The sequence below is a fragment of the Corvus kubaryi genome, unplaced genomic scaffold (assembly GCF_017639235.1).
Source record: "Corvus kubaryi isolate FWS band 111438036 unplaced genomic scaffold, C.kubaryi_AGA036_p1.0 split3-73, whole genome shotgun sequence".
In the NCBI taxonomy this organism is placed as follows: Eukaryota; Metazoa; Chordata; class Aves; order Passeriformes; family Corvidae; genus Corvus; species Corvus kubaryi.
This window is the reverse complement of record NW_024582091.1, coordinates 15043307-15187485: the sequence shown is the minus strand read 5'-3', so window position 1 is coordinate 15187485 and position 144179 is coordinate 15043307. Positions and strand designations below refer to the sequence as shown.

At 39.4% G+C, this 144179-nt stretch overlaps 3 protein-coding genes across 17 annotated transcripts in view; 1 reads left to right on the top strand and 2 right to left on the bottom strand.

Moving 5' to 3' along the window:
* The first annotated feature begins 42435 nt into the window (after nucleotides 1–42435).
* On the top strand, nucleotides 42436–86707 carry CEP162 (centrosomal protein 162). Of its 8 annotated transcripts, XM_042016446.1 has the most exons (31): nucleotides 42440–42688; nucleotides 42784–42848; nucleotides 43342–43427; nucleotides 44274–44378; nucleotides 49042–49180; nucleotides 52576–52686; nucleotides 55177–55326; nucleotides 57995–58147; nucleotides 58414–58600; nucleotides 59550–59602; nucleotides 60817–60932; nucleotides 61953–61983; nucleotides 62357–62479; nucleotides 63156–63347; nucleotides 63514–63595; nucleotides 64442–64706; nucleotides 65878–66145; nucleotides 67810–67949; nucleotides 68742–68966; nucleotides 69559–69696; nucleotides 70588–70700; nucleotides 71474–71579; nucleotides 71878–72004; nucleotides 72895–73058; nucleotides 74466–74570; nucleotides 75620–75844; nucleotides 76952–77622; nucleotides 78417–78558; nucleotides 79552–79650; nucleotides 82487–82621; nucleotides 84315–86707. In XM_042016446.1, the coding sequence occupies exons 4-31, from the start codon at nucleotides 44319–44321 to the stop codon at nucleotides 84531–84533; spliced, it is 4539 nt and encodes a 1512-aa protein (XP_041872380.1). In that variant the 5' UTR covers nucleotides 42440–42688; nucleotides 42784–42848; nucleotides 43342–43427; nucleotides 44274–44318; the 3' UTR covers nucleotides 84534–86707. The 8 variants fall into 8 exon arrangements, with proteins under 8 accessions (XP_041872387.1, XP_041872380.1, XP_041872381.1 ...); XM_042016447.1 differs by lacking the exon at nucleotides 42784–42848; XM_042016448.1 differs by having other exon boundaries at nucleotides 42440–42848; nucleotides 62378–62479.
* Nucleotides 86221–111249, bottom strand: MRAP2 (melanocortin 2 receptor accessory protein 2). Of its 7 annotated transcripts, none has more exons than XM_042016455.1 (8): nucleotides 111081–111247; nucleotides 108938–110089; nucleotides 106017–106111; nucleotides 105200–105358; nucleotides 102351–102455; nucleotides 101799–101948; nucleotides 96805–96904; nucleotides 86221–92017 (listed from the first exon to the last, which is right to left on the bottom strand). In XM_042016455.1, exons 6-8 carry the CDS (start codon nucleotides 101923–101925, stop codon nucleotides 91624–91626), a joined length of 621 nt encoding a protein of 206 aa, XP_041872389.1. In that variant the 5' UTR covers nucleotides 101926–101948; nucleotides 102351–102455; nucleotides 105200–105358; nucleotides 106017–106111; nucleotides 108938–110089; nucleotides 111081–111247; the 3' UTR covers nucleotides 86221–91623. The 7 variants fall into 7 exon arrangements, with proteins under 7 accessions (XP_041872389.1, XP_041872390.1, XP_041872391.1 ...); XM_042016456.1 differs by having other exon boundaries at nucleotides 108938–109905; XM_042016457.1 differs by lacking the exon at nucleotides 108938–110089.
* A 22651-nt stretch (nucleotides 111250–133900) lies between these two features.
* The window catches only part of LOC121659072 (cytochrome b5 reductase 4), a 32877-nt gene continuing 22598 nt past the window's right edge, over nucleotides 133901–144179 (bottom strand). For both annotated transcript variants that reach the window (XM_042016854.1, XM_042016855.1), the window contains 6 exons: nucleotides 142047–142187; nucleotides 140715–140867; nucleotides 139948–140098; nucleotides 136922–137008; nucleotides 135386–135550; nucleotides 133901–134511 (listed from right to left, as the gene is read on the bottom strand). In XM_042016854.1, coding sequence (XP_041872788.1) covers nucleotides 134457–134511; nucleotides 135386–135550; nucleotides 136922–137008; nucleotides 139948–140098; nucleotides 140715–140867; nucleotides 142047–142187 — 752 coding nt within the window. In that variant the 3' untranslated portion in view covers nucleotides 133901–134456. The remainder of the gene's footprint in view (nucleotides 134512–135385; nucleotides 135551–136921; nucleotides 137009–139947; nucleotides 140099–140714; nucleotides 140868–142046; nucleotides 142188–144179) is intronic.

Below are 144179 nucleotides of genomic sequence, written 5' to 3'. Positions count from 1 at the left end.
CCTGAGAATTTAGAAAGAAAATAATCAAAATCTTCTTCAGAAAAGTATTCTTCTAGGGCTGTGTTATGTTTGTGAATTGTCATTGAATTCAATGAATTGTGATTGATATCAATGGGGCTTTGGATGGGATGAAGAGACAAACTGCAAATTGTGCAAGCTGACCCAATTCATCAGAAAATACAATTAAGCCTGGTCCTCAGTTGTACCAGCTGTGACTGGGGACATTACAGGATGTTCCCTGTCTCAGCTGCTTCTAAGTGTTCCCTGGGGGTCTGGGGAGTCATGTTGTTTACTACTGTCAGTGTGTCTACATAGGAGATGCATCAGAAACTGACATTGCATTATAAGTCATTTATCCATGAGTCTTCTGAACTGAATTGTTATTACCGTACCCTTCCTGTTTCACTTATGAAGCCCCTAAAAGAGCAAACAGAAGCACTTTGTCACCTCCTCCAGGAAGCATATTCCCATCCCATCCAGCAAGCTGCTGCCAATCTTGACACCTACCCCCATGTACAATTGGTGTTTTTTATAAATGTTGTCCACTTTATCTTTTGATAGCTACAGCCCTGCTTTGTGTACCACAAATGCTTAAGTAAATAAATTGACCTCAGATCTGTAACTTCACAAAGCCTCATTATAGTCTGTAAGCTTCACTGAAACCTTACCCCGTAGTACTTAACATCTGTGATTCAGGGTGTCAAAGTGTTAATCGGCTGGCATGATCAAGATTAAACAAGTAGATTATTTTGATATTCTTCTGTAATATATTAAAAGTGAAATCTGATCCGCTGGCCCTTGAGGTTCAAATCTCAGCACATGCAATTATACAAGGAGTTCCCTGTAAAAGTGATCTGGAGAACTGAAAAAAGCAAGTCCTTCCCAGATGTGGTCTTAGCAGTGGACCATAATACATGACATCAATGAGTTAAACTAAGGAAACTAGTGAAGGCAAACATGTTGGTTTTAAGTTTCAGATGAGGATTTTGCTTATGCCCACCTCAGGAAATGAATATTGCATTCATAAATTGTTTTTCTTATCCAGGAGATGAACCTTAACATTTTTCATTCAGCCCCAGAGTATTAGATTTCTTTAACACTTTGCCACATTAAAATATGTTTTCCATCTGAATCTGATGATGCAATATCTGAAGAAAAAGTTGGCTGAGTGGCATTCCATAACAAGCAATAAAAGTTTATGATGCACAGAGTATGATAATTGGCACAAAATGAATTGAATGCTTCCTCATGGATAATATTTGATAAGATATAGCATGTGTAGCTATCATAACATTTCAATCAACCCACGATTGCTACTTTAAACTGTATTTATTTTATTGTCTCCATAATGGATTTTACAGTGCCAAAAATTGGTCTGACTTCACTGGAAAGATGAAAAATCAGTGTGTTGTTTTCCCTGGTGAATTTATTTCCCACTGAAATCCTTTTCTCTTAGTTTCTTCTCATTTTTTTCAACCCACCTCCTTGCCATGAGCTGTTGACGTATGATTTGTTGAAAGTCGAAGCTAGTGGACACCAGCATTTTATTTTTTCCCTCCATTCTGGCATTATATTTGCATAGGGGCTTTTACAAGGTTAATTAAACTATAATGGGGAAATCATTCATGGACAATGTGCTTTCCCGGTTTCCAGATTTTATAAACCTCACACCTGTTTTTCTTAGGTTTTTGTGCTACGTCAGCCTATAAATCCTCGTATTTCCCAGTGTAGTTTCTTATGAAATAAAACTTTTTTCCCTCCATTTGCTCAACTGTTTTCAATACTTGCAGTCAAGCCTGAAGTTGTCAATCAAGGAACAGCTTATCAGTCTGAGCTTTTCCTTTTCAAGCTTATACTCAGTGACTTTTGAGACCTGTCAACACCCAGTTGATTTTAGCCTTAACAATAAAGTCACACTCTATCTCCCACCTAGTAGCTTTAGATTAAATTCTGATGTCATATACGTCATATTTACATAGTTAAAACTCATAACAAAGCAACCCACAGGCAATAGGATGTAATAACCATGCAACAGAGCCATTTCCTGTCCCCTTTTTTCTCTCACACTATGTTTTGTGTAGTTTATTGGATGTGAATGTTTTGAAAATGAAAATCGTCTGGGAGAAAACTGCTAGCCAGGCGTGAGGTTTAGAAGAATTCAACTAAAAGAATATATAGAGTTGTAAATGCATGGCCACCTCTGGTATTGTAAAATAGAAACTCTTTCAATATTCCTTTCATTTCCACAAGAAGAATAGATGGGAGGCCACAATTATGTGCTCCAGCAGTCGATTTTTAATATCTTTAATTCTGCTCATATTAAAGGAAAACAATTAACTTGGAGTCAGAAAGCCTTAAACACCAAAAGTTTTACAGTTTTCATTTTAAAGCACAAAGGACCTACTTCAAATACAATGCAATGGGAACTTTAACCACGGGCTATGTTTAAAAGACAAATCCACCATGGTACTTTAAACAATCAATTAAGGCAAGTTTAACAATTTTTTTTCAGCCTCGCAAAATAGCCCTATTAAAAGTAAGAAAATAAAAACCACTATGTGCTTCTCTCTCTCTCTCACACACACACAGAGTATTCTTTAACCAGAGTATTCTTTAATTCATATCAAGAGATTGTGTCTTATCTAAAACTAAAGAAAAGAGTAAGCCTTAAGCTTATGTGGACTTCATGTAGAGCAGTGCAGTACTTTCTGCAAACTGTTTTTCCAAACAGAACAATTGAAATGCTGCAATTTGATTATTGCTAGGACTCTGTTTGAAAGCAAAATATCACTTCAAACTATTTATTGAGAGAGGTTTGTTTTTCACTATATTGATTTATTTTAGAATTTGAACTGAATGCCCAAATAAGAGACTACAAATAGTGAAGGAAAAAAGCATCAGTTTCTACCAGAAAGCCGAAGAGTCTTCCATTCTGATGGGAAGAAAGACCCTGTGTCTCTTCCCTTATACCCTTGCTGTGCCCTTCTCCATGATGTTCCAGCATAGAAATGAATGGTCTCTTAATGCTGAAGAGGGCCACTCCAGGGGATCCAGTTGCTAAAAGCTTACATGTAGGCTGGACTAAAATGCACATGTCTGTTTGCATCGTGCAAGGCTTGCATCACAGGTTGTGTGCAGTGGGCTTGCCCAGATGTATGGCCGACATCCAGATCCTACAAACCTCGCTGCTTCTGTTTTCCTTGCTGCTGCAACTTCTACTATTGTTCCAGCAGCTTTCTTTGCAGAGGCTAAATTAAACTGGTTTTGGGCTCAGACAGCTCTCCATGGACTTGGGAGAACAGTTTTATTTGTGCTGAGTTCCCCGGTTCTTGCTCAGTAAATAATGGTTCATTTCAAAATGAATCATGTGTCAAAGCCCTGGCTTTCTAGTTTGTTCTGAGTGCTTTATTCCTCAGCAATTGGCAGCCTAAATTCTTCAGGAGGGACAGCTTGTTACACGGCAGGCCCCACAGAAAGAGGACTGGATGGGTGACTCTACCTTAGACATCAAATGTGAACTGTTGGTGCTGGGAACTGCAGAAAATGGGAATGGTGGGGGTATAAATAGGAGTGACACTTGTGAGACACCCTTTGGCATGATTGGAGGACTTCTGCTGAAGTACTGAATCTGGTCTTGGATGCAGCATTTCAAAATTATGTGAAGGGAGGGACTCAGAGAAAGACAATAAGAACAAGCAGAGATTGAAAAACAAGGGATGAGAAGAAATTTCATAATGCTTAGCAAAAAAAAAAAGAAAAACTGAGATGAAAAATGGTAATAGGCTTTGAAGGCTTTGAACGGCAGCTGCCAAAAGAGAAAAACCTATTCTTGCTTTTTTCACGTCTGTTTAGATGTGGCAAGCAGTAACATGCTTAAATTGGAGCAGGGAAGAATGAGGCCAGGCATTAGGAAAACCCATAAGGATCTTTAAACACTGGAAGGTGTTTCTGAAGGAGGTTGTGCAATTTCTAGTACTGGCAGCATTTGTAAGAAGCAATGCATTTGTCAGATACAGTTTCAGCACAGAAGATCCTGTCTTGAGTCAAAAAGATGGATAATGTCCTCCCACAGCTTCTCACAACTTTGCTATCTCTAAGTCTATGCTTGGCCTTTGTCTCTCTTCCTAACTCCATATCAACACCTGTTCCTTCTCCTAAACCATCCTGCTCAACCCCGCCGACCCTCCTAAGGTGAAGTTAATTGTCAGCAGGCAGTAGCATTCATTGGAAAAAGCTACCTCTATTCCCCCAGCTCCTTCTGGTGTTTCCTGACAGGAGCTTGCAACTGCAGGGAACAGATTTACCAACAGCAGTAGCAGAGAAGGAAACTCACCCAAGGTCAATCTACTGGTCAGCAGCTCAGCAGTTATCTTGGGCCTTCTGTGCCCATAGACTTGTGAATCCAGTGGATCTTGTTATGTCTGTCAGTCAACTGGCCTTCAGTACCAGGGCTTGGCTATCTCTACAGAAGGAAAAAATACAGGGGTATAGTTAACATGTGTAACTCTAATGCATAACACATGTAGCCATGTATGTAGCCAGAAGGTGTTCATTGTGCTTGCTGGAGTGATGATTGCCTCAGCTTGCACCACATTTTTTTGTGCCACTGCTGCATTTCCTCCATCAATTGCCTGTTTGGCCACAGAGCATGAGTGCTTCTTTCTTCCCACATATGAAACAACTGGTCTCATGCCAGCATCAAACCCACTGTGGACCTCCCTGTACCACAGGAGACTTCAGGATGTCACGCAGCCAGTCTGACATTCAGACTTGCTGAGCTCTTGCTGAGCTTTTGCACAGCGCGCTGAAATCAGCAAGAACAACAGATGTTCAGCAACTTTGGAAATCAAGCCAAGAGCATTTGCTGGGGTTGGTCTGATGGCAGAAGGATCCTATTCTGTGTATGTGATTTAAAGCCTAAGCTGTAGACTCCTTGCTCCTCAAAATGGACATGCCGTGTACACTGAAATTGCAATCTAAGTTTCCTGACTGCTTTAGTTCATAAGCAAGGAGGTTGATATGAAGCCTCCAGAGAAGATATGAAGCCTACATAATGAAAGACTTGACTGAGTTGACACAGACTGCTTAGGCCTGCAGCAGGCAAACTTTTATGGGCAGTGAGGTTTTTCTTTCATAGAAATTATGCGTTCCCATAGAAATACATGAGCTGCTGCTCATTAGAGAAGCAGAGGGCCACTGAGCAGCCTCTGTCTCCAGACTTGTCATGGGCTGACATTAATGAAGGTGGGGCACAGGACTTGGTGCCTCTCATAGACAACCCTTTCACAATACGGTGGTTCCCATCTTCAGACCGTGCACTAATCCTGCTGTACGTCAGCTGCAGCATGCTGGGTGGCAACCTTGGCTCTGGGGTGGATGGTGTTGACTACCTGGTGTGAGCTACCCACAGGATACCAAATCCTTAAGGACCCAGTGGGAGAGCTTTTCTGCTAACCTGAAGTAGAATATGCATATATGTGAGAAACAGCATCTTCCCTTCTTGGTTTTTAATCTTTTGAGCTGACAAAATAGCTGAGCAAGAGCTCATGTTAATACCTTGTGTATTTCAGTCCATAGTGGCAATCAGCCATCTCAGCTTTGCACACAGAATGATGCTGAGGAATGAAGTCCCTGCTACCCTCTCTGCTAACAGTGACCTGGGTGTGCCAGGGCTTGTCTCCAGCAGGTGGGGGACACTGGCCACATCTCTGCAGCCTTGACGCTTAGCTCTCAAAAGCCTTCCGTACCGCCTTCTTACTAACAAAGCTTTGTCACAAAATTTCAGAGAAAGTATGTGTTTCTTCTCCACTTTCCTTACTTTTTTGTTTATTTAATCAGAACATTTCCTCATCTCATCTACCAAGATTTTAATTTGTCTATGATAGAGGGACTTTCTTTTAATGTATCATTTGTACCGTGGCTGAGAAAACAGTGGTCTGAACCACTAGTATTCTTTAAATATTAAAAGTAGGTGTTGATGATAAGAATAATAAACCCTTAAGGCTTTATATTTCAGGAAATCACGAATTGGGTGTTCCATGCTTGCAGGAAATATTGGGAAAAGGAAGCTAGAGGTGACTTGCTTAGGAAAGAGATCTCTACATTTTCTTCATGAGTGTTGCATCATGCATTAGGCTTTCTGATTCCTTGGAGAATGAGGTGTAGCATGTACAGTGTGGAAAAGAGACATTGTACATGAGAAGTTTATGATGATTACAAGGGCAGAAGCCAGGGTGCAGTGCGACTTTCCTTCAGATAGTCTTCTACCAGGCAGCCTAGTAAGGAAGACACACAGGGTTAATAAAGCAAGTAAAAGAGAGGAGTAACTGAAACAGTTGGAGGAATGAGGCAGATTCACATTCAGCATGCCCAGTTTGTCTTTATCAGATGTGCAAGTGATAAAATGATCAGGATAACAGAATAGCCTCAGACATGGCAAACTGTTGCACAAGTCAACTCCGTGTGTCACGTTATTGAGTATTTATGAAAATTAATGTGAAACAATGGAAAAATTCCATTGTTAAAAAATGACCTGTCAATTGCTTCTACCATTGTTTTCACTACATCACATGAAACAAAGAACATTTGGAGTCCAGGCCTCTGCTTCATTTTCAGCTTGTCCCAAGCTTGTGATATGTTTTTGCAAATTTATCAAGATGAAACAAAATGGTGGTTGGTTCTACAACCAGCATCTTCCAGCACACTCTACAAGGACGCTGGAGTGAACTGTCTCTTCTCAGAAGAGCATTGCTTTCTCTGTTGTGGAGATAAGGATGTTCTCCTGTCCTCAGTTATATAAGGCAAGTCCTGGTTTCTTTTCCACTAGGGTCTAGGCCCACAGACACGCTATAAAACAGCAGAGCAAATGGTTGCAAGCCAGAATTGGGGCTAAAGCTCCATTTCTCTACTGAAGCCAATCAGACCTAAAGACCTCCCTTGGCATCATCAGCATTTATCACGGATCTAGAATTCACACACAAGGATATCTGAGATTAGTATATTTTTTCTCTACACTTTGGGTAGAAGATATCAGTGGTTACAATGAGGTAATGACTGGCCAACACTGATTTTCCAGTGACCTGTAAGGACGCTTGCTCTTGATCTCAATTCAGCACTCCTGCTGCTATGTTTTCATACCCTTTTTTAACTTACAGTCTTGGACTGGATCCCACACATCCACACTTAATTCTCTTAGGCTACATGTAGAAAATGCTGTACCCTTTCTGAAAAAGCCCTTTTTTCTAAATTACATTTTAGTCTTCAACATGTTTTACTCCCTTTTTGTTCACTTTCTTTCTCCCCTCCATAAATTAGCTTTCCCTACAGAACACACACGTCTCAACAGACACATTTAGCCTTCATTTGCACCTTGGGCTTTCGGCACGTTATGCTCTGCCACTCCTTGCCTTTGTCTGGGGGCCTCCTCTCTCCTTCACCATGCCTGTTCAGGGCCACAAAAGGAAACCTCTGACCAGTGTCAATTCCTCCATACCTGCTCTTTCACTGTTTCGCATCCCATCCCTCCTACTTTCCAGAGCAAAGGATAAAAAACAATGTTACAAATCATACTCTTGACTTGGGGTTTTTCCCTCTTTGGTCCTGGCACCTTCCAATCTCCTTTAATCTTATCAATACCTCCTCCATATGCCATTTCAGAAGTCAAACAAAATATGCAGTGTATAATCATAGAATCATAGAATGGTTGGTTAGACAGGACCTTAAAATCATCTAGTTCCATCCGCCGTGTAATTGGCAGGGACACCTTTCACTAGACCACATTGCTCAAATGCACTTTTTCCTTGCTTCCTGCTTTTGACAGCTTCCTTGCTCTCAGAATTTAAGTTGCCAGGGCTCTTTTTTAGTGTCTGAATATAATTTTTCTTGGTTCCCCTCTTGGCTTCAAAAGTTTTGGGTGTGCTTCTGCCCTTTGCCTATGCAATTTATCTTACAACTTAAGATGTAACTGAGATGAATGAAGACCTGGGCAACTGTGACCGAGTGAGAAAACTGATCATTTGAGGAAAATAATGCCACAGACTTCTAGGAACATCTGAGGAAAAAGTTCCTTTGCTATTTACATAGCTCTTCCTTCCAAAGACAGCTGCAAAAGATAGCTGTAAAGACAGTGGGGGTTTTTTGTTTGTTTCCCAGGCTCAAATGGTAGATTTATACAGCAATCTGAAAAGAGTTCATCTTGGCTCTAGATACATTCAGTTGTCACCTACTGTTATCTCCAGAGATAAACCAGTGACACAAGCACAGTTCTGAACAGAGATGGAGTCTGAACATAAGTCAGACTATGCCCAACAGTCCCAGAACAAGTTCTCCCCCATCCTGGGGTCCCACTGGCATGCCCAGCACAGGCAATGCATGGGTTTAAACAAAACCAGGAGGGTTGGAGCCAGCCTGGATATTTCAAGTACCTGTTCATATTGCTTTGTCCAAGCTCATTGTCCTTCATAATTGCCATCACATGTTTCTACGTGCAAGGTGACTGAAAGATAGCTTTATATCCGTTCTGCTATTTGCTTAAGCTGCATCACAGTATATATAGCACAAGCCCCTCACAGCTGCACAAAAGTGGGAACCAAAGTGTTCAAAAACAAGCACAATCAGTAGCTTGGACTAATTTTCACGAGCAGTTATATTCTAGTTGTGTGTTTTGTGAGGGAAAGTAGTTAAAATCAGCTCTCTACTACTACTTATATTAACTATAATGTTTTCCCTGCTGCAATTGTGTCTCTTCATTTAGCTATTGTTTCGTTAAAGCAAAAATGGATTATATCACATTTTAAAGTAACATTTCTTTATTTTTTCCCCCAAATGTAGCAATAACACTACCTCAACATGGCAGAAGAAAATACATTATTTAATTCTTTAAAAGTTTAGAATGGAATTCAAGCTATGTACATAATTTGTCTCAGATTGTTTCTCACTTTAATGATAACACTACTTTTTTTTCACGTGTTTGTTACTTTCATTTTTAACACTCTAATTTCAAACTTGCCACAAGGAAACTTTCACAATTCTTGTACTCAAGGGAAGTTGATGTTACTTCACCAGAGACATTTCTATTTCAAAGTTAAGATGAAACAATTCTGAATAGATAGCAGGATGAAGTTATAAAATGAAAGACACTGCTGCAAACTTCACAGCACCGCTATAAATCAGGATTTTTCAATCTCTACATCACATGACCACCGTGGTTCCCTACTTCCTCAACGAATTAAGAATATCTATCAAACAACAAATCTTTCCATTGATAGGGAATATTGTATCCAGGCTCAGTGAATTTATATCCAGATACTAAAATGCAGTAATATCAAGATCCTGAACACAAATAGAGTTTAAAAGTATCCTACATTTTTTTCATAATTTTACCCAACATCACTCAGACAAAACAAAATTACTGCCTGAAATCAAAGGACTTGAATTTTGCATGACTAGTGCCAAGAGTAATTCATTCAGCAGGGGGACTGGGGACTTTGGTAGCCATTGAAATAGCTCTAATGCCCACTACCTTGTGCATGGCTAATTATTGCTATAGTGCTCCACTAGGAAGATATTTTAATGGGTTAAACAATTCTGGAGGACTAGACAAACATGTCTACACAGATCTCCATCTGCCTCTCTTGGTCGCCTCTTTCTAGTTTTCAATAGAACTGTGTTTTCTTTCTGCATCAAACCATCAAAGGAGGCTAAACACAGTCAGGGAATCCATTAGAAACCTCAAACCATGGTCCAACCTGCTAAATATTTATTGAATTTGGAAAAATGTGAGACAAATTTAGACTGAACTTGGGCTGATTTATTGTGTTTGGCAAAACGTTGTTTTGTATGATTATGACTCTCAAACCAGACAAAGCTACGTGGTTTAATTTGAATGAAACTAAAGCTTAAATCAAAGCTGGAGAGACATAACTGGAACAAAAGTTGTTGGATTTTTCTTTTCTTTTTTTGTTCTTTTTTCTTTTTTTCACAGGAACAAAAGTTGTTTTGGTTTGGTTCTTTTTTCATCTTGAGCCAAACTCTATAAAATATTTTATCTGTGCTTTTTGTCTGCTTGCACATATGAAAATGGAAAATCATGCTGATTTTTAGTACAAGGTTTTTCCTGATAATTATTTACCTATTTTCACCAGAATGTAAGAAGTCCTACAATTTTGTCAGTGTTGATTTCTTCATAGCAAACAGATTCTTCCAGAACAGAGAACTGGTTTTGCCTAAAATATACAGTCTTTCAACCAAAAAGACAGAGGGAAACTCTTATGCTTTTATTGAAGTGGTTAAAACAAATTACCATTCCAAATGTTAAATTACAGGGAATAGGCACGTGAAAGCAGCAATAAAATAGCAACAGAAAGATTTAAAAAAGGCTAATTCTGCTATTCTGGAATTCACTTGCATTGCAAAATTTATAGCACTTCCTTTTTTCATCATCATCGTTATTATTTGGAATGATCAAGTGGAATGTTGTTTTCCAGACAGAGGTTTTGTAGAAAGTAAGTTGCAAAGAGTTTTATTTTCATTTCATTAATACTTTTGCATAGACTTAATTTTCTCCTAGTGAAATAAATAATCTGAAATTTAAATATATTCATACCTTGAAGCTAATGCAGATACATAGCCAACTACTCACAAAAACGGACCTGAAATAGCAACATATGAAGAACTTGGGCAGGTAGCACTACATTTTTTCCTCACGTTTGCACAAACTAATTTCTTTTTGGGGTTGAATTGTAAAATTCACCAAAACAAACACAATTTTGCTTTGAATTGCAGATGTTTTCCTTGACAGAAAACTGCATTTAATTTAATTTAATTTGATTTAATTTAATTTATAATGCAGTTGATGCTGGAGTAAATATAATTGTACTTCAATTTGTCTTAAGAGACAATTAAAATATATTTAATATTTTCATCACTGGAGGCTAAAGAAGAACATATTGGTGTCACCATGGCCACATAAAGCAGAATACAGTGTAGTTACGAATTCATTTTCATGACTGGATGTAGAATGAGGACCTTTTTGGTGTCATTCAAAAAAATCTAGTGATTATGTTTGAGTTTAAAATCAACAGGGTTTTTATGTAGATAATAAGACTATGTAAAAATGCAATGCAAAATGCTTAGGAAAGAGATGGTGAGAAAAATGTACCTCAGAGCTTCATCCTGGCCTTGTTTCTCCCTCTAATCCCATTACCAGAGCACGCCCCTGGTGGAGTTGGATGCTTGTGTACAAGCTGGCTGTCCTGCCCAAACCTTCCTGCGTTCCCCTGCAAGGCTGATGGGGACACTGGCAAGGCATTCTGCTGGGGCAGGGGCCATAGCAGCTGCTCAGTGTCAACAAATCCAAGACATGGCGTGGCAGCATGGCCACGTGAAGCCTAGTGTAAAGAAAAACCCTGCAAAGTTTCAGTACAACTGATGCAACAACTGCATCTGCTTGGCAGGCAGCTGCTGGCCAACACCCAGCCGAGCCAGGGTCTCCCCCTCGCCTCCGAGCGATGTCCTGCTGCTCACGGGAGTGATGCTTCACAGCCTCGCCTTTTGCAAGGTCCCCCCAAATTAAGCGTTTGCAGAATAACAGCAGAAAGGTAAAGCAAGGCGATTTTATGCTCCACCACAAGTATATCTAAAATAATACCCACTCCCACTGCGGCAGGAGAGGAAGGCTAGCTGTAATTAAGCTGCTGAAGTATAGCGCTTTCATTCATTAAACACAATTCTTTGATTTAGCGCTCAACACAAAACACCCACAGACCACAGGAAATCTCTGGGCTAATTCTGCTGCCCTTTCACCTCTCACACATTCGAGCTTTCTGCTTTCTTCCTCCTGTCCATCTGCTTTAATCATTAGCAACAGCCTTGTGCAACACCTCTAACAAGTAAAGTCAGCTGTCATCAGAGCATATTTAAACTCCGACTGTTAGTTTCCACTAAATCAGCTCTATGCCCACAGGCCTCATTAAGCACAGAGAAGGGCAGTAGTTGCAGGTCCCAAAAAGCTCTAGGGGCAGCCAGCCTTCCCCAGGCAAAATTGTGGTCCATGCAGTCCACAGACCATGTTTGTCCTTTCCTGAGCTTTCCAATAGCTTTGAAGTGGAAATGCAGTTGCTGCGGAAAACAGTTGCTGCGTGACCGGCATGCTGGGGCTAGGCCTGAGGATGGAGGATTTGCACTGCAGGCATTTCACTGCCAAAATATACTATCGTTGGGAGGGAGAAACAAGGGCAGCCCTTGACAGTGGTCTAATAGGTTAAGTACAGAGAGGACTGTAGCACAAGACCTGGAGAGGCTTTGATTTTACTTGGGAAATGAGCTTCCCTTTCATAACGTGCTTGCTCTTCACAGCACGGTGACTGTAGGAAGAGAATGAAGGCAATGACAGGGGAAGCTCTTGATGTTCAACCAGAAGAGACTGATGGGAGAAGAGGTTTGGAAAAGTCACAATGCTTATCCTTAAAAACAGCACTCAGAGCACATAATGTGAAGATGCAGTCCTGCATTGTGAAAACATTTACACACTTGGATTAGCTCTGCTGGAGAACAACGGATGAAATTTAGAGATGTCATGGAAACTACTGAGTTAACCCAAAAAAAAACCTGGCATCAGGTAACCAGGCAAGCTTGAAGGGATACCAGGGCACTTTAGTTTCCATTGTCTTAGAAGAACCTTTGGATTTTTCTGCCTGTACTCCTAAGTGTACACATATTATCTGCTTTGCACATATCCTAGAGTGTTGAGTCAACCATTGGGTAGGCCTAGAGAAAATATATCAATGGAAAAAAGTCAGGCATTGATCCTGTATATTAATTTTAAGGGTATGTGTAGGTACACATCTTTGGACCAGATCCTCAAATGCTGGGAATCTATATACTAAAATTTGAGAAAATGCCAAGACAGGCAACCTAGACAACCACACATAGAATCATCAGAATAGTTTGGGTTGTAAGAGACCTTTAAAAGTGATCTAGCCCAACTCCCCTGCAATATCAGGGACATCTTCAACTAGATCATGTTGCTCCAAGCCCTGTGCAATCTGATCTTGAATGTTTCTAGGGATGGGGCTTTCAGTGTTTTGCCATCTTCATGGTAAAAAATTTCTTCCTTATATCTAGTCTAAATCTACCCCCTTTTAGATTGAAACCTTACTTCTTGTCTTACCACTAAAGACACTACTGAAAGTCTATTTTCACAGCTTTTTTAGAAATGCTCTTTAAGTATTGAAAGGCCACAGTAATGTCTCCCCAGAGCCTTCTCTTCTCCAGGTTGAACAAACCCAGCTCTCCCAGCCTTCCTTCATTTGAAGGGTGCTCCAGCCCTCTGATCATCATCCTGGCCCTCCTCTGGACCTTCCCCAGCCAGGTCTGTGACTTTACTGGGTTGAGGACCCCAGAGCCAGATGCAGTACTCCATAATCTCTTCCCTTGGCCTGTTGGCCACTGTCCTTGTCATGCAGCCCAGGATACACCTGGCTTTCTGGGCTGCAAGCGCCAGTTTATATCCATTTTTTTCATCCACCAGCACCCCCAAGTCCTTCCTGGCAGGGCTGGTCTCAATCCCTTCATTCTCCACCCTGTGTTGATACCAGGAGTTGCTCTGACACAGGTGCAGCACCTTGAGCTTGGCCTTGTGAACCTCAACAGGTTCACATGAGCCCACTTCTCAAGCTTGTGCAAGTCCCTCTGAATGGCATCCCATCCCTCAGGCATGTCAGCTGCATCACTGACATAGCACCTGCCATTCAAGAGAATACATGGGTTGGGTGTCCTCAGTTTGGAAAAACAGCAGCAGAAAACTGGTATTACAGAACAACAGACAGCATTGTAAGTGGCATGGCAAAGAAAAATAAGAAATTATTATTTACTGCTTGGATATAGCCACACACTGTCTTTGAACCTACTTTTTGCCCTGTGCCACCTGTGAAATTTTCAGATGGTTAAAATGCCTGCACAGAAGTAGTTTTTAACACTACATGTGGGTAAGCTATGGAGTCCAAAAAGAATCAAACAGATTTATGGGAAGTAGGTCTATCTCAGGTTATTGATTGCAGTGGGTGACAGTGTAGGGCATCACTAAGGCACTGATAACTAAAGACTGGGAAGATGGGTTAAGCTCTACATGCCTTGCATTAGTATTCTGTCCCTTCATGCCTGCTGCCAACAACTGTTAGAAACAAGATACTGTGTCTGAGTGATCTTCAGCTTTTTGCAGTGCCAAGACCACGTTTATGTTCTCCTGAGAGTTTAACAACTCATAGGACATCTTGCCAGGTATTGAATTCAAACATTAAAGTTATAGACTGAAACAGTACAAAGCAAACAAATGAATAAGCAGTGAAAACTTATGTTCCCATCACAGGATTGCCAAATTATCACCTGATATCTTGAATAGTACTTTTAATCTCCAGCATACTTTACTTATTAGCTGGTGGAAAGGTGGCAAGTCTACGGAGGAAATTACCCTGAGCTTCAGAAAATAAGGTATGCTTCCCTTAGGGCAGCAACAGATTCAGGTTACCCTGACTATACACTCTATAAATGGGTATATTGAATGAAATAAGTTTGAGTGTTTCAATTAAGTTGAATCACTAGCATTAATACAAGCATAATTAAAGTTATATCAGCACCTCTGTTCTGAAACTGCATCTTAGCAGGTCAGTTTCAAAAGTGTGTTTTGGACAGAAGTTCCATCAAGTAAAAAAAAATCTGTGCTGAGGATGGTCCTAGAGGTGCTCCAGAAGGTGCAGCTACACTCAGAGCTCCTGACTTCAGATGCCAGGCTCCTTCCCTCCACCTCCCTCTGGAAAAGCCTGGAGCTCTGGACCAGCCTCCCAGTAAAGGCACTCTTCCATATATCTGCTGAAATGAATCTGACTGGTTTCTGCCTTCTTACACCTCTCTAAATGGCCACATTTTAAAATACACACATACACAGTGCACATGATAACATCTCACATTTGGTTCTTGCAATGTAATGGTTTTGCTTGCTCTGTTATGGTTTCTTGCACCAGATGTAGGAATGTTGAGACATATGGAAAACAAAATCAGCTACAGCAGGAATGAGCTTCCAGTCGTCATTGTAGGTTCCTCAGAGATAGGTGAATAAGATTAAAGACAACATCAACCAACTGGCAGAATGATTCTATGGAGCACCAGCGTTTCTTCTTTCCTTGTCAGCTCCCACAGCCAGTAACACTGTAATGCTGCACAATGCTTGCTCAGTTCTTCAAAAGAAGCAATTCCAGAAGAAATCCTATGGTGACAGTCAGTAACTATATAAAATCTGTTGTGAAAGTTGCAAGATAGCAATTAAAAGAAATTTAAGGCTCTTCACAGCCCAGTTTGGGTCTCTTCACCAAACACTTACAGAGGTTAAGCTGACCTCTTATGAGCATTCCAGCCTTAGAGGTGCTACATAGAACAAATATCAGCAGACAGTTTGAAACTCTATACTGAGGGAAAATTTGGACACAGGGTGAAAAAACTAGTGATGATCTGCTTAGTCCTAGTTTACAGCTTAGCACAGTACCCTACACTGCACCCCCCAGCCTTACAAATACCATCAGTTCCTCACCTCTGTCTGCCTGGGAGCTTCAGTGGAAACATGGACACCCTTGAACTAGCTTTAATCCCACCAGCCTGCCAGTCTGTGGCTATGGACCAGCACAGGCACAGTAATGGCTGCAGAGAGCCCCTTGGGGGGCAGAAAACACCCACTGCTCTGACATCTGCTCTGCTTGGCTGCTGCCATCCCTGAGGTGGACACATGTGGAGCAATGCCTCTGGCTCAAACAGCTGGCCAGAGCCTTTCTGAGCACTCCCCTGTTTCTCCACCCTGAGCTCTGTGCGGCAGCCTTAGCAAGCGGTGCTGCTGAGAAGCTTGGAGGTGGCAGGATGTGTACAAGTGGCTGTGGCAGTGCAGAGAGCAAGGTGGCTGCCTGCCCGAGGGCTGAGCCAGCCTCTCAGTTGGGTTTCACAGCCCCAGCCTCAGCCTCCTCTCAATACCTCAGCCACCTTGTTCAAAACTGGCTTAAGTATGTCTGCATCATGCTGCCAGCTACACTCACCATCCCAAACACACCGCAAGCACTCTTGGCTCCAGAGATAACCCACTGCCTCTGGTCATGCACAGAAAACTCTGGTTTTCAAAAGCATTGACTCAACCCTTCAGGCAGGCATTAGGATCACTTACAGAAGCATACAGAATACTTTGTTTCAGCGCTCAATGGTCTGTTTGTGTGTTTACCAACTGGAGGGGATTGTAGCATGCAATTTTGCCAAGGCAAAAAGGTGTTCCAAGAAGACCAGCAGCAGCTGTAAGCAGGCTCTGGGAATTAAATAATGGCATCTTATAAAACTTCACAAATTGAGCCAATAAGTGTGCAATAAGTCAGTTTTGAAATTACTGTCTTATATCAAGTTTTTCTAATAAAAGTCAAATTTGTGCTTAGAAAAGCTTAAAGCCCATATGTAGGAAAACTTTACAACTCTAATGGGAGCCATGATAGAGCAGCATGTTAGTAAATACATGTGTAAGCAGCACAGTACAAAGAGAAAAGTAGCAATATGTTAATTATCTCCCTCCTGTATTATTTTTAGTTGTCACTGTGGATGCAACTGCAGGGAAACACATGCACATTCTGACAGTTGCTCTGTTCCACAAGGAATAAAATGTGAAAGAGAGAAAACAGAGACTTTTCTTCTATAAGAATTCGTTACATGTCGGTTCAGAGATAGAAATAACCTTTTTATGTTCTCAGAGATTGATCCAGAAGCAACTTTTTTTAAAGGAGATATATGGGTTGGAAAAGAAAGCTGTCTCATGCTGGAGAACTAGTCCCTAGGGATAGGTTCCTTACTAACAGCCACAGGTTCTCACTTAACTTGGATGTGTTGCAAGCAGTTGTGCTTGCATTGACAGAGGGGTAGTCTCTCACATTCCAAAGGCCTCTGGCAGGCTCACCCAGCAAGCTTGGGGCCAGCCTGGAATCGAGGTCTCCACCAGATGAAAGGTGAGCAATGCTGCTGTTGCTTTGCAGGTGTGAGACTTGGACACTGTGCAGAAGATCTGTCCTGCTGCTGGAGGGGTTCCAGCCATTCCATATGGAGCACCGCCGAGTAATGACAACCCATCCACTGGCTAACTGCATTTCCCAAATGAGCAAACTTTCCATGGCCTGAAACAGAAGTGAGCAAACTCGTTTTGCTTGCGTTTTTCCTTAGCCACAGTACAGTACAAGGCAGCACCACTCTGTGCTGTCTGAATGAGGTAACCACTACTCTGTTGGTTGAGGTATAATAATAAAAGTTCATCTGAAAGGATCTAGGCAAGCTCTTTGAGGCCCTCTCATCTGAGCTTTTAGAGAAAAAAAACATCTAATAGAGCACCAAGATAAAGGACACTGTAGGCTTTTTTCCACTGAAAGACCATACCCTTAAATTGGAAAGGTGGAAAGACAAAGAACTGAGCAGTTTACAAGGTTTCAGATGCTGAGTTAATCTAGCAAATGATGGGATAAGTGGAGCCCATTACCCATGCAGTCATCCCTACATCCACCAAACCTCATCAAACTACTGCAGGATAGAATCACCTTCTCACCTAGAAAACATTAAACACAGTAGGCAAATAAACAGAAATGTTTCCCCAAAGTTGTGCCTAACTAAACTGGAGATGTTGCATAAAAAGGGTGATGAAGGACCTAACACCAAAAGGACATTCAAGGGTACAAGTCTTAACAAGTCCAGAGTTAATAATCTAAGTTCCACACTAGGATGAGCCTTTAAGATATAGCTTCATCATTTCTTAGTTTATATGACTCCAACTCAGCCTATTGGATTTGTAATTTTGATTCTTAGGCACTTGAACCATGCATCACAGTGCATAAGCACCAATCCTAATATTGTTATATAGATAATGTCTAGAAGCTGGGCATTACAATGCCTAATTCTTTTTAAGGAACTACACTTGGACTTAATGTAGTGGACCTGGTCAACAGTACATTATATATATATATATATATATTTAATAATTTTGAGTTACTAGACAAGGCCATTTCAAATATTTCCTTTGCCTTTGAGGTCAAAAAAAGAAAAAAAAGGTAACTTACGTAACCTTTCCTTATCACCAGGTCTTCTTTAGACCTACTGTTCTGCTTATAGTAATGGACAAATTATATCCTCTTCCTGTGATATGGTGACTAAAACTGTATAAACAAGTGTTTCAGATAATAACATGTAAACAACAGATCAGGTCCTCCCACTCTGCAAATATAACAGGACCCTAACATTTCCTGGGCCACAGTGAGGATGTTAGCAAAGTAACTCCTCAAACAGGCTAGAAAAAATCACTTTACCTGTTATATTCCACATCACTTTGGTCATCACAAGACTATGCAAGTATGGAAGCCTCTTTCCTTAGCACAGTATCTGTCATATATGGCCCATTGTCTGGATGAGAGTTGGGGATGTGACAGTGCTTTATTTTCATTGTTGGGCTCTTCCTTTGCTTTGCTTTTGAGTACAACAGAGAGCTTGGATGTGTTGGAAAGACACATACCCTCACCTTCTGTCAGGTGCAGATGGTCCTCTGTTCTTCTAGTGGGTTATTCCACAGGTATAGAAGGTCCCTGTCTCAGCAAGTCTTCAAGGTGAAGACCAGCAGTCATTCATAGTATTTCCTCCCTGACATTTTGGCAAGTTCTCTGGAAAACCTGAGGTCAGGTCCTGCCTGTTTTCTGAAGACAAGAGTCAGCACCTCAAACCTGGTTCATAATTCACGGGAAAAACTGTTTTCCTGCACATCCTTAAGATGGAAGACCTCCCTACAGCTCCTTGGACCAGGTCTTGGGTAGCCTAATTTCATATAAATCCCTGTGCTTAGAGTTTCCTGTGGTAGGCTGTAGGCCTTTGGGCATCCAAGGCAATACAGAAACACTTAAAAATGGGGTTTGGAGACAAATGGGGCTTACTGACCCTAGGCCTGTAGATTTCCACTCCTAAAAGTGTGGGGTTTTTTCGATGTTTTATTCTACAGCATGACCAAGATTGGCAGGAAGTGTCCTGGCTGACAGCAAATTACACAACGACCTGCTGCAACTAGCTTGAGCTAAAGTACTTGACTTTCAGTGGGATTTTTCAGCTCTAGCACTCTCGATCCAGCTGCTGCTCTTCCATTTTGGCTGCAATACCGCGGCAGAAAGCTGCAGCCTCCACTGCGTGCAACAAGAGGAGCATCTGGGGATATTTTTGTCAGATGAAGTGAGAGGGGCTAAGATAAATAAGAATCCCAAAATCCAGTACCTGAAATAGCAACCCTTGATTACACCTTTGCAGAATTTTATCTATGACATTGCAGACTTTTCACTCATTCCCTTGATTTTTGTGTGTGTGTATATACAACATGAAATGGAAGGAGGTTCTGGAGCAAATAACACAGTTTGGTTTTGTATAATAATTCACACAAATCTGTGAAGCTGTAGTAGAATTTGATTTGCATTCTGTTAGTACAATAAATACATAGTGTTTTCAAAAATATTTTTATTTTTCCATGAAAATATTATACTGTCTACCCCTACCTTTAGAAGCTGTTTTGCCTTTGAGATGCTAAGGCTCCACAAATGTGTAACCCAGAGGTTTCTTCCTAGAATGTCACAGCATGCTCTGCTCCTAAAATGGAAAATATCACTGTCTGCATATTTCATGATATTCTGGGGAATATGAAGTGAGCTCTTTTATGGACTAGGACAGAGGGGCATTGGAACAGCATGTGCAGGAAGTCACAGTGCAACCACTGGGGATATGGTGAAATGCAAAAAAACTCAGATTTCTACTTAAAGTGCTATCTGGGAAGCAATTTCCCAATAATGTAAGAAGATATATGGATAGTCTGACCTAGTTTTTTGTAGAGACTCACTGCAGCTGAGTATTTCCTGTACTGACCTGGATCCAATATCATAGAACCTAATAAATCAGTCAATATTTCAGGTAACTAAAATATTAAAAGATGCCTTAAAGATTTAAAATTTTTCCACACATCATACTCCAGCTTAACAAACAAAGGTAATGTGAAACATGTAAAAAGTCCTCTCCTTTTATTAATTTTTCATTCTTTTTTTTTTTTCCTTGAAAGCTATCCAACTAAGCAAGGAAGCCATGGCCTTAGAAAGTGCTCCTCTCTTTACCAGAGTGTTCAGAGACAATGTGTGTGGCACATTTAAGTGATACATAATCCCCAGTTCTTTCCCTCAGTCTCTAAGGAATAAAAACATAATCTCTTGTTGTGGTAAGAACTATTCCCCAGAATACAGATTTCATCTATACAGTGTATCTAATGTTGCTCCAGTGATTAAGCATCCTGTTAAGTTCTTATCTGTTCCCAAATATAGGATTTTCTTCTGTGGTTTGACTCAAGAATCCAAATTTTCATTTGTGTCACATAGGCTCAATGATGACCCCTCAGTTTTCCTATGTGTGGTGACTTTATGAAAGCACCCAGGAATAAATACACTTGGAACAGAACCAACTAATTTCACTTTGTTAGGCTTTGCTGACCATGGTGTAACTGCACAGGCATCATGGTGCTTAGCCCAGGAGAATCTGTCCATTTAAAAAAAAAACTAAAAAAAAAAAAAAAAAAAAAAGCCTTCCTATTGTTTTCCTAAAACAAAAGGATCCCAGCTTCATAGAGCAAAGGCTTTTGTAATAATCCAGCCACTACATTTCTTGGAAGTTCAAGAAACAGTTAATTCAACATGATCTCTTATAAAAAGCCTAGTAGCAGAAGGCCTTTTGCTTTACTCTGGGTTTTAGTTAATTTTATACACGACAAAGGATGACATGCTATTATGGAAAATGTCATAATTCATTCCAGCCCATTTGCAAGCCAAGAATTCCAGGATTTGTATAATTCTTTTGTAAAATGGCCAATTTCATGCAGAGCATGCAAACATTCAGAATTGCAACTGTCAGGAGACAAAATTTGCCAACAGCCAAATGAAAATAAATTCAAAAACATTTCAATCACTGTCTTTATATTAGGTAAGCACAAAACAAAAATTTTATGAAAAGAAATGGTTGTGACACCAAAATAATATTTTGTCATTGGTCCACAGATATTAATTCAATCCCAAATTCTTAAAACTCAAGGCATTTTTCATGAAACTCTGATGGAGTCTTCTATGCTTTCCAGGTTTACTCCCAGCCCTTCAGAGAAACAGGCAAATGAAAAGCCCTTGGTATAGCCATAGCCAACAGCCTAGTTACAGATTTTAGGCTTGACGGGTTTTTTCTATTTATAAATATCCTAAGAACAAGCTGTAATTTGACCGCTTATTTCTTTAGTGTAAAGTAATTTCATTTTCAGGTTGCAGACTAGACACAGAATATTCACTGCAAGTATCAAGCAAAATCCATCTAAGATTTGAGCTAAGATTTCAGGTCATCACTGACAAAGCAGCAGACTAAAGCCTAACTGTGCTTCCATGAAATTTAACTATATAATATTGTTATGCTTATGGATGTACTCAATGCTAGAAAATAAGTAGTTAAGCTTTCAGCTGGATCAAGGAACTTGTCACATGAGGAACATCAAAATGTTCCTTGGCATTGTTTTTACTTTAGAATAACAAATAAAAGGAGTTTTTATTGCATTCATTTGTGCTGTTGCTTTTTTAAAATGAATTCAGACTTGACAGCATAAGGTTTATGAACACATCAGGTTTACAAACGCACAGTTTATGAACACATTTTGCTTTAAACAAATCACTTATATACTAGGAAATCTTAAAAAAATGCCAATTGTTCACAGTGACATTTTATAAAAATATTTTTATTTCCTAATTAAAATAGGATATTTTATTTCAAAATATCTTTCTATTTGTTTTTTATAAAAAAGGGTTAGAAAGTCCACAGATCAATAGGCATTTCTACTGGTTTAGGATTTTAACTGTGCTATCCACCAAAACTGTCTGAATGGTTTAGGTTTGGGGTAACTTCATCCCCACCCTGTTACTCCATCCCTGCCACTGAAGTCCAAACAAATCATCTGTTCTGGAAGAGCTCAACTGAAAAACAAGACAGTCACAATCTCCAGTGTGAAATTAGCTGGAATTTCAGCCCACCTCAGTGCCACTAGCGCTGCGGTGATGCCCATGGGATGGTGGTGGTACCATAAGGTACCACCCCTCAGCCAGCCAGAGCACACAGCTGGGGGCAGAACACCTTCAGCCACTCAGTAATATTCTGTTGCCACAGGTGAGTCAGAGCCTGAAGACTCCCCAGGGCAGAATTGCCACTTCAACCCAACCTTGCTCTGAATCTGGCCAAGTCAAGCAGCTGCAACCCTACATTACTCATTTGACAGGCAGGTCGATCCTGTAAGTTGTTGAGCACGTATAGCAGTCCATTAAACAAACCTTGATGCATGTGAAGAGTCCTCAAATTCAATGGGAATACTGCAGCAACTGAGAGATTTTGGTGTCAAAATATCAGCATATCTTCTGTGTCCCCCAGTACGTGGGAATTTTGCCACTGAATTCCACTGGTGTTGGGGGGATACACCAGGGTCAGGTCAACGCTGTAACAACCTGGAGGAAAACATGCTTTTAACCACACCATCTGTGGTTTAACCCAGCACTGATGTTCTGCTATAGAAAAGTTTCCTGCATGCAAAATCTGTATTTTCACTTTGTAATACTGCAATTACAGTCTGCAAGTGTCTGCTTGGATCCACTATGAAAGTGGGGTAAAACTGGAACTACTTGAATGAAAGGTGCTGCATGTTTGCAATGGTTTAAAATGCCTTTTTCTCCTAACTCCTCACAATATGCATCCTCCTGGCTAATCCTGTGAATCCAGGGAACAAAAAGCCACTTCACAGTCTGTTTCATCTGGATAATGAAATATCCAGAGGAATTAGTTTGGGCAAATGCTTTGATTTGGAGTTCTTTGAAGGCAGGACCAGTTAATAGTGTCACTGGTGAAGATAATCCAAGGAATTTGAGATAAACAGGAGCTGAAATGTCTCTGGTTTAATGGATAGCTGATATTACACCTTGGTTTTCTTTGTAAAAGTCTTCACTTACAGAGACTGTCAACAACAATGGATATAGCAGACTGGAGCTTCCTCATATCCAGCAGACAATCCTGCTCTTTCCCAGCTATCACATATTCTTTGACTTGCAGCTACTTTTCAATGTCTGCTGCCACACACGAGGGCCGACCTACCTAAATTTCAGTGCATGTGGCTAGTGCTGTTCCATGAGCAGTGAGAGCTGGCTGAAGGCTCTACTGTGGAGCAGAAGGAAAGGTCACTACTGAAATAGCTTTCCAACTACAGGCCCTGTCTACAGGGGCAGATGCATCTTCTCACACACACTCTGCATCCCTCTGTGATCAGGGGGCTCCAGGAGGAGCAGCTGGGTCCACCTATATGTAGAAACAGAAAAAAAGTGCAGACAGACCCCCACCCCTATAGGTAGAAGAGATGGGTGAAGAGAAGGGGAAATGAAAATGGATTGGGATAAGCCATGCTCATTACAAGGGTCTGAAAGCCAGTTTGGGTGATTTTTTCCTCTGGTTTAAAAATGCCTTTTTGAAAAGAACACATACAAGTCATTTAGGAAAAGTGTCTTTCAAGGTAGTGATTAAAAGAGAAGGATATGAAAGCAAAGCCAGACAGTGACTCCAGGCAAAGGAGCACGTATGTATCAATGTTGTTTTATCTGCAGAAAAAACCAATGCAATATTGGTCAAGTAATTTCTCTCTGCTGAAGACCACAAAAATATTAATTGAACAACTTACTTGACAAAAAACTCCGGCTATTATTTAGTCAGCTGTAGTTACAGCCTAATTTGTGCCTGTTTCCATTCTCATTGTTATGAGAGCTTCCCTCAGGAGCTAACAGTGTGACATAGTACAAAAATGCTTTTATTTATTTTATATTATTGCCTACACCCAAATGCTTGATGATTGTACTAGGTTTTTTCAACATGACAAGAGGAACATGCTGAGTGAGAATTTCAATGGTAAAAATTATTTAAGAAGAAAAAAATCTTGTTTTCCCCAAATCCCAACTTCTTGGACACCAGCAAATAACTGAGTAGAAAAACATCAGCCAGAAAGAAGCATTTGTGACCTTGACAGTACATTAACTGGCTTTAATGAGATGACAAAGTACTCCGAATCCAGCTGTCTACAGCAAATCTTCTAGATCATCAAGTTGAGGGTACTTCCAAGTCATAAAACTGGCTGAGTCTCCGTACCGCCCTGAGATCCCCATTTCAAAGCATCCCTACAATGTCCTCTTTTCACATACACATAAGGCACACATGACATTTTTTAAAGGCCCAGAAAAGTAACCAGAGTGTGAAACAAAAAATGCAATAACGTCCATGGGTATTCAGGGCCACTGGAGTATTTCCTCCCTTTATTTTTTGCTTTTTCCTTCTGCTTTTATCCTCCTCCTGGCAGCAGCCCTTTCTTGCTCTCGACCCTTAGCTATGCCACCTCTCTGCTGCAGCCCTCCTCCCACCCCCCAAACATCCCCACACATCCCTGCACATCCCTGTACATCCCTGTACATTCCCACACATTCTGTGGCAGCCAGCAAACACTCAGCAGCTGGCCATGGCCTGCGTACCCAAAAGGGAGCAGATGAAATATTCCCTCCAGGGCTTCCCTTCAGCATTGCCATCAGGAAACTTGCTGCTGACAAAGGCTCCGTGCCGGCCCCAGGAATCAAACAGTGGCCAAAGAGCAGGGGCTCTCCCTGTAGCCCAAACAAACACAACTTATTGTAATCCCTTGCTGCCTCCTGTGCTTATACAGTACAGACCTTCTTGGGTTACAAGACACTTTGAAGATCTCACCTTCTCCCATTACTTGTCTTTTATATAAAATGTCCACAGATGTGAGTCTGCTAGTGTGTCAGAGGGCTGCGGTTAATAATTTATAAACCATTACTTCCTATCGGGCACATTGTTTAACGCAGGGCTGTATGGCAGCACTGCCTTGCTGCAGGAGCACCCTCTGCTGACTCCCACGAGGGGCCGCAGCCATGAGGCCAGTGGTGGCCACCTTGGGCACCTGCTGGGGGACAGCCCCTGACTGCAGGGAGGCTGCATCTCAGCTTCTCCAGGGTCACAGAGACTGTTAAAACCCTTGCTCTGCAGCAAATAGCAAAGCTTAATGTCCCAGCAAAGATCAAATGAAAAGGACTCAAGCGGGAATTCATTCACCTGTTATCCACAGAAATGCCATGCAATGCAACTCCAACTCATGAAGCATCCCCTGCAGAAAACCCAGCATATATTCTGTGTGCACGCTCCAGCAATCACACTGAGAAGATTAGTGATTACAAACACAAAACATTAATGGCTCTCTAGGCATACCCTTACTGATCGGAGGAAGAGTTTGTCTGTTGAAATCTTGTCTGCTTTTTCAGACTTGTGTAATAGAAGATATTTCCCTCCCTCAAAAAAATGATGAAAATGTTATTACCAGCAATCCTTTATTATACAGATTAGAAGGGCAGGTTAAAAAACCTCAGCTAGAGGCATGTCCTCTTTTAGTTAGAAACCAAACTGACCTTGTCCTGCCTGAAACCTTTGGCTGCTTATCTCCAGTCTGTGGTACAGGAGCCCCTTTTTGCACCAGCAGAAACCATGAACAGTTGCTGGACACCCTTCATGATAGGATAGAGGCCAAGGCTTCAAGACCCTGGCTAGGCTATCTCTCCCTCCACACTGCTGCTTGTGAGCCCCAGATTTCCCTTTCCTGCTGTCCTCATGCTGGGGATGCAGCTGGTTGATGCAGAGTGGGAAGCATTGCTGGGCAGCCTTGGCAAGTGGCACGACACGTGAAAGCTGCTGTGCTGATGCTCACACACTGTCACAGACTCTGTGAGATAAAGCACAGCACCTGAGATAAAGGCTGCTGCACAACCAGGAATACCTGCAGGGACTGCTGTTACCAAATTTCATTACACTCGGCTTTCTCAGATTATCATACGACAGGGGGAATGGCTTCAAAGTGAAAGCAGATAGGTTTAGATCAGGTATTAGAGGAAATTCTTTACAGTGAGGATGGTGAGGCACTGGAACAGGTTGCCCAGAGAAGCTGTGGATGCTCCAGCCCTGGAAGTGTTACACACCAGACTCAGTGGAGCTTTGAGTAACCTGGTCTAGTGGAAAGTGTCCCTGCCCATTGTAGGCAGGGTGGAACTAGATCATCTTTAAGGTCTCTTCCAACTCCAGACATTCTATTATTCTATTATAGAATTTGTCTAGGTGGTCTGCTGTTAACAGGGCAGGGATACAGGAAGATTTGTGACAAATGCTGAATTCTTTCCCATTCACTCATCCAGGGAGAACCAACACTTTCACAGAGGACAGACTTGAACCACTGCAAGGACAGACAGTAAGCCAAGACCAACCACTATAAGAAATACTGTGAGTGTTACACTGCATGGAGAGGCAATTTATGGATCCCTGCTTCTGTGTATCACGATATTTTATATTTTTAATGGAGGTGGAAAGCATACTGACAGCTTTCTTCTGCCAAAGAGTACCTGTTAAGAGACCTTGGGTTATACTTAATTGGAAAAATGTTCTGGTTGATCCAGCTTTCAGATTTTAATTACAATTCTGTTAGTGAGTGTATCAAAACCACACATACCATCTCTCATCCACATCTATTGTGAACAGCCAGTCATCAGGTAGGGACAAAGGGCTGTTTTAAATACACCTTGTTTCACTAGAGCTTGTTCCAAAGCAGCATCTAACAAACTCCCTGACTCACTCAGGCCAGCATCCACAGAGAATGAGGCTCTCTGACAGAACAACCCCCTTGCAACAGCAGTAAGAGGATTTGTTCTGAAGGTCTTTTATTTAAGAAGAACAGTAAAATGTTAAGAAGTGCCAAGATTTTTCTTTTGCATATAAATCCCCTCACTTTTTTATTTCAGGGGTCATGCACCGCTGAGGTATGTGGTAAGGAAATAGCATCTTGGACTTGCCTTATACTGAAAAATGAAACAGATCTTCAATATTCCATGGAGAAGAGCATGTGCATCGTTTCTTGAGAATAAGCCCTTTGTGTCTCTATTATTTTTACAATGCACTTTAATGACCTGAAAGCCTGTGTGTGCCTTCTTAAATCATCACATACAAAACTACATTTTGACTGTAAAATATATTAAGAATCTTATAGAGGAAGTTATGCCATGTGTGGGGGGGTTTTCTCCCTTTTCAAAGATAGGATGAGTTTTGTCTATATTACAAGGACAAGCTCCAAAAATGAAAGAAAACTAAAGTGGGAAGGGGAAGATGGTTGGTTTGTTTTTTTTTTTTTAAAGAATAAATCCTAGCTCTAGACACCAGTGTTAGAAAAGTCACCCTTACCAGGTGGCTAATACAGACTAGGGAAAATAGCCAACTTGATTTCAAATGTGAGAGTGATTTTTAAAATGAATGATAGAAACTACTTCAGATTCATTATTTTAAGGAGGGAAACTCATGTGTTTAGCTTATGGGTCTGGTTTGAATAAAAGTTTGTCTTTCGTGAATAGAAATCATATGTGATTCAGGCAGTGGCCTGGACCATTTGCTAATACTAATTGTTGAGGGTTGAAAGTAGGGTAGAAGATTGTTAAAGTCTTCCCTGGCAGTAACTTGATCTGTGGAAATGTACTTTACAGGAACTGTGATGAGGTTTACAGCTGGCAAAAGCTTGTGATAGGATGGCCACATGCCTTCACATCTCCCTTTTAATAATGGAATAAAAGCTCCATGACACGAGTCTGGTAGGTAAAGGATGGCAGGGTTTGTATAAACTGAAACAGGAATATATATTTTTATAAATATTTCACATCTTGAAAGATACTTGGTGATGTGGCTATTTTGAAATAATATTATCACAATATGCTGAAGTAAATCTGGCAACTTAGAAAACCACCAGCTGAGGCCAGATAGGCTGCTGAAGTTCTCACATGAAACATTGGTGGTGAAAAAAAAAAGGTGTGAGATTTTAATCACATCAGTTTGCCCTTGCCCAGTCTCAACAGAAACCTGGTCAGTTGGTAAACACTTCATTTGCCGATAAGGAAGAGCTCTAAGCTTAGTTAAAAAGACAAAATGTGATTATTCCACCTAATTTACATGTTAGCACCAGTACCCTGGTAAATTCCGGAGTGAAACCTTATCTTCTGTTTCTGAAATGCCAGTGTTGCACTATATTCAACCTTCAGCCTCAGCCCATAGTGTAGTGTTGGTATTCACATTCACATCCAAGCTTGCTGGAGCTTACTGCTGTGTGAAACACCTAGGGCATGACTCAGCTGCCCAAAACCAGGTTTTGGTGCCCTTCAAAATGCCCTTCTGTGTCTGAGAGATCCCCAGTGGGCTGGCAGACATGGTACACAACCCACTGCGCTTCATGTCCCTGCCTCCCCTTCCAGAGTGGCACCCAGCTGCCTCGGGGAGGCACACACAAACAGAGGAGCATCACAAACAGAGCCAGACACCAAGGGCTGAAGCACTGAATCAAATCCTCTACATGGTGTAAACCTGCTAAGTGCCCTTGGCGTCAGGCATTACAGGGACCTGTAACAGAATTGTGGCTGGAGGGCAGAACGGAGCTGTGGGTTTGATGCCCATGTGGAATGCCACGGCTCCTTGCCCATGGAGAGCAAGAAAAGTTTAGCCCCAGTCAAAGGGATGAGTGGCTTTTGGTTAGTGTTCATACCAACAATATGTCATTCGTGAGCTTGTCCAGAACAATTTCAGCCTGCAGTTCCAGTCAGAGAATCACACACTTATTTTCACTGCACATCCAATCCGTATCACTGTGTTTCCTGAAGCTTTGTCATGCTTGGGTAGACAGAAACTATTGTTTTCACTAGTATTTGTATTGTTTCACATCTGGTTCATAATAATTCTCATGCTATTGTCAGTGGAATTGGTCTGCCATTTCCTTTCATGATGTGCTTGATGGCTGCTCTGGAAAACAGTTTATTTACAGGTTCAAGAAGATGCCGTTGGGTGTATTTTCCATTTGGCAAACTACAAAAGTAACATTTACAGTTATAAACACCTGCATAGACTAACACATATGTTGTATAACTTTCTTCACAGAGAGGTATACAGCATAAATGTCATGTAAACAGCCTTCCACAAATCAAAACGAACACAGAAAAAACCCGACTCTTAGGGAAATAAAAGCCACAGAACTGCGAGTTTTTCAAACTTCACTTCCATTCCTTCCCAGTCCTAGCCATGGTTACTTCAGATTTTCTCCACTGACTCTCTTTTGAAAGTAGTGAATATTGTGTACTCATTTTATATGCTATTGAAAAACTCCAAAATTTCAAAAACACTGATTTTTTTTTTTAAATTAATGACTTTATTTCTTTATCTATTTGCAGAGTAGCAGCTGACTGAAAATACTCTGTGTTGTGTCCTGCTCTGTGTGGTCCTACAAGAAATTTCAGTGTGCTCTTCTTTGGAGGAAGCTGAGCTCCTTGGTTGAGTCATGTTCACAGCTGAGGCTGGCACTAAGTTCTTTCACCTTTTGCTGGTTCTCACCTGAACGTGCTCTGGCATTTTTAGGCAGAATAGTGTCCTGGCCCTAAACACAGCTAATCAGTTTTCAGACCTATTGTTCAGCTGGAGAGCAGATATAAATGGAGTCGGATATGTAATAGTTACTTGTGAATAAAGACTGCAGCACCCCTGACTGTGGGGTTTCCAGAAGATTGTAACAAACTCACAGTTGCCCACAGCAAAAATGCCACATTAGTGACTGAAATCCACCTCTTTTCTGCATATCTCTCAAAAGGGATGGAGATGGCTGTGGGACAGACCTTTCCTGCTCTAATTCAAAGACCAACATCTCACTTCTTTTCCTGGCCTTCACATTCCCATAGAAACACCTCTTTTTATTCCTGCTCATTGTATGTCCTTCAGTCCTCTTCCATTGACATCCCCAAGGGAAACTGGCACAAAAGGTCCAAAAAACCTCATATCCCTGCCTGTGGAGGGTGGGGTCCTACCCTGTAGAACTGTCCTGCCTCTGCTCCTGCACACTTCCAGGAGGTGCTAAGTAACTCCAGTGGTATGGAGAAACAGATCAAAGGACTAGCAGTTCATAGCTGTTCATTGCGGACAAGGCTGCAGCATGGACCTCTGGGCAAGGTCTTGGAAAGAACTGATTTAACTTAACTGGGTCTCCAGAACTGCCAAGATTACAGAGAAGAGCACCAAGACCACCGAAAAAGAACAAGACAGAACAAGCCACCTGAGCGCCACACTTCCTAAGCCACGCCTGTCTGCACGTGTCAACCTTTCACAGGCAGTTGGGTACAAACGCTGAGCAAGGAATGTTGGCCTTTGCCGGGAATATGCTTTAGAGAACAGCATGGACAAAGGCTATGAAAAGCTTTCACAAACAGCACAGAAAACAGGAATTAGTGAAATTCCTTTCCCAGTTGTAATTCGCATGTGTTTTAAGCACTATTAACACAGACAAAAACAAATTTTCAGATAGTTTCTGTAATAGCAAAAGAGGTTGCTCTTGTAACAGGTTAGGATTCAGTGTTTCATTTCTTCTGTGCACTATGACTTACATCCAGCCATCTTTTAGCTGGCTCTGTCAGCAAGTCCTAACTCCCTTTTAAGCCTCAACCCCTGGCACTCGTAACTAAAGCAGTGAGACCAAGTCCTTAAACTTATCCACTAAAGGTGTTAGCTTTGAGAGCTTTCTCCAGAATTATGTCAACCCTCCACTTATCACCTGTCTTCCTACCTCCTGCAAGTGCCCCTATTCACCACACTTTGTATATAGCCTGGGACTTTCAGAGATCATCATGCAACGTATTAATACCATTCTAATCTGCTTCTTCACACATAACCCCTCAATCGATTCCAACCATCAGGCTTCATAATCTTTGCAGCACATTAGCCAAAAAAAAAAAAAAAAAAAAAAAAAATTCATTTTCATTCTATCTTATCCACAACATGTGCAAATATTACCTCATCCATTCTTGAGCTGGCTCCAGAGATTAACTCAAAGTTGACATGACAGATGTCTAATTTAAAAAATAGTCCATTTCCTGGCAATTGATTTTGTTGTCAGCTTTGTTTTAAACTTCAACTTCGGGTGTGACATTGCTACCAGAATTTCATATTTTTAAATACCATTTCACTTTCAAAGGCTGAAGCCAAGGATGATGTCATGTGTGCTTGTAGCTTAGCACATATCTGCAGTGGGAGCTTAAAGATTAAAAAAAAAAAATTCCTTCCAAAAACAAGAGCAGGATACATAGGAAAAAGATTTTTGTAGGAAAGCAACATGACACTATTTAACCTTCTGATTAGGTAAAGCATTACACGAGTCTGCTAATTGAGGGAACATCACTTAAGCAGTTTACTAGGCAGGAAGCGGCTGCTAACGCCTGTGGAAAGCCGGCTGCATGAGGTTTGAAGCAGCATCCTTTGAAGTGAATGGAAAGAGTTTTACTGAGCTCAGTGGAGGTACTCTGCATTTGTACTAATGCAATTCCAAGTACAATTTGACCCATGGGGATGAAGGGCACTGGCTAAATGAAAAAATAGCATGAATCCTTTGTTTATGTTACAGAAAAGCTCTTATTGTATGCAATATTACTAAGAAATAAAACATCCTTTGCAGTGAAAGAGTTTGTTCTTCCTAATCCAGTATTATTGTTATGCATGTGTTAAATCATAGGATACACATGGTTATAAAAGCTGATTTATTAACTAACTAAAAATCAGAGGCATCCTCCCAAGCTCCATGCAGCATCTGCTGGGACTAATGTCCCTCAAAAACATCCCATATGTCAAGGAGGGTATAGGTTCAGAAAAACACTAATCCCAGCTTGTCAAAAGGAGTGAAAGAAAAACAGGTTTACCTTTATAGACTACAGTATTTTGTTTGTTTTCATTAAACACTCTTACTGATTTTTAACATCTGTATTTGTTAACTTGTCTAGTTCTTTCAAACGTAAGAGTACAAACAGTGCCATATGTGCTCGCTGCTGGCATTTCTGTTCCCACTCCTAACATTTGCTTCTAGAGACAGGCTTATCTCTGACAACTCAGTAAACATGGCTCATGATGAAATCTGAACTATGCAAGGTAGTTTGCTGCCTAGAGAAGGCAGAAGGGACACGTGGAAATCTCTCTCTTAAAACCTACGGCAGCCCCTGTGGCAACGTCGGTTCAGCTGAAGCCGAGCTGACAGATGGGGGGGACTGCGTGTGGCCAGCTCTGTTGTCGCTGGTCGTTAACTTTCTCATCGCTTGCATTTGCTGCTCGGAGCCCGCACAAGCAGGTGGGAAGGTAAACTCCAGTGACTTGCACATCCTGATGCTCTATTATCATATAAGCTGGTTTAAAATGAAATCAGTAGCTCCCCACAGCAAGTTTGCCGACCTCAAGTCACAGCTGGTCAAGAAGAAGTGGTTTGGCTTCAATGTATTAGTACTGCCACAGGAAAGAGTGCACTTCTGAGCTCTTTAATCTAACAGAGGGGGTCTCACAAGTTGGAAGGCTCAAGTCAAACACATTTAAGTGCTGAATTAGATGGGTTTTTATCAAAAGAAGTAATCATTATTACTGACCAGAACCAGTTACTAGGGAAAGCAATGTCTTTATGGCTGCTTTCCTGGAGGGCAATTCATGGTCACAGAAGTTACCAGTCCCAGTACCACAGTACTTCCAATAGACGGGACATCAGACTTATCTACTCTGGGAAACCACCAAGCTGTAGATACATAACTCACACTCCCCAGAAGTGTAGGGAAATGATAGTCATGCTTCTTCTTTCACTATGGGACCAATTGAGAAAACAAATTCCTTAAATTCTGCTCATTTTTGGCAATTTGAACAGTCTGCTCAGAAAAAAAAAAAGACTCATTTAAGGCATTTCCCATAGACTGCCCTCATTTTGAAAATTCAGGCCACTTTTTGCAACTATTAATCTAATTTCAGGCTGATCTCTTTTCCAAAATATTTTGACTTAAACATTTTTTCTCCTGTGATCAGCTTGTCATATCTAATTTCAATTTCTAATGTATGCCCCCCTGGTAGGCATGTAATCTTGGAACCTGGCCTGGAATTATCCAACCTAATTCTTGGCAGAAAATTTCCAGCAGCATGAAAATGGGTACCTCATTAGAAATTATTCTTAGCTTCTTTTCTTAGGTAGTTTGCACCTTCACACATAGATACTGACATTAAACATTTGTCTATATTTAGAATTATGGGAACATATGTGCCTTTTGTCCTCAAAGTCTGTCCCCTTTGCATTCAAGATCTATATTTCATACTATGTCTCTTATAAACTGTGTCCATGTTATAGAGACATGTTCACCTCTTCTGCTTCATTCTCCATGACCCAGGGAAGCACTCACTCCACCTGTACATCAGAGCATGTGTGTGAACGTGTGTGTTCACACTCACACACTCACTCTTTAAAGACATGCAGCAATTCTGCCTCCCTCTCTCCAGCAGATGCCACAGGAAATACTGATCCTGTAAAAAGGCTGGGGAAGCAGAGGTAGAGAGAAGGGGTGGTAGGTTCATGTATGCATACATTTCTTCAAAGGAAAAGAGGAATGGTTAATGGAATATACATAGGTTTTTAAATGGAAAACGAGAAAGGAAAAATAAAGGAATGCAAAAGTTTACTTGTCAGAGGCAGAGGACACAGACAAATTAGGTTTGTGAATATAGAACTGGGGACAGATTCTGCTGTTCGCATGCAAGTGTTTATATATGTTGGAGTAAGAGAGAACCATGCTGCAAATAGAGAAAAACTTCTCCTGATCATCTCTGGACCTATCCCGTGTGAATCTAACAGCAGCTGGATGAGGCAGCTAACAGAAGATGAGGTCAGGCAAGAGATATGATACAGTCTTGGCTGAGTGAACACTTCCCAAAGACAGGAATCCAGTGTTAGGCGAGGTGCTTTACAGTCCTTCAGAAGTTGAGTAAACAATCTGTCAGAGACACTGAGCATCACCACTACTCCTGGAGACTTTCTGAAGCCTTGTTCAACATTTCATTAATAAAAGTGTATGAAATTATCCCTTCTGCCCTGGTACACTTCACTACAGGAGGCACCAGCAACATGAGCTGATCAGAGAATGCACAGGTTCATGTACATGTAGTCAATATCTTTTTCTTGTTCCTCTTTTTCCTGCAACATGCCTTTCACTCCATTCTTCATTAGCCTCCATGACAGTTAACTTTTGGCACATCAGTAAGAATGTGTATGTTAATCTGATTAGACTCAAAGTCCCCTAAAGTGGAAAAACAGCACCTGATGAGATTGTCAAAAGATTCTAGGCAATGAAACATCTCCTGGGTGTGGACTGTGGCTTGTGTAAGTTTCTGAAATGAGGGGCAGGTGTCTGGGAATGCTACTGCAAAAAAATATATGCAGGGGATTCTAATTCATATCACTTTTCTGAATTTGGACCTGTTTCCAAGTCCAGCTATTGGGTGGGTTTTATCATTTATTACATTTTGAACTCGACACTGTGAAGATCAAATAAGCAGCCAGTCATCAATTAACTTTCCAGAGCAAATACTTCAATATTCACCACACATATGCATTGCAGGCATAAAGGGGGGTGGTGAGGGGTGGTGGTGTGGGGGGTGTTGAGGGGTGTGCGCACATGTAGAAGGAACCAGGGAACGGGCTGCTCAGTGAACAGACGTTTCCAAACATGTGGATTATACACGCTTCTTCTACTTATTTTCCCCACATCTTTCACTCCAAATGTAGGCAGATACACATACACACAGATGCTCACCTTTGATATAAAATTGGGCCTGGCCCTTGCTGTGAATGTAATTTTCTTCTACTCAGTGGCTCTCTTAAACGCTCTTCTGTAAATGGTCTGAGGGGGCCACCAGGTAAGGGAATTTTGGCCCACCATGTTTTAAACCGCATCACACATTAGAGCCAGAAGCAGCAATAGCTTCTCATTGTAAATTGTGCCTGTTATTGTAATTTATCAGGATCAAACAGTTGCTGGCAGCCCTTTCCATACTATCCAGTTTCAGTGTCTATATCAGCATCGAGCAAAATCAAACATGGCTTGCGAACAGAGGTTTAGCGATAAATAAATCACTCAGGGAGCTTTAAAGAAACAACTCTTCACACACACCAATGTTATGATACTTGTCTTTATTTCTCTTCCAGCTTTCCTTTCTTTTCTTTGTCTTTTTTTTTTTTTTAATTTGATTCACAGTGTTCAGATGACATGTGTTTTGCCTTATGTAGCCATTTGGAGTACAGGTGCATGACTGTGTTTTTGATGGAGTGTTGCTATTCTGGAGTGCTCCATCCAAAACACAATCCCACACATGTAATCCAAACTGCAGAAGATGAGCCAACCATCTTCCCTTTTCCATGATAATTAGACATTTTTTTTCATTCAAAGTTACATAGTTATTAGTTGCAGATGCTATGCTTGAACAATATTGTTGAATCTTAAAAGGCTTTCACACCATGCTATTTCATCCCTCAGAATGGAGGAAATGAACAAAAAGTCCAAGCTTATCCAACTTTAAATTAAATAAATTCAAATATTATTACACTGTGAGACAATTGTGACACTTAAATACCTTTAGTATACATGTAAAAATCATAGCCTAATATTCAACTAAATATATATAGCAGCTTGCCAGGGAAGGTTTGTCATAATTAATGGATTCGTGGAAAAGCAGCTTCCAGTTTTACTAATCCAGGCAGGCCACACATCTAAGTGTCTTTTCTTTGAAAACATTTCAGTTTCTTATCACATTAAGAAAATGACCATTCCCAGAAGCCTGAAACAACAAGAAAGAAACCTCAATAGGTTTTAAATCCTTAAGCTAGGTATTATTTTCCAGACAAATGCTTGCAAAAGACTGTTTTCACAGGTCTTAATATACACTGTCTGAACCTTGGGACTGCTGGTGTTTATTTCTGGTACGTTAGGAGCTAATAGGTGATTAGTGGAGTAGATATGGAGAGAAAGAGAAGACACAGGAGAGCAGGTGTCATAGTCCTTTGAGGCTAAGCTTTAAGGACTGTTTTAGTCCCATGACAAGCCGATTTCTTGGTGGCATTTTTGGTACTAGGTGGGTGGTAGACAGACACCAAAGGTTCCACTGCTGGAAATCTCTAAGTAATGACAGGTCATATCCCTAAAGCACTGTTTATGGGGAAAAAAAAATAAATCTGCCTGCCCACATTTGAATTCCAGAGCAGTGAGGTTTTCTATTCCATAGTACCTATCTGGCTGGCTCTTGTTTCATGTACACAGAACATCAGTTTGGATTATCTTTTTTTCGAGGTAAGGAAACATTAAACCAAAAAGCAGGACACGTGCTGGCTGCAGAAAGCTTGCTTCACTTGGTGCAGAATGGAACCTCCTTATGCCAGCACAAGGCAACAGAGGTGTTGTGCTAAAAATGTGCTCCAGGTGAGAGGCCTGCACATACCTGAAATGTCCCCGAGCAGAGCTGGGGATGTGGCCACAGAGGAGACCTCAGATTTCCCTGACTTCCTCATCCCCCGTCTCTGTACTAACAGCATCTGTACAAACAGCATGGGACTGGGCCCTCTGTCTCCACGAGTGAGAGGATGATGAGTGAGACAGCTACATTAAATTGACAAAACATGTAAACTTGCTTCTCACAGAGAACAAACTTGTAATAGCCACCCTGTTCCCCCCCACCAATACTGGTTAACACATCCCAGGGTTTTTGTTATTACATGTGAACCTGGTTTTGAGGGGGTTATTCCTTCACTGGCCAAAGACAAAAAGGGGTATCCATGTGCACTAATCTACTCTTTTTCCATTCATCAGGGGAAGAAGGCTTCCTATACATTCACCTGTGAAGTCCATGGATCAGCTGGTGGAGCATAACTTGTATAGGCAACAATTCCTGGCAAGAATCTGAATTTGCCCCCCCAAGCTTTTAAGACCTGATGCTCAGTTCCCTGTGATGGAATGTAAGACTGAACTTCACAGAGAGATTTCAAAGAAAATAAAAAAATGTGGAGCAGTTATCTTCTGATGAAATTACAATGAAAAAAAACTTAAGGAGAAAGGTAAAACGGATAAATATCACACTCCAGATCTCCTGCCCAAATGTACACTGTAACTATCTTTAGCCTGATGAAAAATACCACTTACAAGCCACTTAGTTCACAGACATACACACATGAACATGCTCAGCCTGGCAGGGGGCTGAACCTCTGGAACAGTGCAAACTGGTGTTAGATTAGCATTAGTTATCACACCTGTATGCATCTCCTGTTCCATGCCACATCTGCCCCATGGGAGACAGACCTGGAGTTACCAGAGAAATGCCACAGCTACACACAGGGAAAGAGCAGTTTAGAGGGACTTTCCTCATATGCCTCCAATATGAGGAACAAGCACCACATTCCTCAACTGCAGGGCTAGCTTGGAGCACACTTAGCAGTGGGCTTCAAACAGATAACACTCCCAGCCTCTGATGTAGACGAAGTTCAACACTGTGGATGCACAGTAACTTCGAAAACATTTCGACTGATTTTCCTGAGGAAATGCACAAATCTCTCTTTCGATCTCTTCCAACCCAAAATAAGCACTCTACACTGAACGAAGGAAAGCACAATCCTTGGCCAAGCGGGTGTTTCAGGCTTCCACCTCTCCAATAACAGATCATTTTTAAATTAACCCCCCCAAAAAACTTAAGACCTCCGAGTTGCATTAAACACAATAGTTTGATTCTTTTTCTGGACAGTAGGATAAAATGCCATGTTATGACTAGCTGTATTTTAGGGGAGAAATCTCCTGTGTCCATCCCTAAGCGACCTAACTTTCTGAGGAAAATGTTGAAAATTGCAAATCAGTCCTTTAAGATCTTACACTGTTTCTGTACCAACAAAGCTAATTGCACTTGCCACACTGTACTTTTTCCGATACGTATCTCTAGAGAAACGATGTCCCCCTAAATCAGCTTTTTAATATAAACACACATGCATGTGCTGTTTGTTGTACTTTAAAAATACAAAAAACAAAAAAAAAGTGGAGCACACAGAAAGTTCTTCAAACTGCATTTGGAGAGTGACCTAAGATGTGGGAAAGTTGTCTATTGCCTATGTTATTTTTTCACCCACTTTTGAGTGCTTTGAGGCTACATTTCCCCTGAGTTATGACAGATATTGCCACCCACCTTAGTTCTTCCTGCCTCTGCCCTAACAGAACCTCTTTGTTGTTTTATCTAATCAGATTCAGAGGCCCTGCTAGAGTTGGCTCTTTCAGACTGTTCAAAGCGGTTATATTTCTTATTTCCCAGGCTTCAGAAGAACTAAAAATAACTAAGTGAAAATCTGAAATGCAAAGCTAATATTCCTGCCAGTGTTAAGCAGATATGTGGTGAGGATCAACGAAAGATGTTACAGATCTGAAAAATTTTAATAAATCAGAACACTTAATTTTTCTCTGCAGAATTCTCTGAGTTTGATCTTTCCTAAGCCACCAAGAAATTTTTATAAAAATATTTACCCTAACTTTTTCTGAACAGAACACATGCAGCGTGTTTTCACACAAAGACAAAAACTTATTACAAAATTTTTTATATGCAAAGGAGAATATTCAAGGCAGATGAGGCTTTGCAGTTCAAATGATCTGAGGTGGAAGCGACCCAAGTTGTTTCTCCAGTCCCACAGAGTAGGAATTTGCAAGCATGTTGCCTAATGCCAAGAACTGAGAATTTTCACTGGCAAAGAAGGACCTACAATAGGCACAGGGCAGCATCACTAGAGTAGTTCAAAAGTGCTACAGTTGATCAAACCTGCCATATTTGTATCTATCTTTGCACAGTATTTTTCCCAGGATTTCTCAAAAGCAACAGAAGGGATCTTGCTCCACTAGCTGGATTACACAGTGGAGCAATGTTTTCCAACACATTTATAGAGAATCAGGAAATTAAAGAAAAAGCGGTGTTAAATGTTGGCAAATGCACTTTAATCTGAGAGTGATAAGCACCTTTAATTATTGACTGAAAACAATCACCTTCTTGAAGGAATTTTTAATTATTTATAGTTGCTGGCGATAGCAGAGTTTCCTCTATGATGGTGAAGGATTTATTCCTGCAGCCAGTAATTACAGCAACTTTGCACTCTTCCAGAGAAACGGAAAACTTGGCAGTACAGGGCACAACATTAAGGCAATTAAACATTTACACAAATAAGCCAGAGGGAGGATCTGTTTTCAAAAAGCATGAGAAACAGTGCATGTCTGCTAACTTCCAGAAAACGGGAAATGGCCAGCAACAGCCCAGCTTCCAAACTCTGAACTTTGCAGCTCCCTTCAAGGGATGCAAGCAAAAATAAGATTTGTGACCAGTCTGAGTCTCTGGAATAATTTGAAACATGACACAGAACTTAGTTTCTCAGTGGAGAAAATTCCTGATGGAAAAAACCCATAGGTGAGACGCTGAGTTCAGGCTAGCTACTGTAACTGAATCAACCAAAAATCCAACCCTTGGGATCTGAGGACTTGTTATCAGTGATGGACCAAAATGAGACCTGCAGTGAACCAAAAGTGAAAGTATTAAAAATGTTCTTTTAAACTAAAATTATAGTTATGTGAACTATTTTATAACTAATCCTAATTTGACTACCATTTTCTCCCACATGGAATACAGTTCCACATGATTCTGTTCGTTTTCTGTGCAATTTGTAGTTATGGAAAGCTTTTCTTTTTTCTGATGTGCATACTGGAAAGGGCTTTTATTGCATTGTCACTTAAGGAAGTCTCATCACAGTGAGCATACACAGAGAATGCAATTTTAACTTCTTAGTCCACTACTGTTTGTTTGCTTTTGATTCAGTAGGAAACTGTTAACCCTTAAAAAAACATAGCCAAGAATATGGTGAAATATTTATTATCATAATCTCATATTTCACATATTTGCAAGTTCAGTACTGAAATACTATCTGATGCAATGCTTCAGCCAAAGTGAATGTGGCAGAAGTTTTTGGTTTTTATTCGATATCTTTTTTCCATTGACTTTTATGGATGATACAAAACTGAAATCAGACAACAGAATAAAAGTGTGGATATTTCATTCCTTTTAATTTTGCCATTAATCTTTTGAAATCATTACACTAATCCATTAAGCCTCATATTTGTGCTGTTTAGCAAGAAAAAACATATGTGTTATGTGTGCACATGCCACACATTTAAATGAGAAGCCAATGACTACAGCGGCAAAATCTGATTTTATAGAAGTCAACAAAAGCTTCCCACCCATGTCAGCAGAGCCTGAAATCTACCTTATAATTTGGGGCTCTGTCCAGCAGGATCTATTTTAGAATTTGCATCCATCCTCTGCTTTATTAGCACTGGTGCCCAAATTGCCATGTTCCTGGCTGAAATTCATGGCTCTCCCATTTTTTAAGTTCTGCTGTTAAGAGCACTTGAGAAAACTGCTCCAACTGGTTGGCATTAGAAGGAAATGAAAATCTTTTAAGTGGCTATTGTGCATGTTATTTGAATGCACTGGATGACATTTCAACACCAGGCAATGCCTCCTCTCCACCACAGTCATCAAGAGTGGTTTATGTTTTTTTCTTTCCCATATGGGCACTGAGGTTTCCAACAGCATTGATCCCTCTGCACATTTTTCTATACTTTGTACAAAGCTCTTTGAACATATTTCTGCAAGCAGAAAAGCTTCTATGTGCAATGGGGTTTTAGCAGCTTGAAGGACTGAGCGCTTGATGTGATTATTTGATCATATATGAAGTAACTCTCATGATCAATGAATGATGTCACAGCTATCACTTTGAAGTTAATAGTAAAATTTGCATTGGCTTAAATCCGAGCAGGATCAAGGCATGAAGTATGACTGACATTCTTTTAATTAATTTCCATATTTCTTTTTAAATTCTCGTGCCTCACTCCATACTTCTTCATGCAACAAGAGAAAAGAGTAAATGTTGGAAACTGACGTTTTCACCATCAGTAGGCTGTCATGTGTAACACATTGTTCTAGTATATTAGTTTATGTGGGCATTCTGTCCTTGATCAGCTCCCACGTTTCCCACAGACAGCAGCAGAAGTTGCACACAAAGACGAAAAAAATACTTTGCAAATGGAAACATAATACTCCATCTGCAGACAATAGGCCTGACTGAAAGAAGTGCTGCAGCACCTATAGCAAAGTAATTCCTCTAGACTTGTGTGGAAAATACAGAGCCCATATTTCTTTGCTTCTTTGAATTTAATCTGTAATTTATACTAGCGTTAAAAAAATCTGGGACACATAAAGGCCATATTGGAAGCACTGTCTTTATCTCTCAAGCTAACAGGAAATGAGAGACAGTAATAGGACTTTAACTGGTTTCTCACTTGCAGTAAGTATCCAACACTCGTCAAAGAAAACTTCCTTTCAAAATCTTTTCGTTCCAAGTCTGCTGAACAGGGAAACAAAATGTGTTTGTGTGTGTGTGCGCGTGTGTGAACAATGTCCATTTGTATTCTTAACTGAACTTGTTTTATTTTGCCATTTACTAAATGCTGGCATAAAAATTCCTAAAGCAACGTGACTCTCACAACAAACACAACTGACAGACCCTTGCTGGAGAGCACATGCAAGCACAGACTGCAATTGTTCTGTCGTTATTTGAGAGGCAGTGGTCAGGGAAACAGGGGTCATTAATTTCTCTGCGTATTTTAAACATTTCCAGAGATGTGCTAAAATGTATTAAAAGCACAACGGCCGACATCTGAGGATGAAACATTAGGAAAACTTTAGAAGGGGATTTCTGTGAAAAAGCGAGAAGGGATACTTTGAGTTTGACCCTTGCCTTAGGGAATGCAACCCACTTTTAACTCTTTCCTTCTTGCTTTTCCGAAAGATCAGCTGAAGGATTTCAGAGAATTGCGTGAGGTCGAGCTGCAAGGAAACCTGCTCTGACCGTGTGACTGTGGGGTGTTGTAGCTGCTAAGGGGCTTCGGTCGCAGCTCAGCTGGTGCGACGGTGACACCAGGATGGCTCCTGAATGCTCGGAAAAGCCAATTCCCTGAACCCCGTCCGGCCCTGACCGCGCACGGACCACGACCACTACCCCGCACCCGCCAGGGGGCGCCGCTCCGCACGCCCGGCCACTTCCGCAACTGCCGCCCGTCGGCGCCGCCCGGGCCCGGCCCGGCCCGCGTGTCCCGCGGCGGGATTGAGTAGCACCGGGGCCCGTCCCCTCCCGCCCCTCGTGCCCGCCGGGACCCGCTCCCTCCCGTCACGTGTGTCCCGCGGCGGGGCGGGCAGAGCAGAGGGAAGCCGGTGGATTTGGCGGAATCACGTGGAGCGGTCCCTCCTGGCGGGCGGGACGGTGGCCGGGAGGGTTTCCCGGGCAACCGCGCCGCCGGCGAGCGGCGCGGCTGTGGCGGAGCGGGCCCCGGCGCGGTGCAGGTGCGCGCCCAGCGCCCGGGGCTGCGCTCGGCTCCGAGTCGCGTCCTTCCCTCCCCCGCCGCTCCCAGGAGCTCCCGTCGGGCCTTGGAGCCGAGCCCTGCCCGCCCGTCCCCGAGCCCCCGCGCTGCCGTGCGGCAGCCGTGCGTGTGCTCCACGGAAAGGAGAAGGAGGATCAGGTCACGGCTGGGTTGATTAAAAGGTTACTTGAAACGTGTTAGGCTGTTTAAGCTTTCCCCCATCCCCGTCGTTTAGCCATACCTCCTCAAAACTTCCGCTTTTTGCGCTGTGTTGTAGCATATATACCAGCAAGTGCCGCCTTTGTTTCGTGCACAGTCATTTGTGAGCCTCCAGGTCTGAAGGTATGGCTGAAAAGTGTATTTGCTAATGTTAACGTTTGCCTATGATCTCTTACGGAAATTGTCAACATATTTGCTGTCCTTTGAGTTACATATTGTTAGTTTTTGTAAAAGTTGTAATTTTAAGGTAGGCAGAAGAAAGCCGTCATTCTAATGTAGGTAGAAGTATGGATAATGTCAGAAGAAACACTTTGTTTTTCAGGCAAGGCTAGAATTAAATATTCCCACTTGCTGAAGTAGCTGGCACAGTTAGTAAATTACTAAAGCATCTTGCGTTTAACATCAAGTGTTCTTTGATGTGAAAGTATAAAAGGATACTGGATTATGTGTGCCCTGAGAGGTAACATTCCTAATCTCCTTACCATGTTTTCAGAGATATTGTCCAAATGCTTACATAAGGACATCGTGCTCTATCCAACGCCTGGGCCGTCTGCTATATAACTTCTTTCTTCTTTTTTTTTTTTTTTTCTTTTTTTTTCTTTTTTAACTGCCAAAGCCAAAGTGTCGGGTGGTCTATGGATGGATAAGGAGTGAAAGCAGGAAACAGTTGTCACAACTCACCTGTCAGAATCAATTTACTAGGTAGGTAACACTCCTGTGTACTGAGTGGGCTCCATACTGGGAGAAGTTTTATTTAGTGGTAAAAGCACTTTTACAAATGTTTAGCCCTTTTATGTTTACATCGTGCTTCTCAGCCTAGAAGATGCTGGTGCTGTTTAATGCTGCCATACATATGCAGTTTTGAAGGCAGCCATATGTGCTGAGCAGGGTGATACACGAAAGCTTTGCAGCCTTTTGGTTGTGGGGCATATTTCATACCTGAGAAGTTGATGCAGACTTAGGGGAAGGGGAGGGGGACCAGTGTCATTGGCTTTCTGTGTCAGGGCAGATCAAACCAAACGCCATTCTCTAACCTGAAAAAGATTTACATGTATTTATTGTTTACTAAATCCAAAGCACAGCAGAGATGATGAAACAAAACTAATAATGGCAGATGTCCCCAGTGTTGGAGAAGAAACATAGAAAGGAATTAAAAGCCCTTAAAATTGATTGGAAATACTACTGCAGTGCAGTAGATTCTCATTTTATTATTAACAAAATGCTTAATTGTGGGTTGCTAAGAGGGCTGTTTTTGAAGAAAAATGTAGATATGCTGAAGTGAATCACATTTTATTTATCCCTCCAAGTTTAAATGCTGGAGCTGGTGTTTAGGAAATAAGTATTTTGCTTATAAGGAATTTGTGTGATCTAGATATGTTTGCACTGATTGTTGCAATCAGTAAAAAATTTCAGTAAGGGATGGGAGAATGGTGTTTGTCATCTCTCAAGATTTGGAATGGTTTTTTTTTGCTTATAGCTCTATTCAAGCAAATCATTAGGTTACATCAATTTCAGAATGCATTTAATTAACTTTATTTTAAATTTTAGTCTTTTGGACTCAGTTGTTTGGAAGGCAAACTCCATTTGCAAATTATGGCTCATCGATTTTCAAAGGAAGAATTAGATCAGCAGTTTGAAGAGTTTCTGAAAGAGGTATGTTTGAGACCAAGGTCACATCCCTATTCTCTCTTTAAAAATGGGGAAAATTTAATATGGAAGAATATGAAATGTAAGATTCAGCTGTGCTTTTATCACATAATTAATGTAGCTGTCTTATGTATGGGTCTTTGCAAGGTCTTAGTTGCTAAGCTTAATTCATACTATTTTGCTGTATTGAAATCAAGAGAACAGTTTTGTAAATAAATAAATATTTTGTCATTGCTAGGTTGTATCTTCAGAAAGAGCCCTTGGTTCTTGATTTTTGTTTCAATTTTATTGTTGCTGCTACTTAGTACCAGAAGCTTCAAATTGATGTATAATTGAAAATTAGGAAAAAAAACCTCTGCCTGTATATAAACACAAGCTACATTTTTAAAATTTCTTATTTTTCTGTGCAATGCTTACTTTCACTGAATTATGTTTTAAAATTCTTGTATAAAATGAAGCATGCTGTAGTGATTAGAAAATTTGAATTAGATTCCTTTAGTTCCTCGTGGTGCTTCATGATTTTGAGTACTGGCAAAATCATGCAAGTCAGTGGGTTCTGACTTAAGCTTGGAATTATCAGACACAATCTAAATGCCCCAACTAGGTATGTTTTTTTCACTGAAAATAGACCTGTAATTTCAGAACTTGCCCTCTGGTCTATCAGACACACAGTGTGGTGACCCTAAAACATAAATACTGCCTACATAAGGACTTCACTGCATTTTAATTCTGTATATGAGCATAGCTAGTGATGGCAGATAATATTTCTGGAGTCTCTGTTATACATAGTGTATGCTTGAAATTTTTTTGATGTAGAGACTGTTACAATTTAATGGCTTGTGAAAAGTAATTTAATTTGATGATATAATAAGCACTTTGAATTCACTGAAATTATTAATGTTAGTAAAATTAGAAAAATAGTCTTTGCATTTCCTTCAAAAGTTCTTAACTTACTGTTGTTACAAAGGGAGTTGCTCTGGGGAAGAGAGAGGAGTTTTATTCTTTTATTTGTTATGCACAGCTGTCAAAACTCTGCATGTGATTCCTTCTAGTATTTTATTCCTCATTTGACATACTCTTCTTCCTTCTCAGCTATTGCCCCCATTGAGAGTGCACGTTAAAAAAAAATTGAAATACCTGTATTGAATTATTCTAAGTGGCATTTGGAGTGTCCCAGAGAATGTAACTTTAACAATTCATGTCTTAATTGTTTTTTATCATTTCAATCCAAAACTGTTTTCAAACTGCTAATCCAGTTATTAAAAATATGCAGTGTTTTTTGCCAGCTGGATACAGACCCAAATAACAATGACGTTGTCTACTCTCTGTTACTTTTACACGTGTCTTCTGCTATGTCCTTCTTCTTGCTTTTGTTTTTTATAGAAAGTGTGTGGCCTTTTAATATTAGAAAGATGAGAAACTGGTGTGCTCCATTGCTTGAAATCTCTCTGTAAGTGATGGTTGAGAGTGTAACAGCAGGTGGGGAATAGTAAAAACAGTTTCACAGTAGTTTGGGGAAGACTTAATATTGTTTAAGCAAGTTTTTCAAAGAGAAAATGGAGCAGGATTTTTCCCTTTTAAATAACTTAATGAATCTGTGTTTGGGGTGAGGGTGTGTATATATGTTTGTGATTAAAACACATGAAGTTAAAAGAGAGACTGTATATACAGCTGATGATGCAGGTCTAATATGAGGATTAAACTAAGTCTTTTAGCATATACACTGAACTTTAAAAGCTATCAGTGGATTTTCTAGACTATTATCATTATACAGAGGGAAACACAGTTGTGTAATAACAGTGACTGCATGTAGGATAAATCCTTTAATGATTCCCTCTGCCTGGTTATGCTTATTCCCAGCCTCTTGCCAAGACAGCCCGTTGTTATCTATAATTCTTCCCATAATCCTTCCTCCTCCACTGTCTGTGTTCCTGTGGTCCATCCACTCCTCACCATCAGTATCTTGTTTCGGTGTGCTTCACCTGTTGTCACTTGGATTTCCCTTAAGCATCGTCTGTCATACTGATTTAGCTTCAGGTTTTCAGAGTGTTTGCTGTGTTGGCTCTGAAGTTCTCTTGGGACATGCAGCGTGAGGAAGTCTTTCTAACACACAGTACTTCAGTTAATTGAATTAATTGCCTTTTATTGATGACCCAAAGCAATGTTGTGGAAAAGCCATTGTCTGCTTCTAGTATTTTCAGTTGACTTTTGTTCTATTTGATATTCATGGATACTTGAGAAGGAGGACTTTCAAAAGGAAAGGCTGTATCATTTTTATTAGAATATCTGTAGAATAGTATCTGGAAGAAAAACACCACACATTAAGCCATGTTTGAGAAACATTTTAAGTTTTTATTAAAAGATTGACTGTATTAACATATTATTGTGCAATAAAAGCATGTTTTGGAGTAGACTTATTTAATTGAAAAATACTTGTTTCATTAATTAATTAGGACAACTGGTCATGAAAGTCTGAGTGTTTTAGATCAAATTCTGTATTACCTATCTTTTTTAAGTTACTTCACATGCAAAGGAGATGGTAAGCTGATGATGTGCCATATAGTTGTTCTAGTTCTTAAAACAGTCTCTTTTGGCTTTTATTTATGTTGAGATTAAACAACTGACACTTTTTGTGTGTTTGTGTGTGTCTGTGTTCCTGGAAGGCTGACAGGCTGTCTTATAGAGGAGGGGAAGGAAGAAATTGGTGCCACTTACTGGTGCTGAGAAGTCATTACGGGTCCAAAAAGCTGGATTGATTGATTTACCTTTTTTTCAAAGGAAGGAAAGAAAATCTGGAAGTTTTGCTGTTGAGACAACTGACGTGTTGGGAAAAACGCACCAGAATTTTTGTGTCGGCATTTATTTCCCAGCTGCTGCAGCCTTACTGTCTGCGGTTGACAAGATGGCTGGACATAGAAAGTTTCCAGAACTTGAGCAGAACCTGTGGGAGTTGCAGGTTATTTGGTTACAATGCACTAAGGAGTATGAGTGTCATTGAAGTTCTGTTTGCAGGGCAGAGGATACTATCAGTTGTAAAAGAAACAGCAAGTGATAACAGAGCTTGCATCAAGCACCTGTCAGTGCTTCCAGCTAGCAGGAGGCAGTCTGATGTTTGGGGACAATGGCACTAGTACTTGTGTTGTGACTAGTGTGAGGAAGTTGTTATTTATGGGGTACTTTTTAGGAATCTAAACCTGTTTTGTTCTATGGTTAAACCTAAAGAATCACTTAAAGAGCCAACTTAAGGAAATTGCAATACATCTTGTTGTCTAGCAGTTTCATAATTTATTAAAATTGTGTTTTATTAAAGTGCAAGGCTCTTTTATTAAAGTGCAAGTGCAAAGCACCTCTTTCTTTCTGAGATATATGACAGGCATTTAGTTTTCTCAAGTGAAACTGTAAACTCTAAAGATGTTCTTGATCAGAGATATTATTAGGAATACTTTATTACAATTATTTTTGCTTAAATTACAGTTTTATGTGATTGGCATTTGATTTTTAAATGTTCTTGTTAAGCCTAGAGAAGCTGAAGCATTAGTCATATAGTAAAGGTAGGCTTTTATGGCAGTGTTTTTAATGAAATAGGAGGCAGTGGATTGCAGAGGCTTGTTTTAATAAAACATACCCTTGTGTTTTACATGTTAAGTATCCACAATCCTGTTTCCTGTAATATTCGGTTTATACTATCACCTTTTCTTATTTATGACTATTACAAAAGTGAAGTTTTTGAAATTTTCCCATGTGATGCATTTCATATGGGAATTCTTTCTTTTGTACCATTTGCTAACTCTGTGCACTGTGTTCTTTAAGACACTTTAGGACAGTTGGCTTTAACAGATGTAGCTAAAAATTTAGATAAAAAGTATTGGTTTCCCCTTAACCTCAGTTTGCTTCATGAAGAATACGTAGCACATAAGGTTGCAGTGCACTATTTTAATGAATATTTTCTTGTTCAGTGTGTGGATAGCTAATTGTGGCTCTGAGCCTGCTGTAGGCCACAAAGAGCTTTATTAAAGGAAAAGAGCAGAGGTTTGTTGTCTTTTCCTTCCTGTTACTTTTCAGTAACTTAAATTCATATGGTGTCCATACTCATAGACTTTTTTTCCATTTATTTAAGCCATCAGTCAAAATCAGCATGGATGACTAACACATATGGAAGTTTAATACACAGTTGGGTAGGAATGGCTCTGGCATTTCTATTATATTCAATGAATACAAAATGTACAATTAGTTCTGAACTTTGATTTGCTGACAGCTAGAGTGTTGCTAATACACATTTATTTTTCGAATATTAATAATAATGTTCACATACAAAGCAAGGACAAGGCAAAATTGTTTCTGCTCTACTTTATTATCTTCAGGAAGGTAGTCAGAATTTTGGTTCTTATGTGTTGTAACAAATGGAACAAGAGCTGATTACGCTGTTTATTGGAACATACATTCTCTGAAGTAGTCAACTTTTCATATATCCAAATGGGATTATTAAAATATGCACTATTATGCCACATGAATATAGTTATTGTTTCTTAATCAATTTTGTCATGCATATACAAAAAGACAAACAGTGGGGAGTAATGAGAGGCATCTGGACTCAGAAGTCCAGAACTGAGTGGCTGAAACAATGTAAAAATGTAAAAGCTCTCTTTAATCTTGTATGGAACTGATTCAGTCTCTTTCAGATGATTCGCTTGGAAATTCAAAGAAAAAGTCCAGCATTCTTGAGAGATTGGGACAGCCCAGGAAAAAAGAGAAGAAGAAAAAGGATTCAGTGCCGTGGTGGTTATCTGAGGAAGATTCGGATGATGGTGGTAAATTTACAGTTTTACAATGTTTTGGCCACAGGGGGTCAGACTAGTTCTTTCTCATAATGTCTGTTAGGCCTGGTTTCAGATCAAGCTGATGCCACTCAAGTGTTTTAGAATGTTACAGTGCAGGTTTGTAAAGCATAGAAGTCAAATAGAATTGTATCTTTTTAAATGGTTCATGTTCAAGCTGTATGCAAGCTTTCTGCTGGTTTTTTCTGTAGCTTTTGATTTAATAAAACTTGTAAAGAATAAGCACGTTATAAATAGTAAAATAATTAGAAAATATAACTTAGGAATTCTGCGGAAATATTGGTATGGGTGTTTTGTAGTTAGCCTGTTCTTTATACTGACTTTTCGTAGCTTTCTGTTTTCGAAACTGTAGTGGAAAAAGACCGATTTATATAAACTTATGCTAACTGCAACATTTGTAATAGGTTGGAAAAGCACAGAAAACCCTTTTAACACCAGCTGAATCCAAGGTGTATGTCTTCAGTATTCTCATCATTTTCCTTGCCAAGAACCATGGCTTAAGGCTAAATGGGCTGTGATGACATGATTGCTGGTTCAGTATTGACACGGTCACATAGTTCTGGAAGAAAATATATTATTGTTTGCAAGCTTTCCACCTCTATTTTTTTAATTTCTACATTGTCTTCTTGTTGGGTAGTAAAGCCTGTGAGTAGGGAGTTTCCACAGGCTGATTGCCTCTCCTTCTTGTAGTAACTGGTGGTTTCTTAATTGTCATGATTTGTATTAATTGCAAGTGGACCTTAACAGAAAGTTACAAAAATCAGTTTTTCATCTGACAGAGTTAAAATACTGCTGGTAGTCTCAGATTTTAAGACTAACTGTATCCTGTCAGTGTTGTCTTAGTGGGGAGTCAAATCCTAGTCAGCAGTTGTGTCATTTTAGGCTTAACCCTAATAGGTGGTAGGTGGACTTCTTATCTGTCTCTGGCCTTTTAAAATGTTGCTGTAAAACTCAGATGGATATGAGAAAGTTCTTATCAGGTAGTTGTGAGATACGATGATTTCCTTAGAGCTTTTCAAATAATGTAAGGACAGAGTGTTCTTGCTGGGAAATGGGAGAATTAAGAGGTTAGCATGACCTTGTTTATCTAGATACTATCAAAGAAAGTTTTCTGGTGACTTTAGAAGTTCAGCCTGTTTTCATGGTTTTTCTGAGATGCTTGAGGCAACCCAACTTTGATACTTCTCATGGTACAAAACACACTGGAATAGGTTCTTAAAGGGCAGGGTGATTACAAGTTTTAGAGAACAGTGCTTGTATGGATTAAGTAAAATTCAAAACAGAATCACAAGAAGCAATGTGATTGTATCAAGATGTTCCATCCAAATGATTTCTACCACTGTTATTTTTAAAATTAAGAATGTCTTACCTGCTATGCAGGTTAACTAGAGGTAAAGCTATTAGAACTGAAACAAACCTGATCTACAATTTACTGATGTATGAAATATCTGGTAAACTTTTTCAGGTTTCTCTTAAAAAAAACCTTCTTATTTAATAGAAAAACATTCAGAAGGTGAGCCTACCCAGTTTTGCCAGTATGGAATCAATTTACATGCAAAAGAAGTTAGCCTGTTCATACTGTTGATGAGAGGCTGGATTTCTTTTTTTTTTGGAGGGAGTTGAAGGTAATCTGTGTGCAATGCATTTTGGCTCCAAGATCTAACATCTTGGCAGTTGGACATAAAAAACCTGAGAATATAGTAGTGTACGCCAACTGTGCCAGATCTGTGCACAGAATTCTTCCCTGAGCACCATTTTTGCCAGGCAGATTAGTTGTATTTCATTTACTTCTCTGTCACCACTCTGTGTAGAATACCACGCTCATGGAGCATATGCAGAAGGCCATCTCCTACCTAGTACTTTAATATTGCCTTTAATTCCTGCTAGAGGGCTTTCCATTTTCTGTCTTGGCAAGAAGGGGGTAAGTCTGTGGCATGAAGTGGTTGTGTCATCCCATGAGGAAAGAGCTGTATTTGTCACACTGGACACTCGCAAATGGTAGCAGTTGCAGAATGTGTACCATGATGAATGCCTTTCTGCAAGATAGGGTCTAGTTTTAGGACAATTAACCTAGAGTCATAAAAGAGCCATTTGCAGAGGCCAGCTTGGCCCCCTCTGGGATAAACTGAGTCTTCCTCTGCAGTTTTATGTGGCTATAATTTTAGTTTGTGTAGATGTACTTGTGTTGTAAAACGACAGGTCAGGTGACTGTAAGGAATTCAGTGTGGGTAGACTTCCAGAACTGCTCGTATTTTCTTCTGTGTATCTGTTTTGCATGCTTCCAAGTGCTTTGTCAAATACCATTTTGCCATGTCTAATGTTCTCAGCATGTGTATGTTGTGTGGTGTGTTGCTCAGACCTCTTAAAAGTGGATGATGGCACAGCAGCATTGCAATGTAAGTTACTGCACTGGATGTCTGCGAAGATGATGATTTAGACTTGCAGTTCATTGTAAGGTTATATGTAGATGTCCCCTAAATAGCAAAATAATTTCCTATGGGAGAAAATAATAATATTGCTGTGATGCTAAAAAACATGAAAATAAGCTGAATTTAATTTCTGGATAGTGTAATGTCAGCATGCTTCAAAATTTTGTGGAGATCCTTGTGTGTCCTTCTGGGCTTGAACCTTCACGTTGGTTGCAGATAGGACATAACCAATATACTCTCAGCTAATAGCAATAGTATTTTTTAAGTTGTTTTATCATCATGAATCATATAAATGCATAAATCTTACTTTCACTCACAGTGTGGCACTGCATTCATTACAAATACATGCTCCGTATGTATAAGTTTATGTCTTTGGGTGTGACTGCATAGAGATAATGTTATCTGAAGAAAACCTGGATAATTAGCTTGTGTAATACACCAAGCTGATATGTTGCTTGCCGTTTGAGGTTGTGATTTTGAGTTACTTTGTTACCTATATCATGCTTTCTTGAAAGAGAAGAAGATTAATATGGGCTCTACACCTTTTTATTGTCTTGTTCTTTTTTTTTTCCCAAGGCTTGTTACAGAAGTGCCAGGAAATAAGTAGAGAGTTAAACTAATAGCCTGTTTTTACTTGGTTTTGTAGATTAATGGTAACAGTGTAGACTACTTCTGTTTGTTTCGCTGAGAAGTATAAAGGACATTTTAAAGTAACTCCACTAGTTATTCTAGGCATGTTTAAACTATTTGTTCTTCAGCTTTAAATTGAAATGTGCAAATTATGATTCAAGACACTGTCTTCCATATTGGACAGGTTAGAGACCTGAGTAATGTCCTTTCTACTTGCTTTTGTCGTTTAAATGATAAAAAGAAATTGGATACTAAGAATTCCTGTCCTGTCTTGCTTGCCTGTCTGTTCCTGCTGTTTGTCTTTTCAAGATTTTCAAATAAAATTTGTTAAAGTGAGAAAAGAGAAGAAACTGACAGAAAGCCATGCAGAAGCAGTGGAAAATACTGAACAAAAGAGTCCCAGTTCAGATTCCCAGTCTGGTATTTGATTAAATATGTTTTGATGTATTTATTCAGTATCAGTCTTGTGTTACTAGTGTGTTTGCTGTAGAAAATCCTTAGCAAATTGTCCATTAGACCAAGCTGCCACATACTTCTTTTGTCATTTTCAGAAGAAACTAATAACTGTGTAAACTTTTGCTGAATTGTCTTAGCATCATATATAACTACGTATAATGATGTAGTAGGACAGACAGTATTGAATGTCAGCCTGGGGAAAGGAGGGAATAACTTCAAAAGTCTGAACAAAAAGCTCTCACCTGTTGTAAGTACCTGTTTAGTAAATAGAAAGTCTCTTGCACTTCCTGCATCTCATACTCAAGAAATATTAATATTCATTGTTCTACTTGTTTAATTTCTAAGACAGCAGTCAGATAAGCATTTTATTTATTTTCTGTTGATGTGGTTCTTTTCTCTTTATTGATCACTGTGCTGCTTTATGCATGCTGCCCCTGGAATGGAAGCAGCAGTTGGTACAAATGAAAAACTTAAATTTTTTAATCTGCAGTGTTATTTTAGTCAGTGTAACTTTAGATTCAGCCTTTTATGTGAAGTCACTTTTTATATTATAAAGAAAAAGAAAAGAAATTCCAGGAAATAAGTAGGAATCATAAGCATTGATCCATTAAATACTTCTGTGTGAAAGACAGTAGCAATTAATTTGTACTAAACGTGGCATTGGTGTTAAATTCAAGCAGATTGGTAATATTTTGGAGAACCATGACAATGAAATACTTGGCACTTGGTCTTTGGATCATGTTGGTGATCTAGTATGTAGCCTATAGAACATCTCCCTGTGTTAGTTTTCTAGAGTGTATATGGAGCTCTGTTTTCATAAGCCTCATTTGCATATATGGCTATAAAGCATCTTGGTCTGGGAGAGAAACACTAAAAATTAATTTATTTCTCAAATTAGGATTAGTGTTTGAAATATGAGCACTAGCAGGACCTTGGTAGTTATTTCAGATTACTGTTTTAAAATGGATCAGGTGTTTGCATTATTTACAATGGACGGTATACTGTCAACACTTCTGGTTTCCCAGTTAATGTGGGAGAATATAGGTCTAGAGAAGTAGTGCCTTGCTAGTGAACTTACACATCAGTTGAGAGAATAAAGGACCTATGCATTGTATCAGAATAGATTTAATACCATTTCTCTCCTTGCTGCACCAGCTTCTTGTAGTTATCTTGGATGTTTCAGTTGTGTTAACTTCTGGTCACGTATCCCTATACTCCTGTTCTAAATAGCAGAAGTATTTTGCTTGGTGTCCTAGACTACTCTCTCTTGTGTCAAGGTAAACTGAAAAGACCCATAACTAAGAGTTTTGTCTGAATGACTTAATTTTGAAGCCTCTTCAATGTGACAATTTAAACATGGAAAAACCTAACACAGGCCATCTGGCTAGCCTAAGGTGTATAAAGGCTGTGGTGTGGCTGTCATTTAGGAGTCCAGAGGAGGCCACCAAGATGGTGGAGCACCTCTTGTATAAGGAAAGGATGCGAGAATTGGGTTTGTTAAGCCTAGAAAAGAGAAGACTTCAGGGTGACCTAACTGTGGCCTTGCAGTACATGAAGGGAGCCTGCAAGAAAGATGGAGAGAGACTTTTTACAAGAGCATGTAGTGACAGGATAAGGGGGAATGGTATCAAACTAAAAAGAGAGTAGGTTTAGATTAGGTATTAGGAGGAAGTTCTTTGCTGTGAGGGTGGTGAGGCACTGAACAGGTTGCTCAGAGATCTTGTGGATGCCCCATCCCTAGAAGTGTTCGAGGCCGGGTTGGATGGGGCTCTGAGCAGCCTGGTGTAGTGAAAGGTGTCCCTGCCCATGGCAGGGGCATTGGAACTGGATGATCTTTAAGATCCCTTCCAACCCAAACTGTTCTATGATTCTTTGATCATTACAGCACAGTTTTCAGCATAGGTGCTATTATCTAAAACTTAATTTTGCTAATGTGAATGGAAGGCATTTGTTGTATTTGCTGCTGAGCAAGTCCTCACAAGGGTTTGAGCAAACAAATGCTGTTCTTATACCTGACAGTGGTAAAGACAGTAGTAATTTATACTTATGTACCTACATTTTTCCACTTTCTTTGAACCAGTCTGGATGCTTTCTTTCAAACCTCATAGTAAATGTTTTACTGTTGAGATAGTTTTACTAGTTTTCTTTGTTTTCAGGTCATTTATTGAGGTCTTAGAACAGTGTATTTGAATGCAAAGTATACATGGATCGAGAAGGAATTTATCCTTTTTAAAAATAAAAAAAAAAGATGGAGAAGAGTAGTTATATTTTCAGAAGTTATAAGTATTAACTTTAGTTTTTATTTATAGGTAGAAAATTAGAGGTAATTCAATGTACAAGAAATTGAACTGTATTACTTTTTCAGAAGTGTCACTTTGAAGTCTCACATCTCATTCTTCTCTTTATTCCCTGTCCATTATGTATTAAAATTTATAAATGTTTATGTACACTTAGGAGTAGTTCCCTCTAAATCTTACAGTGCATCTCACAGCAAGGCTTTGTCTAAATCCAAAATGTTGGAAAAATTTCATAAGGACAAGAAAGACTCTTACTTAAACAAAGAAGAAGGAACCCTCGCTTCTGACAGTCCAGACAATTCTGAGGGTAACAAATTTACTGTATTTTATATGATAGTAAAAAGGTAAAATGACTCAATTTTGACAGTCTTGGTCAGATTAGAAAAAGGAAGTTACTTTTTGAAATAGATGTTTTGTCATTATCAGTTTGAGTCCTTTGTATTTATGTTTTTAAATGTTTATCTACAAGTGTGGTAGTTAGAAATATTCTTCAAAGTGAAACTCAGATTCTTATTTTAATTAATTTCAAGTGGCTGGGCTTTAAAAAGGAGTACTGTATATTATTAGCCTTACAAAATGTTGCATGTAAACCTACACATAACAACATCTTTGGCATTCAAGATAACTATTTAAGAAGCTTTTACAAGAAGTAACCAATACCCACCCTCCAAAAACAAATGACTTGTGCTAGCCTCACAGAAATCAGTGGGACTGTTCAAACAGCCAAAAACATGATGAAAAGACTGTTAAATCCATATGAGTTGATATTTTTTCCAAGTTTGATAGGTTTCTCAGAGTTCAGATTGTGTAGGGCAAGAGAAAAGAAGTATTCTTGCCTTCACTAGCTATGGCGAGTGTGTCTGGGGGTTGTGAGTGGCTAAATTGCAAAGTTTAATGGCTGCAGAAACAGTATTTGATTTTCACATTATTATGGAAGGTGCTTTTTTAAAAAAACTCTGATTTCACTCAAACCCTGAATGGCAAAATATTATTAGACAGCTTACATAAATCTTGTGAAGCCTTCAAGATCAATGTACATCTGCTGAGAAATTTCACTGGATATGAGATTATTTAAATGAAAAAAAACCACAGGAAAATGTTTTTCTTTAAAATTTTGTTCTATTAAGCACTCTAATTGGTTTTTTTATTGATGTATAATCCCTTCTCCTTTCTTGCAACTCTCTACATAGGAGGTCAATTGCAGTTAGCATTTGATTCTGCTAATACATTCTCATTCAAAAATAGGGTGTTGGAGGTCTGGTGAGATTATTAAAGCTCTGCAAAAAGCTTGTGACCCAGCTGCAGGCAGACTCCTATTTGCTGTATTGATAACTAGAATAGAGTGCCATCTGAGTAAATTACTTTAAATTACTGCATTTGGCTATCTGAGAAATGGGCTATTTGTTGTTTTTTACTTCTGTTCAGCACTTTGAGCTTTCCATTTTCTACTTTTCAATGTAGCAATATGTATTTATTGAGGCATTAACTTTCTGTACATGCGGAGCTTGACCTTTAGACAACGCCTCTGACATTTAGTTGTTGTGTGCAAGGCAAGTCAGTCAGAGCTCTGTATTGAGGACAGAGCTGAGATTAGATACAGGAATGTGTATTTCCAAGATGTGGAATCTTATGCACTTAGCATCCCAACAAAACATGCAAGGGGACTTCGTCATTAAAATCAAGAAAATAAACCTATTCTACTTTTTCATAGGGAGGCTCTTACAATCAGAATGAATGTGCTGAGGGCTGCCCAGTAGGGAGGGAAAAGGTGTTGAGACTCCTATTTTCCCACCCTCCCTCACCGTAAGTACATTTTCAGTACCAAAGGGAAAGGATTCTCCATTGTCATGATGTAGGCAGGTATGGCATTTTTTAAATGGGACTTCCATGGGCCTGTGTAGAGAACAGAGGAAGAGCCCAGAGCCGAAGCACTTGGTCAGCACATGGAAGACTGATTTAGTGTTATTGATGTATGGATCTCCTCCAGTCTCCTGCAGCAGGAAATGAGCTGTTGTCAGTGTCTTCACCCCTCCTGGTGTGTTCAGTACAAGGACACAGCTACAGTCCAAACATCATGTGGCCAGGCAGAACGAAAAATTCTGAGTGCTACCAGCTGACAATTCATGTTGGAAAAGACAGTTTCTGTTCCCTTCTGTGAGAACTGTTAAATAATTTCATACATCATTTGATAAAATGCATAAGCAGCTTTTCTACTATCCCTTCTCCAGCAAGAACTTACACAGAATCTAAGTATAAACGTGTGTGTTTTGCAGACAGACAGAAGGGAGTTTTTGAACTAGGAATGTCCTGCAATATCTGGCTTTTAGTCTTCCATAAGGAAGTAGATAAGGCAGCGTTCTGCCTGAGAGCCAGCATAAAGTTTTTAAGGTGATGTTGAACCCTCACAACAGTGAAATTACAATAAGGAGAGCAAGTGCAAGTTGTAATTGCATAAATATATAGAATGGGAGAACTGAGTGTTTATCAGTGACTTTTAAGAAACTTTGATTACTATTTTTTTCCTTAAACCCTTTAAGCAACAAATGAAGTGTAGCTGCTAAGCCAATGGCTCAGCAAGTTTAAAAAATCTGTGGTGATCTGAGGTAGTAGATCAAACAAAATAAACTGACTTTTATGTCAATTTCGGTGTAGGGTCTGTGTGTGTGTGATCATCTTTCCTGAGTAATATGACGGTACCTCAATTTTTGCAGTTGTTACATTTAACTCATGCTGAGCTTTAGGTATGTGTGCAAATATGAAGGATAGGAAGATAATGTTTATAGTAGCTTAATTAATTAAACAAGATTTATACATATAATCAGTGGAAATTAGGTGAATGCGACTCGTGAGACTGCTTATCTTTGCAATTGCAATGGGAGATTAAAACTGGTGGTTCTGGAAGGAGACTAGAAGACTGATATGTCATACAAATAGCATTTAGATGGTAGTCAAGAATTTCACAACTTTTTCCCTAGGAATGCTTGCAGCCAGTGGAAGCTTTGTCAAGATACAGAACACTTCACAGCCTGTGGGAGAAACTCATGAAAATATGGATGTTGGAAAGATGCAGCTTCAGAAAAGTAATGGAGATGCTGTCTCTTTGAGTAGAGACAGCCTGGAAACAAATGGTGAGAACTGAGAGCCCAACCATTTCATGAAGTTAGCTAGATCTAAATAAATTACTATTAAAAGCAGTTTACCTTAATTAATTTCAAGATGGGATTCTTCACTTCTGTCAGCTGCACCTTGTGAACTGAAGGCTCCTAGTACTAGTTTGTGATGATTTGATGCCATTAATATTTTATGAGCATGTCTGTAGTGGTTGTTAACTGTTGTGGCTATTCTGTGTGGACGTACAGCACAGGCACAGTTTATTCTCTTTTTTGAAATTTAGATTCAGTTTTAGCTTCTGGGCCTAATCAAAGTATTGTGGGAGTTGGATTGGATACCTTGGAAGAACAAGAAGAAAAAGAGATCTTCTTTGCCAAGCTTGAACGAGAAGCTTCATCTACTATTGATTATTCAAGATTAAATAAAGAGCTGGATTCCAATGATTCTGTCATACTTGCACCATTTGTACGGTAATTTAGAGGGAAGAAAAGTTGTGGGCTGGATCAGTGGGCACACGTGGCTTGGGTATGGCCACTGAGATTTTGTTGGATGATATCCTGTATATTATTCGGTCAGTTTTTTGTTGGTTTATTGTGGTTTGGCTTTTTTTCTTCAAGACAAGGACAGAAATGAGCTTAATAAATTAAAGTGGGAGCATGATTACTGATGAGTGGATGTAGCTCCACAGTCTTGTGCATAACTCAACAGGAACAAGTCAATTTAACATTCATAATTGTAAGGTGTAACTAAATGAAGAGGTAACAACTGATAATAACAAGGAAATAGATCAGGAAAGATTCTGTGTCCCTTTAGATGTGGTATTACCAGTGAATCTAGACAAAAGATACTTAATCTTAATAGACATGGGCAACCCATTTATAATCAGTTTTGTGAAAATAAGTTCAAACATCTGTGAGAGAAATGGATGAAGGGGAAGTTCAGGCTGCTGTTGCTGAAAATGCTGAGTTCAAAGGCAACTTCTGATATGAAAACAGTTGGAGGGGCAGAATTCTGGAGAGCTTTACATAAGGACAGAACTTTAATTTTATGGAAAAAGGGGGAAGAAAGGAGAGGCGGGTGGTTTTTAAATTTATTTTGTTACTCCAGAATGACAGGGTCAGAACAGGAGGCAAACCTTAATGATAAAAATATTTTTGAGAAGTTAGCGTAGATGTTGAAGAGAATGCAGAAAGGGAGTGATTTTAAGAGTTAGATTGAGAATTTTAGCTGGGAAATACTTTATTTTAATAATTGCTGACACTTTTCCACTTTCCTTACCTTTGATTTGGTTTGTTGGACAAATTCAGATTCATTCTTTTATTACTAATTGTAAGAAGTGTCAAAGTGTAGAGTTCCAAGAAAAAAAGTCTATTTATTTGCTGTCCAAATAAAGAGTAGAATTTTCATTTTATTTCTCAGAAATGAAAATACTGAAAAAGAGGAAGAAGGATCTGCACGTGAAGAGAAATCTGGTAATACAGTCTTTTCTCTCACCTGTAGTTCTTACATCGGCCTTTTAGGCTGTCTTTGCATTATGACTGTGCAGCTGTTACTCAGAGGGGTTTAGGGGTTTACTTTTGTTTCTGTGCTTTTTTTTTAAAAGTGGATTTTTAATCTATTGTGAACCAAAAGACAAAAAGAAAAGGAAAAAAAGTAGTAAAAACCCTCTATCAATCATAACTGAAAAAAAGACTCTGATGTTGAAATTTGATTTGATGTTTGATTTATTTTGGTGTCTTAACTGTCATCTATATTTTTGTGCCATCTTCTCATGCCTGAGTTTCATCTCTGCACTCTGCAGTATTACTCTTACCTGATTTCCCCCCCAAATTTCCATGCTACATTTCTTGTTTATTTGTCTTTCACTTGTCATGTCTCTTTACTTCATGCTTTATTGCTGGCATATAATAGAGTGTATTCCTGTAACTTAACAGATTGTATTTTCAAATTTATGTATTTAGCTGAACTTTCGAGAGGTCCTGTTGTCAGGCTTGAATTTCCCTAGCATAAAGAGGATATATTTGTAAACCATAAACACAGAAAGAACACATTATGAAGCAGTGTTTTTCAAGGCTTCCAGGTTTAAGTGTTACAGATAATGCAGACACTGGAGGCGGTAACCACAGGAGCTAAGTGGGAGAGGTACAGCAAAAGAGAACTGAAACTTGTGGAAGGATCTAGGTAACTGAAGGAAAAGCCTTTGGCTTGCTTGTGTCGTTCATTCTCTAACACGCTTGTATTTAAATAATGCTTACTCTTGAGAGTGGCTTTTGGCCCACCAAAGCAGGTCATAAGAAGCCAAATTACAGGTTCTGAGCCTCAAAACTGCTGAAGTTGTCAAAGTGGATGTACAGAGTACTTTATCTACTGGGTAGGAATTGCATCATTTCACCCTAAGTGAGAGAAAGTAATTGAGTAGAAGGGGTCAATTCAAGTACACCTTGAGGAGACAAAGCATATCTGATCACAAGGCAAGCTTTCTTTGAATTTAGAGATATTATGTGTGACTTTCACTGTAGCTTTAGTACCACACTCAGTTTTGGAAACTTTCTGTTGCCTTTTGAAAGGAGTAATACTAGCAATAGCTGTTCTTAGACGAGGCATTGGAGAAAAGGAAATAGCTGTCTCTTACTGCTTTATCTTCCTTGAGTGTTCATTCTATTTGATGTTTATTTTACTCTTTTAGGTAGCTACAGTGAAGATTTTGAGGAAGAAACAGATACTAATCCCGCCCTTAAAACCGAGGGAGATCAGGTGAATCAAAACATCATATCAGAAGTTGATTTAAGTCCTCAAGAACAGGTATAGCTTGCCAAATGTTTCTATTAGTTGCAGGAATTTTAAAAACTGTACAGTGTGTAACTGTAAATATAGTAAACCTTTGTATGATAGGTACTGTCTGAAAGAATATAGTGGCCCTCAGACTACATCTTTCTGTTAAGGATATGCACTTTCCTGTGATAGATCATAGAAAGGGTTAAGTGCTTCACAGGGTTTCCTGTTTACTCCTCTTTTAAGTTACGAAATGTCAATGGAAGCACACAAATGATGAGCTTAAGTGGAGACAGCCTCAGAACTGGGTAGTGTTTAATCTCTCAGAGCTATTGAGGTACAAGTGACATAGACTGGTGGAAGTAATTCTGTACAGAGAAACCCTTTGGACAGAGGACCCAAAAATCTTCACTGTATGAGCTTTGGGGGCACTGCTGTCCACTGGCTTAGTCAGGTCTTTTGATGTGTAGCACATGTGGTTGGAGCACATAGGTGCATCCCTGGAGCACGTATTCAGATTTGGGGTTTTTTCTGAAGTCTATAGAGGACCATGTATTCATTTTCACTAAGTAAACTTATTTGGGTTTTAGTTCTTTTTAAATAAATTTATTAGAGTGGTATTTCTAATAAATGTTTGAAAAGAAAAGTTAGAATGGAACTGTCATAATGTGCTTACTGCTACTTAATTTTCTTTTCTCAAATTACAATAAAAGAAATCAGGAAGGTGCAAAAATGCTTCTTTATGCAGAGGAACTTTTAATTCCTGTTCACTTGTGAGAGGGTTTGTAGAGTACATAATGTTGAGAACTTTCGGCATCATAAGGAGGGTTTTAGAGAAGTGCATATTCTTGGAGAATGAATAACTGCTTAGTTCTAAGTTCTGAAAACTGTTTTTAGGTATTGGACCAACTTCTGAAGTTTGTCCAGTTTTTTTTCCCCTGATATTCAAAAAGTAATTCTCTCTTTTTCTCTCTCTCTCTTTTTCTCTCTCTCTCTTTTTCTCTCTCTCTCTTTTTCTCTCTCTCTCTTTCTCTCTCTCTTTCTTGTTAGGAAGAAGCAAACACCGGGATGCTGGCTAAAGGTAAAATATAAGCTTTGGTCAGTGGAAGAAGACTAAATGTAACTTTTTGAAACTTGCTTACCTGCTTTTTAGTATTTTGATATTTTTCACCTGATTTTATTGTGTTCTCCTGAAAATATGCTGGATCAAAATAGTTAAAAATAATCTACATATTAGCAATTCAAGGTCATCGATGTATTTTTGTATTTATTACACCTACTCAGAACTCAGATTTGTAATCAGAGTTCATCGGTTTACCATTAATGGCATTAAAGTAATCTGTATAGTACTTTTTGCATGCTTAAGACATCAAGATAAGCTCTGGTATACTTCTAATTCCAGTGTGACAAAGTATAAATAAGAGAATTGTTTTGTTTAACATTTATCTTCTTAGTTGTCTTACTTGAGTCACAAGATTCTACTGCAGAACTTCAGAAGGCCGTTGAAACATCGGGTGTAGCTCCAGGCGAACATGATCAGCCTGAGGAAGTCAGTGCAGTTGAAATGAATGAAGCAGGTAAGGGGTGCTTTAAAAAAAGAGAAAAAAAAAACCAAAAAAAAACCCACCACACAAGAAAACTTAAAATCTTACTGTATTAGAATAGGTGACTCCGATGTCTTCATTCGTTCTTAGATTATTGGGGAACATGAAGCCCTCGGCTTTTACCAACAGATTTCGAAAGCAGAAGGAAATATTTCAGGAAAAAGTAATGTTTCTACTAAGAAGACACTTTTGTCTACTTGGTTACTGTAAAGTAGCTTTTGATGTTGCAATTTCATATTTAAATACCATCTCCTGTGGTTATTCCTCGTGTCTAAAATTCTTCTTTGACAACACTGAGCTCAATTATTAAATATATTCTCTTATCGAATAGGCTAGTTATAACTGTGATGGCACCTGTTAAAATAGTCATAAAATATATGCTATTAATTTTAGTACTGTTAAAATATTGAGCTGGGGGAGGATTGAGGAGAGGAATGCAAACTGTAGGTGAGACAATTTAGTAGACACTAATTAACTTGGCACCTGTTTATAGGAAAAACAAGGTTTTTGATTATTTTTTTAATGTAACTGAAGTCACTGTTTTCCCCATGTAATAGACCAAGATAGTAACTGAAACACAGGCTCCAGTGGGATGTTTCCCAAACCAGAAAATCCAGTAGTGTCTCTTACAAGCCTGCTTTTTTCCCAGGTACTTCCTATGGACAAACCACCAGTGACATGGAAGCGCTACACCAGGCATATCATCACATTGATCAGTCTTTGGGGGACAGTGACAAGCAGAAACTGCACAGTTCTGCAGTGGCAGTCTCAGAAGGCTTAGGGCAAAGCATTTCACAGAATAATGACATCTATGCAAAAAACATGTCAACTGTTGATTCAGGTAAAGAGCTCAAAGGAAGGCATATATTGTACAAGCTTGTAAAATGAGTGAGCTAGTAATATCCGTAATACGCCATTTATGACACATTTTTAAATGTTGTCCTTGTAACAGATACTTTTTCTAGATTGTTTTTTAATTTATTGTATATTTATTTCTCATTATTTAGATTTACCTACTGTGGAAGAATTGATGAAAACAATTAAAGGACATTTATGTAATATCAGAAATTTTGATGTGGACTCTGAAAGGTATTTATTTCAAGATGCATTTTAAGAATTGTAGTAACTTAAAGCTACTATTTGTGGAAAACACCTTACTAAATAACTCATCTGTCTCTTTCCCTGATTAAATACTGAAATTTTGTTATATCCTGCACTGGCATTATGACATTTGCAGTGAACTGTTAAATGAATTATACAATGTTAATAGGTTTAGACCAGGGATTCCTGTACTTACTTTGGGTAATAAGCAGCAATGTTTGTCAAATCATTTGGAGGGGTGTTCCTCCACAGCTAGGATCTCTACCTTCCCAGTTTTCTCCTCTTTCCCCTTCTCCATACATGGATTTCAGCCCACATCCTATCCTGGCTCTCCAGCCTCCATAATCTTAAGTTCAAATCCTTTTAAGATCAAAGCCTACTGTTGTGATTCTTACTAACCTGTGCTCCATACCTCCTCCTTGTTTGCTGCAACTGTTCTGTCTAGAGCAAACAGCACAGGCCTTGGAACTGTCAGAAATACAGGTTATGCTTAGCAGATGAGTTTTGGGAGCTTATCATATAGCTGCACCCAGCAGAAACTACCACTAATTTTTTATTAGTGTTAATTGCAGGCTTACAGGTGTTTATCTTGTACCCAATTTTGGTACCTCCACAAAAACAGTCCCTACTGGTAAGCAGCTCTTGTTCCACAGCGTGGAAGAGAATCTGTGTGACTAAATCTGCAAGATGGGTCTTAAAAGAGGCTTAATAGCTCTTTGAAATTCAGGCAGTCTTTACAGCTGATACCTAAAGAAAAAATGCCCTGCTTTTTCCAGAGTGATAGAAAAGCAAAGGGCAAGTGTTTTATTATGTATGGTTTCTTTTTTCTTGTAGTCCTGTGAAACTGGTAGGCAGCACAGAAAATGACCTCATTAGCCACTCGCCCTTTGAAGACCCCCAGAGTAATACAGTTTGGGAGAAAGACTCAGTTGAAAAGTTTACCAGAGAAGAAAGCATCTTTCTACAGACAAGTGTGAATGATGATAACTTTCAGAGGATCACTGAGAAAGAAATTCAGACCAGTGAAGTACAGCCTGATATACTAAGAGAAAAAATAGGACAAGACTCTCTGCTTTCACAAGGAAGCAAAACTAAAAGAGTAAGTATTACCAACCAAATTTTTGTTACATGGAAATAATTTTTAAAGGTATATCTTTTTAGACTGCCTATCACTTGATTATGCTCTGATGTTTAGAAATTGAGAGACTGTTGTTCTTTTTCTTGAAATTCTCATGTTGCCATTGCTACTGTTAGAGGTCACCAAATCCAGTGGACATTGGGGCCAGTGAGATTCTTCTTGTCCGAGCCCAACCTATGCAAGGCTGCTGGAGTCTCCAGTTCAAGATAGTGATGTCTCTGAGCATGTGAGGATTGGAAGGACACATATGAACACACAACAGGCTAAGAACAGGGAACATTTTTACAGAGAGAACAGTTAGAAATACAGTTCAGTAAGAATATAGGAGAGACTGTAATGGTCAGTGTCCAGCTGAGTCAGACAAGTGTGCTGACCAGCAACCTGGTCATGTCACCAGCTTTTTAAATCTGATTTTTCCTTCTCTTTCCCAGACTCGTTTCTTTACCTATTTTTTGTTTTCGTTCTTTCCCAAAAGATCCTGTAAATTTTGCACATTCTTACAATCATCTCAAATATTCCAGAACAAGATTTATGTAATCCCAAATCTTCTCCCTGGATCCCTAAATTCTTTTCTCCTTGCATCCCCTAAGTTAGCTTCACACTCCTTTTCATACTCTCTTGTGTATGCAAGGCATTACAGGGACAGAGGTTTGGCTGATTTATCCTGGTGAATTTACCACCTGGGCAAACAGGCTAAACTTTTTCGTTTACTGGTTTTGGGAATTGTGTGCTTTGTTTTTTGATGATGAAGTGTAGCAAGGTTCCTCTGCCTGCCACTGTTCCTTTCTTCATGGCTGGTTTTCTACATTCACTGTGTTCATTAGCCTTTAGTCATGACCGACCTGATTTGGTAAGCAGAAGATCCTGTAATGTACAGTACAATTAAAATAAAAATACAATTTCGCAGATCAAGTACAGAACCAGTACAAAATACTTGCCCTATGTAGTTCTGAAGTAGTACAATTCTGCAAATTTACTTCCTACTAATTTGGTTAAAAATAATGCTTTCCATCACCCTGAGTCTTACAGTTGTGTAGTTTTGGTAACTGGTTCTGTGTTTTTCACTGGTAAAGTTACCTTCAGTTTACAGCAGAGCCTAAAACTTGTTTTAAACAAATGTGTTCTGTCACAGGCTCTTCGGTTTTGTTCCTTGAAGAATGAAAGATCAGAATCAATGACAAACAAACCAGTGTCATACAAGAATATCAGAAGTCCAGCACCCTTACATAAAAAGAAACCTTCACATGGTACTCATGGACTGGTTAGAAGTTCTGGCTATGGGAAACCCAGTTTACTTTCAAAGCAGTCTTTTCCAGTTAGTGAAAAGAGAACATCAAAAGAAACTTTCAAAAAGACCTGTCTGAAAGCCAAAAGTCCTGCAGATAGAGCAAAATCTAAAGGTAATTCTAAGTTTTAAGAGTTTTAATTCTGAGTTTTAAGAGCCAGAGAGATTTGCTCCTTATGCTTCACATTTAAAAAAACCCAAATATCATAGAGAAATCTAAACTCAAATGCAGTTAAGTACTGATTTTTTTCTGTATTATCATGAAATTGCTGTGAGAGACTTTTATATGTATCTTTGTAGTCGTGTTTCATTTCCACTCACATATACCACCACTATGTTTGAGACTTACCTATTCTTCACCAGTAGGACCAAAAGAATAGAAAAAGCTGGTGTTCAAAAATAAATATCTACTAGTTGACATTTTTCATTACAGTAAATGCAAAGACACACTAACATGCTGACACACTAACTGCTATGTTTGAGGCTGAATTTCTTTTTCAGCTGCTTCTTTTGATCTTTGCTTTCCTGGAGTACAAAAAAAGTACTAAAAAGAAAGTCCTATTTTCTGTTCATGTCTGGAAAGAAATGTCTATGGAAAGAAGAATACCAATGTAGTCCTGTGAAAATTGAGTTGCAAGTAAAGGACTGAACCTTTTTATTTTGGGGTGAAGCCTGAAGAGTTTCATGACATAATTCAGCTTAGTGTCTTTGCAAACAACGTTTGCTGCTATCCCTGAGGCAGGCTTTAGTGCACTTCTAGCATGCAGTGCTTTTAAAAACCCTGCAGGCAGTGTCAGGAAAAGCAGTTTAGGATTATGTTACCTGCCTTAGGGAGATGCTTCAGTGGCAGCTGTTGAACTGAAGGGACCTCAGTTCATTGTTGTGTCTCTGCCTGTGGAAGAAAAGCTTGTACAGCCTGGTGAAGGTGGTAAAGTGAATGAGAAGTACTGAGAAAATGGCCACTGGCCTCATGCAAACTTGCTCTTCCCTCTAGCTATAACCATTCACCATAGCAATTTTAGGTGATTTCAGAAGTTAATCTCACACAGCCACATTCTGCAGAGGCCTCTATAGCTGGGAGGAGAATAGCCTTGAATCAAAGAATTCCCTAGTCATCACTGCTAAGGGAACACCTTTCTGAGGGGTGTGTGACTCTAAACAGGCATGAAATTTGGAAAAGAATCATTGTCTGGTGGGGTTTTTTTTCAGGTGTAACGTTCCTAAGCAGGAGCAGTCAAAATGGCAATTATAGTTGCTATCTGTATTTCAGAAGACTGAGATGTGAACAGCTCCATGTATGTTAGTGACTCTAGGGGGAAGTTTCCTGCCTTTTTATTCCAGTCAAGTTATTTGTTGCAACAAATAAATGTTGCATTTCTTTCTATGATGTCTGCACTCCGAAGTCCATTTTGAAAATTGCTGTTTCTTATCTTCCCCATAGCTTGCAATATGTTGTGTTTCTGTATACTTAGATAACTGGCAACTTCTCAAGCAGAAGAGTGAGGTTAACCTTGTTTCATGAAGGATTTATTATCCAGCTATTTGTTTCAGTTGTTCTCTTGGGTTTTGTTTTATCTTGTCATCAGTTCCTTACTGAAAAAAAAACCAAAACAAATCCTCCAGTTTTTCATTGTTCTCGAGTTTCTGTATTTAATTCAAAATTCAGGTTGTAGAATACTTTACATACCTACAGGTTGGATCACATGAATACGTTTTTTTCTTAAAAGACATAAAATTCTGAATTTAATTTGTTCTATTTTACTTTCTGCCTAAATGAAGAAGCCTTATTTGCTACTAGGATAATAAGATCTGCAACAAATGAACCAACTTTGGAGGGGAGTATTAACAGAGTTTTGTCTGGCCAATCAGTTGTTAGTAATCTTCGACACCAGGCTGTGGATTACAACAGGCAATATCATGTGAGTAATAATCAGTGATGCTCCTAGTTATAGTATGTACAGCTTGGTTTGCAAGCCTATTTTGTCAGGTCTTTTAACAATTATCACAAGAATGGCAAATACTGAAATGTTGAACAAAGACTTCCCTTCGGTCAAACTAGTTATTGCTTTTAAAATATGCAAGTACAATCATACTGCTTTTCAGTTGCTTGGATAATGCTGTTGCTTTGGTGGTTCTATGTAATTAAAGTTGCTTATTAAATTCTAAAAATTACTATTTTGTTGTAAAAGAAGGTTAAATTGAACTTCTACTTATAATATTCTGCTGTGAATGTTGAAACAGTACTACTGTTCAGGGATCTTTCCTATTTGCATTGCATTAAATATTTAAGAGTATCTTCTGACTTCTCCAGGATGACTGTATTTGCAGTACCATAATGGTTTTTCCTTCTCCCTTATCAACTGCATAATAAAGCTATTCATTGAATACCTAAAGCATTGCTGCTTTTCTAAAAGTAAGATGCTTAGCAATATAATAGCAATATAGTGGCTGTCATATATGATGTAGTTGTTTCTTGTTGGGCTTTTTTGGCTTGTTTTCCTCATATATATTTTGCAAATGAGAAGGTAGCTCATTAAAATAAATGCAGGATGTTTTGCTATTACAATGTTGGGTATTTGTGTTTTGGGTTGTTTTTTCAAGTGCCTTATATTGTTGCTGAGAGCCAGACAAACCAGTTAAATAAAACTGATGAGCAGAGTTCTGGTAAACAATCAGCTCAGTGTAATGTTTCCCTGAATTGTCTTCTCTAGGACTTACCATTTTCCCCTATCAAAAGTCGTGATAGGGAGCTATATTTGTTAAAACGAGTACAAGCAGCAGAGGACCTGAACACAGCTCGGGATTTGATTCAGCAGCTGGCCAGCAAGCTTTCACAAGAAGAGAAGGAGATGGAGGCAAAGGTAGTAGAACTGAAAACGCAGCATGAAAAGGAGCTTTCTCGTCTGGGTCAGGAAAACTATGTTCTTCAGAGTAAGGTACTGTATCCTGTGCCTATAGAAGAGAAGAAACATTGTTTCTGAAAATTGAATTAGTGTTACTTTACATGAGTTGTTGAGCAGAAAATCCGAATTTACACGGACAGTGCAACTTTATACATGCATACCTGCTGTTACATTTATTGCCTGCAAGACATGATTTTTTTTTCCTAGAGATATGTTATCCTGAGTTCCCTTACTTTGCTATTTTGTGAGTGCTGCAGCTAGTTTTTTGCAAATATTTAAATCACTCTCACAGAGATTAACAGATACCATTTGTTACAGATAAGTACTTTATGTTGAGATATTGTTTATTGTTCTTGATGCATTTTTCAATGTTGTGTTTTGTCTGTATATCTATTCCCAGAGTTATTCCACGATACCCTCCTGTCTAGACACATAAGAACAGAAACTTACAGCTTTTCTCAAACATTTTGCTTTTTTTTGTTTCATAATGCTTCTGTAAAACTCCAATAAGACCCACTCATTGGTCTGCTCTCATACTCTAATTAAGAGATTGGACTGTAGTCTTGTAGAAAACTCCATATTGTTAACAAAACTTTCTTATTGCTTGTGTGCCTTTTTCTGAAAGCTAAGAAATATGGAAGAGATGGCCAAAGAAAAGAGGTGGACCTACCATGCAGCAACAGTTCCTGTAAGTGAGGAAAAACTGGCACAAATACAAAAAGAAATTGAAGATCAAGAGGTCATTATTCAAGGTTATCAACAGGTAACACCACGCAGCTGTGTGTTCTAGCCAGCTTCAGAAACAAAACTACTTTTTTGTTGAAAACAGGTACCTTGTTTTCTAAAAAGTGGATGAAATTTGGGTGTGAAGGGCAAACATAGTGCAGGTTTAAAAAGTATTTCACACGTGTCTGGTTTGGGCTAAGTTTTTCCACAATTCCATGTAACTGATCTAAACTGTAAAAATTGGTAACTTGTCAACAGTTGAGAACTGGGAAAATACTTTATGGTCAATGAAGTACCACAAACATTTTGCCCAGATGTAGTTGAAAATTAGTACTTTTAAGCAGCATTAGCAATCTGAAAAATTCTGGTTTTTAAAATGTTTTTCTCAAGATCTGAGCAGCAGATTTCAAGGTAACCTTATTAGCATGCCTGATTTTATTACTTAGTCAAGTGGAGAAATAGAGAATTCATGCTTAATAATACTTCTGAACACTTGCAGCTGTAAAATCCAGTAGGTAGCTTAACCAACTTCCAGCTGGTGCTCAGCATAATTTCTTGATATAAACACAATACCTTTCCAATATGGCTGTGAGCATCCCAAACAATGATGATTTTTGTCCCCAGGAATGGAGCCTGGGCAGGCTGGGCTCTGATCTATCAGCACCCACCCATGAACATGCTTTTAGAATGTAGTCGGGATAGCTTTGGGGAGGATCTGGCTTAGCTCCTTCCTGCAAAGTGAGCAGACACTTGGACGAGAATGTGGATAATGAAAGTAGATACCAATTTTAGAAGCTTAGTAATTAAATATTTAGTGTTTTCTTCCACTGTTTCAGCAGGAAAACTATGTGATTCATAGAAAATTGTTTTATGACTGTAAAAAACAGTGATTTATGAACATTCTTTAACTTTGTCTGTCTCAACTTAGGAAAATGAGAGGTTATACAAACAAATGAAAGAGCTACAAATCCAAAACAAAAAAAACGAGGAACGAATGTTTAAGGAGAATCAGTGCTTAAAGTCTGAATTAATAAACTTAAGGTAGGCCCATATCTGACCTAAAATCTCTGGAGTTTTCTACTGTTTATTTTGTTTTTATGAAGAACCATTGCAGAGTCTATCAGGTGCATGTTTTCTAGAGTTTCTCAGGTTTGTGGTTTTGTTTCTTCTTTTGAGACTTGATTTGTGTTGTTTATGGGCACTTAATTCTTTGTTTGCTTGATGGTGCTGCAAACCCGAGGGAAGACTAGAGACTTGCATGTGGGGAACACTTCAATGTTCTTATTCATATCAGAATGCATAATACATTATACTGCACTTGTTCTGGTATTGTGGCTCTGCTGATGTGTTCAGATGTTTTGATGCTGTTGTAAGATATGCAGTAGATCAGGGGGCACAAGAGGTTCTGCTTGTGGAGAAACCATTCTATTCACTGCACTGTAGGTCCTGTGAGGTTTGCATCCAGTGCTAGTAATGAGGAAAAACAACCTAGCAATTGTGTGTACTCCTAGTTTACAAATCCTTGCTTTGGAGAGGCCTGTAGATGAGTTCCACTGATGCAGAGTAGATTTTTCTTTCCCTCCCTTGTGTAGTCCAAATAAACAAGTTCACACGAGGTGAGAAGATTTCACCTTACAGTGAATTTTGTTTGTATGTAAATGTTGTGTATATTTGCTTCTTTTTTTGGTTTGAACCAGCACACATTGACTTCGTGGTACCATTTGGGGGGCAGGGGGTTGTGTTTGCTTTTCAGTAGCCACTGTTAGTATGCTGAGTCACCACATTGCATAACTGTTGTTGCTGTTGCTGTTTAGAGAAAAAATAGAGAAGACTAATAACCAGTCACGAATCATGCAGGATTCTGAACCAGCCAGAAATCAGAGTTTCACAGAACTGATTTCAGAGCTTCGAGCAGCACAGGTAGGTATATATCAAGCCTTATATTCATGTGTTCTTGCAAAAACAGCATGACCATCCATACTGTAGACTAATAATGGGGTTTGGGTTTTAATTTTTTTTAATGTTTAACTTAACGTTTTCCCATGCTCTGCTATAGCAGGGCCTGAGAATAAAACCAAACTTTAAAGACCTTATTGTTGCTGTGGTCTGATACAACTGTTGTGATTTAATCATTGTATGATGAAAAGGCATGTTCAGGATTTTTGTGTGATATTATGTGTTTAGTTTTTAATGTTTTACTGTTTTCTTTAAAAACCAGAAAGAAGAAGCTAAATTACTAGAAGAGATAAGACGTCTCAAACAAGATAAGCAAGCTCTTGAGGTAGACTTGGTACAAGCCAAGAAAGAGAGAGATTTAGCAAAAGTCCAGATTGCGTCTGCATCAAGTAAAGCACCTTCATTTTGTTGAATAATTTTGCTTACTTTGCATTTCACTAAGCAAATATGTAACAAAGACTTTATTAAAGTATTACTTAGTGAAATGCATTTAGACCATTTCCAAATATTGTCTCAACTTCTAACAGAAGCATACAGTGAGGGACATGTTACAGTACTTTTGGTACTCTATTAGAAAGTATCTTCTGTATCCAGACAAACTCTTTGTGGCCTATTAAGTTTGATTTCTCGCCCATGTTTCACTGGACATGGAAAACAGATGATTTCTATTATGCGACAACTCTGTTCATAAGAAAAGATTTACTATGTTACATCTTAGTCTCCTATTTAGATCTTGTCCATTTTTTACGTATAACTTATGCCTTGGGACTTTCTTCAGCATTCTTATCAGAGCTTTTTCCAGTTTGAATTAATGAGAGTGGGCTAAAAATTGGTCTCTCTCATTTCCGGTGTCAGGCACAGTAATGCTAAGCACAGTAATATTTACCTCCATGTCTCTTCTCAAAATGCTTGATCCCTAAATGGGAGGAGTATGATCAATACACATCTAAACACGCATTCAATGTTGTCATTCCTCTTGGTGCTGAAGGTCTGTTTACTAAAGCATGATCAAGAATAGATCTCCCTGAGATTCTGTTTTAAGTACTTTCCATAGTAAACTGTAAGCCATTGACTGCTATGTATGAGAGAAATAAAGGGTGGTTTTCAAATATTGTTGCTTTTTAAATCCTAATTAGGATCTAGGTTTAAAACTACTGCAGTAACAGTATTGTCAAAATGGTAAATGTATGAAATATGCTGAGGAGGATAGTGTTGACTAATTACTCCTTCAATACATAATTACTAATAAAACAATTCTAAGAATGTTTTATTCTTGTAGGTGAGAAGTCTTATGAATTTAAAGTTATGGAAGAATCATACAAACAGGAAATTACTCTTTTAAAGAAAAGACTTCAGTGGTATGCAGAAAATCAAGATCTTCTGGATAAAGATGCAGCCCGTCTTAAAGATGCAAGAGAAGAAATTGAGAAACTAAGACTAGAGGTGATAATATCTAGCTTTATATAAGAAGTTGGAACTGGAAGTTGTTTCTTTTTCCAGTGATGAGTGTAATGTAATTCTTTCCTTCATAATAATCCCATTTTTTTGGTATATTAGATTGGTTCTATTGGACATCTTGGTTATGCTTCTGGGAGCAAAAGTAATGTGCTTCCCTAGAACCTTCAAATTTCTTGACCTGAGGGAAAGAGGTATATTGTTACATTAACAACTAGGAACACCCCTCTTGTCATTCTCTTTTCCTCCTTTTTGATCCACAGTAACTTAGGCAACACATTTATTTTCTCTTAAGTACCAGTTCTAAATTCTTTCTTTGGGAAAAATCTCTGGTTACTATAGTAGAGAGGAAAAACCCAAAACACTCAAAATATAAACCAAACAAACTAATACATGAATCTTGAATACTGCCAAGATTTGCATTGTCTACAGTCAGTACATTGGACTTAGGATTCACAGAAACAAAAAATTTTACTGGTGCTAAAATACAAGTGATCTTGGAATTTTTCCATGGTATTTTCTTAGAGAGATCGCAGATGAAAGGAGGTGCTTCCGAAGGAGCAGCCAGGGAAGGAGATCCCTTAAACACCACCATATCAAACTTTGATCAAGATAACATTGCCGTGAAAGAAAATATTTTTATTGGCATTTTCTCTGGGCTGGATTGGTGCCTAAAAATTCTGGTGCCTAGAGCTCTGACTTCATAGAAATAATCAAATCAGTCAAACTATGCTGGCATGAAAGCATTACTTATGCTAATATTGCCAGTGTGGGAGAGAAATCAAGATAGGAATACTTTTAAATATCCAGGGTGTAATATCCCTGTATAGAGATCATAGTGGCTGATAAAGGTAGGAAATTCAATTTTAGATTGTAGCATTGAGTCCTCATGGCCAGACTTCACGGGAGTGCAGGAGCATGAGTTATGCAGTTCCTTCCCTGATTCTGGAACTCAGCTTTTATTTAGGCACAACATAACATTGCCTTTTGGCTGTTTCTATATCTCATCACAAGGTGTAGCATTGCAAATCACAAACCATTTCCTAAACTCATCCTGAAGTCATGGAATGCACTGTAGTGCTTTATATAATAGCTTATTAATCAAGCCTGCATACTGGAAGTATGAGAGAAAGAAACAGTTTTACTGGTACGAAGACAAGAGTGTCTGAACTGAAATTCTCCTCTAGATTTCCATAGCTAGTTTCAGCTGCTTTGGAGGAGGAAGCTGTCATGTGGGCTAAGAACCTGAAGAATCATTTAGTACAGAAATTACCATTACCAGTTTTTAAGTGGCAGAATATATATATTATATTATGTGTGTTTGAAATGCTTTTTTACTACCAGGACAGTGTCTCTGAATACATAATTCAATTTGTCTTCTCGTAAATTGAGCAGGTTGAGAAGCTCAGAGCTGAAGCAGGAGATCAGTGTGTGCAACAGAAAAAACGTCTGCGAGACAGAGCGGCAGATGCTAAAAGAATTCAGGATCTTGAGCGACAAGTATGCAATAAAAGAACTGTCTTTCACATTTAACCTTTGTTTCAGATAAGGTCTCTTAAAACACCAGTGCTTTCATAAGGATAAAGCGTAGCATGAAGTTGTATGATAAAGTAACTTGTGTTATTGAACACTCATAAACACAAAAAGCTGCAATTATTTACTTAGAGCTCTTCTTGCTACTGTGCTCTAACAAGCTGATATCCCTTTTAAATCTTTTAAAATACTGTTTAGAGTTTCTTTGAAAGGGGCAAGAGGGCAAAAGCCAAAGGTTGCTGTTTATCTTCTAAGACTCCTGTCCATGTTCAGTAATTCCTTAAAAATATCAACCAAGTTGATTCAAAAGTAGGGGTTTAAATTCCATTGGATTCCTACAAGATTCATGAAAACTGGGGGAGCGGAGACCTTAAAATCCATGTTTCTACTAAAGAAACATCAAGTGGAAGTGGGACTTCCTGAATTATAGGAGATGGCAGCTGCATTAGTTAGGGATGTGGGACTCATGGGCAAGAGCCTTTCAGAATTCTGATGAGAAAAATACCTTATCCATAGATAAGAGAGGGGCTTGTTATGATGTTGCATGCAAGGTGTTAGTTTTACATTATTGCAGACTACAAAATAAAAGGCATATAATCTGTTATTGGGAGAATAATTCCAATATCACTATGAAATATCTTTAACAGTTGGAAAAGTAGAATGTGAATGCAAATACAGAAGAAAAGCAAACATATTCACAGCATTAAAAGCCGTATTCAACTTGAAGACCTTTTTTTTTGACTTTCTTAGGACTGTTGACATAAGGCAGTCTAAAGACCAGAGCAGTATTTTAAGATCATGTGTAAGTCAGTCAGTAAAAGATTATGAGTCTTGCTTTTCTGTAAACAATAACAAGAATGGGAAGAATGTAAAATAGTTCTCAATATATGCATCTATAGTTTTCATTCTTCCACCTTAAGGGGATGAAATGTGTTAACATTCTGTCACTTATTTCTGTTCACTTTTCAGTAGAACTTTATTATTTTTCACCTTTGACTTAATTTTCTTTTGAATAGATTAGAGAAATGGAAGGAATTCTAAAAAGAAGGTATCCAAATTCTTTGCCTGCGTTGATTTATGCTGCTGCTGCTGCTGAGAAAACTAATGATCTTTCAGCTAAAAAAAACACAGTTGAATTTTTGGAGAGAAGAATAAAGAAATTAGAAACAGAACTTGAAGGTAAAGATGATGAAGCTAAGAAAAGCCTCCGTGCCATGGAACAACAATTTCAAAAAATAAAGGTAAAAGTTGAATAGTCCACTTTGCAAGTAACAGTCACAAGGCAACTGGAGTCTAACACAGGTTAGTGGTTAAAACAGAAGGCAAACACCACATTCAAAGGAAAAAAATACTCAAAGAATTTATAACCAGAATTTCAGTACCTTCAGCACCTAAGATAAAAATAGCATCGAAATTGCTAGAGTGGGATTGAAACGAAGAGGACAAGTTCTTGAGGCATAATAATTTAATTCTTACAACTAAGGTAAGTGGTTTTCACCCTGTGGGTCAGAGTAGCTGCTTATTTAATTCCTTGCTGTACCAAAGGCTGTGTTCTCCAAAGGTCTGCTGACAGAGCATATCTGCAGGGACCATTGGGAAGCACAAACATGCTGTCCAAAAATTACGTGATAGTGAGCCTAAAGACTCGTGTTAGGAAGCATGGAAGTCTGGCATTTTAATTCAAGGAAAAGGTGAACTGCACAGGTGCTTAATGAGCAAGAAAGGAAAGCATTGGCCAGTTGTTCCACCTTTTCTCCACGAGTCACTCGTCATGCTTTCCTCGAAGGAAAATAATGGCCATCCAGGCTATTAAGAAGGTTAGGTTTCCTCAGCTCATTAGGAGGAAAGATAATGTGTCTGCCTGAATTCATACTTCTATCTTTGTACTTACAAATAAATAAAATAAAGATCTGTTCTGTTAAAATTTAAGATGTTTTGAAAAATGCAAAGTACAGTTTTGAGCATGTGACCAGAATGTTTGCCAGCTGACCAATAGCAAGTACATAATGACAAAATTAACATTGGTAGCATCTGAAGAGAACTCAATTACGTAAAAATTAAATATTTTCTTGTCAATGTAATTTTCTATCCCATTGTTACCGCATCCATTGTGGTTAGATTATTTTGTAGTAAGTGTTTCGAGTAATTCTGTTTTAAAGCAGACTTAATTATTCCACTCACTAATTTCTGAACTGATTGAGTGGTTTGTTAGTAATCCTGACTTGTATCCTGTCTTCTGAAATCTTGCTTCAGATGGGCAGTAACTTTAAAGAATAACAGGAAGAGATAATAATAACAGTACACTTCCGAAACTGCTTTTTTCTTCCTGCTTTCTACTCCCCTCCTAGATACAGTATGAGCAAAGACTTGCAGAGCTCGAGCAACTCCTTGCCTATGAATTTATGAATGAAGCACCAAAACTGAATGGTGATAAAGCCAGTTCTACAGAACTTGAACAGGAGCTTCAGAATCTAAAGAAGACCCATGAGATCACTGTTGGAAACCTCCAGACAGAAATTGAAAATCTTAAAAGTCAAAATTCCCAATTAAAACTCAGAAGTAAAAATGATAATAAAGACTTAGAGTCCATGGACTCTAAGATGAAACAAGGTAGCACAAAAGACAGGTTGTTAAAACTAAATGAAGAACTGGTCACTAAAAATAGAGAAATACAAGACCTTACAAAAACTGTAGAGAAACTTCAAAAAGAAAGGATGGTGATGTTGTCTGATAATAATTTGAGAAATAACACAAACACGAATGGAAACTCTGCAGAGGTCTTGAAAAAGAATACCTCAGCAACAGATAGAAGGAATTCCAACAACACTGAACCCTGTCTAAGCATGTTTGATGATGACAAAATACATCAACTACGTATTTTTTCTGATTCTCATCTCTCGGAAGTTCTGCAAGAAAATGCACATCTGAAAGAGGAGCTAGAGAGGTTGTCTCTAGAAATGGGCCAGCAGCGAGTGGAGTCTCAAGCAGCACTGGCTTATTCTGAAAATAACATACGAAGGTAAATGCTCAACATACTCCTTTAAAAACCTTCTTAAAGTGTTAGCAGATACAGGATTGAACTGGCGCATTAACATGTCAGCCATGTGTGAAAGGTTGCTTATACCTTCATTTGTACTGTTTGTTTTCTGGCTTTGGGGGGTTTTGGGGGGGTTTTTTAAGCAGTGCACTGTCACAGTTCTTTCTATGGGCAAACCTGTATTAATGCTTTTATTAATACTACAATTTCTTAGTAAAATACCTCAGTTTAAATCGTCCTATCTTAGATGCTTTGTGTTGTATGGCATTAATATTTGGTACATGTACTTTCCTTCAAATCTGGGGTATGCTTGCAGTGGGATTTACTTGGCCAGCTGTAGAAACCTTATACTTCACCTAGTCTCCCTCACATCCCTTCATAGTCAAAGTAGAAGAAATTGACATATTTAGATTGCAACACATTCTTTTCTAAAACAGATACCTAAAAGAAGATAGATGCATTATGATTTAAAAGCATGAGTTTTCTCACCATGGTTTTATTAAGAGGAGCCAACAGAGATGATTGACTGAATTTTCTGTATCCTAACTAGTTAAATGATACACAGACCAAGCATTGTGGATTTCCCACCTTTTCATCCCTCCAGAGCAGTAGAATTAATGGTGGTCCTGTCTTGCAAGGTTTTTTTATGAAATATCAAAGACATGCTACATTTAACATTTTTGATATTTTGTATGTTCAAGTGAGAAGCTGCTGCATTTTTGAAGAGCTGTCTGCAGCTGCTTTACTATATCCCACTTTCCTCTTGCTCTGTTCAGGATGCAGGAAGACACAGCAGAATACATTGCATCTCTGAAAGCTTCCCACCAGAGGGAAGTCGAGAAGATTGTTTGCCAGCATGCAAAGGAGCATTCTACTTCTAAAGTAGCTGAACTAAAGAACAGAATTTCAACACAGGAGGTAAGATACAGTAGATGCATTAGTTACATATAGCTATATCTTAGGGTTATTTCTTTCTGTATTACTATAAACTTACTTGCTTTGAAGTAGGACCTCTTGTTTTAAAAATCATCCTGTGCCACAGCATTCACAGAATCCCAGAATAGCTGAGGTTGGAAGGGACCTCTGAAGGTCTTGTCCAACCACCCTGCTCAGGAGGGTCATCCTGGACCATGTCCAGGTTGCTTTTGAGTATCTCTAAGGAGCACGATTCCACCACTTCTCTGGGCTGTTTTACGCATGATATAAAGGGTAGAAAGAGCTATTGCATTCAGATTATTTAAGAACATTTTAAAATGAGGAAAGTAACTTGAAGATTGAGACTTGTTTTCATATACATATGTACCTGTGTGCTATTTGACAGCCCATGCAGAGCACTATTCACTAGCACACACACACACGTGTTAGAGGCAGTGTTGTTACTGCACACCTCACTTACACCTGTACTACTACGATCACGGAGATGTTAAGGGGTTGGAATGCACCTCAAAGATCATCTAGTCCCAACCCTCCTTGCCATGTCCCCTTTTGTAGGACAGGGACACCTCCTACTAGACCAGGTTGTTCAAGACCTTATCCAACCTGTCTTTGAACACTGCCAGGGTTGGGGCATCCACAGCCTCCCTGGGAAACCTGTTCCAGTGCCTCTCCACCCTCACAGTAACGAATTTCTTCACAACATTTAACCTGAACTTCCCGGCTTCCAATTTTTACCCATTACTCCTTGTGCTATCACACCAGTTCCTGATGATGAGTCTCTCTGGCTTCCCTGTAGGCCCCCTTCAGATACTGGGAGTTTGCTATGAGGTCTCCACACAACCTTGTCTTCTCCAGAATTAACAGCCCCAACTTTCTCAGTGCTGCTTGTATTTTTCTGTACTTCTCCTGCAGAGGTTTTCACATGTTGTCATGGGTGTATGTGCTAATGACAAAATATTTTTAAACTTTTTGTAGATATTAATAAAACATCTTCAAGAACAACTTGGTGAACAAGAGAGACGTCAAGAAGCTCTTTTAGTTTCACAGATAAGAGAGCAACTTCTACAAAAAGAGGTATATCTAAATTTCAATTGGGGTACCTTAGTCTAATAAGAGTTTTCATCCTAATTCATGTCAAGCCTCAAATAATATATAGTAAAATAAGTCTTAGAAACAAAATTTTTGTCAGTTGCTTCTACATCAATTATACCTGAGAATGCAAGGTTTTTCTAGTGTGACCAGGAGAACAACGCAGAACAGAACACAGAACTTTGACCTTTTTTGATTTTAATCTTTTAATTATTTTTTTTATTTCGTTTGAAATGTCTGACATCTGTGTGAAATTTGATCAGCAGGTTAATCCAGTCTTTCATATTCTCTGAGAGTTATGGTGGATAATGGTAAATAGACCACAGGACTTTTTCTTTATTTCTCTTTATTAAGAGGATTTTTTATTATTGTTTTCAAAAGCTTTTCTTTTTTCATCCTCCATTGCCATAAAACTGACTTAGGCAATTATATTCTTGGTTTTCTCCTCTGCTATCTCTGAAACTTAAGGTGTCTTAAGAAGGGAGAGTTAGCTATAAAAGTTCTGAAATTCAGTTGGTTTTGAGAGACGTATATAGTTTTTTTTTAATCTTCTACTTCTATTAATAGCATATAATCTGAAAATTACACTTGTTCTTATCTTTACTTTTGGGTTAATGTTGTGTCAAGTTGCTGTCCGTCTTTTAGCTCAAGCTTTTAGAATCATTGGCTATGCTTTTGTAGTTCTTGAAGTACCGCGAGTCTTTCTGTTACCACCTCCTGTTCAGGAGGATGTAGCCTGTCTCAGCACTGTGCCTCTGCTTCATTCACCATCTCCTTGATGTATGAACATCACTAATATTAACTTAATTTTGATAATACTCTTACTTGCAAGAGTTATTAAAAGCAATTAATCTTAATCTCGCTAAACTCAGATTTATCTGGGTATTTATCTTACATGTGCAAAATTCCACCTCTGTTGTGATGTATTTGTATACAAGTGTGGGTTTATAGGGGGAGGAAAACATGTCCTGTTAAGCAAGTTTGGTGTTTGCAGAATAGAGGCTGAGACTTCGGGTTCATGCTCTGAATCTAACGGTAGATGTTGCCTTTCCTTACAAAGCTTGTTTCATTCCAGTGGTCTCAGTATATATAATACTTCTTCCGGGAAAAACAGGGCAAGAGTGCAATGAGAAAATGTTATTCATTTGTTTCCTCTATGACTGCTTTACAGATTATTGACAGTGATGGTTTAAGAGAATGATCATCCAATCTGACCCACATGTTAGCAGCCAACTTCAAGGTGCTGGCATTTAAGAAAATGTAAAGGAGTGTCTTTGCTACAGAAATTATTGCAAGACTATACAGAGAGAAATATCTATGTAAAGCCTTGCTTTTGCCCTCCAGCATGGTTGCTATGCTGCTTATAAAATACATCTTAAGCATTAAATGGTTAAACAAGTTTTGCTGAGAAAAGAAGACAACCAAACCTGCAAATGGAATTAGTAGTGATAGGGGAAAGCGCCTCACTGGTAATAGGATTGAGTCCTCTGTCTAAAATGATGGTACCTCAAAAAAGGCAAAGTTTTTCCTGAGGCTTCTTGGAAGATTGTTATTTGAACACTAATCTCAGAAATGCTGTTCATGGATGTTTTCCATTAACTGAGTACTTCTTTTCCTTAACAGCTTGCACGTAGCACTGCATTGTATTTGACGTGGTTCTATTGCTGGCAAAATACAGAGCCCATTTTCTCCTGGGGCTTTTTCCCCTCATAAGATGTTTCCACTATGATATTTTTATTGTATTTAATTATATACTTGAGACTACACATCAGCCCTTCCCTTCAGTGGGGCAGTTTAGCAGCAGCCAGGCAGCAGGCACTCAGTGGCACAGACCTTTTGAAACTAAGATTTCTGCTCCTCTGACAAACGTGGCTGAACAGGTTCAAAGCTGCTGGAGTAATGGACAGGCAAAAATGTGTGTGCATAGGCCTTGTCATTTTAGCCACCTTAAAATATGGAAATAATAGTGAGCTGCCTTAGAATCACTTCTCAGTAAGAGTGACAACATCTTATGAAGACACAATTGCTTCCAGCAACTTGAATTCACAGCAGAGAGCCAAGGATGGCTGAGTGCTTGTAGAGGGTTAGCAGCTCTCCAATACACTGGGTAAAGGGAGCTAAGGACTATCATAAAGGATAAAGACTTGAAAGTTTTCACTTTAGTTTACTTACACACATTAAGAGTGACCAAAAAGTACTTAGGATGTTAAATGAAGGAATATAAAGTTATTTAAAATAGGCAAAGATTGAGAATAAACCAGAAGGGCTTTATGAGAAAACTTCCCTGAATTTCTGGAGGATTAGGAAATCAGTTTTAAGTCATTGGCAAGTTGATTTTGCCTGGTAATTATTAAACTTACATGGAGCTTGTAATCATCTCTTTAGACATTAAATTAGCATGTCTTTAATTAATTTAGTCCTTAGAAATACACTGGTATCTTTTATATTTGGTCTTAATTCAGGGTGTGAGAAAGAATTGTGTAAGAACATCTAATCATAATATTCTCTGTTAACTTTTGTTGTATGAAGTATAAAATTAGACAGAACACAATTACTTCATAACATTATTAACAGGATGGGATTTATCAGAGAGGACTAGACTTTCATGTCCTCAGGCTACTTCTTAGAAATGAAAAATCCTAATATAAGTCCCTGAGTCTCTGTTAAAGCTTTTGAACAAAGGAGATTTCTCTTTTATGTCTTCCTTTCTACAGCTTTTGAATGGAATGATTAAACAATGCAAATACATTTTTAAAGGACCCTGTTTTATACACTGCTTAACACAGTGATAACAATTTTTGTCAATTCTCTTTGGCTGTAGGTGACAAAATTGTTGGAAGAACTGAGAGAGGCTAGGGAGAGCCAGAGTCCTGAAATGAAACATTTCTTGTGCCTGGAAAAGAAAATCAAGCATATAGAGAGCAGACATGCAGAAAGAGAGCATGAAATTCAAAAGGTACACCAGTGCATAACTGCATTTACTTCTTAAGAGCAATTTATTGGTTTAACTGTAATTTTATGGTATTTATTCATGCTTATTTAGCTCGTGCTGCAGGAGGGAAGTAGTTTTTACACAGCTGTTTTGTCTTTGCCTGCTAATGCAAGTGCATGTAGGTGCAGGCTTGGTCAGCTTGGCCTTGCTGTGATAATTAAGATTACTTGTGTAACTTCCTTGCAGCCTGGTGTAAGAAGGCCTTGCTGTTGCAGAGCGTTGGACTGTGTGACCTCTGGAGGTCCCTTGTTTCATTTGGTTATTTCGTATTTCAGTTACACAACAAAAGCAAGCTACTGAAAAATGACAAGAGTTTGGAATGCGGAGTCTGAGCTATGATATATTCCTCAATTGAACTGTAATTATCTAGTCCTAGCAGCCCTATTCAGAAAAGCTGCATTAAAAGTATAGAAACATCTTATTTTATTTTAAATTTTAAGACCAGATCTCAAGGAATATAATTTTAATGTACAGATTTTTTTGTTGTAGAAGGATTTCTTATACATTTCTGTAGCGGATACTTATTTGCTTTCAAAAAAGACCTGTGCATAAAACAAGTCATTGGATTAAAAACAAATCCTGTTGCCTCTGATGTTTTCATTCTGTCCTGCTAAAGGTGACTGTAATACAGTTCTTTTTTTGAAAATAATTTGGTTTTATATAATGTGAGGATGTCTTTACCATTTCTTTGAAGTGCTTGCTGATGCCTACTCTGTGATCTATGTCTAGTATTTGCTAAGATGTTTTGTAATGTTTTGGGGTTTTTTAAAATAAATAATAGTATACATAATTAGTACTAAATAATTCAGTCTTTTTGTGGTGCTCCTGCTCTTTTTATGTATTAAGCTTTAGGTTTTGTTTTATCCTAATTTTGCTCCTTTAACCATCAGCACTGGGGCATTGAACAGTTGCCCAAATGAATTGTATCAAAATGAATAGTGGAGGAAAGGAAATTGCTGAGCATGAAATTAACAGGTTATCCTTAGTATCCAACTGCAAATATCATAATTATGGCCTTTAAGTGATAGGCTTTCTTTAAAAAAATCTATTACAATTAATTGTGGTGTGGAGATTTTGACATCCGATGACACTTCTTATGTTGTGTAATTTAATAGGATGATGTCAGGGATTCAAGTTAAAGTTATTCAGACCTTTATCTGCAGCAGCATCAGATCTTTGGGACTACAGGACATTTTCTGATAATTCATAGAACTTGTGGCTTTTAGAAGTAGAGTAGTAGGCTACAACATGTCATTCAGATTTGGTTTGTTTTGCAGAGTGTTACTTTAATTATCACATTTAAGTGGCAATTTAAAAAGTTTATTTTGATTTATAGAGGGTTTTATATTATATGCTCAGCTTTGTCTTAAATATTCAAATGTAATTGCTGCTTTGGAGAGGATAAGTTAAATTCTCCTGGGGCTCATTAGGCAATAATCAATTCTACCCTTCTGTCATTAATGCAAATATTTAAAGGAATTCATTGCTATGAGAAGGATTTTTGTAATATTCAGAATAAATTGTTTCCACTTAATGTGAGCATTCGGCTTTGAGACTGAGCATCAGATAAAATGATGTGGCAGATTTGTGCAAAGGGGCAGCACTGGCTGGGTATTGGAGTAGGAAGTCACAGTGCTGACTTTATTCTAATTTGCAGGCAGCCCAGCTAACACAGCACATTACTGAAGCAAGGCAAGCCCAGGAGGTTGAGAAGTGGCGGAGGCTGGCACAGCAGAAGAATCAGGAACTGGAGAAATTTCGAATGGAATTGGATTCAATATTAGATGTTTTACGTGAACTGCAGAAACAAGGGGTTGTTATTCCTGCACCTGATTCCAGTGGTTTCAGAGTGACAGACAGCTGTTGGAAGACATGATGAGGTAGTAGTTAAGTAGAGAAGCAGAATTTTAATACTCAAAGTTACGTACAGAAAATGTTATTGAAAATCATTATTGTAATGCACATAAATTGCACTGCATTCTGATCTTCTCTGGAATCTGTCATGTCCAGAGGCAGATTTGCATTGAGCAATACTCTAGTCATACTCTATGTCTTCTATTTTATTAGTAATAAATTTACATATTTTTTTATAATGGTTTAAAATATTGAGGTTATTCCAGAAATTCAACTATCATTGAAAAATTCCCTTTTTCACATACTGTAGAACATGCCTGAATATTTTTAACTTTGGTTTCTAACTTGTCTTATAGTGATTCCTTTGTGAAAAATTTGAGTAATAAGCTGTTTCGTTTGTATGTTTAGTGTATGGCATTAATGTATTTCATTCCATAGGGCAGGAAAATCATCTTTTTTTGATTTTGCTTCTCTCCCTCCAATTCATATAATATTCCTTCCCTTATCTTTAAGACCCCTTCCAACTTAGTGAATGATTGGAGGGCTGGAGGAGAGCAGGCATTCCCTGGTGGTGCTCAAATTCAAGCTGTACTTTGGTTACTTTTCAGATAATCCCAACTGTGCTGGTAAGACTGATGGCAGAGTGGGTCTAGCTGAATTTGTACAGGGCAGATACAGAAAAAGGCTATACAATACAGTGTGAGAGTAGTTATTGGTGTCCCTTTTAAAAAGGAAGGCTGCACTGATAAGGTTGTCACAATGGGCTGTTCAGGACTGACATAGTAAGAACCTCTCTAGGTGATCTTGACAGACAGAGAAACCAGTCAAATGTGAAGACATTGTGCTAAAGCTCAGACTTCAGGGGTGTGTAGATGGGGAAATTTAGAGTTAAAATATTGAGCAAGTTAGGAAAGGGGCCAGGAAACAAAACAAAAAAACAAACCAAAAACCAGACCAAAAAAAATCCCTGTACTACCATCCTCAGGAGTGACAAAGGAAACTAGTTTGCTTAAGCAGGAATAATCCACTACCCAAATACCAAACGTGGAGGTAACATTCTGCTGAACTGACAGGCCTCAGGGCAGGTAACACACTGAATGTTAGAGGCTGTTGCCTTCTGCCTCTCCTCAGGCCCTGCCAGAGTTACACACCTGTGCTGTAGAGCAGGTACACAGGAGCAATTCCTACTGTGTCACAAATGTGTACCTCGGCGTGCTACGCTTTTGGTCTCTTCTTTCAAGAAAGAGATAGATCCAGTGGAGGGAAAGAAGAATCATCACTCCAGGAAATGCAGCCCTTGGAACTGCTGAAGCCATAGAAACTGCACTGCCCCAGAGAGGAGACTAGGGGGGATGGTGAGCATGGCTATTACACTTAACATATCTGAAAAACTTGCTGCTAAAAGCAAGAAGCAGCAATTAAAAATAAAGAAAATTCAAAAAAGGTGATGATAGCTATTCCATGGTTGGAAGGAATGCTTTCCCAACAAATCAGTACATTATTAGTTTGAAGTTTCAGTGGCTGCAAGTCCTTAAGAATTCTGTAGCACATATACTGAGGTTGTATCTCAATCAACTATACTTGTTTAGGGCAAAGAGAAGATAAAAGCTAGAATGTACTACTTAGGTCCCTGAGGACCTGTAGTATTGGTTGAGCCTAGCATTTAAATCAGATGTGAAATAGTTCAGGTCTGTGCATGTGTGTTTATGTATCATGTTCTTCAGGGACCAGCAGTAAACATGCATTTTCTCTCATACAAGCATATGGCTGAACATGCATAAAAAACAAAAGAGTATAACAAGTTAGACCATATAGACATAGACAATGCTTAAGTGCAAGGGTTTTTCTTTTTGGCACATACACAAACATAAAATGAGCCTGTATACAGATATATATAGACATTAAAAAAGGAAGGTGGGTTGCCAGTTAGTATGGTAATCTTGGTTGTTTCATGTTCAGATATTTTCAGTATTTCTATTTTGTTCCCATCTAAGAAACTATTAGTCCATATTCATAAAATGTGTAAATATGAAACTGCTTTGTATATAAAATATCAGTTATATGTAAATATGGTGCATTTTCTTGATTTGGTTCTGTTTTGCAAATGAAAAGGGTAAAAATTGTATCATTTCAACTTATTTATTTCCTGTACAATTTGCTGTATGTGTGACACTGTATTAAAATGTGTGACCTGAAGTGAGAGAATTTTTTCAACTGCTGCAACCCTTGTGTTCCCAGAGGGGCCAGGTCCTGGATGGAGGTTCCTAGGACAGGAATCCTAGAGGAAGAGTTTCTGGTTACTGGAAACCCTCTCACATGTATTTTGCTTAAGTCATCAAGGGGAGATTGCCTTAATGTTCATGCAGTTCATTCAAGCACTTTTTACAATTTTTACAGTCAGTTCTTAGCAAATGCTGGTATCTCACATAGTTGGAATTAAATTCTCTCTCTGAGTCCATTTTACTGAGCAGGGACAGTATTATTTACCATTACTGTATCATAATGTTTATGCCATGTTCTCACACGTATTTATGCAGCTGTGCACTCACTGAAGCATGGTCTTCAGATTTTGGGCATTTACCATGCAGTGGACACTCTACACAGTAACAGACTGTCTCTGGGCTTGAATGGCTGCAGTTAGGGTGTTCCTTTTAGAGAACTCAGGTGCTAGTTTTAAGTTCTCTGTTAAAGTTGTTACTGACTCTGTGTGGATTTCAGTGTGATCTTTTAAGGAGTTATATAAATTATATACTCCTCACATATATTTTTCCTCTCCTTGTGCCCTCCTGTTTCATCATGCATTTCCAGGAGACATAATGGATGGATTAAAAGAATCAAACATCATGTCTTTAAATCATTGCCTAATGCTTAGCTGGACTTCATCTGTTTACAGCAAAGCAGCTGGAATATAATAATTTGATTTGTCATGTTTGAAGCTTTTAAGAAATCATGTGAACAGCTGGCTAGGTGCCTCAGTGACCTAGATTGCTTCAAGAGAGGAAAACAGGATGTGCAGAAAAGGATGAGATTTCATCAGGGCAGTTAGGGCAGAGACAGCAGCAGTGTTCCATTTCTCTGAAGTACATGTCAAAATTGTTCGTGTAACAAATTAAATAGGTTATGGTGAATGAAGACTTTAGTTGATAGCACATAATACATTTTGAAGTCTGCCTCTCTATCCCATATTTAACCTGTTCTGGAAAATATAAGGAAAAGGACAGGTATAGCAGCACTAGCTGTGCAAATCCACTTCTGCAGGGAATGGGGGGAGAAGGGGGGTTCATACATCAAGTGCTGCCCTGACTCTTGACCAGAAATCCAGTGATATCTCTGAATAAAAACTAGCCTTTCATACAGCTGACTATATACCTCTCCTCCAAAAATAAGAAAGCACAGGCCTCCAACTCTTGCTCTTGTTGGAGAACGTGGGGTAGAAGGTTCTTCTCTGCTGTCCTTGCTACCTGTCAATATCCAAAGCTAAAAAGTGACAAAAAATGTCAGTGTTAGAGTATTCAAGATTGAGGGCTCAGGTGCATAAATACTTAATTTCATGACAAATATACCTCATTTACTTCACCTTGTAGTCTCAGAGACTGTATAGCACTGGAGTGTAGTAGAGATGTTGACAGTTTTACCGTTTGCTTTCTTTTCTCTATGAGCAGGCATTTACTGATTATACATTATAGGTTTTGGGGTTTTGCCTTTTTTTTGTTAAAGGTACACAACTAAAACTTGTTTACACACAAGAACATTTTGCAAGTATTTACATCTTTGAAAACTGAAATACATGACTTGACCTATTAAGTTCTTACACAAGATGTGTTTAGGCAAACAAACATATGTAGCTGGGTTAGAGGAGCTGTGTCTCTGCAGTTAAATCTGCTGCAGATGATGCATTTATACTGAGTTTTGAGAAGGGGTTTGAAGCCAAGCAGTAAGAAAACTCACAAAAATTCAATTTCTAAACACCATTAAATTCCAAGTACTCCTTTTGAAGCATTACTCTGGTCAGAACACTTTCTATTCTGTTTCTAGTGGACCAGTGCGTTCATTTTCTGAGAAAAGATGAATTTTTTTTAAACAGATTATATATTGCCCTTTCCCCTGAGGCAAAATATGTCTGTTATTCTTAAAAAGGAAAAAAAAAGGAAGGACAGCTTTAAAACAGCTGCTTTTGAAGACTGCAGAACGTTTTTGCGTTTGGCTCTGCTTTAAGGCAGAGGCAGAGCAAAAATCTGAATCAGACTTGCTGCCACAGTGTCTCTGAAGTGGTGTGGGAGCTCTGCAGTGGGGACTGACAGGTTATTTTTCTAGGAAAAGCAGCATGAAGGACTTTAAATACAGAAGGGAGATAAGATGAAAAATGTAGAACCACCATCACGAAAGAACAGAAGCAGGAACCAAACACTTAAATAGCTTTACAGGATTGATTAATACATGCTTCAGAGGGACATGAACAATGCAATTCAAAGGTTTTGTAAGTTAAGTTGGAATTATCTCTTGGTTATTTTATTAAGTACCTTTCATCTAGGCATCATCACCAATATCCATATACAAAATGCTTCCTTTTTCTCCCCAAAGTAGCAGTTAGGTACCCAAAGAAAAGCCACTAAGATTTAAGGTGGCAGAAGAGCAGCGTAGGCTAGCCTACAGGGAATAGCAGCATCTTCTTTTTCTAAAACCACATCTGCATTATTTTGAAACTTCTGAAACTTTTGAGATTTCTTTCCCCAAAGGGGTTGTTGAGCACTGGAACAAACTGCCCAGGGAAGCAGTGGAGTCACCATCCCTGGGGGCTCTACAACACCATGTAGATGTGGCATGGGGGGAGGTGGTTTAGAAGGGAACTTGGCAGTGCTGAGTTAATGGTTGGACTTCATGATCCTAAAGGTCTTTGTCCAATCTAAATGATCTATGAAACACAGTTTTAAATGCCTTAAAGGCAACCTTCATTTCTCAGTTGCAGAGGAGATGGATTTCGCATAGATTTTCCCTTCCTTCATGCAGCATTTCTGTTTTCAAGCACAGCAAAGGAAAAAATAAAGTAAAAATAATAGCTCAAACATTACTGAAGGCAGCTCACTCATCCAGAAATCAGCTCTGAAAGCCCTGTTTAGTACAAGTCCCACCACGTGTTAACAAGAACAATATTGAGCTTAGAAGTCTAACCATGAGATAGCTTAACATCATTGAGGTGCCTCGGCAGGAAGTAGATGCCGCATTCAGAGACAGATTTCCCACATTTCCTAACTTTTGGAAAAGGAAAGTTCACACCTACAGCCTTCGTACTTACAGTTATGTACTTCCTGTGAAAGGAGGCCTTTTCTGCACCTGAGAAGTTGTACTGGAGATGTGCATTGCAGCCCTTGGAGCTATGCTCATTTAGAGCAGGGTTCACTTCAGTCTTCTCTGGGAACTATTTTCGGCAACAACCTGCTAGTTTTAAACAGTCTCTGCTTTGTTTTAAGTATAATCCTGTTACTTTAAACACTAGCACGTCATGCAAGAATTACATTTGAAAACAAGAAATTTATCTATAAGTGGTATGTAATAAGGGCACGGGAGATAAAAACAAAGGATGTTTCCTGCACTCTTCCTACACAATTTGTATTCTTTAAATGCTCAACCCATTCACTCTTTTTCCTGTTTGTAAGGTGAAGAAGGGATGAATTAATCAGCATTTAATTGGCTGAAGGATGTATCAGCAGGTCTCTAAACTCTTAACACACCTGTGTTGTATACAAAGCATGTTAATTTTAAGAAAACCCAGTGAGGCACAGTCTCTAGAATCCACTCTTTTAATTTCAGTTAAGAACTTCCTGCAGAGCATACTCAAAATCTAGCAAAGGGTTTGAACCTGGTACGTCTGCATCCTATATGCTTGCTCTAAAACCATTCCGTCACTAATTACCATCTTTTGAAGAAAGCTGAAATACAATTTTAAGTACTCTCAAAGGTTCAGAACTTTATTCCACCTCTAAAAAATAAAGGTTGAAACTACACCTATTCAAATCCTTACCAAATCTTTCACTGGGAGAACAGCTGAGGTTGCGACTCTATCCCAGCTGAGTACAAAAAGAAGATGGAGCAAGCACAGCTTAGCTACATTTTTTGGAGTTGGTCCTCTCAACAACTCAAAGCCTGCTAGCACTTCACTGGCCAATGAGTAAAGAAATGGCCATGTATAAAGCCAAAAAGCACAGGAAGGTTCAACCTATAGGCAACACATAACACCAGCTTAACATACCACCACCATTTGCATGTAGTAACTTTATTGGAAAAAGAAAAATAGGTTTTTTCTTATATCCTGTGATTTAGCTACTGAATCCTGTACTTACTAAATTGGAAATTCACATCAGCAATTAACAGGGGAAAAAAAAAAAAAAAAAGAGTCAAATCACAGCTTGTGCTGTGTGTAGATGACTAATTCCATGTCATCATGGGGCAGCTGCTGCGGTGTCACTCTGGAGTATAATTACAGGCACCGATTTGCCTTTACTCAGCAGCAGGTGGTGATAGCATTTTGTAAACACTGCAACCAAACAATTTAATTTGCAAGGTATTCCTTCTGGAAGCTTTGTAAATTGGGTTTAACCTGCACAGAAAAGCAGTTAGGAATCAGAAATTGAAGTTAATCCCAAGCAGATATTTATTGTGCTGCTCAGCTTCAGGCATCCTGATTGGGAGTAGCAGAAACTACAGAACTTCCCCAGGGGCTGTTTATTCCTTTCTTCAGTCTTCTTTGAGATTTACACTTTTCTTGGCCAAGGAATTTTCATACACCTCCCAATGCCAGGCTCCAGCCTTCACAGTCCTTGTAAATTACTATCCTTCAGAAGCTGGTCATAAGCAGTCATTTAAAAATGAAGAACAAAACAAGAAACAAGCAAAAAAAAAAAATCAAATAATGCTGGGCAAAAGTTTTAGACCACAGAAGGCATCATAATAAAGCATTCAGTGTCTTACTTCTTGTCTAAACTGAGTTCTATCAGTACAGCCAGTCTTACATCCAGTAAAAAGCACACGTCTGAAATACCTTCTGTCAAAAGAGTGGGAGGCCAAGAAAGGCTTCAAGCTGGACAATAACGGGAATGTTTACCTTAAAGACTTTTTCAGTCAAGGATCCGATGGGAAGATTGCATAACCAATTTGCTTTCTAAAATGATTGGTGGCTCTGAAATGAGGAGATCCTCCTCACCTAATGAAGGGTTCTGCTCAGTGTTCACAAAGTTAGGAATGTTAAATTTTGTAAGACAATGTAGGTCTTCCTCAAACACTCCACAGCTTCTGGGAACCTCCTGGAAGTGGGTATTACTCTCCGGACTTGGACCTTTCTGACTGTCTTTTGCTTTGTTCATATGGTCCACTTCATTAATATGGAAATGGAAAAGTGACTGGGATTCTTCAGCCATTTGATGAGAAAAATCTCTCTCAGACTCCAAAGGTCTCCCAAAATCCGCCACAAAGCTGTTCATACGGAATCTTTTTTCAGAAGGTTCTGCATTGCTATGGAGGGAAAAGAAAAATACAGTAAAAAATACAGTAAAAGTGGAACTATTTGAGTTCTTATCAACAAGCTTTTTTTCAGCAACCATTATGATCAGGAGAAAAGGAAACCCTACAGTTTATCTACCACAGACCTGTAAGCCAGCACTATTTATTATTTTCTGCTGAACAATTGTAAGTCTTCATTTGTCATGATAATTTTCCATGGAAATAAGTTAATGCCAGCACTCTTAAATGGCACTTCTAGTAATCAATATACTGTAATAATCACCTTACTGAACGGGTTTAGAAATACTCTTGATTTCAAGTAGTATCAAGTAGTAACAATTTTTTTAAATGGCTTGCAAGAACAGTTTGAGAGAAGTCCTTGATAGACAAAATGTTCCTGAGGCACAGCCAGCTCTGCTCTTGCTAAAGGCATTGAGTGCTTGGTTGTCCAGACATCAAACCATCTTTTCCACTGACTTCAATCAATGACATTCAGATTTCCAAATTAGGAGAGCTGGAACTAAAGACTGCTTTAAAGGCTGGAAGTCTTAACAGCCCAGGCAGCCCAGGAAGGATAGTTTAACATCTTTTTTGGCAGTTTTCTCTATAAATCTTATCTCAAACCAGCACCAATCTGCATGGACTTGTGCAAGAGCCATTTGGAGCTGAGAAACGATTCATTCTTTGTCAGGCTGAATTTATATGCTGTAATCACAAAACACAGGTTATTTGCATCTGAAAAGCAGTGGAGGTATTCAGAGAAAGAGCAATGAAAATCTAAACATGTTCCTAGAATATGGATTTTGTTAGGAATTAATAAACCATACTGTTTACATCTGAAGATGTAGTAAATGACACTGGAGTCAGATAATTGGACACCTAAAGGTCCACCCAGCACTTCAGAGTTTTTCAGTCTAATTGTAGTTCCTCAAGCCTGCAGTAGGAGATTAAGTGCCCACAAGCTTTTGAAAGCCTCAGATGACACCTTCAGAAATCTACCCACTAAAACTTTCAAGTTCACAGGATACCTACCATTAGTCTTTCAGGTGCAGTTAATCTTCCCTTCTTCCCTTCTTCTCAAAAGCTAATTTACTTCCATTACATGAAGGGAGCATTCTGTCCTAACATCACTTCCACTAGCCTAGAAATCAAAGCAGTTCTCTAGTTTGTCAAAACTGTATTGGCTCATTCTGCATTTCAAAGTGAACCAGGTAGAAGAATAACATTTAAATTGATGTAAGACTGACAGGTAACTAACTACTAATCTACTGTATACACAGCAGGGGGCAAACAGCCTGGAATAATTCTGAACTGAGATTTATGTATTTATAATGCAGTGAAAAGCTCCACTTTAAGTTTCATATATCGTTTGGCAAGTCTGTCCCAAGAGTTTCTAGGTAGCGTTATGTCACAGACAGTGGATGTGGCAAATAAGCACAGAAAGAAGGACAAGCACTGTAAGGCCAGGAAGAAGTTGATGCCTTTTCCTGGTCTTAAAATCAAGAGTCATACACGGTTAGAAGGGGAAAAGGGATTTTACCTTGGTATTTCTTTTAAGGATCCTTAGGTGTACACGTCCAGGTCACATGCATCAAGATGCACCCCGCCGAGTTTATCTCTGTGTCCCCCCCCCAGCATTGGGTATAACATTATAGGCTTTACTAATTAGCATATCTATCAAAGATTCCCCAATGAGAGGTTCAAGTGAGCCCCCCTCCCCAAGGAGCCTTCCCCTGGATGGTTCTATCTTACTTTACAGAATGTGTTCTGGAGAGGACCTTGGGGTCTGGGGCACACTGATCCCTGGCTATGAAGCTTCTAAAATGTTTAGTCTCTTAGCTTGACAAACAAGTTCAAGAATGTAGGCAAAAAGCATTAGGAATACAGAAGTTTTAAAAAGGTATAACAGGGGTATAAAAGAAAAGGCAAAAATCTTCATGGCATCAAAGTGACTGCAGAAGAAAGCTTAAAACACATCCTCTAGAGGAGTAGAATTACTGCATAGGTGTGGCAAGTGCTTCATAATCCAGTGAGCTGTGAAGGAGCAAAGGCTGATCATGCAGAGGGGCACACGAGGCTGGCAGTGGCCACCTAATCTTAATGGACAAATAGAAGATGCAAATAAATTTTACAGTGACCCGAATGTTGAGGATATATGATGAAGCATAATCCTATGTTCATGAGCAGGGAACACACAATCTAATATACAGTGATATTTTTGGATTGTGAAATTCACAAACACTCTCTTTGTATTTTGGAGAGGAATTTTGTTTTCTTAAAACTAGAGTATAAACTTGCATAGTCTTGCTCATTACAATACTCAAGAACACCTCAGCAGGTATCTTTTCAGAACACTCAAAAAAAGTAGCCTCAAAGATCCCAGTTTTACTTAACCAAGGTCAACTGACTTCTAAAAAAAAAAAAAAATCAGTTATTTAATGTTTACTGCTTTAAGATCACATCAGCCAATATTTTGTACAGATAGGTTGCATGAACTCTTGCATTTGTTGCACAAATGAGCTCTTAAAGACATTTTCAAATGCAGAAGCAAATATAGCATGCTTTCCTCTCCTGAATGATGAACGAGAGTGTTTTTTGGACAGAAATTCAGAGGTTGCCAACAGTTTTTTTTTTGGTTGCACAAGCTAATACATATGCAAGCAAACAAAGGAGAAATGCAGCAGACATAATTTCTGTAGCTGATTAAATTTCTGCCTGTCCCTATCCATATCCTGACCCTTCTGGTCTGAGAACGTACCTAACTGAACATCTTGTGTAATTTTGAAAAGTACATCCTATCATGCCCCTTTATACTGAGCCAAGAAAAGCATACTACTAGAAAAAAATCAGACTATTCTACTTTGGATCCATCCATCTGAGCCCAGTTACACTTAATCTCTCACATTAATGGTACTTTAAAGAACAGCCAAAGAGCCTTACTGAAGTTGGAGACTTCAGAGACTTCATCCAGCAATCAAGCTGGCTTTCTCCCAAGACCTAGGAATCCCATTAACATCTATTTCTAAAGGAGGTCTCAAGACAGCCCACTAAAGAAACGCCAAGTCATGAAGAGTCCAGTCAGGTATAAAAATAGAAGATGCAGGCAAACCAAAACCAGTCTGCTCTGGTTTTACAGGAAGCTATTCTCCAGTTTTTATATACATGTAAAAAAGTAAGAGGACACAACTGTATTCACTGCACTTAGTGTATCCCTGGAGGATCCATGTTCAGTACCATGCACATTTCGTTACCAAATGGCAAAAAAATAGTGCTCAGATTTGTTAAAGGTGCCAACTCAGCATGCATAGCAAGTGGGCAAGCACTCAGGCACACAGCTCCCAAAGCTGCAAAGAGGTTTATAGCAAATACAGAAAGGAATAATTGGTCTCTTTCCAGCAACTAAAGAAAAATTACATTAAGGTTTAGGACAGAAGGGACTTCTGGAGGTCTCAAGCCTAATGATGAAGGCAAGGGCAACTCTGCATTCTGATGTGGATGTAGAAGTTGACCAAAGGTGGACATTTCACAAACTCTCTAGGACAATGTTCTGAGAAAATTGGTGAAAAAGGCAGAAAAAAGTGGGAGATATCAAGCAGGCCTCTGCTACCTGAAAGGAAATTTTTACAAGCGTAAAAATTTTTGACAAATAGCCATATGAAATTCTCTCTATATATGTAATTTTTACTTTTTCCCCTTTCAAATTATCCACATGGGATCCAGCCTCATGCTCAGCTAATAAATTAGGTCTTTGTGAAAAAGAGGCAGCACACCAAAAATTACAGGGATTTAAAATCTGTTCGGGGGAAATGTCTGGCTACTTCTTAACAGTCTGTAGGGGAAGCAAAACTACCAGTAAGTCAGTTCTGGTAAGCTGGATTCTTTTGCCACTATTTGCTTCTTTAGGATCACAGAAGAAACTCAAGACATACATCTGACCCTGTCTCTAGAGTTGTGCTATTACAAGGAGTTTCAGAGCCACTTTACATGTGATTAAATAGCAAAGGGACTCCAGGAGGCAGAGATAGGCTGCTTTAGGAAGCGATAAGCACCAGCAATTGCCTTTTACAATCAGCTTCTCATCACTGCTACCTGCCTGCAAGCAATCTCACGCTCCAGAGAGGCTTTTTATTTCCACTTTATGGCACAGAAGCCTGAGAGGAGATGTGGGTTCAAACTTTCTCAGAGGAAGGGACACTGACAGCCTGTGTCCCATGCAAATGCAGATAGAGCATTGAGGCAAGGCATGGTCTGCACATATTTATCAGCCAGAAAGAATAAAAAATAGAGGACTTTCAAGGGACCCTGGCTTTAGAGAAATGTCGAGCTGATCTGTACTTCAGCATCTATTGCAATTTCTCAGCAGAAACTAAGACACTCTGAGACCTCGGGGGTTAAGGGAAGATTTTGCAAATACTACCCTTATCTGTCTTTTGGAGTTGAACACACAAACATTTGGAAACCAGCCAGGCTTCAGCTTCCTTAATTCAACAGCTGCACTGCATTTTATTTGTATATACTCTCTTGATATTCACACTTTCACTCCATGAAAACTTGAGCCTACCTAGAACCATCCCACCCGTTGCCAAAACAGTAATCTAAAGGCACCTGTTTGGCAGCCTACCCAAAACATCCTTTCAGAATGAAAATGCTAAAATTACTTGAAATGAAGACAGACTGCAGTGTTTCATAAGAACAGACCAGACTAAGATGAGGCTAAGCCAGTACAATGTCAGCACTCTCACTGCTTGTTTGGGGGCTGCATAGTAGGCTGCATTTCTTATTCCCGTTTTCAGACTCACTCTTGATGTGGTGCTCCTGTCTTCGTCAGCAGGGTCAGGACAAAAAACATGAAGATGACAAAAACTGCAAGACCAACCCAAAATCCAATCACAATGGAATCTGGTGGGAAAAAAAAGACAAAACAAGATGATCAATATTTTACTTGCACTTGCAAAAAGTTGCCTTCCACACGCAGCATGAGTGCAAACCCAAAACAATTTGCAGCTTATTTCTGGGTGACGAAGAGAAAGGATAATCAAATTTATCTTCATGTGTTTTTAAACAGAAAGCTGCCATTGAAAATCGCATTTTAAGACCAAATTTTACTGATATCTAGAAAAACCAGACAGTAGATAAAAGAGGGAAGACAATTCTCTTGGCTAGTAAAGTAAGAGGAGATCCCTATGTGATGCCAGGCCCATTTCCAAGCATTGCTGTGGAAAAAACTTCAGTGGTAGAACTAGGAAGAGAGGATTATTTATTTTCCACATAATCCTCTGTCTCTGTAGAACTGGACTCCTGCTATTTTAAGTTATTTCTGCCCCAGACCATTAAGTTTCTGGATTTAAATGGATTTCTTTGATGCAATATGTTTAGGAAGACCTTTTAGTGGCAAGACAGAGCGTTCTGCAAGAAACAGGACCACAGATAAAAAACTATTTGCTGCTTCACTAAATATCAATAAACAACAGATACAAGATGTTTTTGAATAATTTTCAATTTGGGTTTCCAACTTAAGTACAGACAGCCACAATACAATGTCAGAGGAGCGCAACAGATTTGGGCAAAAAAAGTCAACCAACCAGTTAATCAATAGAAAAACATCAGTGCAATAACCAAATATAGCAGCCATTAGGAAGAGCATGGGTTTCTACCTGTGTGCATAAACTGTACCTACTGTTTCCAGGAACTTGATTTAGAGGGGTTCAAGTGGGACAAACATATTTCCAGACAACAATCAACTGATTAGCATGGACCAAAGTTACAGAGCACCAACACACAATATCACCTGGTCCAGGACCCATCAGCACACAGGTATTTTTTCACATCATTTCAGTTAGTTATTCTTTGCTTATGCAAGTATTCAAAACTTCCACTATAGAAGTTCAAAAACATTACATACAAACGTGCAAGAGGGAAGGCTTGGTCAGGACAGGAGTCCTTTCTACCCTTAACCTCTCACACAGCCACTACCAAACCTCAGAGATCCTCACTGGCTGTTATGTGTGACCCAGTGCAGCAGGCACAGCACAGAACTGCTGAATTTCCTACAGGGCTAACTAAAGACACTGAAAAAAAAGGAATCAGCTATCCTGCCTGGTGCTTGACCCCAGCTGTTAATCATGCTCCCACTGTGAAATATCTGAATATCTTTCCATGCTGAAAGGCAGATGTGGAAACTGGTAATCAGCTCAAACCATTCTCTCTTTAGTTGCAAAGTCAAAATGCCTGCTGCAACTTGAGATTTTCTCCCTGTGAAAATACTTCATCACAATGAAGTCCCTCCATAATCCCTTTCTCAGGTAAGCTAAGGAGGTTAAGTTTCCAGTCTCCCACTGCAATATTTATTCCATCTCTCCTGTGCCATATCCTCCCCTCTCAACACCCTGTGTAAAATAACTGGAATGTGGTTTGAGCATAGGTCTCTGTGATGGAGGGGGAGGAGTTTTTAATACTCCTTTCTGCTTAAAGCATTCTGCCACGAGTTTATTTCTGTAATTCCATATATTATGTGCCCTAAATTACTTTCAGAATCATTCTGTAAGCACAGCCTGTATTAGGTGGTTCAAGATACACCTTATGGTTGACCTTCTAATACGCAGTAGCTCATCCCGCTGGACTTCGTAGTACCTGCGGATTTCATCTAAGAAGAAATAATCCCTTTAAAAAATTTACCACTTAGCCATTTATAGCTACTAGTACCTTCCAATTAGTCAGACGTGCTTGGATGATATGCAGCTGCATTAACAACCAGAATGTAAAATGCGTTTAATATGACTAAAATAGACATGCATAGATTATATCAATCAAGCTGAAAAACTTAACTAAAAGGAAACAAAAGAAAAAGAAAAAAAGAAAATCAAGGCTCTGATAAACTACTACTCCCCACAAAAATCACACCTGCTAGCACTGTGTGCTGAATAACAAGCCTGTTTTGTGGTTGGTTTGCTGTTCCTGCTCCCAACAGAATTCTTAAGTTTACTGAGCCTAACACTACACCTTCCTTGTTTTATTGTGCCTCCTGACACACTTCCAACCCTCCGCTGTATAAATTCCAACTCTCTGCTGTATAAATTACATTATTTGAATTTGTTTAAAATTCAAGCAGGTGACCTGAGTTCTCTTCAATATTTCATTTAGATCTCACTCACTTAAGTGGAAATTATTCAAACCTACTAAATTCTAAATATTTGTTTGAAATTAACAGTACATAACACAAATTTTGTTCAAAAAATACAGTATGAGGGACATTAATACTGCCCAAAGTTACAAATAGATAGTCATGGGATACTTTTACATTTTCAAGTTGCAGTTTCAGCCTTCCTTTTCTTCATAACACAGACTCATACTATCCTGGCAGCAGTTTTAACTCCTCTTATCATTCCTACCTATTTTGCCTCTCACTAACATTCCTGAGGCTTCCCCATTTTCAAAGGAACAAAAAGTGATTTTGTTCTTATCTCTGCCACTTACAAGTATCTTCTGGCTATCTTTGTCTATTTGCTTTCTAAAGCTTTAATGTACAAAATATCTGGTCCCTACTTTTCCAGATTTTTTGATTTCTAGTTCCTGCCTTCACTTTTCCTCCAGCAGAACATATTTTTTGCTTTTTTTTTCCCTTTTTTGGAGGCATATATTTGAAACATCACTGTGGCATCTTTTTTTTTTTTTTTAAGAAAACTATTTTTGTGTGGTAGATTATTTTGTCAATCCTTTTTCTCATGACTCACTTCGAATAAATTTTTCTCTGCTTTCAGAAAACAGGTTTCTGAATTCCTTTATATTTAAATCAAATCACCTAAACTGGAGTCCATTCCCTGTTGAACTCTTCAACATAAGTTACAGGCATTCATTGACACCTCTTCTTTGTAAGTATTCAAGGTCTCGCTCCTCATGTAACCCTTGTTTAATCTCCTCTCCTTCTCCTCAGTTTAGGATTTCGGAGAAGTTCATATCTGATCACACTGCCTCCACATTTCACAACAATCTCATCTCTGCTGGCAACAGCTGGAACAAGAACACACCATGTCAAGAAATATCATCCCAGACACAACACAGACTGTTCCTTTAGTAGATTAAACTCTGCCCTCTGGGCAATGCATGTAATAACAATGAATTAAACAGAGACAACTCTAATCTATCAGTTAAAACAAACAAACAAACAAAAACTAAAGAAAATCCACCACAACCAGAAGGGACTACCTAGATCACTGATTCAAGTACTACTAATGACATTTTTCATCAAGTTCCATCTGAAAAGCACTTGTTACTTCTGTCCCATTCTCTAAGAGCTGTCCAGGACCTTCTGCTCTATGCACAGCACAGCCAGACAGGGAAGTTCAGCTGCCATGCTCAGCATGGCAGTCACTTCGATGGCAATCCAAGATCTGATTTGCAGCTGTGCCTTCTGCAATCCAGAGGCAGCTGTCATTTATACCTTTTGTCCCATCATGCTGTTTGAGAGGCCGAGCTGAAACGAAGGTGTGTACATAACATTTCAGCTGATCTTTGCAACCAGTAATCCTTGCTATCAGGTTTGACCTCTGAGTAGGTGGAAGAATGGAAGATAAATTAAAAACATGATAAAAGCTAACCCACATTTTTCAAGTGCCTATAATTTGTAAAAATACAGACAGCAATCAGCAGACTTTTTGGAGGGAAAAAAATAAAAAGCAAATTCTACTCTATTTTTTTTCAGAAGTGTTAATAACTTCAGCAAGTTTGTTCTGTCCCTTGCAGAGCCTCCCCAAAAGCTGCTGTGTAGAAGCAAGGGAGACTCAGCCTTTCTGAGCTGCTGTTTGCCAGTGCAGGCACTACTTTTTCCCAATCTGAACGCTCATCGTGACAAATGAGACAGAAAGTATGTAATCCAACCTGGACCAGTGCTCCAGCACCGGATGGAGACCCTTCCCAAAAGCTTTGAAGACTGGGGATCAAATCCTTTCACTTTGTATCTAGCTCAGAAACAAAGAAACAGGATGGCTTTTTTTCTCTTCAGCAGTGCTTGCAAGACCCATCAGGCAATTGATTTGGTTTCTGTTTTTTCTCCCCTCTTTTATTGTTCTCGCCTCACAATCTTCTCCTCTAAAAGGAAAGATCATCAAATCCGTTGTCTAGTTTTTAGAAAAATGTTGGTCCAGCTGTATTAGCTTGTCCTAGTTACATATTCTCCCAATTCCAATCCATATTTTTCATCTCTCTGGTCCTTATCCTTCATTTGTTGCTTCTACTGTAAAACAGCTCCAGTATTAACAGAATGCTGAATTTAGCACACTCCTCCTATGAAGAAAGTACCAATGGCAAGTTTGTTCAGAAGGAGGAAATTCTTCTCTTATTTTCAAACCTAAAATTTATTTTCTATCAGCAGAACTGAACACAAGTAACACAGAACTGAACAAGTAACCACTGCCTTTTTACCATTAATAGAAACAAATACAAACAAATAGAAACAAAAACAAAGAAACACTGATTGTACGAAGCAGTCACCAGAAGCAGCAGTATATCTGAACTTGTTGTTGATAATGTTTCCTGACAGTCAATTCGTCAGTATTGACAAATTTCTACCACAGCCAATAAATCCATGGTTCTCTCATGCACAAGAAGAACAGCCACCAAAAGGATACAGAATAATAAACAATAATGAAGATCTAATAAATAGAGAGATACTGCTAATTGCAGAGAATCCTAGGAATTAGGAGAGAGATCTTTTTGTACAATATTCAGTCTCAAGTGAAGAACAGAACACGTAGACAGGAAGCTCAGCCGCAATGAAGCATGTCTCTACTGAACTTACACTTATGAGCCTTCAGCCCTTCAAATGACACTGGTCCATACTCATAGTACTCATAGTCCCAGGTGTAATCCGAGTTAGACAAGGCCTGGTGGGAGGTTCTGTTAGAGATCAGCCTCAGGGCAGACATCTTGCACCTCAGCAGATACAGACCTGTGGATATGAAATGCATTAATGGAGTCTACACCTAGCACTGCTTTTGGGCTTTTATTCTTTCTCATCTATTGGATCACTTCCTCATCACTGTTCCCCAGAGCAGCCACTGCCTCATCAGACAAGGCTATCACATCCCCTCCCATTCCTTCCCCTAATTATAGACTCAGACACTGGAGCCCAGTGAAAGGCAACCAAGATGTTTAGGGAGCTGAAGCACAGGAGGCACAAGAGCCTAAGGGTTTGTTCAGCCTGGAGAAGAGACAGCTCCAGGGAGGCCTTAGTGCTGTCTACACTTAGAGGGTGCAGAGATGATGCTGGAGGTGCACAGGAAGAGGACAAGAAGCAATGGACAAAAATTGGGGAACAGGAAATTCAAATTAGATACAAGGAAAAATTTACCTGATCTAGTTGAACATGCTTTGAGTAGGAGGTTGGACCAGATGACCACCAGGGGTCCCTTCCAACCTAAATTTCTCTATGCTGATAAACGGGCTCAATATGCCACTACAGAAGGAAAATAAAACAGGAGTGATTTCACTCAAAGATAACAAAAACTGCAAAGCAACACTGAGCATCATGAAATTACCTTGATAGATATCTCTGTCATTACCACCATTCTGTGCCAGAGCTTTGCATCTTGCAGAGTAATTTTTTCAGAATATAAGACAGTTTTATGCACACCAAAAGAAAGCACATCTCTGCACAAAACGTCTGCTACAGTAGCTGGAGTCAGGAAATCCAAATTGTAACACATTACAAAATAGTTTTCGTGAAAGTAAGCTGAGCTTTGGGTAATTTTGTATTCAATTAAAATCCAGCAGGACTGGATAAGGCGTCAAGTGCTAGAAGGGCCATAGGCAAAGAACAAAAATCAGGCACAAAATAAGAAACACTTTCACTCAGGGAATATGAACAGCATTTCAAATTTGTGAAATAGTTCTTTCTGCAACTATTTTACCATTAACAAATGCTGGCAGTAATGCCTCAAAGCAATTTTAAATAAACAGTAGGCCTGAAAAAGTAAACTTCACTCTTAGTTACAATGTTCAGAATTTTAAACATACACCAAAAAACTTAACTGGCAAGTTATAAATCTTTTAAAACAAAATGGATCTATTTTTCAACCCAAACCCATTTAGCTTTCACAATGAGCAACCTAACAGCAGCAAAGGTGAGAGGGTGGGCTGGGGAGAGAAGTGACCAACCCCATTCTTGGGACAGGATAAGAAGCTTCACCACATTACCCTCACCCTCCCTTGGCCATTCAGAAAGCCTCCAGCATGAATAAATAGCCTGAAGCGCAGTAGAGAAGGAAAAAAAAAACATGACCATAAATGGACAACCCAGCTCATGGCTGAGGATGTTTCCCATCTTGTACTTCTAGCCCTTTAAGAATGGTCAGAGAGAAAGAGATAAGTCTAACTAAAAGTGCCTGTGTTGACAGTAAAGTTCCTCCTTGGCTTTTCCATTTCCTCAAATTAAAGAGAGAATGTCTAATTAAGCTTTAGACAGAAGTTTTCATATTTTTAATCAACTAAAGCCACTGCTGCCTCCTCTGGGAGGAAGAAGTGGCAGAGAGAAAACCCTAGGATCCCTGTCCTAGTTTGCTCCCATCTCAGCTCTGTCAGCTGTTTATTACAAGACTTGGGGTTTCATTTTGTGACTGTGCTCCAGGAGACTGCATGGTGCTTACACAGGGTTCCCGCCATCCTTTTCCCCCCTTCTCCTCAATGTTTTTTTGGTAACATGTCTCTTGACAACATTTATTAGTCCTGCTTAAAGGTTGTTTTTCTCTTTTATAGCTTTCCAGAGAAGCCTTTCATTTAAATAGTCCACATATGGCATCACTAATGGCCATTGTCATCTCCGTCCATTTAGTATTGCAAAAAGAGCTGAAATCCACTTGCAGAAAACTTCAGAATGGGGTATAGGAGCCATCTGAAAAATGTTGTTTCTTCCATGTCAAGGGTTTCTTCCCACCCTCAAAGCAGATGGGATTCATTGGGCCGCATGCAGAGCTCTCTCCCAGTCTAGTCACTAGTGTCCATTTATGATTTATGGAGAGGATAGCCCCTTCCAGGACACAAGGATCTGTCCCAGTTTAGTATTAGGTTAGGATAGAAGCTCCAGCCTTTCACCACTGACTGCATGCATGTGGAGATTTGCTCTCACTGTAGACAAACCACTATCAGAGGGAGAGGTGCTAATGAAAAGATGAGTCACCAGCTCTCAGGCTAATCTGTGCTTTGAGGGACATAGAAAATATGCCTCTAAAACAACCAGTACGGCTAAGCATAAGCACTGCTCCAAACCAACTTTCCGCTCACTTGTAAGCTTTTTCTGTCCAAATACCTCCAAAAACTCAGCCTCAAACATGCAAAAACCTTCTTTTCTACTTAAAAAGCCAGTCCAGCATGGTGGTACAAGGACCAGCATAGTGAAAGTAGTGACTATTTAGACCTTGCATCTCCTAAGAGCAAAGCAGGCTGAGCTGGCATGGTGGCAGCCTGTCAGGTGCATTTGCCTGGCCACAGCACATCATGCAGGGATTAAGGTAAGAGGTAAGCACTTCTAAGAAGGAATTCCTCCAGGAGATGCTCTCAAACACTCTTTCTGTCAGACATGGAGAGCCATGATTCATCCCACAGCTCCAAAGCTTCACAGGGAGCTCCTCTAACTGACTTTGCTGAGGCTTTTTAAGGAAGGTACAGGAGCCTTTTGAGGCAAACATGAAAGCCTCTCTATTGATTTTGATGTGTATGGATGCAGACAGGCTTTCCTCATTCCAGCTCTCTTCTTCCAGGAGTTCCAAGTAAGTCAGGAACAAAAAGCTTCATTTTGATTATTGAAGAAAGGACTGTGCTCAGTGCTGGCAACCAGAAATTTAGGCAGGTCGGTATCCTGGAAACTAAAAAGAGCAAGTGCTCAGGGCCTTCTTCTGGAGCACTGGGTTGCTCCCTGCAGATAAATGTAACCAGATGTTCCCCTTGAAGACCCAACTGCAACTCCTGGAGTTGAATTATACCTTCATGAGAACTTGTTTGTAACCTATGTGAAAGTCTGTAAAGTCTCAGCTGGCCTGACAGCTGCCAGTGGCACCTGAGCAAGCTAGCTTGGCTGTTGGGTTATGTTTGCATAAAATCCATGCCCTTGAGTGGCAGCAGCAGGACATCAAACACTGTGCAGCTGGGCTATTTTCTCCAATCTGGACATCAGTGATACATTGCACGAGGCTCTCAGCCACTTACCTTTCAAAATGAGTCACTCTAAAAGCAAAACTGAACGCACACCACATCTGCAACACAACTTCATGGCTTATACCACCACTGGAGCCACAAAGGCATATCTGGTTTTGTGTATGTCTGAAACTGTCCTTGTAAGCAGCAGCAACTACCACGGAAGCTGACCTGCATGCACGAAGAGAAAACCATGTGGATTGTTCATGCACTATTTGTTTCTGGAGCAATATGGTAGACACAAGAAGCTTGGTGAATTTTCAGTCAAGAACTACATCTGTTTTCCACATACTCCTATTCTGCTTAGTGCCACAGAATCTAAGTGCTCAGTGGTCTTCTAAAAGAATAAATGATTAATCCAGTGTCCTCTTACAAACTCTGAAGATCCCAAGAGCCAGACAGCTGAAAAGAGAAGGAACATTTCAAACTGTGAGATGTCCCAGCCTAAGAAAGCTTAGCACTACACCCTGGTACATCAGCTCCATCAGCTGGGCAGTACCATCAACCCAGAAGTTGTTGGCTATGAGAAGTTAACAACTCAGGCTGTTCCCACATCTTCTAAGTCCCCATAGCAGCACCAATATTTTGCATGAGGAAAGAGGGAGCCAGCCACCCCCACATTCCTTTTTACTCCATCCCAAAGACTAGGAGATGAAGTCAGAGAAAAAAACAAATGAAAAAAACAAGCATAAACTTATTTACTCTGCTGCACTGCATCAGCTGAAAAGCAATATGGACCCCATCTTTCTGCAGCCCTGCCACATGGCTTTGAACAAGCTGTGCCACTCCCAAGCACAGACAGGAAAGTAGTCTGCAGGAAATACTTCACCTAACGGTTCTTGCTTCTTTCTAATTCTCAATATCCTAGATGGGCAGGGTTTGAGCTCAAATTTGTGGTCTTTTCAGGGGAATACCCAATCCCACCTGCAATAAAAGAGAGGAAAGCAGACAATAAAAATCAGTTAAATTTAACAAAAAAAAAAAAAAAAAAAAAAGAAGAAAAGAAAGAAAGATAGCTGAAAACTGATTTTAAAATTAAAAATCAATCATAAATGCCAACTCTGATAACTAGGTTTTTCCTTGGAGAGAAAAGAAAGTCCAACGTTAATCATGGTCATGTTTGTTACTGATGTTCACAAACAGCATTGTCTGAGCTGTTGCACTAAAGTAACAAGAATAACATTGGATTCATCACAAAAGGAATTTATAACAAAAGAAAGGAAAAAAGCTGGTTTAGTCATTGCTTAAGCTGTGAACTAAGGATGAGAGGTTACAGTTACAGACATCTTTGCCTCATGCCACCATATTACACATCATATAATATACATTTTATTATCCTTATAACTGTGCAATGCAAAATAGACTCCAAAAACAAACTACTTATACACCCCACACCATATATATAATTTGCATACTAATTGTATAGCTACTGTTTGTACCTAGTTAAAAAGCAATGACATTATGACTTGAAAGTAAAACTTTAAAAAGGCAAAAAAAGGTTTGCCAACTATTTTCCTACAGGCAATAACAATATAAGCAGACAATAATGCCCACTTAGCAGTCCAACTCAGTAGGTGCCACCTGGAAGTTAAGGCAGAAGCCAATATGAAATGACACCATACACTGACAACTGTATAGTTCTAAAAATAAATAAAGCAAATCCTACAAGAGCGCACTCACTAGCCTTGTCTGAGAAGACAGATGAGTTATACCTACCACGGTATCACAGAAGGCCTGCATTCCTCTTAAAAAGTTTCAGGCCCACACTGACAGTAAACAGACATGGATCAGTTAGTAGGGAGCTACTGGGACTTGTTCCCAAAACACACTGAAGCTGAGCTGAACTCCAGTACCAAAAGCTTTAGATATTACAGCCAGAACATACAGTCTGAAGAGACAGCATTATCTAAAAGTAATAAAGATTAGCTATAATTCCATTTATTTCTTGCATCTAGGGCAGGATTACCCAATCAGTACTGAGCCCATCTTCCTAAAAGCCAACCTCCTCTTAGATGTGCAGGTATGGCAGCTGCAAACCCAAGTTTCCTCAAGACCAACCAAACTAGAAGAAGCCCTATAAGTGAGCATTAAAGTACTGAGATTTTCAGTCCTATAATGTTATAAATGCTGACATCAATGCTATGTATACATATATTCAACACTTCCCCAAAGAAAGGCTGCTTTTCCCTCACCTATTTATAATATTGCCTATTTTAACCTTTCTCACTACAAATTTTTAACCTCTGGGGCTGATTTGTTCTAGAAAACCCTGAACTGAAAGAGCCCTGGCATATCTACTAATGAGGTAAGATTCAACTGTAAAGCAAGTTTTAGTAAATGTTTTTCTTTATTAGCTTTATTCTCACAGAAATCTCAGTGTTGAGATGAGGATGTTCTGAATTCTCTTCTAGCCCTGAAGTCTGTCATTCTGGCGCCTTATTCTGAGCAGAAAGAAAGGAAAGCTTCCTTCCTCCACTCTTACTGATCAGCACGCTGCAGGTTAACTGGAATGGCTCCATCAGAATATGACCTACCCTTAAGAGCTGCTTTTAAAACACCTTCTATTTGTGCTACCATGTAAGAACATATTAAAAAAAAAAAAAAAAAAAGCAGCTTCCACAGAAGAGACGGCAGAAACATTGCCATTTTTTTGTAACTAAAAAATGGCAATTCAATTTGAAAGCAAAAAATCCTCACTGAGAAATTATGTCAATGCATATGGTTACCAGACTAGACTGACTCAAATTGGCTGGTCTGCAAGCCATGAAGACACACTGGAAGCACAGTGTTCAGCGCAGCCAGAAAACACAACCAAATCCAAGAACAGAGGCACCCAGGTGTGTTTCAAATAACCACACCTAAACCAACCATTTGTAACAGGGGCAAGGCTGAAAGAGAGAACTACTCTTGTGTGATTGTTCCTGGGAAACTCAGCACTGATTTGCAGCTGAAATTACCTGGGCTCCCTTTGTGTCAGTGACCCGGGCCCGGTGATGCCCCGTGCCCGGCGATGCCCCGTGCCCCACAGCGGGGCTGCTGCTGCACAGGCGGCCTTACCAACCTGCAGTGTGCCAGGCTCCAGGTTTAAATGCAGGTGCTCGTAGGGTTGCACAGCCCAGAAAATGGATGAGTGTGTTCAGGCCTTGTTTCATAGCTCTGTGTCAGCTTTGCATCAGTGAAAAAGTCACCACAGAGCTGAGGCTGACAAGAAGAGTGGAAGCCAAAGACAATTTCCTCTCTCCCATTACAAAATAATTCTCTAATCTTCACACAGTGTTCATCTGGTCTGAAGCATGCTTCCCATAGCACCTCTTCACTTCTCAGTGGTTCTCCCTGCAGAAATGGTTCTGTTCCCAGCTTCTGCTGAAGCCAGAGCAAGATAAACCAGCTGGCAGGGATGAAAGAAACCCAAGCAAAATAGGTATGATAGAGCATTTATCAGAGCTACTCCCACACTTTGGTATCTCACAGCTGGGGTTTGACAATGCTACGGTGGAAAAATCTTCAGCTTGTGCTCTCACCCACACAGGGTCTGTAAGCCACAATCTCTCAGATGCAAAATAACACGTGAGCTTTTCAATTTGAATCACGTATTACATTTCCTCAGGAGCTAATAAAATAAAATTATAGAGATTTTCTTTAAAATTTCCACACCTATATGACAAATATATTCTCAACTTCTGTAGTTGTCCTACAACACAGTGCAGAAATATTGCCTTAATCGGTTCAGTGACAATTTTAAGCACTCACTGAAATGGAGCTGTTCATTCAGAGTCAAACTGGTCTGGGATTGTTTCAAACAAGAACTGAGGGATTTTTTTTCCCCGTCTTCAAATCTAAGTCTTCCCTCCAGCACTGTCGAGGAAGCAAACAATTTATTGTAGTGCCTCAAACACAAATTTCTCCTCATGTAAATCAGACAGCAGTACCCAACTCACAGGCACACATCTAAATTTTCCCATTCTTATCCCTGCCATGTGTCTGTGTAACACCAGGCTATAAATAAGTAACTAGATGCCAAGAAAACATCACTAAACCTGTATAACCACAGCCCATTGCAGTGAGTACACAGAAAAAAGCCTTAATTTATTTGTAATAAGATTTGCAGTATAATTTTGCCAGTAATAGCTGCTATTATAGGTTCACAGACTTTAAATTTGATTTAAATTGCTGAACAAGCTGCAAGAGTATCATCTGTGCTTCACTCTAAACCTTTTCCATCACAAAGTCTACATGGACAACCAGGGAAAGAGTAGGCAGTAAATTACTTTGTCCAGCTCTTAATATTGTGAGGTTCTTTTTCCTTAAAAAAAAAATAAAATTACTTGCAATAGCTTGATTTATTTTATACAAATTTGGTTGTGATTGATACAGCCAGAACATCTCATTATTTTTTACAAGAATGGAGCCAGGCTGTCCTCAGTCAGTGGAGACCTGCCATTCCCCTGGCATCTTTCCAGGCATTTACTCCTGTGGTCAAAATTGTCTTGACTCTGACTGAGAATCTGAATAGAAAGCCACAAATGGAGAAGGAAAACAACCAGAATTGGAGACTGTTACCTGATTATCTCTAAGTAGAAACCAAAACATCTGTTTGTTTCCACAGCGATTACATACATCTGCACCCCTGTGTACACAGCCTCCGGGAAGCTCAAATGAGAGGAACAAACCAAAATAGGGAGACACTCCAAGACAGAGCAGTGGGCTGGGAAACACACCTGGAAATAGAAGCACCTCAGTGCTCTCTCCAACAAGGTCCAACCAGCCCTGCTGAGGCAGTTTGAGGCAGCACTGCCACTGCTGTCCCATCTCTCTATGAGCTATGTGTGTCACAGGAGAAATGCCAAACCAGTGCTGTGTCTATGCCTCCAGTCACTGTCCAGCTTTACGTGCCAAACAAGGCTATACGACAGGATGAAAAGGCAAATGTCAGGGAACAGTGACTGCTCAGAGAGAAGTTTTGCAAGCTTATCATTGAGGTGATCATTTCCAGCAAAAAAAAAAGAATGGTAGACAGCTCAGGAGAGGGACCTGAACTTACACACCAGTCACTGTCAACAGAGGCTGAGGCCAGAGGAAGAGACCACTGAGATGACAACTGTTTAAACTAGAGACTGTTAAGGGAGAAGGAAGGGAGGGAGGGGGCAGGGGGAAAGTATGAGTCAACAGGAGACTAGAAAGAGCACATGGAGAAAGGGAAGAAGGCAAGACAGAACAGGAGAAGTAATCTAAGGCTGCATGGAGGAGATGTTCATCCCTTCAGTCTGAAAGCACAAAGGAAGAGAGATGTTACCTGGCGGGGAGAAAAAAAGGCAAAAAAACCCGACAACAAACACACAACAAACTTGTTGTGGCTTTCTTTTTTTCCCCGCACATTTTTTTTTGAAACATTTTTGATTCAATTGTTAAGTTCATTCAAATGCTCAGCAGTCAGTGCTTTTTAGCTGTTTTGCTTTTGAATGCAGAAGGAATCGCTCCGTTACAAATTCAGAAAGGAGACACAAGCTTTTCTACAGCTGGCATTCCCCACGTCACCCAAATAACAATGCCACTTCATGCATTTATTATTATTATTATTTAAAATAAAAGAAAAATTGGCGGAGTGCTTCGGATCTTAAGGCTTGCGGGAGCCGCCTGGTCTCTGTTCCGAGCAGCCTCGGCCACCTGTTAACCGCAGGCTGAACTGCAGGCGCTCGGGTGTCCCCGCGCCGCCCAGCCGGGAGCACCCACCCCCGGGAAGGGACGGGCAGGGACACGGCGGCGCAGGGACGCGGCGGGGCAGGGACGCGGCGGGGCAGGGACGCGGCGGGGCAGGGACACGGCGGGGCAGGGCAGGGCCGTCCCTTTCTCTCCTCCGCTCGCTCACCCCCCGCCCGCTGCGCCGGCCCCTTACCGCGCCGGGCACGTCCGCCCGGCCAGATCCCGAAGAGCCGCTTGGTCCCGGCCGAAAGGCGCAGCCCTCCCGGAACGCCCTGGCCCCGGCCAGCCGAGCCGAGCCGAGCGGAGCGGAGCCGAGCCGAGCTGAGCCAGCGCTGCGGGCGGGACGGAGCGGGCGGAACGCTGCGGGCTCGCTCCCCGGCAGAGCCAATGAATGAGGAGCGGGCGCTCTGCCCCGGCCCGCGGGCGGCAGGGATCGGCCGCGTGACGCTCCCGCTCCAATGGGCAGCTCCAATGGGCCGCAGATGCGGGCAGGACGCGGGGCCGGCGGCGGGCTCGGGTCTGGCCGTGGCCGTCGAGGGGCAGGGAGCGGCGAGCTCCAGGCAGACCATCAGCTGGGGGCAAGCCCCGCTTGGCGCTTGCCGGCCAGGAGCTCACACATCCCAAGGGGAAACATCGGTTTGGAGGGGGAGGGATGGCCTGTTCCCACTTGGAGGCTGAGGGGCCAGCGCACTTGCACGTGGGAAGTCATTGTGAGTGGGACCTGGTGGGGAGCAGTGAAGGTTGTTAGAGTTGCTGTCTCAGCCGCCAGGAGGTGAAGGGCAGTGCCCTAAATCTACAGGGATTTGGCTCAGGTCACTTGAACCATATCACAGGATGGGTCAGGTTAGAAAGGACCACAATGAATGATGTGATCCAATATCCCTGTTAAAGCTGGGTCACTCCAGAGCACATTGCACAGGATTGCATCCAGGTGGTGCTTGAATATCTCCAGTGAGGGAGATTCCACAACATCTCTGGGTGACCTGTTCCAGTACACAATCACCAGCACAGTAAAATTCTTCCTCATGTTCAGATGAAACTTCCTGTGCATCACTTTCTGCCTGTTGAAGAGCCTGGCTCCATCATCTTGTCACCCCCTTTAGTTGCTTATATATACTGTAATCAGTACCCATCTTCTGAATTTCCAAACCTATGAATTGTATCTTCTTAAAACAAAGAAACCTTTTGGAATATGTGATATCTGTAGCTTGCTCTGACAGACTTGCTGGGGGTTGGTAGGACATCTGGAGATCATCTAGGCCTATGAGTCAGCTACGGTGTTTTGCTCAGGACGTGAGTTGGGTCTTCAGTAACTCCAAGGATGGAGACTCCAGATCCTGTCTGGGAAACCCTGATCACCCTCACTGCAAAAAAAAAAAAAAAAAAAACCGACCAAAAAATTCTCATGTTTAATGGAAGTGTCTATTGTTCCAATTCACGTCCATTTCCTCTTGGCCTGTCACTGGACACCACTGAGAACAATCCCACTCCACCTTCCTTTACTCCCACCATCAGTCTTCATCCACATTGGTAAGAGCACCCTGAGCCTTCTCTAGGCTAAGCAATCACAGATCCCTTAGACAATTCTCATACATCACATGCCCAGGCTCTTCACCATCTTCATGGCTTCTAACTGTCTTCATGGCAACCAGGTGTTGTAAGGAATGACATGGCTTAATTATTCAATCCAGTACTAGGAAACAAGTCTCAGACACCACCAATCCAAAAAGCAACCAGCCCCCTGCAGTACCCCCCCTCTAATGTTACAGTGGATCTTTGCCAGTGCTCTGACACTGTCTTCATCTTTCTTTTTAGGCAGGACCTGGGTCTTAGACAGTACTGTCCCTTTCCAGCAATGGTCATAAAAGCTACAAATACTGTCATCTTCATCTCAAAAATATAGCACTGATGCTTATGCACATTCATGATTGTAATCAGAAATGTGGATAAGCACAGTGGCAAGTCAGGAACTTCCCATCTCCTGCTATTTGCACTGCTGTTGAAAAGGCAAAATGACTCATGCTTTTGCTCATATTTCTGAGCCTTAAAAAAAAAATTAGCATTCAAATTCTCTCTAAAAGGAAGAAGCCTCATGTAGCCAGTACTCTACTTCCAACATATCTCTGCTTTGTCCTTCAAGAAAATATTTTAGAGCTTTTGTACCAAATACCAAAGAAGCCAAACAAAAACAAATCACAGACTAATTTACCAGAATTGTAGCATTTTTCCAAGATGCTAAATTTTGTTTCTAATAGTTCTTATTAGTGAAAATGCAGAATTAATGACTGTTCAGTAATAGCAATGTGGCTGAGATTGCAGCAGAAGAAGCACAATATTCTTGCCTGATGAGATGTGGAACTGCGGATGCACAACTGCAAGTGTAGTAGATAAGAGTGCTACACAATCTTTTTTCCATTCCTCCCGTCATTTAGTTTTCTGACTCTTCATGGTCATCATTACTGTCTCTTCCTCTTAATAGGGACAGCACTGGGAATTTTTAAAATGCAAAGGAATTCAGCTGAGGGAAGAGGAGAGGTAACACAGGCATTCACGTTGTGGCTGACCAGAATGAGGATGGAGCTCCATCTGCAGCAGCTGCCCTCTTATGGCTCGGCAGCTGCGGCGTCAGCCCCAGGTTTAGTGACACAGAGCCAGAAACTGCATTTACAATTAGAGCACAAATTCTGCAGAAATTCATTCTACCAGTCCTTCTCACTTGCCAGATCTTTAGATTTGTGTGTAGTTAGCAGCTGCTTGGGGTTTAACAGACACCTAGAAAGCAACAGCAAAGGAAAGTAAACAACCCTTCTCACTGTAGCTTAGAATTGCAAACAAACAACAACAAAACAACAACAGAAAAACATTCTTGAAAGGAACATTATTACAGAGTGAAAAGCTTTGAATTCCTTCCAGATCTGTGGTGATTCAAACAGAAAGGAAGAGAGGAGCTTTCCTGCACCACTTACGACAATTATGACTATGTTACAAGAATAAATTTGTGTGGTTGCATTTGTATGTTAATAAAAATTATATAAAGAAACAAACTTCTGAATTTTTGTCATTTTTTTCTGTACTACACTCTCAAAAAACTTCTCAGGGTTTCAGATCTACAAACTAGCTGCCCAAGCTGAATTTCCAGTGTTGTTGATACACAATTATACTTACAAATTCAGGGTTCAAAGTTGCCAAAAATTGGTTCTGATTTTCCTTCAAACTCTGTTGAATTCCTCTGTTTGTCATGTTTTAAAAGAAACAATATTTTAGGGGAAAGCATAATTTACCTTTCAACATGAAACTAAATTAGAAGCTAAGACTAAAATGTTCATGAACGCAGAGTGAAGAAGCCACCCCTTCAGGTTAGATGCAAATCTACAGATATAAATAATTAATAAAAAGTGGATTACTCACCCACTGTGTTCATATCCTGTAGCTATTTCACAAGTGATAACTTTAAGATGGAATTAGTACTAAGTTGAGGCTGCAGAAAAGCTATGGGGAAATGGTATGTTGTGCCAGTGGAATAGCTTCTGAGGCACCCTCCTTGCCCACAGTTTGTGTTCTTTTGTCACCTGTGGCAACCTATCTAGGTTGTCCCTGTACAGATCCTCCCATTTGGTCCTTTTGGTAATGCCTTAGAACAGCATTCTTTTTCCTTTGTGTTTTGATCATAGAAAAAATTATTTTGAGTTGTCATATTACACCCTACTTTATGAAGTGTCTTGTTCCTGGAGCAGCTCCTATTTCTGTGAGGAATTGAGGGGGAAAAAATCCTCAGAGGTTTCCAGGTCAATCTTGTAAGCCACACAAGGAGGGAGGGACGGGCAGACTTCATTCCGATAAATTCCAGGTATTGTTTTCTAAATATTGTGTTGGATATGAAGCAGCTTTATTCCAACAAAACTACTCATGAGTCACAGGCATTATATCCTAGTTTATCCTGCAGATTACAGTTCTGTCATAATTTAGCAAAATAACCTGCAGTGCCTGCCAAGCCCAGCATCAGTAAGTAATAAAACAGAAATGTGCTCCATGTCACTGAGATTTGATAAGCTACATCACACAAAGCTTTATCAGAAAGTCATGTTCACCCACTGTAACTGGTAAGCCATGCCAACTGGTGGAAATCATGAGTGTGCCTTACTGCCCAAAGCTCTTCCAGGTTATGTTTGTTTTATTTTGCAGTCCAAGAAACAGGTAAACCTAATTTTGCTTTTACTGCACAGATTTTGCTGTGCTGTGTAGAAGAGCACTTCTGCAGTGGAAGACAAGGCAGTTGTGTCTTTCCATAGACTATTGGAAGGGAAGGAGGAAGCCTAAGTTCCATTCTGCCTTCTGAAATCAGGCTCAAAAGTGCTCACAGACCCCTGCACTGAAATTCAGTTGTCCTGAAGCTGTCTGTGAGGAACTGGCTGCTCTGAGACTGGAGGAAAGGAAATGTTTCACTGCAAGTATTCCCAGGCCTCCTAGCAAGGGCAGCTGTCTCTGCAGCTCATCTGTTTTGTTTTCACAGATCCATATCCTTCTCTAGGCAGGAACGACCTGCCAAGCATATTAATACTGGTGTGCCTTGCAGGTATTGATGCAGATGTTTAGGTTATGATAGGCTTTACTGCACCTACTGCCCTGCTCAGTCCGTGTTCTCCTTCTTGTAGCTCAAATCATAGCTCTGATGGGCCTGTGAGTGGGCCATTCTTTCCTGCAGGGGATAAATGGGATAAATGGGATGTGTGTGCTCAGACAGCTGGAGACCACAAAAGCGGGACATCAATATGATTCCGCATTCCCTTAGATACGAGAGAGAGGACATTCAGATATTCATTCTCTGGTCCTGTACAAAGGCTGTCATCTTACGCTGAACCCTTAGGGCAGGCTGTGTCCAGTCTAGCCTCCAACTTGTAGTATTTTCCTTCCTGCTGTCTCCTCCATAGTAGGGGGGGATACTGGCAGTGGGGATCACCCTCTGCCAGAAGTGTGCTTGCTTGCAGAAGATTTACAGTCACATAAATCACTGCTGTAGAGAGGATCTTGATCAACCAGGTCTACACCTCTTGAGAAATCATGTTGTTAAAGTACCAGGCAACACACCATAAAAAATTATTGCACTACCTTCTTGGGGGCATTGTTTGCTGTGAGCCAATTTCTTCTATCAGATAAACCAGGAGAAACTAACATAATCAGACAGGCAAACTAATGTGCACACAGTCCTTCTTCTGGTCTAAAGGAGAAGCTACATCCTCAAAGCCAAGTGCAATTTGAATGAGATTGTAACTTTTTATGTTAACCTGTTAAATGGTTTGAAGGAATATGTGATTGCAACCTGTAAAGCAGAGGTTGGTATTAGAGAGACATATAGCTGTAAGACTGGTAGCTCCAACAAAAAAGAGAGAGAAGTCATTTACTCCTTACAGAGTAGATTTGTAAGGGATAAATCAAGGATGTGAAGTAGGCAGAAGCAGTATGTGCTACAAAACCCAACAATTTTTTTCAGTCTGTGGTTTTCAGTATGCAGTACAGTTACCGACTATGCTTGCCAGACTCTTCTGGTTAAGGTAAACAACTTGAGGGTCATGAGAGAGGTTAAAGGAGCATTTTCTCTGAAAATGCTGACAATATGACTGTAAGGAGGTGTTTGCTCTGTGGTACTGCACAGCAGCAGTTTGGTTTCTTCAAAATTCCTAGATCAACATATCCACTTCTACAAAAAACAGCTACAGTCCAACATATCAAGTTCAGATACTTGTAATGACAACATTCATTTAAGAAGGATGCTCCTTCTTAAAACATCATGGGTTTGGGGGGCCCCTTAAATACACCTTACTATGTTATAGAAACAAACCCAGGTTTATAAAACATGCACAGTTGTCACAGAGCACTGCTGAGTGTATGGAAGAAATGCACACTCAAGAGTGACCTGCCCTCTAGAGAGAAAGAAAAGATCCTTGGTGGGAAAGAATTGCCTCTTTTCTTCAAGGTGGTCAGCAGAGACTCCTAAAATTTTAACAGCTTCCATTTTTATTAGGCACTTTAAATACTAAACACCACTTTAAAACTCAGCTCTCATTTAACTTCCAATTAAAATTTTGCTCTTTAAAGGGTTTGCTGTTTTAAAAAATCCGTTTTGGATCCACAGTTTGTATAAAACCACAGCTCCCTGAAGTCTGCATGAAAAATACTGGTTTTTAGCCATCTTCAGCTTTGAAAAGTTTCCTTTGATAAAGCAAGATATTCTTGCACTCTGATCAAGTTTATTAGCCTCTAATCTTTGAAAGTCATATTTCTTCAAAGAAATAAGCTTTCCTCTTGGACTAGGATAGAGCTCAGAAATAGCTATTAATATTTAAGTATATGCTATTTGTATAGTGAAATACCTTTCATCTGGAGGTCTCAAGACTTTAGGCCAGCTTCAGTTCTGACTCTTGAGTTCAACAGAGTTATTTAAGCTGCCTCCTGTGTCAGAGAAAAGGCCACAGGCTCCTTTATTTTCTGCATGATCAGATTTAAAGTGCTCCAGAGGCCAAATAATCTCAGCGGCTGGAGAGCATGGAGAACAAGGATGATCGATACAGGAATCCTTCTGGCCAGCACGAGGACAGGAGGTCAGAACTTTTCACCAGCAACTAGGTGAGGTGTATTCATTCCTGCACCTTTGAATGAGGCTGCCCCCATCACAAAGGGCTTGCTAGTAAATTGAAAAGGCTGAACTTGCTGACCTGCAGGCCTTCCTTCCCTGAGGGTCTGGCAGTTGCACTTTCCAACAGTTCAAAGATTATTTCATAGTGTGGAAAAGTTTTTCTCTACAGCATTGAAAACCTTGATAGGTAGCATGCAGCCTTTCTTCAGTGAAAGACTCTTGTGTGAGAGGCTGTGTGAGTGTGGAATTTTTAAGTCTGTTCTCAATAAGGAATTTTTGTATCCATCCACAGTCTTTCTTAGGCAGAGAAAAACCACCTCTTTTCAGCTCACTCAGGTCAAAATCTCAGTCCAACGACTCTGCCAGGCCTAATCCAAACCACACTATTTCCAAGTCTGCATGGTTCCTGAAATCCCCATTGGCCACTTGTTCTCAAATGGAACTCAGTGGGACAGAAAAGGGAAGGGCAGAGGTGAGTGCCACCAGCTTCAAGCACCATTCAGCCCTCTGCGTACTCTGGGCAAACACATGGCACACCCATTCACCAAAAAGAGCAAAAAAACCTGCTACAAGAACATGCTATAGTTAAGAATGGTTTAGAAAGCTCAGCTAAAATGAGACCACCAGGTATGTTTAAACTGACAAACATTAATTGCCCTTCAGTGACAATTGCCTGTTATGCTAGTTCTCTTGTTAGGGTGGTGTTTGAGAATGAAGTTCTAAAAGCTCAGTAATATAAATAACAGGCAGCTTTATGCAATCATACTATATACCTCATAATGGAACTACCAGGCCTTGTCTGTACAGATCCAAACAAGATAAGATTTTAGTATTTAAAAAGAACATAACAGTCATAAATTGGCATCAGCTTGATATGGATACAAATGTGAAACAATTCACAGTACTGGTTTTATGATCAGTGTGAGTGGAAGTGATATGCCTGAAGCCTCCTCATGAGAGACACAATTAATGCTGAGGTGCTTCTCTCCAGCAAGGGCGGATTATTAACTTCTTGCTGCTTTTCCATGTCTTCAAGATCAATTTTTGGATTACATGGGATGGAATGAAAATGAAACTTTTAATATCCATGTATCTTTCTTGTAACTCAAGTTCCTAGTAAGCAAGTTATCATATATTTTGGTAAGTCCATTATGATAATGAAAAGGGCCCAATGTCCTCTGAGCTTGTAGGATACAACAGTCTTCATATCTAATTTAGAAGTTTTTTATAATGAGGGTGGTAAAACCCTGGAAAATTTCAAGGCCAGTTTGGATCTGAGCAACTTGATCTAGTTGAAGATGTCCCTGCTTACTGCATGGGGGCTGGACTAGAGAGCATTTAAAGGTCATTTCCAACCCAGACTGTTCTACATTTCTATGATTTTAAGATCCAGAAAAAAACCCTTGATATACAAGAGAGCTAAGGATCTCCAGATGAAGTTGAAGAACTTCAGTTCTTAATTTCCCTTTTTTTTTCTTTAACATAGCCCTTGGCAGTGGCTCCAGATATTGAAGTTACATAGTAGGAAGCAGAGTACAAGTCTACATAATGGGGGCAGCCCTGTCCTGAGGCATGTAGAGGTTAAATGGAAGTGAGGGATGTTACAGCAAGATGCCCAAAAGGAGATTTGAGAAACACAAAGCATAAAAATATAGTCACACATTGTGTCCAGGGAAGACACCCCAGCTATCTGTCCCAAGGGGGAAATATAAAAATGCACTAGAAAGCTTGTTCCCAACTCTTACCTTTGTGACTGTGATTAAATCCTCCATCATAAGCAGTGAGAAAGTAAACTCTGGTGAATTGTTGATGGAGTATCCTGTAACTGTGCTACATTGATTGGTTTCAAATATTTCTCTGACTTTCCAGGAGGATAAAGAAAATAACCAGCAAGTCAGTTATAGGAATAAAATATAATTGAACTTAATTTTCTTACCATCTTCACAGAAGCAAAAAGGACACTAAAGCAAGGTATGTTGGGAGAACATAAGGCTGGAGATACCAGCACAATCTCATGGTTTAAAACACCTCTCTCAGATTTTCAAAAACTTACATTTGGTATCAGAAAAGAAACAAATGTGGTGGCTGAACTAGTCACAGTGCTACTAGCTAGTACTGAAACTTGCAGGACTGGTGGCTCAAGCTGCTTCTTTGCTGAGAAGCTGACTCAAAGGTTTCCAATGTTGATGGATAGCAATAGGAAGAATTTATGTCCTGAAAACTACTCATAAGCAAAATACTGGACAACAGCCAAGGAAGATGGAGAAAATATTGCCAAAGCTGGGAAATAAAATGTGTACTAAGTATTAAACTGTAGGAGAGTGAAGGGAGCTAGGGAGTCAGACAATAAACAAGTGACAACTAGAGCCCTAAATTAATTTAATCAGACAGTAAAAATCATAACAAATTTTGAAGAAGAGTGAAAGGAAAATGCCAAGAGGCTGAAAATTAAATAAAGGTACAGAGAAAGCACAATGGATTTAAATTGCTTTAATTTAAAAATGAAACCATAGGAGGAACATTTATCACTGTAAGGGGAAAAAGAGACAAAGAGTGCTCTATCATCCTCCATTCGGCTTCAATTTGGGCAAGTCAGCTTCAAAGCATGGGAGAAAGCTTCTTGCAGCCACAGTCTGTATGGTTATTTGAGCCTGATAGCAAGCTTTTCTGTGACAACCTCCCACTGCCACAGTACTGGAGTAGATGGTGTGGAGCCACTGCAGAGATTTGAAGGGTCTTGCCCAAGCAGTCCATGACTAAGCCAGGAACCGAAAGCAGATGGTGCTTGAAAAACCATGAGCCAGAAGCAGCTGGTACTTGAGATCATTCTTTCTTGCTCATGCATGAGTCTGGCCTACATATTGGCATGGCTAGACTGGTAATCCCCAAGCACCACTAGAAGACAACCAGGGCTTTGTAAGTCATTGTTTACAGCAGTGGAGAAGACCCAGACTCCTGCATATGTTCCCAGATCCTCACGCCTGTGTATCTTCAGAAGCTCTCTGGCTTTAACCAAACACAGTTTATTACTGTATTCACTGTTAAGATCCATCCTATAAGAGTTGCTTGGCTTCAGTGGCTTCAGAGACCTGCCATATATAAATATGCTATTACTATTCCAACCAAGGCTTCAGAAACTCACACGACTTGACTGGAAGTGGAGCTGTCTTCTCAGTGCAGCAATGTTGTGTTATGGGTTAGCTGGGCAGGCAACTGACCACCACATAACTGCTCACTTGCATCCCCCTCCAATCAACAGTGGAGCAGGGGAGGAGGAAAGGAAGAGCAAAAGCAAGATAAAAGTTGTTTAATAAGAAAAGGAGAAGTGGAAGAAGAGAGAAAGAAAACAAATTGAACCAAACCAAAACAATCACTCACCGCCTCCCACAAGTGGACTGATGCCCAGCCATGAGCAAAAAAAGGATGGCTCATTTCCCTAAACACCCTCCTGTCTATTTTGTTGCTGAACATGACATTATATGGCATGGAATATCCTTTTGCTTAGTTCGTGACATCTGCCTGATTGTCCCCTCCCCACGCCCAATCTATTCCCCGTTGAGGGTGGACATGAAGAGTGAGAAACCAAGGCCTTGCTGCTGTGCAGACACTGTTCATCTATAGCTAAAACATCAGCATGTTATCACCACTCTTTGGCCACAAACCCAAGGAAAGCACCATATGAGCTGCCATGAAGAAAATAAAGTGCATTCCAGCCAGGATCAGTACAGGGGAAAGTGGAGGGGAAGATGGGAATCATTGCCTAGTGGAAACGTGTCTGTCTGCAATTAAGTGACACATCCACTGTAGGAGCCCTTTCCTGTCCTTCTCCCCCTGACTATAAGCAGGAGTGAGCTGAACAGCCTACACTTGATTTCTGGGTAGTCAAGGAAGGTGAATCATGCATCTCACTTTTCTGTCACCCCCATTACATGTAAAGGTAGAACACCTTCCTGTTAATGCTTTTGTTTGAAGGCGAGCAACAGCGGCAATTACTGAAAAAACAAATGCGTGGAGTGGAAGGAAATTTCCTACAGCATGCTTGGTGAGGATTGCCCCAGTTTTGAGACACTCATAATCAGAAGATGAAAGAAATATTCAGGCTCACACATCATGTGATAGCAAGCAAAGTACATTGCTATGCAACTCCTGAAGAAGTGTTTAAGTTCAAATCTTACCCTCCCAAAAGGGGAGAGTAATATCAGGTTTACTTCTAGATGAGCCCTGCTGTTATGGATGTCATAACTTAAAAAGGAACATGGTATGTTGCACAGCTTACAATTTTCCCATGCCCACCTCAGGCTTTTCAGTTACTAGAACAATACACAAAGATTTTCTATCCAGTTTAACAGCAAACTGCATTTGTCCACGTTTGATTGCTGAATATGATCACTTATCAACCAACTTAATGGACAGTGTTTGGGTACTGCTTAACATATGAAGAATGTCAGATTCATAAGTGTCAGAAATAACTACAGGGTACAGCCCACAGCAAAAAAGAAAAGTCTTGATGGGGGTGTGGATCTAGATGATCTTTAAGGTTGCTTCCAACCCAAACCATTCTATGATTCTATACAAAACCAGCTGATAAAAAGCTGTGTCTTGGCACATTTTCACTTCTTCAGCCTTTTTTTGCACACATCCCATCTTCTGTCCAGACTGGTCTGTTCTGTACTTACCCTTTTCACTCTGGATAAGATTGTTAAGATTACAGCTAGGAAGGGAACACGGAAATCAGAGTAATTAGCAGTAAGTCCTGGAAAAATCATGACAGCTGAGGATCTGTGGCAAGCTAAGGTTCACCTTGTCACTGAAGGCTCACTGAGAAACAGACTGACAGAACAGTGAGCTCCAGGTCAGGAAGACTCAATAAAGACACTTCAAGTATTCCACACTACAGGACAGTGATCACTTTGGAAAAAAATATCTTGTTTCTAAAGAGGACAGAAAAAGATAGCTAAAAGGTAGCTGCTTGATGATGCCACTCTTCAGTGCCAGCCTACCAGAGTACGGTTTAAAAGAGTATCATGCTGCATGGGAGATAAAATAACAATTGAAATATCAAGCTGGTGGGTTTTTTAACAGAACTAATGGCAATACCAGCCAAGTAGTTTGTTTTACCAGATATTTCAGAAAGTGACTTGCACAGACAGGATAGGTCCATAGTGTCAGGATAACTCTGATGGTAGGCTGTAGAAGCAAAGGACAGCGTAAACAAGTCTTGACACATTTGCTCTGTTGTGTAAAGTACCTTACCAAGAGTGAGAAGCACAAGAGACAGAGGGAGTAATTGGAATAAATAAAAGATGGCTTGCCAGGAAATGTAGTCATTAGGCAAAATAAAGATGTTTTGGATCCTTGCAGAGACAAAGAGGCCAATGACCAGGAAGGTAGGACAAACAAGAAGCTCAACACAGACTTCCAGGTCCTTTGAACAGATCAGAATTTCTTGTCAGTGGCGATAAAATAATACATCCATGAATATGTCTGAAGGGAAGATGGGACATATTTTGTAAATAAGTCTTCTATCTGTCAGCCTAAACATGCCTCACCAGCAGCACTGGCTGCCAATGATCCAGGAGAACATGGTTTACTCTCATCTCAGAGTACTAGCAGAGACTCTTCTTTAGAAGATGATGTGCACAGAGACCTTTCTCTGCAAATTCAATGTATACATTCAGATCCCTGCACTTACCTAACACAAAAGCTGAAACAAAGGCCCCACACCCACATCTCCCTGGGGTTCACACAGACAAGCCTTGCAGTGCTCCTTGGGATGAGACACGTCACCTGCCACCAATGGACTGAATTTCTTTTAAGAATCTTGCTCTTTATAAATAATGGGAATCCTTGTAATAATTAGTTCCTTTTCTTCCATGGGTTAAAGGATTTAAATTATGCAATTCTGACAGTGACTGTGGTAATTATACCCCTGCAACTACATAACAGATTATTTTCACAGATGAGGTAGATTTTATTAAAAAACAGTTTCAGGTTTTGTTTTCAACAGCAATCTAGACTTGAAAAAACCACCATGTTTACAGAAGAATCAGGGGAAACCCGAAACAAATTAGCACTTTGATTAAATTCTGTCTGGGCCAAACATATTTTTTGCCCAATGTGAAGCAAGGAAGGAGAAGATATTTACTGCTTATGTTCATCAGAAGGGTCCCCTGCAAGCCCTGCAAAATTACAGCAGGAGAATGTGCATTCAGGGCCTGACCTTGGGCTCACTGAAACCAAAGAAAAAAAGGTAACACTTTGCACCTTGGCATCACCCCTAGATTTCTGCAGGCACATTACAGAATTTCATGCTGGTTTAATTTTCTAACACTTCTTTAGCCATCACATTCCCATCTCTAAGCACCCTTGTGAACATGTCAGTAAAATAACACCCACTGGTCAAAACATTTACATTTAGCTCCTCTGTTTTCCCTGGTTATTTATCTTGGCATTTTTTCAAGAAATGCTCTGAGGCACTCTGAAATTGCTGGTTGTGTCAAGTTCATGTTCTCCTCAACACCTGTGTTTCTCTGTTATGCTGCCATTTCTTCTCTTCAGTGAAGGCTGAGGTGAGAAAGAGAGAAGGAATAAAGTGTTTGCTGCCTTTCACCTCCACCAACACATGAAATCATCCCAAGCTAGTAATAAGACAGCAGGCACTATTTTCAAGTCCACATTTTCATAAGTGACAGATACTGAAGAGCCCAGGTCAACTTTAGAAAACAAACTGCAGTTCTCATTGTTGCTTCATTCCAGTTTTAACTACCACCCAGGCTAGGCAGTACATTCAGTCCCAGCACAGACATCTATATGGTCAATTGTGTGCTAAAACAGGCACTATCACAGGATCAGTCAGAAGTGGGGTTTTTTTCTGTGCCTAGGAGCTCACATTCTAGTTGCTGGTGACAAAACTACTGCTGAAACTATTTTCAGCACTTTGCAACACAAACCTAGGTTGGAAAGAAGAGTTCACTCACTAGACCTTATGATCAGGAGCATCTTTTAGTTCCAAGGGGAAGGATGAACAGTGGACATAGAAGCAGGCTAAGCCCATTGTACCTCAGTTTGCTTTTCCAAGGGTCTGATGCCAAAGCATCTGCCGAGGTACATAACACATAGATTGCATCCATATTTGGCCAGGCCCATCCCTTGCTGAAACAGTGTCAAAGAAGCATGGGCCAGACATACCTTCCATCATACACAGCAACGAGTACAACAGATGCTCTACACAAGTACTGAGAAACGTTTGCTTCCAGCAGAAACAGCACAGGCAGCTTTGCTGAGCAACAGCATTACCTGTCTCATTTGGGGTAACGGGAGCAGTCTTTAACAAGCCTCAGAGAAGGACCTTCTCTACAACAGGGCTTTGAGGATGCTCTTCCCAAGAGATCACCCATCTTCCTTTTACTAAAACCTTTGACTTGCGCTTGGTTTGAGAGCTGTTTGTGCCAGTTCACTGACAGGGTGCAGGTCCCACCCTGCAGGACTAGGGGCATAGAAATAGACCAAGCCAGTTGTTCCCTGCATGCTTTTTACATTGTTGGCTTCCTGGCAAAGCTCCTCAGAAATTGCTGGGCAAGGGATGGCCAGAAGTTTTTCATTTTGTGGAAACAATTAGACAATTTGATGAGAGAAATATGAGAAGACTGAAGCATCTTCACTATACCAAATTTTCAACCTAGATTAAAATCTGAGATGAGAGCAGTCTGTCAGGATGGAGGATGAAAGACGAATGTCCCACTGATGCTGTACCCTCACAAAAGACCAGCAAGGTCAGGAAACCCCATCAGAGCGGGAGTGACCCTGCTTCCTAAAGCCAACATGCATTGAGCTGAATGTGCATAGAACCCCAACCTACACAAGGGGTGTTTGCAGTTGCTGGATCAGTCACCTCCAATGTCTAACAGAAAAGAAGTAATCCTTGTGCCTGAATGATGGATTTATCCTGCTCTCCTGTCAAGCAGCACACATTAAGAGATACTTCCAGATAACCCCACTTCTCGGGGTCATGATCTGTCAGCAACTTTTTCAAGTGTTCAGGTTGTGTGAGCATCCCAATACTCAATTCATAAGCATTGCTCCCATGCTTAGAATTTGATTAAGAGCTTTACCAAGAGGAAATCCCACTGCATTAAAAAATGTATATAACCATCATTTATTAAGTATTTTTTTCATACTTATATCATTATTATTTACTGAGTAAAATTCCACTATCTTTGGGTCTCACTGTACACAGCCTAACAGGATACAAATTCTGAATTTGCCTCGCACTCATTCTCCCTTGAGTACATAAAATTTATTTGTAAAGAGTGCCACGATACCAGTCTATTTGAAAGGGGAAATAAAAGCAAACATGCTTTCACTTAGGAAGCTGTTTGGACTGCCAAAACTGCTTCCTGCCATTAAAAATAGAACTGTGCATGGAATACAAACAAAAATTGCATCCTGTGCCTTTTTCTGTGGAATTTATTCACCTGAGACATACTCTGGTGTTGTTATTTTCCTGTTTTATTAAATATGACATTTTTCTGTTGGCTTTATTCCCCGTGAATGGAATCTGAACTAAGTGTTGTTCCAAACCACCCATGGCATGGTCCATCAGTCCAGCTAACTTCTCTCTTATGCTGAGCAACATTTTCATTGCTATGGTAACTATACAGTTGTTATAGGACTAGGGTAGCAAATCAGTTTAGGTAATTATTTCTCAATTCCTCAGATCCAAGGGAACTCCTGCTTATTCTGCTATATCTACGTATGTTTTGGGGAGCACAGATATTCACTGATTACAGAACCTCTTTATAGCCACATCTGCAAATGGAAAAAACCACTCCTGCCACTGTCAAGAAGACCACACTTCATGCTGTCAAAGGGTTCTCAGCCATTTGCAGAGACGCAAGGTTATGTGCATTTTCCATGTTCATGCCATAAGATAGTTTTCAGAGTTGGACTAGAGAAACTAATACAGATAATCAAAGCCAGGCACCTGAAAGAAAAAAAGTTCTGGTGCTTTCAGCTTGTGTGTCAGATCAGGACACCTCAGTGCCTTGCCCTAAGACATTGTTTGGCTTTTTAATAGATTAAACTGTTCCAGCACAATCTAAGCTGTCCATCAGTCTCAGTTTATGGCTTCTGGTGTAACAACTATGGTTCAAAGGTACCACAAAACCAACCACTATGATGCAGCACAGCCAGACCAGGAGCATTAAATCTGCTGCACGATTTTGCTGGAGGATTTATTTTAATCATTTATAATAATTTTTAATCATTTATAATTTTTTAATCATCCTTAGCTTGCAGAATATAAATTCAATTTATTTTTCTGCTGCCTGAAAGAATATACAAAAGTATAATTTCTAGTTGAAACAAACTAAGCAGTTATGCACAGGATTCATGAGTTTTCTTGGCTTCTGGCAAAGGATGAAAAAGGAAAGGAGCTGCACTCAATTTTTCTTTGTAGACGTTTTGAAGTAGTCATTTCAATAATCAGTAGTCATACTAATAATCAAACTAATAAAAGTTTGGCCATTACTTGCAAGTTTTGTTGCCAGATCTTTATTTGCTATTAATGTTTTACAAACTATTTTCCAAAGCAATTATTTGCTGGGCTGGGAGAAGCTCTTTTGTAGCTATAGATACATCGACATTTTATTACTAAATTATTCTTATTTTACTAAGAGAATGCCAGGGAGTGCTACACAGATTTAAATGCTCACCGAGATAAGGAACACCTTAGCACAAGGCCTTATCAAGAGAGATTGGCAAATGTCTCCCTTACATATGCAAGACACCATTTTCTTATGTCCCTCAACATATGCTAAAGGAGTGTGTTGAGGTTTTCTAATCTTAACAAGATGTGTTTTGCTGGGAGACGCTATTTCTCGTCTTAGACAAACTGAAATAAGAAAAAAAAAAGGAGGGCACACAAACAGCAAGAAGAGACTTCCAGCTGAAATTTGAGATGGTTGATCTGAACTTGATTCTCTTCCTCAGTTACTCAGCTTAAGGGGAAAGGAAAGAGAGCAGCACGGAGCAGAGGAGAGTGCTCCTGAGGAGAATGGTGAGCACAGTGTTAGGCACAGGGGACAGAGACACACACACACCAGTCATGAGTGCTGTGGAGTATATAAAGTATATAGGTTCATGCATATGAGGTGGTTTGAGACCTTAAATTGGAGGGAGTAGGGTAGAGAGACATTTTGAGACAACAGCATTGAATAAGGCAAGCTAAGCTAGAGATTAGTTGCACTGGACAAACTGATGTATAAACAAGTCTGAAAAATAATACACCAAACATCCTGTATAAGCAGAAGCTGGTGTATTATCAGTGTAGAATTCCCTCCCTTGCCCTTACTCCCTGACCATCTGTGCTTCTGCAGGACACCATTGCAAAGGCCTGATCGAAGGTCTCTTGAGTGGAGTTTTTGAGAGGCTATGTCTCAAATATAAACAGAGCCTAGGAGATGAGTTCAAAAGGTAACCAAAGCCTCATAGGTTCACATTTAAAACAACTGATTTATTTATTTATTTATTTATTTAAATATGAATAAAATATCTGATAAGGCTTTGGTAGCCATTTGCATCATCAACTTAGAGAAATGCAAGAACAAGCTGACTCTAATTAGGGGAAGACCAAAATTGTATAACTGAATATCCACTCAGGCCTATGGTGCACCAAACTCCTGCTCTCCAAAATGGCTCTCTGCAGGAGCTGGAACACTCCCCATGTTCTCCAGTATGCACCAGTCCACAGCCTCCAAGGTGTGCGAGACAAGCCCTTCAGCCTCTACTTCTCTTCAGTAGAGGCATGGTGAGGTGCAAGGTTTGCAAAAACGCTTGGCAGGGTCCATCTGTACTGTACTCACAAAGCCCAAAGCTAGGGGAGTACCAGCCCTATGGTAGCCATCTCTCTCACACTGGGAGCCTGAACAGACACAATGCAGCCTATGCCAAGCTGCGTGGTTCCAGGATGCCAGCTTGGGAGGGCTGGTCAAGTCCCTGACTTTTCTAAGAAGAGGACATAGCAGTAACTCAGCATGTAAACATTGCTGGCAAGTTTCCTAAAGTTCATGAAAATACGGAAGGGAAGATATTAAGTCATTAAAATTGCGTCACTTATTTTGAAATATGCAGAGGAATCTCTGCATATAAGTATTATTTATCCAGACCATTTCTTATTTAAGATTTCCCTATTCAGTATTCTTTATAGAAAAATAATTGCACAGAAATTTCTGCACCAAGAAAGAATAATGTTCATTTGACTAGTGTACTGAATTTCAGTTAATTTATTTTTCCAGAGAGGAATGATGCAGAGTCTTGAAGTGACAATAGATGGATTTAAGATGGTTATTTAAACACATTTTTAGACTTAAAACATGCTGCCATAAAGAATCTACTCTGCTTTTATTTATTCATCTTGTTGAATGGCTACAGGGTGGCAGCAGGTGAAGATGACCTTACTTAAAACTCACATAGTGTTATTTAGGAGCAAACTCCACTGCTCCAAACAGAATGAGCTACCAGAGGCACTGGATGCACTTTTTAACAGTGACTCAGCCTGCTGTGGAGGTAGGAGATAGCTCTTCCTTAAGAGACACATGACAACTGCTCACATTGGTGAGCACTGAGGTACTCAGCTGCTCTTTGTGCCACCTGGAGTTAGTTTTTGTGCCCCTGCATTTAGGTATCTACCTTCAAGTTCCTAATTTTTAGAAGTCTTCCCCACAAAATTTAGGTTACACTCTAGATACCGTCCTTTCTCTCTCCTCCCCATGGTCTAAAAATACCTGTAAAGGCCTTTCACCACTTAGACCAGTGACATATGAATGGATCACTCAAGACAAGAAGGCCATTTTTAATTTCATAGTGGGCAGAAGCCCCTAAATTATCACCTTCCTGGACATCATTTCTTTCACCTCTCAAGCAGCTGACGTTTAGACCTGTCACTTGTATCTCCCATATCGCCATTTTGGAGCATGCAGCAGAGCAGGACATCCCTGCCTTCTCCATGAACACCATTCATGGTGCAGTTTTCACAACTTTAACTGAAGCAGATGACTCTTCCCTAAAATGGTTTGTCTCCTCTTCATCTTTTATGGAGCTGATGCTCAAAATTTTACTTTGTGTTCTGCACTGACCTTCATTTCATCAAGAGGGACACAGCTCAAAGCCGAGATCAACAAGACCAAAAGGGAAGCAAGGTGACCCCCTTCTTCCATCCTGAGCTGCTCGAGTGGTTTAGCAACTTTCTTCCTCTTTACTGGGAATGAGCCAGGCCCCACTTCTAACTTAAGTGAGTAGAAAGGTCCTGTCATACTGTGCTTTAACTAACATATCTGTCTTTATACACATTGGTAAAAGCTTCTCTTGTAGGACTAACAGTCTAGTCAATTCGAGTAGCATGAAGTCACTTACTCCTCTATCACATAATCTCAAGTGCTTTCCCACCCCTCCATTTTCTGCCAGGTAAATACCTTTGTATCTTTTGCAAGTTGATTCAAACTTCTTGTTTTATTTGCTTTTAAATCCACAATAAGTAGATCTTCCTTACCTTATCCCACTGCATTTTAAACAGATTCCTTATTTCAAATAGGAGAAAATATTTCCAACAGGATCATGTTTTCTACCTACAGATGCAAATGCAGACAGGATTGCCAGCAGGTACATTTCAGTTAGAAGCATTTGCAAGTTGGTGACAAAACCCAGACATTCCTTTTTGACCTCTACATGCCCAATCATCAATAACAGGATCAATAAATTCCTTGGGAAGCTAGAAAACACACAAGGCAAGTGCATTTCTCATGGTTAAATGCAGAAAGATATGCAAGTTGGGAGGAACATTCTGCCACTTTAAGGTTTAAGACCATCATCTGCATCCTAGGGAGCTCCTCACTCCCTTCTGGGACATCCAGCAGCAGCTCCTGGCAGATAACAGATGCTCAGGCTTAGCAGCCAGCACGGACTTGACACTTTTCTACACCTACTAGAATTTTTTACCTGTGTTGCCACAGCAACTCAGCATGTCCAGTTTGTGTGAAGACAGTAATCTGTTTCCATGGGAACTAAGCACGCAGGCCTGCCCTGAAACTTCAGCTGGGAAAATATGAAATTTATCCAGTAACAGGAAAATCAAAGAATGAAAGGCAGGCAATTAACTAAGAGAATTTGTATTGCATACTCATAGGACTGTAGAGAGAGCCACAGAATATTTACTCTGAAGAAGAACTAAGTAAATTTGGACTCTGAGTAGAGTGTTCACATACTCTAGGACAGCTCTGTAAAAATACAAGGTTTTTCCCCTCAGTGATTGGCAACTTTAATATTTATAATATCTGCTCAAGAAGTTGAAAGTGCTGTGGTACAGAGAGTTTGGGGTTTTGTCAATCCAAATTCCTCCAGGCTAGCCTAGAAAAACCTGCTCCAAGTAGATTTAAATATCTGTAGAATACAAAATGAAGTAAGCTTTTTCTTGCTGCTGATTGTGTGAAAACAGCTATTTTAATAGGACCATTTAAAGTAAGATCTGGAAAATCATAGAAGTATTAATTCTTTAGGAGTGCAGATATATATTTTTTAATAACCATATACAGGAAAAACCTGAAGACAGTTTAAAAAAAAAAAAAGACACCAAGAAACCTAAACCTGCTTTCATAGCGCTATTACTTTACATCATTAGTGATCAAAGACCTAGTTATTGAGACAGATTTAAGCAGTGAACTGGGCTTCAGATATAGAAAATACTGTCTGACAGGCATAAACTGAAGGAAAAACAAACAGACAAAGAAAAAGAGATGCTGTTGATAGGTCTGGCTTGCCACTGAACATCTCAAATGGCCCTGGGCACCCTGAATCCCATTTCCAGCACAGCTGAACCAACTCTCAGACCTGCACAGGCTGTGCTGATTTGAATTCTAGTGATTACAAAAGGAGCTTGGAAATGTAGCTCTGCCATAGGCAGGTCATTTTAGACAACTCGTTTTCAACCTAAATCCTGCTCTGAGGAGATCAAATAGACAGAAAAACCACTAAATGTAAGTAAGGTGTTTAAAACTTTATGATTTTTTTTCTGCCATTTCACCCCTTGCCCCATAACTTTTAAACACATAATAATGCAAAGGATGAAAGAATGGGAAAGTATCTCAACTTGACAAAAGTAGCCATGGTACTTTCAATATCATCCTACAAAGGAAAAAAAAGGCTACAAGGTAGTGCTTATATAGGCAGAGATAATTGTTTTGTGTGTAAAACATGTTGATATTCATCTAACCACAGAACACTGTATTGAAGGAATGTTACTAGAAGCACTCAAGTGAATATTTTAAGTACTTTGTTCCTCTTGCTTCTTTTGTAAGTCACACAATTTGCTTTGTGCTATACCTTATCAACACCAGCTAACATATGAACATGGAAAACTTGCAAGAATCGCAGAATCATTTAGAGTGGAAGAGACCTCTAAGACCATCAACTCCAACCTTTGAGCAATCACCATCTTGTCAACTAAACCATGGCAGTAAGTGCCATGCCGAGTTGTTTCTTGAACATTCCATTGGATGGTGACTACACCACCTCCTTGGGCAGTCCATTCCAATACCTGACAACCCTTGAAAAAATTCTTCATGATGTCCAGCCAGAAGCTCCTCTGGTGCTACTTGAGATTATGTCAGTGGTTGCCTGGGAGAAGAGGATGACCCCCACCTCGTTACAACCTCCTTTCAGGCAGTTGTAGAGTGAGAATCTCTGAGCCTCCTCCTCTCCAGGCTAAACAACCCCAGCTCCCTCCTCAGCTGTTCCTCATATGAGTCACTCTCCAGACCCTTCACAAGCCTTGTTAACCTCTTCTGGACTCATTCCAGCACCTCAATGTCTTTCTTATAGTAAAGGGGCCCAAAACTGGATACAGGACTCAAGCTGCAGCCTCATCAGTGCTGAGTACAGGGGGACAATCACTGCCCTGGTTCTGCTGGCCACACTACTGCTGATACAGGCCAGGTGCCATTGGCCTTCTTGGCCACCTATCATGTTCAGCCACTGTCAACGAGCATCCCCAGGTCCTTCTGCTGCTTTCTAGTCAAAAAGTCCTGTGCCTGTTTGATCACATTGCCAGCAATAAAGGTTAATTACAAGAAAAAAACCGACTGCCAGCAGCTCCATTTTAACTGCTGCATTAAGGCTGGGATGATTCCTAATGCAAACAGCCAGACCATGAGCACTGCTGCCTTCAAAAAACATTTCCACTTGATTTTAGATGCTCAGCCTGGTGGCCATCACTTTAGGAATGTAGTACAAAATTTATAACCTGCAACAAGTCTTTCAAGTATTAGAACAATGTAACTAAAACTTAAAAGATACACTTCAGGCACTTTTAACAAGTTGTATCACACCTAGATTAGCAACTTGAAGTAATGTCAAATGACCATTTGTTGCTGAGCTACTCACACAAAGATCTGTTATGAGTAATAACAGATCTATTCAAAACTCCAAACGAAATCTGAGACTTTTAGAAGTATGACAATTAATCCTAAACTGCATCTAAAAAATCCTCAAAGTGCCTACAGTTTTTAGAGCCAGTCCTGGGGAAAACAAGCAACTCTTCAAAGCTCCAAAGTGAACTTTCTGCTGAGATAAGCAAAGTGTCCCTCCACTAAACTCCACTACAGGTACCAAATTATGACTCTCCTCAACTACAATCTTCTGAAATAACTTGTGACCTATGGGCAACAACTGACAACCACATCCTTTTCTAACTTCAAGTCCAATAAACTGAAGAGGAGCACTGAAGAGATGACGTTAAGCACAGCCAGTCACTGTCAGATAGCAATTTTAACCTAATTTTAAAAGGGTATCATTAAGACATTTTTCATAAATGTATTAATGCACAATTACAAGTCTTGCTTCTTAGGAGGAAGAAATATCCATTCAACACAACAGGAAGACATAAACAGTACTAGATGTCACACAAAACAACGCCTACATACACTACTGACAACATCTAGAACAGGAGTAGCTGCTTTACTGCTTTTTCCTCCAAAATCCTACTAGGCAGCAGATTACTGCCTCATGATAACACATTATTACTCCCAATAATGGAGTAAAAAACCACACTGATGGAAATAACCGTATTTAATACTAGTGCAACCTGTCAACTATTTTTAGGTATTTCTGTGGTCCTGACCCTGTTATATGTGCTGTTTTATCTTCAGATTGCGTCATAACAAGGGATGCCTGACAGTCATGTGATCATATGAGAAGTTTTGTGGGAGACCAAGACTCCATGGCTCTATTTTGAGTTCTCAGCTGGAGTACTAAGCTTATGGAAACCTTTCTTTATAACATTATTAACTAAAAATACAAAAAAAATTTGCAGAAATACATGAAGTAATGTAAAATCATTATTTTTTTTATTTGATATAAATTTTATATTTTACCAAAGGTACTTTTCCTCTTTGTTTACAAAGCCAAAAATGTATTTGGATCACTTGCACGTCAAACAGAGACATCAGATGAAAAGGGAAATTTTTCAATGACCGATTACCTGAGTTACAGTGCAATATTTAATTTCAGACAGTATTGCTCTTAGGACTTTTTACAGTAAGAAATAATAAGCCTTATCAAGTCAAAACCTTAATCAGAGCTTGTCGTAAGTTTAAGAATTCTCATGAACCAACAACATGAAACACCAGACATAATGTATACTATACTTTTTTGCTTGCCTCTACAATAAATTAATACCCTGGATGACTTAAATATTAGCAAAAATATTTACAAAAAGAAGATAAAACACAGTATAAAACTTTTTTCAAAGATACATGTCTTCCAAGAAACAGTTTGGTACCAAGAGTGAAATTTCAAGTCTTACAAAATTGTTTCTCACTTATTTAAATTCATGAAGATAAATAAATAACACTGAATTATACAAACAAACATTGATATCCTCATATGGGTTTATGCAGTAAAAGCGTGTATCTCTTCTTGGGAGTATCCAAGATCCTTCAGATATCTGAAAGTCAGAAATCAAGTTGGTAATATTAATATTTGGAACTCGAAACCCACCACAGACACAGATGAAGCATAACTTTAGCACCACTTCCTTGTTTTTATTCAGACATGCACAATGAACTTTACCACTGCATTTAGAAAACAATCAATGCCCAGGAGCTCAGATATACTACATGAACTTTTTGGGTAATGAAAACCATTTCAAAAAAATAAATACAGATATCATCTGAATTATTTCAGATTTCTCAAGAGGAGGTGTAATTATTGGTCAATACACCTTGACTTCAGCAGGAGTGCAGAAATGCAAATGATGTCATATTGGTTCAATATTTTGAAGCTGGGCAAGAGAAATTTAGACGAGCTTTTATCTTTAAACATGCATATAAAATAAGAAAATATTAGGTACAGGCACAAATGCATTAAGTTTAAAAAATAATTAAGAAAGATGTTTGTGATAGAACAACTACTTTGAACTTCTGTAACTTAATTTATCAAGCTAACACCAACAAAGAAAGCTTATTTCCTATTATTCCAACTTTTCTATGACCATCAACTTAAAAGCAGCATTTAAAACCCTGGGAAAAAAAGTTAAAGAACTGTTTTTAGAAAGTTCTGGACAAGTTACTAGAACTCATGAAACTTACATATTGCTGATATTACTTAGCTACACATAAATGTAAATATATATCTCAAGTATGGTGCAAGGTGGTTTTTTTTATAAACCTTTTTTTTGTTTTAATTTTAAAAGTTTTCTTGTAAAGCAGACAACGTAAGGCCATTTTTGAAAGACTACCAAATCAGAAACACTACAGCTGATTAGGTGATCAAATTTTAGAAAATTTCTCACTTTCCAGTTCATCATTTAAAATACTCACTGTACTCCTTGTTCTGTAAAAGGTGATGGACCACAGATGCAGATAAGCACCTTGGAGTCTTTTCTGCTTCTTTTCACCAACTCAGAGAGAAGAGATGAAGAAATCTTCCCCTGTCTACCTACCCAGTCTTTTGTTGGTTGTGAAAGAATGAATTGAACCTCAAACCTGGTAAGCAGAAGAATATTTCATAAATATTACCTCAGATTAGAAATCTGCTACACAAAATGCTAATGACCAAGACACTGATGTTTCCTATGATTACCTTCCTGTTCTGCTCAGCTCCCCACTGCAGTATCAGATCTCACAGATATTTAGTCATTCCTACTCATCAAGTCAGTCAAATCACCTCCAATATCGTGTATTTATTTAACCAAATCTTTCAATGTTAAAAATTCCAGCTTTCTATTTCACCTTACAAAAAAACCCCATCTGGGACCAATTATGATACTTCAGCACAGATTTTACTGCTTCATTATTCACTTACACAAATGTTGGTGTAGCTCAATATAAAAGTAGTGAGATAAGAATGCTTGGCCAAATTCATGAAAATGTCAGAACAATTTCAGTAATGAGAAAATAGTACAGTTGGTTTCAAAAACTCACTAACAGAATAGTAACTAAGTAAAAACCAAGCACTTCTGTATCTGAGGCTCCTACTGAAAGAGAGAAAAGCCTTTTATTGTAAATTTGCACAGTGTCTAGACTACAAAGCTTTGAATGTGCCAGACAACACTAGGGTATGAAATAGTATTGATTTTTCACTTCAATGCTGTGAAGGAACAAGCGGTTTCTACTGAGGAAGAATTCAACTAAGAATTAACCATAAACAAAACATATTTTTATCACATAAAATCTGAGCAATGACAATATATCTAGTGATAACAGCACAGTAACTGAAATTAAAAGGTAATCTGATAATCCTGTGTCTCCTGACAGAACTATGGCCTGTTGAATTAAGTTGACATTACATGTGCACTACTTGCATTTTAATCTGCAATTACATTGTAATTGAGGGCAAAATGCAACAATTATTAAGGAAAAAATTAAAGTAATGAGCCTAATTAAACTTTGAATTTCTACATAAACATTTTCATAACCAGTGACACCAAAAAGATTTTTATAAGACTTCTCTAAATTTGGAATGTTGCTCCCGGGGTACATTATCCTCTCTCTCTTCTGTGCTCCTTTTTGCGTATCTGTGCTTCCTATCGTTAAGGCTAAGGCAAATTTTCTTCTGCATCAAAAAGCTTCTGTTTTAAAAACCATCTCATCTAACATATCATCTCCAATAACCATCTATTAAACACTGTCAGGTCAAATCCCTGGCTTCCCATGGCACCTACAGACCATAACAACATAGCTTCTGCTATCCATCTGCGACCAATGGATCTCCTTGCACTCCCTCATTATATTGTTAGCTAAGAGCTTACAGAATCAGAATCTGCCCTGGTGCCAAAGTCGTACTGTTAATCTAAGCCCCAAGACTTGTTCTGTACACAGAGAGGTTACAAGTTGTTCTCCACAAGAATAAATTACCTTTCATCTTTAAGAGCTAACTGCTCTAGTTGGTTTCTCCAAAGTATGTCATCCTCGGTTTTGTTGAAGAAGATCAGCTTCACTGTCCTTAAAAAAAAAAAAAAAAAAGAAAAAACCAACTAAAATTAACTGCAGATAGTTTCTGTTAAAGAATCAGAACTTAATGCATCATACAGATACCTTTTAATTACATTTTTTGTTTGTTTCCAGATGCATTATAAGTGAAAATGAGACACACAGAACAAGCTTTGGAAAACTTGCCTGGTATAGACAAAACAGCCCCAAATCAGCTATGCTACATCTTTAAACACTAAAATCATCCCGTTCAGAAGCTAGAATGTGCCAGAATCTTTACATGCTTCCCACAGGCCACTTCTCTGAAAACATGGAAAATAAAGCCAACTACACTAACCTAGTGCTCTCAATGGTGCCATGGTGCACCACAGCATCGAGTGTTATTCAGGTGGGGGAAATGTCAATAAAAAGTGCATAGGAAAGTCATGCATTTTGTTCACTGGGCACAAAAGTAGAAATTGGTTATTTGGAGAACAATGTTTTGAGACACCCTTACTAGTACTCCCAGGGGTAGACAAATATATCTGCTGCAGTTCTGCTCAGTACTTAGCACTATAAAGAAGAGAAACTCCAAACTTGGAATGAACTGGTTGCAGTTTTGCTGGAAATAAGGGAGAGCACAGCTAAAATGAAGAAGTGGAAATTTAGATATGGTCCCCACCAGTAAAGAAAAGGTGATTGACAGAATGATGACTAAAATTTAGATAACAAATAAGAAGCTTCATCAGCCCTTTGGAAGGAAATAGAGTGAATCTAACATACTGGAAACTACTTCAAAGGGTGTAGATTTTAATAAACTAAAAAAACCTGGTATGAACGGTCTTATGAAAACTGTTCAGAAAGAGGAGTTAGAGACCCTCAAAGGACTTTAACAAAGAGGAAGAAAAGGAGACAGCAAGTTAAAAAATCACCTTCCAAACAAGAATGATGATGAAAGTGGGATACTATATTAAAAGTGAATATGAGAACAGAGTGGTTATTTAGGAATGAAAAGCTGGAGACAAAGTAAGATACAACTATCAAGGACACTCAAGAATAGACTACAAGCATCCTATATTGAGAAGACCATTAGCCCCCTACCTAGTGTTTAGTGCCTTTGTGCTTCAGACTTCTTTTAAGAAATGTACCTACCTGACTGCAGTTATACACAACCAGTAAAAAGGAGCAAAAAAACCTCATCTTAAAAAGCAAGCATAGAGGACCAATATTCTTTTATAGTTAATACTTTGGCCAAATACAATTTGGCCTGTAAGAGGAAACAAGGCTGAAGAAAGAGCATCATGACTTGATGCACAAAAGAATAGTGCAGCTATGAAGAGAACAAATTGTTTTGCCCATTTACAATAGGAAACAAATAGACTTACAAGACAGTAGGCAGACTTTGTCTAGACAGTAAGAATGAAAATCCAATTATCCAGGCTCATTACAGCAAATGCTGCCCAGGGAAGCTGAAGATTCTCCAGCATTCACAGTGCAGCCCCAGAGCTTCAGCAGCACTCACCCAGCACTCCAGAGAGAGGTTGCTTTTTGTCACCAGACAAGGTGACAAGTCTGTCATTGTACAGGTTGTTCTTCAGCTTTCTGCAATTTGTGTTTTAGCATGGGCAATCCAAGCTTATGGCAACAGTTACTTTGCAAAGTAAGATAATTCTATGCAAATTATATTTATACTGTTCATATATACATACATATATATATAATATATATTGTATTTATACATATACATATACACACACATATGTCATACAGAGAAACATGCATGTATTAAAGACACTTTGGTAGTACTTTCCCAAATAATAAACTGAGGGTTAAAGAGCAAATATAAGGCCAAGAAACTAAATTGCCTAGAACAGTCAGAAAAACAAAGGTTTAAAGTGTTTATGTATAAATAGAACCTGTCTCAGTTCAAGTCATTCAACCAGCCTCCACAGCAAGAAGGAAAAATTAATTTACTGTGACTAGTAAGGAAACAGATGCTGCTGCACCCTGAACTAACACTGAGTTCCCATAAGAAATTGTGCTGAAAAGAGCTAAAAATGTGCTCCCAAGCACTTTGTCAGATGATCGACTCATCCTTTGGATTCACAATGCCAGTCAGCCACTTTTTATTTTCTACTGACAATACAGGACATTTTGGAAGAGCCGAACAGTACGGTCTCTCTCCTCACAGAACAGGATTATATGTAACTGCTGAAATAGAACAATATAGGTATAGTGTCCGGATTTAGGGTTTGTTTGGTTTTTTAAAGAAACAAACTTTTGCAGGACATGGCATCCTTTGTAGCTCTAGTATGTAGATTAAGTGAACAATTAATCTCCCTCTGTTGTTTCAAAAGCAGAAGTACTCATTCTACAGTTCTGAAGGACAGAAAAACCCATTCCCTTGACCAAACACAAGTAGTGCTTTCTTCTGTAGATTTTACAGAGTACAGAATGCATATGCAATACACATCTTTTCATGCACTTGAATATTTAACGCTGTACTTACATAAGTGACATACAAGTCTTTTGTGAAAACTGGAACTCATCTGGTAACAATGTGTTACTGGTGGGTAGCAGGTGAAAACCACAGGCTAACTATTTTAATGTATCAGAGAGAAGCTATAAGCAAACAGTTGCAGCTCTCCTCAGTCCAAAACCCAGTATCTATATTGTAACATTGCTATACTAAAAAAAGACACTCAAATGTGAAGCTAGTTAAAAAAAAAACCTCCTCGAAGTTTCTACTCAGTGAGCTCATTTGCACCACAACTAAATTCCAAAACGCAAATCGGTCCATTATGTTGATGGTAGCCAGTAACCAAATATGTGCAAGTTGCCTAAGCTTCTGACAGATTCTTCCCTAAAGCATGCCAGTTTTTGGTGTAAGTTCAAGAAAAATATTTTCATACCATTTTATTTGTTAATTGTTTTATTAACACTGAGGCTTGTGTGTAAAGAAGCCCACATACCTGAGACAGCTAACTTCAGTCAGAGCAAAATTCAGCAGCTTAACCATTGGTGTGAAGCCTGTGCCTCCTGCCAATAAAATGAGGTCTTCTGAAGTTTGAACTTGCGACTTCTTGAAGTTGCCTTCAGGATTGCTGACAAAAATATAGTCTCCTTTATTTAAAAAATAAAAAAATTAAAAGGTAAACATTATTTGCTGAAAACAAGCTAATTAGCATTCTGATTTTTTAAAGGCCATTTCAAATTGCCTTCATCTTTGTAATACTAGGGTTTCTTTCAGAAAGGTACTATACACTTCACATAAGGAACATTCTTGTTAAAAGAAGAGATGTATAATTAAAATGTTTTGTCTTGATGGATTTTACACAATATGAGTACACAAACATTTGCAAAGTCAGCGTTAAAAATCTACCTCTGTATCTGAAATGGAAAAGGAAGTGCACCCTAAGTCCCATAAACCAGACCTCCTTTCTTTATGCAAAAGTACAAGAAGTTGTTCTCAGAGCATATGGCATCAAAGCCATCAACTATAATGCGTGACACAGTTCACAGACATCAGTCAGGAGAGCTGTCTGTAATGGGCAACTCCTAGTTACAGTGAGGACAAGCCTTTACATTCAGGGAATGGAGAATAAGGTTTAAAAGAAGTTTTAAGTCTTGGTGTATGGGTAGGTAAACAATAAGAACATCACAATACTCAGACAGTGAATCTTTGAAGATGGTGCAATTGCTGCAAAAACGAATACAAAACCCCTCAATGCATATTTACCAATTTGTAGGTGGTCAAGTGCCTGTGTGAACAGTCCACGGGAATAAATTTTAATCATTAAATATATATGCACACCATTATGGCGAGGTGGTTCTTGGAAATCCAGTGGCAAAAAAGGCAATACAGGTGTGTATGGTTTTACTACCTCTGTCCCTAGAAAGTAGACAGAAAGATAGCTCAAATAACATGAGAAGTACTCTACATCCAGATACTACAAACAAATACCAAAATAAACAAAGAGTAAATAAATAACCTGTATATACCATAAAAATAACACCATCCCATGCTTTTGTGCAACTTACTACTTTCCACTGCATCAGTTTTTATTTCAGAATTGGAAGCCTTCTACTTCCAATTAAAAACTTGAGTACATTATTTCCATGCTACTTAGTGATTCAGGATACAGGATGAGAAGATCTTCAGTTATCCCCAAAGAATATGAAAATCTAAACATTTTCATTGATTTTCAAGTACCACAGCTTGATTTATTCTAAATTTAAACAGCAGGTTTTTAGTACTGCACAATTGTATTTTCTTGCAGTATCATTTCAAAAAGCTGTTGTATGATAAAAAGATCTCAAGAGCCGGACACTAGTAAAGAATGAGGCAGGGAGGAGGAGGAGGTCAAAACAATTCTTAATTAATGGATTTTTAAAAATTCTGAGAAGTCTCTACTATGTATAGTGCAATCCAAGTACAGTGACCACTATAACTATTAATATGCAAATTTTAAGAAGTACCCTTTAAAATAATAAACTGGCTATTTCTTTGACCTTCCATTTTCTTGAGTTCACCTTTTACAGAATTTTGAATAGCACATTGAAGAAAAGCACATGCGCTTTTCTAAACACATTCCTCTCATAACCTCACGTTATAGTTAATATTGCGCAACTGGAGTGTAAAGCAGTGTTACCATGACTACTATAAATCCCTCAGAAGAAAAAAAAAAAGAAGAAAAAATTGCAACAGTACCCTCCTCCTTTCAAAAAAGCTGCAGATTAAAAGGAACTGACTAATGAAACATCACACACATACAGTAAGCTTCCCACACTTCAAAGATGAACAACACTGCTTTGGTAGAGAGAATGTTTTAAAGGGAGAGTTGAAGGCGGAGACAATAAGGTCACCAGTAAATGCCAGTCATCTCAGTAGTTAGATTTTCGTTAATATTAATCCAGTCAGTTCATTATTAAGCATCATTACTGTGATCCTGGAAGCAGAGACTTGCTAACAACAACCAGGGAATTAGCGGCCATGGACTTGGCATTCTCCCAACACTATGAAAAGGATTTATGTAAATATATCCATTACTACATTCTCAATTTTTCTTACCTGCAATAATTTGTTTGAGGTAAACATGTTGTCCAGTGGGAACATGGAGATGTGTGCCCTTAGGCAACATTAGGCAGAAGAGTCTGGTGTCATGGGTAACTTCTGTCTTAGAAACCAACTTGCATTTTCTGTAAAACAGCCCTAAAAACATGATTTTACATGTTAGTTAAGTCCCAATCTGTCATTCTATTATTATTTATATTTCAATAAGAGAGAGAGAAATGTGTATATTTCACTATGTACTTATAAAAAGACAATAAATAAATGCTTCTTGTATAATTACTTATAATAATTTTTATAATTTTGGACTAAAGACTCAATTGTAATCTTACTTTAAGAGCCTCTGAGTTATTGACTGGGAAGAAGTAGAAAAGTACCAAAAACTATCAGAACTCCTTGTACTGCATTGCACCTATACTGAGTTTGCCATACAAGTACAGCATGGGTACACACAGGCAGACTGAAACCAGCAAATGAAACATAAGCCAGCACAGCAGCACACTCCTCAGACTATCCACACCCACCCAGCAGGCTGACGGAGGTCATTCTGCACCTCTGCTCTGTTCTTGTGAGAGCTCATCTGGGGTACCGTGTTCAGCCCTGGGGTCCCCCCCATAGGAAGGATATGGACCTACTGGAGCAAGTCCAGACAAGGGCCACAAAGATGATCAGAGGGCTGGAGCACCCCTCCTTATGAAGATACACTGAGAGAGTTGGGGTTTTACAGCCTGGAGAAAAGAAAGCTCCAGGGAGCTTATAGCAGCCTTCAATAAAGAAGATGATAGAAGTAGTTTTTCTTCCTCTACCTTTAGAAGAGCATTTTTCAGTTAGGCTTTTGTTTCAGCACTGCAGTATTTTAGCTCTAACCTGGAATATCAGTGTGATCACAGCACCACACTGCCTAAACAGGTTTGTAAGTCACGGGAACTTTCAGGGGCTATCAGGTACTGGAAGTTCAGCTCTGCAAAGAACTAAAAAAAAAATAAAAGAAAGAAGAAAGAAAGAAAGCTAACAAGCAACAAAATCTGGGTTGCTTCGCTCCGATGAGGCCGAGCACGGGGCACCAACTGACACTGTACCATGCTGTAAATCAAGTCCCTCCAGATGGGAGAGAATTTGCTGAAAGTCCTTGCAAGGAGTTTCAAAGATAAACCAAGACTTTTCCTTGAGTTTCAATGCTTGCAGATAGTTGTTTATTAAGTCTTATCAGAAGAACAGAGCCACTAGCATGACCCAGGTACAGCATAGAGCACAGAAAAGCAGGAATGAGGCCTCTCTATCAAGATTTACACAGCCTTTTAAAGATATTTTAACCAATAGTTACTAAAAACGTACATTATTTTCACTTTCCTACCAATTATTCAGTAACATGGGCAGGAACTGCGGAATTCTCTATCCAATCATTCCAAACTACTTTTACTGCAGAACATGGAGTAGTAGAAGAAGGAGAAGAAGGTTTAGAGAATAACAACAATCCTCCATTTTGGTATTTTTTACTCTTATCTATTTACTATAAAGAGAAGCCCAAAACTTCTAAATTTTTCACCCTGTGACAATCTTACACAGTAGTCTATCACCTAATTCACACCACTGTATTTTCTAGTTCTTGTCTGACCATTGGTAATTTTTTCCAAGGTTTGAGGCTAAAACAGTGTTGTTCAGGGGGGTAAGAACCCTTAAAAACAGGCAGAGAAATATTCTCGGCACTCTGGGTTCCTACACAGCATTATCTAAACTTCATACATCCAAAACAAGCCAAGTAATTTTTTAAAAAAGGCAGGGAGATGAAGCCACTTTCCTACAATAATCCCACTGTGTCATTTGCCAGTTTCAGTGAAGAATTTGCGAGCAGTTCCAGTGGATATTTTTATGTAAAGCCTCTCAAAATTTGACAGATTCATGTACAAAAATACTTGAACATGACATCGTTCTAACAACACTTTCTACATTGGAGCAATTTCAGTGAAGTAACATTTCCCCTTTCTTTCATGGCATTGAAAAATACTCATGTTGCTCACACAAATAGCTGAGCTACTCATGAAACAGGATGAGATGCAAAGGAAATTCCAACTAGGCATTACCATAAGGATGGTCTGGTCAAACACAGGGGCAGCTGCTCAGAGGGAGACTGTT

Excerpts from the sequence above, each read along its gene's own strand:
- CEP162 (XM_042016447.1), top strand. The coding sequence starts at position 44,319 with ATGGCTCATCGATTTTCAAAGGAAGAATTAGATCAGCAGTTTGAAGAG. Across the intron at positions 52,687-55,176 it reads CAGTTCAGATTCCCAGTCTG|GAGTAGTTCCCTCTAAATCT; the intron begins GTATTTGATTAA and ends ATGTACACTTAG. Across the intron at positions 72,005-72,894 it reads CCAGATTGCGTCTGCATCAA|GTGAGAAGTCTTATGAATTT; the intron begins GTAAAGCACCTT and ends TTATTCTTGTAG.
- MRAP2 (XM_042016458.1), bottom strand. The coding sequence starts at position 101,925 with ATGTCTGCCCTGAGGCTGATCTCTAACAGAACCTCCCACCAGGCCTTG. Across the intron at positions 96,905-101,798 it reads AGGGCTGAAGGCTCATAAGT|ATTCCATTGTGATTGGATTT; the intron begins GTAAGTTCAGTA and ends TTTTCCCACCAG. Across the intron at positions 92,018-96,804 it reads ACAGGAGCACCACATCAAGA|CAATGCAGAACCTTCTGAAA; the intron begins GTGAGTCTGAAA and ends TTCCCTCCATAG.